This window comes from Ascidiella aspersa, chromosome 6, assembly GCF_963924565.1.
Source record: "Ascidiella aspersa chromosome 6, kaAscAspe10.2, whole genome shotgun sequence".
In the NCBI taxonomy this organism is placed as follows: domain Eukaryota; kingdom Metazoa; phylum Chordata; class Ascidiacea; order Phlebobranchia; family Ascidiidae; genus Ascidiella; species Ascidiella aspersa.
This window is the reverse complement of record NC_139452.1, coordinates 25,581,344-25,723,725: the sequence shown is the minus strand read 5'-3', so window position 1 is coordinate 25,723,725 and position 142,382 is coordinate 25,581,344. Positions and strand designations below refer to the sequence as shown.

Below are 142,382 nucleotides of genomic sequence, written 5' to 3'. Positions count from 1 at the left end.
TAACAAAATCAAATCACTTGCGCATTAGGTAAAATAAAGCGTATAATCCTTTCCCAAACCCCTATTGAATCCTTTCTACCAGCCAGTCAACTAAGATAAGATAAAGCTTTTTTTTGGTTTAAAAAGGGTAATTTAAAGTCAAATAAAACTAGTTGACCCTAAACATTCACGTTTATATTTTTGCAATTGCCTATCTTCGCATTTTACACAAACAACAAAACATAGTTGACTTCGGTTTTAATTAGATTGCTCATCTGCTATTATTGCTGTTGTGTATCAGTGTTATTATTTGCCAAAAGGATTTTTGCAAAGCCATGGGAAACGCGACACAAATCATTCAATCCATCTGTGCATAATTTGACATCATTATTTTTTGTTGTGTTCATTCTTTCTCAAACGGCGAGAAACAGAGTAAGGTTGAAATGCTTTTTCGTGCCATGCTACGTTTTATTTTCATGAATTATTGTATCTTTCTGGGCGAGTGTTTTCCTAATTTAGCTAGCAAATTTGTTGAAAAACTGTATATGGTGCTTATAGACGTTGAACATATTGAACAGCATGTTATTTGTACTATGTGCAATTTTATTTTGTATAGCCCGATTTCACTTCATTATGTGACCGATTCGTGTCATTTATCATTTTAGTGCAATTAAAAATGTAAGAATTCCTAAACCAGTTTTGTGAAAAAAAATTTATAGATATAGTTTTTGTATTGCAATGTCCCTTCGGTTATCTGGTAATTTTTTTGTGATTTATCACTGAAGCATATGCTTAGTCTAAATTCTTATTTCATTTTAGTGCAATTAAAAATGTATTATTAAGAATTCCTAAACCAGTTTTATGACTTTTTTTTTGTATAGGTAGGTTTTGTATTGCAATGTGCCTTCGCTTAACTGGTAATGTTTTGTGATTTATCACCGAAGCCTATGCTAAGTTTAAATTCTGATTAGAAATGTCCGATACCCGATAAAAACAAAAAGTATCGCGATCCGATCCGATCCGATATCAATGACGTCATGGCTATACAATAATTTTGCTCAGGTTATTACAGGTCACCATTTTCTGTAGTTTTAAGAAACTTAATTCCATTAGTTGTTAACCTACTATATTTTATAAGTATAACTTTTAAGATACCAATTACTGCATTAGGTGACAAATTGACTAGGGTGATTATTTTTTAACTTGTCAAAAAAAGTCAAAATTTTGTCGAAATTTACACGTTAGCTTAAAATTTGTCAAAAACTTTCAAGTCCAAATCGAATAAAAATGCACATAAATCGTTTACAAAATTAAAAAAAAAACTATAGTCAACTTTTTGAAATTCGTCGTTCAGTTGTTTTGAAATTTATCGCTCAATTTTATCAAAAAAATTGTTATTTTAACCGTATTATATCTTTATTAGGAGCAATGTACGGTATAAAAAACACATGATTGACGACGCCTAGGTTATTTAAATCAATGTATTTCTAACAGGTCTAAATTTTGTCAAAATAAATTATTTTTAGTTCAAAATTTTAGTTTTTCAGGTCAAAATTTCTTATTTTTTAGGTCAAAAAATAATCGCCCTAATCATGACTAATGTATTAATTTGGTATCGGATCGGTACCGATACCACCTCAGTATCGGACGAGTACCGATGCTACCACTTGGCATTCGGCTCCGATCCGTTATTATCGGACATCCCTAATTCTGGTTTAGTTTTAATATAAACCTAATTTAATTTCGTCAGTTTGTTGATATCATAAATTATTCCTATTAAATGTAAAGTAATTACCAATTCGATATTATTTTGGCAACAAGACTCTTTCTCCTAAGTGTTTTGACGTTAACCCCAGAATAAAGAGCAGGTTTGAATTAAACCACTCACAACTATAGTTTATGTTTTATAATAAAGAAACTTCTCGTTTAACTGCTTTTTGTAAACAAAGTTTTGGCAATCAAAAAGTAAATCCGTTTTTAGGAGTAAAAATGCCTTCAATTGGCAAAGTTTGATAAACTTTGGTTACGAATGTGCAAGATATATTTTAGAATTTACAGCTAACTTGATGTGCTTGCATATTTGGCTAAAATAAGGAAATATTTCATTGTTTTTAGCACATAGCTACAGTTATAGATGCTTTTTTTAGTCTTAATTTTATGACATGGAGGGTTAAAAACGAAAAGCGAATTACAATTGGCGCAAATACAACAAAAAGCGTTAAAAAGAACAATTTGCTCCACAAAAAATACCGCATATTCTCATTGTTTTTAGTATTAAACGTTCAAAACAAGAATTAAAATCTCCAAAAAATTTTAATCGCATTTATATAAAATTGCAATTAAAAAAAGCAAATATTTCGAAGCAACCTCGAGAAAACGTGTTTGGTTGGCACAGTGAATAACTTATCAAAAATCAGTAGACACTATACTAGTGCAGTTTTCATACAAAAGTTTAAACGTTGAACGTTGTTAGCAAATGTTTCCGCATATTTTTTTTTGCGAAATGACCCAAGTCAAAATCAAATCATTTCCGAAATAGCTTAATTCCAAGTCAAATAATTTTCAAAATATATCATAGGTCAAGTTCCAATCCAAGTTATTAATGACGCAGGTCGTTAGTGACAGAAGTTGCATTCAAAAAATAAATGAAAATAAAAGCACCTTAACATAAGTCTAAAACTAGTATTTTGTTTAAATAACTTAAGTCAAGTTAAGTCATTTTACTCAAAAGAACTACGTAAAGTTATTTGAAAACAGTGACTTAAGTGCACTTAAGTTAAGCTTGACTTAAGTCATTACAACACTGGTGGGGCCTACATTTAGATCTGTTTTCAACCAGCGGGTCATGGGACTACATTAGGGTGAGCCACAGAGCTTTTCGAAATTGCAAAATTTGTTCAAATGTTAGTTTTGTTTGTATCAGAGTAAACTTTTTTAGTGAAAGCGAGCAACTGAATAAAACGGAAAGTTAACCGCAAGATAAACAGGTTGATTAAAGTGGATCGTGATGTTGACATTGGACAGCGATGAATAGGTAATTAAACGAATTAAATTGCAGCCAGCAATGCGTTGTACGGGTGTGCTGGTGTTTTCAAAAATCTTTAAAAAGGGTTTGAAAGCACGATTTAGAAAATGTTAGACCAAACGACGCCGCTACTATCAGCATACAGACGTTGTATAACTCAAAACGCTCGTGCTATCGCTGCTACCCTGCTGTTTGCGGCCCGCCGCCATTTTTGGCCCCTTTCTTTGACCCTTGGGGCCCTGGGCGCCCGCCTGAGACCTGGCCCCACCCTTGACCGGCTGCTGGCCCGGGACCGCGTTGCTGGGTAGCTTCCTGATGGTGAACCCTGACCTCCGGACAATGCGGCGTTGGGATATGGGCGGTGCCTTGACCACTTCGATGACCCCACTAATGGGAGGCGTACTGGAACGACTGGACGAAGCTTCGCTCCAGGCCTGTAAGAATTAACAGAACAAAGTGAAAAAAGTATTATGAGATGGTGATGTTAGATAGATCAGTACTCCGCCGAGACTATGTCAGGTGTGCCGCTGACGTTTCTGGAAGTGTTTCACTTTTTTTGAAGGATAGTATTTAATCAAATCGATGAATTACCACGAAAATGGTACATTCTGGCAGGCATTTTGATCTATTAAAAAATCCAGGTGTAACTTTTTTGAACTTTTGTTTTTTAAATCTATGTTAAATCTATAAAACGTTTTTTAAATCTATGTTACGTTAAATTGCCGGAAGTCAAATTTAAAAAAACAAAGTTTTTTTACTAACCCTATAACATGATTCAAGTATACAGCAATTGCTTACAAACTTTACACCAAAGTCTTTACACCAAAGTCTTTACACACAATTGTCAGGTTTTATTTTTCGAAAATGCCATTAAAAGTCCTTAATTTGTCTGATCAACTTTTGCAAGGCGAGCGCAATTTTCATGAATTTGGCCGGCTTAAAATATTCCAGAAAGACCGTTATAAGTTCGTTTAATTGTCAATTGCTTATTTTGTCTGGGCTGGCAAGGCGATTGGTGTTTGTGAAACTTGAAACATCACAACACATGGGTAAAGTGGATCTTGTACAATGCACAAATTCCCAGACATGTTATTTTCCCAACAAAGTCATAAAAGTCATAACCGTAACACAAAAATAAAAAAACAAAAAACACACACACACTTTTTTCTACTGTACAGTCGAAAGGCACACTTTTTCATAGAGTCCCTAATAACGTCATAACCGTGACGTAAAAAGGCTGTACTGAAACCAAGCCATTAACAAAAGCCCTTTCTCTTACGCACCTTCCACTGAATTCCAGTATTGACCGAAAAGGTGAATTCAATTCCCTTCATGTCGAACTTGGGGTGACTGGCGGGCAGGGGAAACACCACGGCAGGGTCCTGGCTCTTCAGGAACGCCTCGAGTCGGCGCCGGTGCATCCGCTCCCCCTTTAGGACTAAAAAAATAGGAAAGATTCAGCATATTTGTAGTGAGCTTTACGTGTATAACCTCTTGCGCAGTGGTTCCCAACCTTTTTCGGCTTGCGGCACCCTCCAGGCATTATGAATAGTTCGCGGCACTATTGCTGCTATATTTGCTGAGTGCTTAACTGTAACGTTGGCACCCTTGAGCGTTAAAAAAGGCACCCGAGAGTGCTACGGCACCCCGGTTGAGAACCACTGTTGTAGCGGGTCACATTTAGTTGTTTTTGTTGAACAAGTCTATAGGGGCCGCTATAGGATTTTTGTTTGGGGGGAATGATTGTTTTAGAGTTGTCGTCACAAAGGTACATCAAAACGTGACGTCACAAAAAAGTAATGTTTAGAACACTAAACAGTTCGACAATTTGTTAAAGTGTTAGGTTGAATAGATGTTTATTTTGAGACAAAATCTATTTTAGTAAGGTGCATCTAGCGAAAAAACGCCTTTATATCCTTTGGGTTGCCAAAATTTTAAATTTGCATGTTGTGATGAAACGAACGACGCTTTTCGGCTAAAACAAATTTATTAAAATATGTCAAGACATACTAAAAATGCAATTCATAAAAAAATGCATTTACGTGGTTAAAATAGGCAAGGCAAAAAATACAGTTTGAGCGAGGGGCATGGCCATACTGTAATCAGATCAAATTCTGATCTAAATGCCCGATTTTCTTGTCGTTTTCTTTCTTGCGTATGCTAACGAAAGACTAACCACCAACATCTTGCCCATGTAAGCTATTTAGGAGCCACAAAAAATATAGTTAAAATCAGCAATAATCATCATTCTCTCCGTATCGCGGAGTCATTGTGCTATTGTTCGAAGTTTATTTATTGAGTGTTTCGCAAGTACAGCTGTACGTGCTTGTCTGACTGTTTACTGTAATGATTGTCAGCCTTGGACCATAATGCTTGGAGGTTGTAGTAGGATATCAAAGCCCATGCAGAAGTAAGTAGTATTTTAAACGTTTCGAATAACTATTCATTCATTTAAATGATTAAAATGAAAAAAAAATATTCTAAACTTGCAAAACTGATACCTACTTCTGTATGGGCTTTGATTTTATCTTGTTTAGTGGATGTTAACCTCAAACTCAACATACCAGGCCTTTTTCCCTCTCTCTCAGACGGCGACATTGCTGTAACGAAGCCGGCCCAGAATGGCAGCAGCTCGTTGAATACCGTGTGTTGAGCGTCTTCGAACAAACCGGGGGTGTGTGGGTCTCGTCCCTTGTCGGCCACAAAGGCGTCCATTGCACGTCGAAGCCTCTCGGCTGTTCCCGTCTTAATGTCGATCTGTTGGAATGTGTAGGGACGTTGAAAGATGGATCCGAAATGCGCGCGATGTTGAGCAAGTTTGTGTGGTTTACATTATTGAACAATTCATGAAATACACCAACGCAGGCACGCATATATTGAACAGTTAATGTTTCACTGAATATGTAATGTTGGAAATCATCTTGACCATTGCAAGATAAACGTCGACCTAAATTCCTGATCAGTAACAGTAACAGCAGAATACTCTAGCAAAGCTAGTAAGATGTTAAAAAAATATATATATATATATATATTTCGCCGGCAACGGCATCGTCAGTATATCTGAATAGACAACGTAACAGTATACGTATTAGGCAGAAGAATAAAAAAAGTATTAAAGTAGAAATAAATAAATAAATATATAAAATTGAACAGTTAGACGACTTTTTAAAGACCACGTCCTACAGCGGTATCCGTGCGCGTCCTTTTGGCGAAAATCAGGCTATGTTAAACTGCTGGTCGGGACAGAAAGGCTTTAAAAGGTAAAGTTTCTCGCGTCTTATTAATATTTTAAAGTAGACTTGAGTCGCTGTTATTAAATCTCTTGACCTAACTTGAAGGCGTATTAAATTAACGAACAAGGCAACAAACTAAAGAACCAGGCCAGCACACACTTACGAACTCTTGCAGTTACCAAAAGCAACGTTTCAACCAAATAAACGTATTAGGCCCTCAATATATACCTGTAAGGTGGGCTGCATCTGCGAGTCGACGAAGCAATCCCTGATGCTATTGATCTTGGCCTTAAGCAGAACAAGGTCATGGTCAGAGTGGAAACACGCCAAGAACTTGTTGACCTCCACGTAGAACATCAGGTCGTTGTGGATTAGGGGAAAACCCTCCTGGTTGCCGAAGCCCTGACAATAAGGAGAACGATTAGTTTTTCAGTTTAACGTTGGTAAGAATGGTTTTTTGTCTCCATGTAAGGCAGTGGTTTTAAAACACTGGTCCGTGAGGAAGTTTCAAAGGCCTGCGAAATATTTTTTAAATATATTATTTGACAGCTTTCGTACAGCATTGCTTTTATGATTTCCGATAGAAATGTTCTACAAACTATTTTACCTGGATTTGTTTTAAATGTTCTTCTTGTTTCAAATTGATAGACAGTTAAAAAGTTTCATTTGTTGCAGTAGCCTTTTAATTTATTTTTAAAGCCTTAAATTATAGTTAACCTCGTCGCCGCGATTAAGATAAACAAGTGTTGCCTGTTTAGTTACCAAAATTAGAGGTAATAATGTTGGGTTATAAAGAACTAGGTATATTTGAAAGCGCTAGCAACAACATAATTATTTTTATTATTATTTATTTTTTTGACATAAAATTGTGATCTCAACTGAGAGGTACAAGAAATAAAGGTAACACAAAAGTAAATGAATTTAACCTTTAAATAGGTAGTTTTCAAATGTTATAATCGGTCAACACAGTTTTAATAAATGAAACTCAACCTAAGAATTTCATTCTAAGAGTCGAATTTTGCAATTAAAAACAGTGTATTGTATTTAAACGGAGTATGTTTGTAATAGAGTATCAAAAACTGACCTGTAGGTATTTGTAGAAGTGCACCAGCTCCAACGGGAGGTTGCCCTCTTTGGCGCGATCCAGCGACTCCATGAAGATCAGCTTGTGGTCGCTAGTGGGCGTCTGGCGAGCCGAGTGCTTGCCTAATGCTCTGCGTCGTTTGCTACTCGGCTTAAGCGTGAGGGTCTTGAGCGCCAGTTCGGCCGTGGTAAGATGTTGTCCGAGGTCACTTCGTATGTTTAGTTTGTATTCCTGCGCGTGGTTGACAAAGGGGCATGATTTTTTTACTTAAAAGTAGACCTGGGTGGCGAACGAGGTCTAAGTAAAAGTACCAACAAAGAATGTAAGAGTTGTGGCTTGTTCTTCCAATTGGTCAAGAAAGAGGGCGAAAATGGCTGAGCAAGTCAATCATGGTCTAGCCTGGTATTCTAGCCAGTGTTTTAATGACTGACTTAAGTTTTCAAATGACTTGACTTGACTTAAGTCAATTAGACCAACGACTGGGCAGAAATAAAGTGTTTTTATTAAGCATTTTTTACAAAGATGTTGCGTTTTGTGTTATTTTTTAGTTGAGTTATTGCTCATAGTTGGGTGAGTTTACCAAATTTAATAGTTTAACGTTTAATTTTTATGACAAGGACTTGACTTGAAATTGACTTATTCTAATTATGACCTGACTGGGACTTGACTTGTTGAAATTGACTTATTTATTCAAACTTGTTCACAACATTGATTTTAGCAACCTGTTACTAGGGTACAGGTGCTGCCACAGAGGTAGAGTCGGGGTAATAATCTCGCATATTAGCACGAAGCCGTTTCCTATTTTGTTTAAAGTAAAATTTTATACTTTAACGGTTGGTTATTTATACTTATTATTATACCGCTTCTGTAAACTAATGCCTTAAAGCAGGGTTTCTTAACCAGAGGTGGGGGCCTACAAATTTTAATAAATAAAGACACCCAATGACTTGCGTTCAAGTCAAGCATTTAGTTCCTCCGCCCGTATATGTTTAATTCGTCTGAATACCTTCAACAGCGTGTTAAAGCCGAGTGAGAAGTTAGCGGCGGCCTGATCCAGGGTGGGTGTGACGTAATCTTGAACCTCGCGAACCGACTCGTCGGACGGGTTCGGAAGTTCTCGCAGCAGCTGCGAAGATCGTTCGGATGGCATCGCGATTTGCTTCGGACCTGCGCGTGTAAATCAAGAATTGAGTTTTTTATTCTTGTGCAATTCGCGTTAAAGTTGGCTGCTGAAATGGACAAGTAGTCATTTCTGTGCTTTTTAACATAAATAACAAACAGAATAGGAGGTGTTCGACTTTTAAATAAAATGCGCAATAAAGTTACCGCACAGTACAACAACGTATGCCTTCAGAGAGGCTTACCGAAGTCAATCACCCTGATTCGGATACAGTGCAAGCAAGACCAAGGTAGGAAACAACTAGCTTGTGGTAAGGTTCGAACTCACGACCTCCGGGACCGTTGCTCAGCCAACTGAGCCATACGCTCAGAGGACAGCACGTCGACAAACAAACATAGCACCACTGCCTGATGCATCCTGTTCGTACATACAACCTTAAATGAAGGGATCAGCAGCCCGTATTTCAGCAACTGAAACGTTCGCATTGTGTATTTTGTGATCAAGCGCTTCTGGGGTCGTTCTTGCCAACGATAACGACACACTTTATATGGTACATCTGATGCCTTGCCTTTTCGAAAAAAGGTATGATGTGTGCCGTTATCATTGTCCAGTACGATTCCAGAATGCTTGATTACACAACTCACATTGTTTATAATGTACGTTTAAGTAAAATTACCGTATTCACGAAACTGGAAAATAGTCAAAACCACAATTAAAGTATTTTTCATATTGTTTAATTAAGTTACTTTAATTTACAAGCAGTTTACATCAATTTAGAACTCATGCTCAGTTTAGCCCAATAAGTGTACACCTGCAGAACATCGTTATGCAATTTGTTGCTTTGCAGGTTGTTGTATACTTACACAGCGAAAAAACAGTATACGAGGACTTAAGTTACCTATGTTACCGCCCTTCCTTTGACTTTTTGCTTTTATTGCGGTCGACACGTTACTAAAATCTTACCGGATGAGTGAAGGTAGGTTCGTACTAGCTCGGATGAGAGCGCGGCATTCCTCTCTAGTTCGGTGCTTGGCACTGACATAAGGGCGTCGCACAACTGGTACATTTGCATCACGTTTTGAACCTGAAAATGTATTATCAAATTACTAATTAAGTGGTATTATACCTTGCATTTCATCCATTCGAGCTGTGGTATCTAATTATAATAGATAAGGATCCAAACCAAGGACAATCAACACTGAAATCTTTATCTTACATCACTACAGTTATAAAAGCCAGGGGACTCATGTCTTTGGCGTGCATGATATTTTTTCGTGAAAGAGGAAAACTGATTAGAAAGGATTATTGTGATTACGCCAGTTTGGAACATTTAAAGCTATAATTGGCAGTTTCCTAGTTTGATAGAATAAAATTTTGTGAATCCTAAAGAATCATCAATTAAAAATGACAAAGGTTATTCTCCAAAATTAAAACACCATTTAAAATGCGTTGTTCTTCAAATTTGTCAAGTTTGACAAATAGAAAATTAATAACAAAGTCAAATATGTCGGGTAAATCGACACCATTTAAAAAAACGACGTTTAAAAGATTCTTGCATAAACTTTAATTGTAATTGACAGAAATCCAATTAATCACTTATTTGGCCTTGAACTGAAACATAAATAGATAATGTGTATTTTTATTACTCGACCCATTTGCGTTAAGAAGTCATTCTCAAGATACATTTCTCCGTGCATAGTTTACCCCACAAACAGAAAATATCCCTGTTTATTAAAGTGTGCAACGCGAGCCTATATCCTCACCTCAACGCTCTCGCACTGCGAGATAAACTTCCTGAGAAAAGTGTACAGCAGCTTGTTGGCCTTGATCTCGGCGAAGGTGAGTCTGTTCGGATGTTGAGCTATCATCGCCTTCTTCTTCTTCTGACGTCTGCTTCTTCTCTTTCCCTCCTCGCTATCCACGTCATCGTCATCTAGCTCTGCTCCGTCCTCTTCTGCTCCGGAGTCATCCGCCTGTTCTTCTCCCGGTTTGCCGGAGCCGTTCTCCGGAAGAGTGAACTGGACCTGCGGCAAGAAAAAGAGCGACATCATTAAACTTGATTCGATGTTAAAACATTTGTACTAAACCCTGGATACAAAAAATACAGATGTGCTTTTTAAAATATGGTTGAGTTGCTTCTGAAGGCAAAGAGACGTTGAATACACCTTCACATACTCCTTAAAGAACAGGTTACCCAGTGTTGTACTGTCTTAAGTTAATTACTTGTGCTCTTAAGTCATTGTTTTTAAATGATTTTACTTGACTGAAGTCTTTTGGGCAAATTGACTTGACTTGACTCAAGTATTTTAGACAAATGACTTGACTTGGCTTAAAAGTCTTTGGCACAAATTACTTTGGGTGATGCTTGAATAACTTATCAGTCACATTAACTGAGGATGATACAAGCTCGTATCGAAACGTCTTAATCAAGATGATGTCGACCTACTCGGCTTTTTTGGCTTTGCAATTCATTATCACGAACTATTAAGTTTTAGGTATAATGTCCGTTTTCTGCATTACCTTTGAAGCCTGGTGTCCTTTTAAGTGAGCCGCTGCAGTCCTGAGACGGGCCGTTTTTCTGGCGGCAATCGTTTTCTTGACTGGAGCCCGCTGCGGCTTTTTGGCGCCTTTCTGTCGAATGGAAGATGCGAGTTGCTTGAGTCGCTCCACGTCGTACGAGTACATCGTACTCGCCGAGTCCGTTTCGGTCGCCGAGTCGTCGTCTGATAAAGTATCAAAACAGCATGGTTACCAAATGGACGAGTATTACGCTTTACACGAGTACACAAGTAACTCTAAATCGATACGAGTACACTTGTGACACATTAAAATAATAGGGTTACCAAATGGCAAAACGAGTACTTCCGTCCTACACGAGTAAGCGAGTAACTCTAAATCGATACGAGTACACTTTTAACTTATTAAAATAAGAGGGTAACCAATTGGCAAAAACGAGTACTTTCGTCCTGCACGAGTAACTCTACATCGATACGAGTACACTTGTAACTATGATTGGGCACTGGGCAGTACTACAAGAGGTAAAACCGACTCTACAAAAGCACACCATTAATTCTGACTCATCACAATTCAATACGAGTTCACGAGTAAATTAGATTCTTTAAGATAGGTGTAAAATATTTAAGAAGACAGTAAGACCTACAAGAAAGGAAAAAGTATTTTGCTCTTCTATTAAATAAGGAAACGTTCCTTTTGCTTATGGTGCCTTGATTAGTTTCCTGTGTGGTAATCTCGTAGATTTACCGCCGTTTTTTTTTAGCTCTTTTACCACGCTGCAAATGAAAAAGGTTGTGGAGCACTGGGTCAAAGCTATAAGGTGCTTTTTAGATTTGTGTAGATTTCTACAAGAATCAGGTCCAAGTCCGACATACCTGATTTTATGGGTTAAAAGCCCTATTATATCAGTCACATTTAACGTTGTCGGACCTTATTCGAAAATGTTCCTATCCTGGCAAGGAAAACCATGAAAAACGGCTACGGAGCACTGGGTTAAAGTAAGTCAAAGCTATAAGATGCTTCCTCACCGTTGTACCAATGCCTGCTGAAGTTGGTGGTTGTGGTTTCGCTTACACTCGTGCTGTCAGCTTCCTCTTTCGTCATTTCACCCTGTGAGTCGCTTGGGGAGGCGGACTTCTGGGATCCCGACTGGATGGAACGGCCCTCTCGTGATCTGAACAAGAGGGTCAGCGATGTTCAAGTGTGAAGGATATGGCGAGTTCGGGTCGGCAGATTTCAAGCCAAAAAAGACACTTTCTACAGAAGCAAGTCTATCATTCTTACTACAAGGGTTGCGAAGTCGGAGTCGCTTTGATTTGCTGGAGTCGGACTCGGGATTTGGAACTCGAGTAAGACCACGTAAAGCTACCCGAGTTATGAAAAAAGTAAAGTTGTTAAACTTTGGAATGCAAACATTTTTAGGCATCATCTCTAGAAATTGAAAAACCTTTGAATTTTTGAATTTTATTTATTTTCCTTGTTTGGGCATAGTAATGACGTCATTTGGTATCAAATCGGAAAACAATGCTTACAAACCTAAATTTTGTGTAGCGGTATTGGAGTAAACAGTTTTGGGCATTCCTAGTCCAAATTGTACACTTAAGAATATTTCAATAAGGTACATCATTTACGAGAATCTCTTAAGGTACATCATTTACGAGGTTTATCTGCAGCTTTATAGTATTTTCATATAATATTTTCTTATTCTTTGACACTGTTTCCGTTTTAAATGTGCTGTTGCTGCCAGGCATTGTTTCAATTGTAAAATGTTTCTTCCGGAAAATTTTTATTAAATTGCCAACGTTTCGATCACCTATTCGGGCTATCTTTTTCAGGGCGATATAATTGCAACTATGGGCGAAATAAATATGCATATACTAGACCAGGGTGGTCCAAACCCAGGCCCACATGTGGCCCGCGACATCCTTGTTCGTGGCCCGCGAAGTACTGTTAAGGTTACACCATTAAATAAACCAGTTTACTATTGCTCATCAAATTGGTGTCCAGGAGGTGGCAAGAATATCTATTTTTTGTGTTAGACCAGTTTGAAAATCGCAATACGCCCTGTGTGCAACTTTCTAAAATGACGGTTTTGCAAACCTTAATAATTAAATATTTGCACTTTGTTTTTGCACTACGAAAATCATTGATCCGCCCCAGGCACGCTTGCAGCACTTTATGTGGCCCGCAAGCATATGCAAGAAATATTGTGGCCCGCGAAGCTGTCAACCTTGGACCACCCTGTACTAGACAAACAATAAAATACAAGCAACAACGGACCACGTGATTTGTTTGATTTCTACTAACAAAAAAGTAAAATATGAATGACTTAATCAATGCCTTGCAAAAGCTTACTCTGTGAAGACTCTAACTTCATGGTCCTTGTATCGCTGCAGGAAAGACGATAAGGTTGAGATGGCGTATTGACGAACAGAGCGAAACAAGTTCGAAGAAACGACGGCCTGAGTTTCTGAAGATAAATTTTAAAGTTTTTTCTTATTTGAAACATGCAACCAGTGTTGTTAACAAGTCATTCGAAAATGACTTAAGTCCCAGTAAAGTCAATTTTGAAAGAGCCTAATTCCAAGTCAAGTCAATATTTTAGAACAACGTCAAGTCGCAGGGCATTGTTTTAAAAAAAGGTAACCGATTTGGTTTAATTTTAAGTATTTATTGTGTTATTGAACACTAAAAATGTGAGTAACACAAACAAAAAGCAAATAAAGGAATAAACTAACACAGGGAATTACATTGTCGATATTTATTTGAAATATATTTTATTGTTTAAACATCGGGTAATTTACTTATTTTATTTCAATTTTATAGACAGTTTTACCTCCAAGCAATTGAGAGGTTATATTTTTATTTCCAAGTAATTCGATGTACGTTCTTAATTCCAAGCAATTGAAAGGTCATATTTTTATTTCCAAGTAATTAGATGCACGTTCTTAATTCCAAGCAATTGAAAGGTCATATTTTTATTTCCAAGTAATTCGATGTACGTTCTTAATTCCAAGCAATTGAAAGGTCATATTTTTATTTCCAAGTAATTCGATGTACGTTCTTAATTCCAAGCAATTTGGAGGTCATATTTTTATTTCCAAGTAATTCGATGTACGTTCTTAATTCCAAGCAATTGAAAGGTCATATTTTTATTTCCAAGTAATTCGATGTACGTTCTTAATTCCAAGCAATTGAAAGGTCATATTTTTATTTCCAAGTAATTAGATGCACGTTCTTAATTCCAAGCAATTGAAAGGTCATATTTTTATTTCCAAGTAATTCGATGTACGTTCTTAATTCCAAGCAATTGAAAGGTCATATTTTTATTTCCAAGTAATTCGATGTACGTTCTTAATTCCAAGCAATTTGGAGGTCATATTTTTATTTCCAAGTAATTCGATGTACGTTCTTAATTCCAAGCAATTGAAAGGTCATATTTTTATTTCCAAGTAATTAGATGCACGTTCTTAATTCCAAGCAATTGAAAGGTCATGTTTTTATCTCCAAGTATTTCGACGGACAGTCTTAGTTCCAAGCAATTGATTTTACATTTTAATTTCTAACTAGATTTACATTCCTAATCTAAGCAATTTGAACGTCCTATTTCTAGTTTCAAGTAATTAAATTTACGTAATTAAATTTATAAAATTTTAATTCCAACCATTTTTAAGGTCATATTTTTATTTTCTGATTGCCATTAGAAGGTCATATCGATCTTTTCAACTACATAGAACCAATATATGGCTATAATTATTAAAAAAAAATATTGCGCTGCCTTGTGCCGCCCTGTTACATCCGACTTACTTTTTCCGGGCGTGGTCGACTTCTTCAGAGATCTTTCGAGGCTGTGTAGTGAGGCGGACAGTTTCTTTGGTGGTTTAATGTAGGACGGCGAATCCTTGGCGAGGAAGGTATTGAAGAGCATGTGAGCCTCAACCGCTCCATAGGCGACTGTAAATGGGATCGGTAGGTTTTCGAGTGTTTTCGAATTGATTACCTTTAAAGTGCCATTTATCACAAATAGCTCATCTGGTAATTAAAATTGTAACAATATGTTTTGATTAATGTTTTGTGTGGTAAGGATACTTTGTACATTAAAATGTCATGTTACGTTATCGGTAGTTTAGGTTAACGCAGTAATAAGTTGACTTTACAATTGTTTAAATTACATAAGTTTATTTTCAAATTACATAAATTGTTTTTTTGAGATTTTACGAAAACCCCATGAGAATATACATATTATTGAGTGAGTGGCCTTTTCATATATATATTCAAAACGTTAAAACAGATTTGTTTATACGCGTACGTAACAAAATATACCGATCTCGGAATAAAACAATACCAAAAACTATTTAAATACGCAATTCAAACGAGTGAATAAAACAACCTTCTTTGGACAAAAAGTGTATTCATTATTGAGTCGAAATTGATCAGCAAAAAGCGGTGCATGTATAAGCAATGTATCATAATTTAAAACCTATTTCAACAGTGGCTTAACAAATCGTCATTGCGGTGCTATGACCCACTTGCGTTTTGCTTGGCGTAGTGTCCGGGCGACTGAATATGCTCCGCGCTCCATTCCGACAAATATTCCAGGCTCATCCAAAAATCATACGTCAGTGTCACGTGATCTTCTTCGTGTCTTCAAAATAAATCAGGATTTGAAATCAAAAGGAATTTCACAAGGAGCGCATATATACAGTGTAGATATTAGCGGGGACAATTCCCGCCCAACAAAACGCTTTTTGTGTTCCGCAAGGCCTTAATATTTTACTTGGTTAAAAAAATTCTCTCGTCACGTTTCCACTTTAATACAAACAATATAATAAAGGCGGGTTTGATGTAAACACTTTTATGATTTATTAAGCAGTTGGTACTTTTTAAGTGATGAGTAATGCAGTCTAAAGTAGCCTATTACTTTTCAAAAAAGGTATTAAATGTTAACAAACAAGTAAATTGTTACGTAGGCTACACAGTTTAAGCAAACTACTCTAAAGTTGATACTGACGGCTTCATGTTGACTTAAGCAAAACACTCCTAACACCAAAAAAATTGCGATGCAAACTGAATAGTATTAACCCCAAATTTACCGCACATTTCGGCCCCTTAAACTATTGTTTTAAACACACTATAACAAAAATATCGCATGACAAAAGCATAATTTAAATTATATTATCAAGGCGCACAATCTTACACGAGAACTAATTTACCGCGTTAAGGCGTAAAGCGCGTAAAAATGCATTCATGAAATCGAAACTACCTTCGCACGTAGTTCCTGAAGGGGAATCCGGCCTCGGGTTCCGCCTTGAGAGCCCTGGTCAACTGGTGGTTGGAGGCCGACTTGGCCGACATCAGCCGGATCTGGGACGTGGTGGGCCGCCTAGTGGCCGTGCTCTGCGCCGCTACGGACTGTTGGTAAAGACAGGGAAGTGATTTAGCTTGTATTTCTTATCATTCGATGAACAAATCCCAAAGCACTTGACGCTTCCCATGATATGAACGAATGTAAGTGTAAACACTGTGCAAAAAAAACTTTTTTTTGGCCACGTATCCTTTCTAAATATTCTATATGAACTATTATCATATAACATGAAGACGCAAATAATTCAGTTAAGTTAAATTATTATCATTAACTTTTAAAGTCATTTGTCATAATAGGTAAAACGCTGATCCAACGTCTCTTTAAAATACCACTAAATTTAGGTTTGTTTTATCCACATTTCTGTTATTTTGCTTTTGTAAATATACAGGATGCTATTGGCTTAAGCATCGTAGAACAAATTCGTCTCATTCTTTGTGGAATAAAGACCTCGAAGCAATTAACAGGCACTTTGACGTGTTGTAAACACGTAAACCTTTAGAATTTTACGTTCGTTATAAACGCAATCTGCCAGTCACCAGTATATTGTTTTACCCTTCTCCTCTCGGACAAAAGCGTTTCCAGGAATTTTGTTTGTGTAAAAACATAAAACTAAATCTCGTTCATTAGAAAAATTTGGAAATCGTTTCAATTTAAAACGATACTTACCACAAACAAAATTATATTAAAAGAAATTGCATTTACGTAATCAAGTTGGCAAACATTATACCCCTGAATCCGTCAATTCTCTCGGCCCTGCGATAAAGCCTCGAAATTTTTCACTTTTGGAAATATGGCCCTTCATACCTCCCCTTCGTACTGTAAACGCGTTAGGTTTTTAGGCAATTGTACACCCATCTTAAAACTGTTTAACTTCACTGGAGAAGCAATAATTGTGGCAACCTCAATTTTTTTGATCAATTTCTCCTTTTGTCAACTGGGCGGCAAATTCGTGTCTAATAGACTTTTGTGGAACAAGGAGATAGTTTCTTTACCTCAATAGTTGGCGCCAATTTTTTAGCCGGAGTCGGAAGGAATCGGGCTTATTTTTAACCGACTACACAACCCTTCTTCTTTACCTCAATAGTTTGCACGGACAACTGCGGCTCCTTGGAGTCGGGAAGAGCCGGTCGTTCCGGGAGGTTGAAGTATCCGATCGTGAGGAGCGGGAAAGATGCGAGGGAGGACTTCAGCTGGGAGGAAGAGGGATCCTCGCGACTGTCGAAGCTGTCCTCTTCCCAAATTCCTACAAAAAATGTTATATTTTTGAGAGGACACCAAAGAATATACCGTAGAGCAGCGGTTTTCAACCAGGGGTGCATGTACCCCTTGGTGGTGAAATCAGGGGTACACGTACCCCTTGGTGGTGAAATCAGGGGTACACGTACTCCTTGGTGGTAAAATCAGAGGCACATGTACCCCTTGGTGGTGAAATTACCCCCACTACAGCAGGGGGTACGACATGCAGTGTGAAATTATGCGCTCTTTAGGCATAATTGTGAAGAATGCGTAATTTACGAAAAGCACCAACAAAAGCCATTATTAAATTGACTGATTTATTGTGTGTTGTAAATATTGTTGAACTTACAAGACTATATATTTAATGCATGCATTTAACACGTACTATACACCGAGTTTAATTCCTATTATTACAATTTTATTTACTCCCGTCGACCATTGTAGACAGAGGGTACGAGAAAATTTCATGAAAGCTGGGGGGGTACGAGCGCTAAAAAGGTTAAGAAACACTCCCGTAGAAAGTTTGCTCTCATTTTGCAGCCATTTAGTAAAAAATATTCTTCGCATTGCGTTTGCTTGAAGAAAAGCGAAGCGGCAATACTTACGTAGGTTTTACACCTGCCTGAAAAAGTCAACAAATATATTTTTTCGGCAAACTCAAACAAACACTCAATAAAACGTTTTTTTTATTTAGTGGTTTAATAGAAATATAAAAACCGCAGTGCTTTTCTTCTAATCCAAAAACGTATTTAAATTCGCTTAACATAAGTTGTTCCTATATCGTTTATTAAAAAGCGATATTAAATTTTTATACCTGTTTCTTCGACCTAACTTATTTGGTTAAATTACTCTTGACTTGTAACTAAGTGCTTTTGTTAAGAACAATTTTATCAAAATGACCAGTGTTGTAAACAAGTCATTTTGAAATGACTTAAGTCCCAGTCAAGTCATTCGTAAAATACCTTAAGTAGAAGTCAAGTCTTTTTGAATAAATAACAAGTCAAGTCCCAGTCCAAGTCATCGGTTGCCCAAGTCAAGTCCCAGTCAAGTCATAATTAGAGCAAGTCAACTTCAAGTCCAGCCCTTGTCAAAAAAATAAACTTTAAATTATGAAAACCGGCAAACTCCTCCGATTATTATGCAAACTCAAGACAAAAACAACATTAAAACAGCGTATAACAAGCAAATTCTTTTGAGTGCAAAGATTGGGCTAAATAACTCAATTTTATAAATAATTGCTTAATTAAAACAATTTATTTTAACCCAAGTCATTTGTCCAAATGACTTAAGTCAAGTCAAGTCTTTTTGCCCAAAAGACTTAAGTCAAGTCAAGTCATTTAAAAACAGTGACTTAAGTGCACTTAAGTAAAGAAATTGACTTAAGTCATTACAACACTGAAAATGACACAGTTTTCCTAACTTGATGCAAGCAACGTAGTTTGTTTACTATGGCGCATTTTAATATAAGTAATACTACAAATTAAATAAAATGGATTAGTGTACCGATTTAATAGTCTATTAGCTTTGCATCATAGTCTTAAACTGGTTCACATATATCTTAACTTAGATTTAACTCATTAAAAATGCAGCACAAAAGCACGATCCAACTATGGTATAAAAAATTGACCCAAATTACTCCGAAAAAATAGTAGTTAGTCAAATTGTAAGCAAAAACTTCATGCAAAACTTACCCGTTACAAGACTGTCCTTAAAAGTGTGCAAAGAGCTGCGATGGACAACGAAACGTGGCAGCCAATAGGAACGCAGTCTGCGCAGTGCGTCATACTGTGGCCGAGCGAACACGTGGTAGTTGAGCCCGTCGCTGGCCTTAATAAAAAGCACTCTATAAAAAAGCGATTAAGGATAGCTTTTCTACTCTATATGACTGTTAAATAACTTCTAGCCTGCTTTTAATCATTTTCGGGGTCATTAAAATTGCCCCACAACAATATGGGTTAGTTAATTTAAGTAAACACTTTCACACCCACTTTGAACTGATTTTGTGATGATAATGTTATATAGCATATAAACTATGTTTATTTGCTTAAACGCCCCTTAACAACGCCTCATAACAGTATGAGTCAAACCGTTTTAAGTAAACACATTTACAGTATACTTTCAAAAAGAAATATCGTATAACATATTCTCAAGTTGTATAGATATTTCGCCAAGATTGTAATAAAATACGGCTTATCATGCAAAAATATCTACAGTTAAATTTTTCTAAATCCCTAGGTTCAAAAGCAGATTATATTCCCGACTATTTAAAAAAAAAACTTTCTTAAATCTTACCAAACGAGCTTCTGGAGCACTTTAGTAAAACAATATCTAAAACAATAAATAGCAATAGTTAAAACAGTCGAACCTGGGCTTCTCTGATCTGCCTCCAAGACTCTTCAGTTAGGATGAACTTGTGTCGGTCTAGGATGTCCCTAAACAGTCGATGACGTCGCAGTCGCAACGAGCTCTCTTCGTCTTCCGCTTTACCGCTAGACGGTGCAATTGAGCCCGATTCGGTTGACGTTTCGGATCTGCGCGTTAGTCGATCATATTTAGGGAGGTAAAATACTCATTGAACTTTATAAATTTACGTTGATTGATGTTGAACCGAATACACGTTGGCTGGAGTACACAACGTAAACCATATTCAAGGCTATATTTGCTAAAACCTAAATTTTACAATGAGTACATTGCATAAGATATAAACACTAAATTTATATGAAAGGGCGTATCTTTATGGAATCCAAAACCATTGGCAGCAGGTTTCTGCATGTCGATCACTGTGACGCGTATATTAACTATAAAACACGAAGTTTAAAAACCCGAGTGAAACCAATATCAGACATTTTTAAGTAATATATATTTCTTTTTCACTGACATCGTCAGTTCCTTTAAATAAAGTAAAATACATATACGTTGCTAGTTTTATTGTTTATACGCGAAATGTATATTCTTTCAAAAAAATGTCATAACAATAGATTGATGAGTGCTTCTGGTTGGCATAAACGTCGCAGTGTTTGAAGCTGTTAGATTTTTTTACGGCTATTCTTGTGCGTTTGTTTTAAAATTGTTTAGCCTTGCTGCGTTACCCCATGATACTCACCTTTCCAATGTAGATTTATTTAAAGGAACATACAGATGGTGTGTGTAAGTATGACTTGGTTAGTGGATTTTAGAGTGCGAAAAAAAAGTTTGCTGGAATTATGGCCTGTATATAGTTGAAGTGGTTTGTAATCTGAGGCGACGCGCCATTGGCTAATTAAATAAATGCATCATAAGTGTTTAAAGTTTACTCAAACCTCAACGAACAAATAGTCAACATTAACGGTTATTGTATCTCATACAGTCAACATCTGGTTCTTCTAGGGATACTAAATGGGTTTATTATGGTATAAAAGCACTAGCCCGCAACCTATTGTGCAAACAGAAACAAAAAACGAAATCGTTAAACGGCATCAAGATGCAGCAAGTCAATTTTCTGGGCACGAAAAACTCTTTACGTTGTGCCGTTCGCAGTTTACACATCTTCATAAGTCATGAACATATGTGCCGGTGACCGGTAAACAGGTCTATATTGCAGTCTTGTAAACATTTGTTATAAAATTAATGAATCAAGCTCTGGACCAATCACATTTTAATATAACAATACCCAGTCAAATCAGGTCATTGGACTTCTTGAATAGCTTTTGTAAAATAGTAAACCCATTTAATTTCTAGCTTTTTTCGCCTCAAACCCGTTTTACCGGTAAAAGCTAGGTAAGTACCCTAAATGTTATTAAAATAAAGACTCTATTTCGCCCTAAGTAATTCGCGTAAACGACTAAAGTCAATCCAAGTTACGTATACAAGAGACTTAAGTAGATTATGTAATTTTAAAACAGCGACTCTAGTAGAGTAATCAACCATATTTAATACAAAACTTCCTACTTCTAACATTATGGTGTCAATCAGAAAAAAACGTACTTTTATCGAGAAAGACTTATTATCGGAAAATACCGTACAGGTGGAAATAATAATGACACGTGTTTCGCACTATTTTGTCGTCTTTTGTGTGGTATAGTTTCGATACTTCATCGTTCGCACTGCCGTCAATTTCCCCGATTATACACACTACTACAACAAGTGGAAAAAAAGGTGTAAGTGCGAAGTGTAACTAATTAATTGTTATTTGCCAACCGAAACGTGATAAGATACGTAAAGCGTGAAAGGTGAGGTACAAAAGTGGAAAAGCGATCCAATTTACGTGAGTGGGAAACAAAGAGTGCAACGAACAGACGTGCGAATATTAAACAAGATTGAAACAATACCACACAAACAAACGACAAAATAATGAGGCACGTTTTGTTATTTAATCAACCGTATGTGACACCACTTACCCCCGCCGCTCGAATTTGGCCAAGGCGTCTTTAAAGGTTTCGGTGTCAAGCCAAAAGTAAACCAGGAACTCTCCCGCTGTGCCTCGCAAAAATCGAAGGAAGCTGTCCATGCCAGATTTCTGGAAAAAAAACAGAAGTTTTTTTTATTTTCTATCATACATCTTTTTAGTCAACCTGAAAACAAAGATATGGGAGAAACTACTTAAAAAACTTTCCTTCTGGGAGAATGTTTGAAATTGGCTTGATTAGATACAACTTTAAATTAAATCAGTAGAACTACTACTTAAAAAATTTGTTGTCGGAGATGGTGATGGTAAAAATCTTCAGTAACCAGCCGTCGTAAAAATCTTACGTTGCCGACCATGGTAAAACCATCTTTGCTTGCCGATAATGGTAAAACCATCTTTGCTTGCCGACCATGGTAAAACCATCTTTGGTTGCCGGCCATGGTAAATAAATATTTTGGAGCCGGCTATGGCCAAAACAAACCTTGATAGCCGTCCAAAAATCTCCCGACTATGGTTAAAAAACATCCAGTAACAAAAACAAATGTTTTGTAGCCTGCCATGGTTTAAAAATCTTCCGTAACCGGTTATAATCAGAAAATCTTCCGTTGCCAGCCAAGGTATAAAATCTTTCAGACCCGGCCATGGTAACAAAAAACATCAATCTCCTACCCTAGGTAAAAAAACGTTCCTAATAATTTCTCCGGCCACTTACTGTCCTCAGGTTTCACTCCTCAAAAAAGTCTTGACCGCCATGCTTAAAAAAAGTTCCGGAAATGGCCATGGTTTAAAAAAAGTCTTCCGTAACCGGCCAAGATATAAAATCACCCGTAGCCGCCCATGGTAATAAAAATCCGTCTCCTTCCAGGTAAAAAAAACACTCAAATAATTTCTCCATCCACCCACCGTCCTCAGAATGCGGTCCTTGATGTGCTGCAGCGACATCGAGTGGACTTTCTCGATCGACGCGATCTCAGTCTCAGTTTCGCCACAAGAAGATTCCCGGTCGTCGAAGTCCAGGAAGTCGCCGCCCATCAGCGCCTCGTCGTCGTCGCCGAACTCGTCCGACACGTCATCGTTTATGACGTCATCGCCGTCGTACGTCGTCGTGACGTCATCGGCGTTGGTGGCGCTCTTGCCGGCGCTGGCGGTGTCTCCGTTGGAGCTGAGCGAAGTCACATTTGTTGGGGAAACACTCTTTAGACTAGTGGTTCTCCACCTTTATGATATATTTTCCGCTTTTAACAAAGATGAATAACAGATTTACCACCTATATATAAAATGGTGCTCATTTAATCAAAAACGAATAACAAATTATATCAGTTATATTTAGAGCGACGGCTGCCCTTGCTTTTTGGCAACGAGTTGTTCAATGTCTGGTAAAGTAGTAGATAATGCACAAGGAATAACAGATTCAACATGTTATGACTTATTTTGTGGCGAAATATATTTCTCTTTTAAATAACTGACTTTGACCATGTTGCGGAGTCGGTTAAAAATAACCCGACTCCGAATCAGGCTCCGACTCTACAGAATGTATTTCACCTATTTACTTAATTCAATTCAGGCGAATTTTCAGAAATCCCCGAATAAGGGATATAATTCATTTACTCACTATACATGTTTGGAAAATATTCCACTCTTTACTATTACACTTTTACGATAACAGTTGGTGGCCATATCAGTTTTAAAATTTGGTACTGCGCATGCGCACGTCGGACTCGGGGCTCGGCTACTTTTACGTGGACCTACTCGAGTCCCGAGTCCGACTCCGCAGCCCTGGTCAGCATTCCAATCCATTATAAATGCACCTTTTTGGTTGCTGCAGCAAATACTGCGTTGTTGTCACTCACCCTGTGATACTGAATTTCAAATCCACTAAATAGTCCCTAAACTTCGCCACTCCTGTGATAAAACCCAGTATTGTAATGACTTAAGTCATTGACTTGACTTAAGTGCACTTAAGTCACGGTATTTAAATGACTTGACTTGACTTAAGTCGTTTGACTCAAATGACTTGACTTGACTTAAGTCTTTTAGATAAATGACTTGACTTGGAGTTGAGTCATTTTGTCAAATAACTTGGTATTAAATTAATCGTTTTTTAATAAAATTTATCTTTTTGTTTTTTACAAAAGACTTGACTTGGACTTAAGTTATTTTTCAAATGATTTGACTGGGACTGAAGTCATTTCAAAATGTCTTGTTTACAACATTGATAGAACCCCACCTGGTTCCGAATCTAGCCCCAGGACTCCCATCTCTTCCTTGAGGCAGAACGATTGTTGCTCGGTGGGGTTTGCTGGGGGAGTCGGCTGTTCGTAAAGCACTCTTCCCTTCGTATTTGGAATCTGTGAACAAACTTTACCCGTTATGTCTAGGACTACAGCTTTATACGGATATACATAATTATATAAAAGGGCTCGTATCTTTATGGAATCCAAAACCATTGACAGCAGGTTTGTGCTTGTTGATCGCTTGAATCTTTAAAACACGTCTGATCCTGGTTTTACTCGGATTCTTAAACTTTGAGTTTTATTGTTTATATTTATATCAGGGGTGTCCAACATGAGACACGCGACCTAGCCTACTAAAAATTGACACGCAAGCCCCCTAAAAATACAGCCAATTGTAATTGTTTATTTACAATATGAAAAAATCCCAGCAATTACGACAACAAACAATAACTTCTGATATTATGACAATATACTGTTTTTTGTATAAAAGCGCTTTTAATATTAGGAAAAAAATAGTTGCTAAACTTTGGCACGGAAAGAAGTTATAAGATGCAAATTGGCACGTCGGCATGTTTGAGTTGGACACCCCTGGTTTATATAATAACGCTTTAACGGAGTTCGGCCGATTTAGAAATTTGGCTAACGTTTATATGCACGTCATTGTCGACATTTTTCACGTCCAACATACTGCAACCAGTTAAGGACAAAAATATGCATGAAACATTGGCTTCCTAACCCCCTACGTTTTAATCGGAAAAGTAATGTTCATTCACAAACGATTTAAGGTGTGTGGCGTTTGACAAATTAAAACCGAAACGATTCTTTATCTATTCTAGATAATGTAAATAAAATAATTAATTATTTTCAAGCAAGTTTAGATCCTTTTAAGTTTGCTAAGTTTTCGATTTTTAGCAAATATCTAAAAATAAAACGAGCCTAAAAATATTCAATGAAAGTTGCACACACGCATGTGTGTTAACAACTGTGATCTGGCCTCGCGTTTTAATCAACGATTACGGCTTACGTATAATTAGTACACCGATTAGCCTAAAATATATGTAGACATCTGAATATTAAACTAAATTAAAATCAAATAAATTAAAAAAAGAAAAACAATATTATTTTGTTTAAATTTTAATCGTTTTTTCTTTAAATCAGCGATATACCGTTTAGAGTCCACAGAGCTGGCGAGACCGGTGAAAGGCGGCCCTCGCCTGGCAACGACGATGACGTCATGGCGGTGCGGGCCCGTGACGCTGGGGTCCTGATACTGTACCCCGGGGTCCGAGTGCTGTACCCCTCCTCGCTCTCCCATCTAGACCCCACCCCAAGGGTGTCGGCCCTGGTGGCGATGTTGCGGGTCTTCGCGCTCGTTCCTGAGAGAAGAAAGAATGTAAAAATGGGTTTAAGGCAGCGTTGTAATGGTCAATGACTGCACTTAAGTCACTGTTTTCAAATGACTTGACTTGCCTTAAATGCACTTAATTTACATCTTTAACAAAGAATGTAAAAATGTCTTTGGAGCAGTGTTGTAATAACTTGACTTGACCTACTTAAGTATTTTGGAAAAAAGCTGCTTGAAAGAGTGTTTAAATGACTTAAGTTAATGACTTGACTTAAGTGCACTTGAGTCATTCTTTTAAAATACCTTGACTTGACGAAAGTATTTGGGGTGAAATTGCTTGACTTAACTTAAATCTTTGGAACAAATGACTTGATTTGACATGATTTAAGTCTTGTGGATTCACCACCAAGACATAAGAATTTTGCACGAGGAATGAACATATCAATTTTTGCCGCACAATACAGCAACAAAAACGTGAACCTCCGGCATAGCGATGTGTATAGTAAACTTGCTGAAGAGCCTGTTTTGCCCAAACTTTTATAATACACTATTGAAAATAGCGGCATAGCTGTATCCGGGGCCCAGTTTACAATTGCTATTCGTAAACAATCGTCTCCATTCAACACGGGGGTAATGTTTCGGGCTTTGGGCGGAGTAGTAAACTGATACGGGCTCGGGTTGCCATTAAGTCTGTGTTGATAGTCGCTCGTCCAAACCTACTCTAGTTTCCATTCAGGCGGCGCTCTTTTCTTTAATGATATGGCTACGTGCGGAAATATTTCACGCGGGCCTATACGAGTGCGTAATTTAACTATTGCTTTTAAATTTTAAATCGTCTTTCGCAATTATTTAGATCCGTGCGAAAACCGCAGTCGTTCAGCTTCCTTAAATTATGTGGTATTTTAACAGCGGTATCAAGTTTTATAAACAAGTCATTTTGAAAAACATCCGAAGTCAAAGTCAATCTTCAAGTCATGTCACAGTTCAAATGATTAATTTCGAAGGTGAAGTCAAGTCTTATTAGATCAATTCCCTTTTTTTACTTACAAAATATTCGATGAAAACACTTGATTTATACCCAAGCAAGACTTGTCGGTTGTACCTTCTTAAAACACCTTGACAGTCTGAAAACGAGTAATGAAACGAAACCTTTCATACCTAATAGGCCTAAGCTTAAGCGATAAACAACACCAACCGTGCACTTGACAAGTAGGTTACAAATAACTCACTATTCGACCAAAACGAATACTTTAACGAAACCTTTCATACCTAAAAGGCTTTAGCAATGCAGTGAACTCAGTGAGTAGATTATAAATAACTCGCTACTCGACTAAAACGACTAACTGAATAAACCACCCTTGTAACATAATCTTTAGCCATGCAGTGAATTCAGTGAGTAGATTATAAACAACTCATTACTTGACCAAATCGAGTAATTAAATGAAACCGCTCATACCTAATAAGCTTTTGCAATGCAGTAAACTCAACGAATGGATTCTAAATAACTCATTTCTCGGCCAAAACGAGTAACTGAACAAACCACCCCATACGCAATAAGCTTTGGCAATGCAGTGAACTCAGAGAGTAGAGATTATCAATGACTCGCTACTCGACCAAAACGAGTAATTTAACGAAACCTCCCATACATAATAAGCTTCAGCAATATAGGAGTGATAAACAATACCAACTGTGTACTCGGCGAGTAGATTAAAAAACTAGCTACTCGACCGAAACGAGTAACTTAACGAAACCACCCATGCCTAATCAGCTTTAGCAATGCAATGAATTCAGTGAGTAGATTAAAAATAAATCCGTACTCGACCAAAACGATTGTAACTTAACTAAACCTTCCATACAGAAAAGCTTTACAATGCAGTGAACTTAGTGAGTAGATTAAAATACCTCACTACTCGATCGAAATGAGTAATTTAACGAAACCACACATACATAATAAGCTTCAGCAATATAAGAGTGATAAACAATACCACGGGTACTCGGCGAGTAGATTAAAAAACTCGCTACTCGACCGAATCAAGTGACTGAACAAACCACCCATACATTACAAGCTTTAGCAATGTACTGAACTCAGCGAGTAGAGATTATAAATAACTCGCTACTCAATCGAATCGAGTAACTGAATACACCACATATAGCCAATAAACATTAAACAAAACCTCAACTTAACTCGGTACTCACCGCTTTGGGCATAATCCATGGCCGTAGTTCCGAGTCCCGAATCGGACATAAGGTTCACGTGACCCGACACCGAGCCACCCTGGCCGCGTGACGTAGAGAACTGGGGGAAACCCCGGTGCCGGTGGGCCATGGGCCGTCGGGCCTTTTGTTCCTCGCCCTGGGAACTGCTTGTCTCCGTGGCCGAGGTGTCGTAGAGGGCGGTGGCAGACCAGGTACGACCTGAGTTGGTGAATTGGTAGGGATTAAAGTGGTTCTCAATCGGGGTGCCACGGCGCCCTGGTGAGCCGTTTCTAATGCTCAAGGGTGCCGATATGTATATGAGATTTTTTAAGAATCTGATTTTTGCTGAATTGGTTTTTATTCAAGCTAAATATAACCATATTAAACCTAAATTTTAAGTTTTTGGATAAGAAATAGAAATAGGAATTTTCAATTAATCATACATTCTATCTTAGTTTTTGCGTAGTTGCTATTATAACAAAAATGAGGGATATCTTTACACTGAAGGCCTTGTGTCTATAGTTTACCTTGTGTCTATAGTTTTAGGAAAAATATTTTGTTCAATTAAATTTTTAAGTTGTTATATTAAAATCTAAAATAGTTAAAGTCCGGACAATTTTAATAGAAATCGCAGAAAAGCATAAAACGCTTTCTTTAAGCAAGTCAAAAATATGTTCAAAAATAGCCAACTTAACCAGTCCAAGATTAGGGGCAGACTGAACATATACCTAAAACACAGGCCTATTAAACTTGGTCAAAACACTTTCTGAACCCGTTGCCCCCTTATCGCTTACCCAGTCCAAGGTTGGGGGTGGAGAAGGCTGCACATATACCTAAAAAGGGGCCTATTAAACTAAATGAAAACACTCTCTGAACCGTTGACCCCTTAACGCTCACCCAGTCCAAGATTAAGAGGCAGACTGAAACTGCGTCGAAACAACCTCTGAACCAGTTGACCCCTTATCGCTTACCCAGTCCAAGGTTAGGGGGCAGACTAAATGCCCTGCTTGTCGGTCTCGTGTCCGCAAACGACTGGAACTTGGTGGTGCTAGTCATCTCGGTCCAGTCAATGGACGACTGGTTGTCCAGGCTGGTCAGCGCCCGCGAAGGCGAGTCTGTCGGTCCCAGTCCACTCATAATGGTCGTGGTGGTCGCGTAGCCCATGGACAGGCGACTGTAGCCCCGGATCCGACTGCTGCCTCTGCGCACATCAAGAGGACGGAGCAACAACTTGCAGAGCTTTAGCTCCCGGTGCATTTGGGTCCTGGAAAGAAAATTAAGTTTTGTTGGAAGTTGTGTCTTTTTGGGAGTGGAAGGCAATTGGTGGAACGTTTGATGTACAATTGAAAGACAGATTCCAGCTCTATATGGGGGTGTTTCTCAGCCTATGGGCCGTGACCCAAGATTGGGTCGCCGCCTAATTTCGAGAAGTCGCCGACTACAGTGTTTCACATAGGAAGATTTGTTGAAATTTGTTCTGAGTCAGACAGCTCAATAATTGAAAAAATAGCTATATGAGTATGAACACATGATTCATGAAATTAGGTTTATTTATGCTATTTGTCTAAGTTTTATTCTCTTAAAAAAAATAGTTAGGATAATTGGTTTGAAAAAGTTTCATTGTTGTCAGAGGTTTATTCGGCTGAAAATAGGCAAAGAAACTACGGACCCAATCACTAATCAATCTGAGTTCTATTTTTAAAGTTTGGCTGCGAAAATTTTGAACACATGTCTCTGAGACACACATCGAATTACCGTGCCGTTCAACTGCCCTTTTACAAGACAGAGACAGAGACCAAACAAAATAAAGAGATTTTTCGAAATTTTCCAAGAAAACGTTTAAAGTACTTTCTTAACATAAGCATGTCGTTTAGCTGCCTTTTTGTAAGACAGAATCCAATTAAAGTGGGGAGATTTTTTGCAATTTCCCTACAAAACGGTTTGAAGCACTTTCTCAACATTAGCATGTCGTTTAACTGCCGTTTTGTAAGACAGAATCCAAACGAAACAGGAACCAGCTTTGAAAAAGTGCCCTATAAAACCCATCGAAGCACTTACTCAACAAATAGCGGAAGGCGATTTTCCTTCGCCCATCGGATAACTCTCTCCCGCTCATCCTCTTTAGCGCCGTAAACCGGAGCAGCGGGCGGCGAGTGTCCGTTGGTGTGTTGGAGCCCGTTTGATCCGGGGAGGTTCTGGAGTAATGCGGCACCGTTGCTAGGCGACGGGGTCTGACAAATCGGCGCAATCGGAACCGTTTCCTTGTCCAGGTCGTGAAAAGTGCCCGTGAAACGGCTGTAGGCCAGACGCTGAGGAAATGCCTTAAAATGATAATTTGGAATGTTAGAAAGAGTTGTTTGCTGTAGTTTTATCACGTAGAACCAGCGGTGTTGTAATGACTTTTTTCTAAGTCTTTTATTTATTTTATTTTGTTAATTTCAATGACTTGACACCAGTTTTAAAATGACTTGACTTAGGTGCACTCAAATCACTGTTTTTAAATGATTTGGCTTAAATTAAGTCGTTCTGGTAAAGTGCTTGGAAGTTCTTTGGGAAGAATTCCTTATAAAGCAAGTCTCTGAGGAAACGCCTTAAAATTATAATTCGGTTTGTTAGAAAGAGTTGTTTGCTGTAGTTTCATCACGTAGAAGCAGGAGTGTTGGCTTTATTCAATGACTTGACTTAAGTTTGTATTTTTTTAAGGTATTTTTTTTAATTTAATGACTTGACTTAAGCGAAAAATTCTTTAATAGCAAGTCGCTGAGGAAATGCCTTAAAAATGATGTTTCGGTATGTTAGAAAAAAGTTGTTTGCTATAGTTTTATCACATAGAATCAGCGTTGTTCGAAGTTCACTAATGTTCATGTTTTTAAAAGATTGGATTTCACATAAGTGGTTCTGAGAAAATGACTTGTATCGACTTAATTCTGTTGGAATACGCTGAGGAAAATGCCTTTAAAATGATTTTCGGTAAGTTAGAAAAAAAATGTCTGTTACAGTTATTACGTAGAATCAGACAGGTAAAACGAGAGAACACATTTCGCCTATGCTGTATAAGCGTCTTTAGCTTAAAAAACATGTCACCTAAAATGCAAAACTTGTAAAAATGAACTATAAAGTATAAAAGGTATTTTCCGTGGTGACATTTTAACTCGCAGTCTAAGTAAAGCATAGAAGCTAGACGAAAAATACGATATTTTTACAGAATTAGAAAGAGTCGCGGAACAGCTTTACTGCATAATATCAATCGGGAAAAAATAGGGTATATTTATATATATATATATATATATATATATTTATGTTCATATAAAGCACCATAAGCATTTAAAAATTAAACGTGAACTGCCAAAATGAATAAAAGGGCAAAACAACCTGTAGCCTTTCGAGTTTCGTGAGGTATTTTCCATCCATTTGCTGTTATCAAAAGGGATATTCCCTATTTTATTACTGAATAGTTGGTCGCAAAAATTTCTAATTCGATTTCAAGATAAAAGTTGTAATAAGGACGAAAACGTAGAACTTGGTTAATGCCATGTTAAAAGTTGTTTGTACGTCGATGTACTTTCTTATTACGTTCGTTGAACAAGTATAAAATTGAAGTTAACATACTCACACCAACATCAAGTCGAAATGCTTCAGACGATGAATTGACTCATTTTGGATATGAGACATTTCGCAAAAATGAAAAAGCGAATAAAGGTATTTATAACGGAGTGTTGCTCTTCCAGCAGAATATATAATAGATCGACGTTTCGACGTGCTATACAGAACGTCTTCATCAGGATACTGACGTTACATGTAAAACAGATTCTTTTTTCACTCCGTTAGTGAGAGCCGCAAAATGTACAGTTGAGAGCGGCATGCGGCTCTGAGAGCCGCGGTTGAGAATCACTGGTCCAGACTGTTACAGATTGCTTTGAGCAATTGAAACAGTTTGAAAGCGAAACTAAAATATATCGAATCAAGTCGCTTTGAAATAAACCGCATTAGTAAATCAATTGCAGAATTGCGATGGGCTGTACAGTGTACACTACAGGCTGTGTTGTATTGTATCACTTCTCGTTTTGAACAGTTTAGCGCCGTAGTTGCGTTCCTCAGGGAAACAAAAGCAAAGAAAAGGGTGATTTTTAATAATACTCCAAATAATAAATCTTAAAAAAGTAAAATAAATTGCCAAGTGAAGTTGCGAGCGAGAATGTGATAAAATTGCTTCGTTTAAATCAGAAAGACCGCTTACTGAGCGTGGCCTCTGATATTAGGGATGATTTGTTTGTCGAGAATGCCAACATTGGAAATGCTTTGACATATTTCGTTAAAATCAACCAACTGCGGTGGAACATCGCAGTTTCTGTTGCATTAGAGATCGACCCTTACAATGTAGGTACACACGCCGCGCCTAGCACACTATGGCCACACAATGGACTTATACAGCATATTTTTCGTGAGCGCAATCAAGTGTCTTTTGACATTCCGTTTGCCAAAGCCTGGTAGCTTAAGTCTACTATACGCATTTCTGTTGACACTTGCCATTCAGGGGAGCTTTAACGATTGATGCCATATCCGTTTAATCAGACTATTTGGGTTTTATTCAATCTGATTTTTTTTATTTTATTCTTAGTTATTTAAACGTAGAAATGTTCCACTTTTTTGGGCATAATGGTTTGAGGTTTTATTTACTACGACATCATATGTCGTTTTCATTAACTTCAGTAAAGTTGATTGCCAATAATCTGGCACTAATACAGGGGCAAAAAGCTTGCACTTTTAAATACTCCTTTATAATGACATATTTAAAGGTATATTCGCAGTATCTGTATTTCTTGTGGGGGAATTGAGATCGGTTAAAGAGATCCATGGGATGAAAAAGGTTGACAACCACCGAGTTGAGACGTAGGCCTAGTGGTAATATCAAAGCCCATAGAAGCAGGCAACAATTTGAATGTTTTAGTTTTAAATTTTGGGTTAGCAATAACGTGCGAAAAATAGCACGATAGACAAAGAGGAGAGAGAATGAACTTGTCTATTATTAAAAATGTACAAGTTTTGTCCACAAATATTACACTAACTTCTACTGAAGTGTTATAAACGTCAGACTCGATCTGACCAGTTCGATTGCGTAAACGTAATCCAAAGACGCGCGAACAGCCGCTTTCGTTTGCTCTGTGACGTCATAACGTCGAGCATTGTGACGCGTGCGGTGGGGCGAGGGCCGTCGCTGTATGTCGGAAGGCAAAAGCGACCGAGACAATAAGGACCTCAGGCTGGTGTGTTCTGAACACAAAAGGCTCGCCACCAGTAAAGGTGTGATTACGCAGTGTTTATACGCCGGGATTAAAGATTTGCCAAACAATGCGGTTAGCTGGGAGACCCGTGCCTGTGTGTGTGTGTGAATTTACGCTGTTTAGATCAAACATCGCGGAAAAATGATTTTTCTTGTTTCGTTTTGCGACCTTCTCCGTTAGGATTACCTCGAATGGTCTTGTGTTCCTTGAATTGGAAAACTATAAATATAATGCCAATGCTTTACGGCAGGGATTCTTTGAACTTTTTTTCCGTCTTTTTTAAGGCGGACCCCTAAAAAAATTTGGGTTGAAGTGCACCAAGGTTGGCAGGATTTTTTTTCCAATATGACGTCATAAATTAAAGTTATAAAAAAAAGGCCTAGCAAAACTGCGGTTTTCGGTTAAAGAAATATGTAGTCGAAATCATTCAAGAAGAATGAGCCAACGTGCTTTTCATTTAAACTATTTTATTTTTTAGTTTATAATTTTTTTAATTACACGCTAACAATTAATTAGGTACTTATTGAACCCCTAAAAGTAGTCCAAGTTTAAGAACCCCTGTCTTAGGCTTAAATGTTTCTATAAAGTCGACGAGCTTTCGTACAACCGTGCTATATCAAATCAACGCGATATTGAAAATAGGTCAAACGAATATCGAAGCCCATACAGAAGTAAGTATCATTTTAAACGTTTCGAACAACTCTTTATTCATTTTTAACATAGTCAAATGCTACCTACTTCTGTATGGGCTTTGATGTTCTTACTACGTCTTAATTAATACAATACAACAACCAACCATTATAGAAATGAAATCGCAAGAAAAGTCCATTCATTTTATCCGTCTGCTATGGAAATCAACTTTTGTTTCAGCATTTTGTGTAAGATATCCCCAAAACACGAAGTTTTAACAGCGTAATGTCCGGGTCACTTTTCCAACGTATATAGCTTATAGGCTTGAAAGCACAAGGCACCGGTCGTTTCGGTGTTGAACAAACAGCTATTTTGGTTCTGGAGAGGGGTTTTCTCACGGTGTCAATGTAGTAAACAAGTTATTTGGCAATGCCTAAAGTGCCAGTCATTGCTATAGCAAGTTGTCCTCAAGTTTATTTTAACGTTATCATTCAAAAAAACGGTACCAAAACTTAAAAAATAAATCATCATTATATTTCGAACATTCTCTACAATCACAACCACTAAAAAGAAAACAAATGACCAACCAACTGTTTCAAGTGTAAAAATTAGGTAGGCCTAAATACCACAAGTTTGCCAAAACTGTATCAAATTACCTTGTTGGAACCCAAGCCAAGTTAAGTCATTGCCCAAATAGCTTAAGTCAAGTCAAGCCACGTAATTTTAAAACTTTGACTTGACTGTTCGTGTTAACTGAATTACATAAAATAAGCAATTTACTTACCGGTAAGCATAAGAAAGAGTTGAAGTATTCTAGAAACACGTCATCGCAAGAAAGCGTCTCCTCCAGCGATTCTGACGTAACAACGTCGATACCTAACCGCACATAAGAATGATTAACAGCAGCCTGGTTTTATTTTGCTTGTAAGTGAATTTAATTACACAATACACACGAGATCATATGTTGTGTTGCAAGTAACAGTAACTGTGCTTTGCTTTATTAATTTGTAAACCATAACCAACAAATAATCGTTTCGTACAATAACTGACGATGTAGTTTTGCAAGCACCCTTTGTTTTATTCAAAAATTTGAGTCAGAAAGAAAATAACTATAACAGCTCCCAATTCTACCCAAAGTGTTGGTCTGAAAACTAATAATTAAAACAAGGTGCGAAATTCAATTATTTCAATCAGACACTAAATGAGTGACCTAAATGAATGCATAGATTATAACATTAGGACACTTTAGTTTAGTAGTTTAGTAAAATATCGTAAATAGTCCTAACTGTTCGATGCAGATCTTCATTTAAATCCCTATAAAAACTTCAAATTATTAATTTATTGGTTTGAAAAATATAACTCCCAAAGAGGCAAGTAACGTTGTGTTAAGAATACGTTGTTTAATATGAGCTTATTGTACGTCTTGCAATAACCCTTCAACACAAAACTCAAAATATAAAATTTATTTACGATTTTCACGTTGAAAACGAAACTGTAAAAGCTGTCACTCACTTTTCATTGTTTCACCAGACGTCGGCCACTTCTTTCGCGAACGTATTACGGCTTCCCTAGCAACATTAGCTACTGGCACACTTCGTAAATGTTTGCGCTTGTGATTGCGTTAAGTCAATTCAGACCTTTGAGTCTAACACAAATCTGCTTACTAGCGCCACTACGCGGATACCGATTTTGCAAGTTTTGTGTTCTAATGTCGTCTTTAAGCAAAACCACAGCCAGGACTTACATGCTGTTTAAAGCATATTATGTCGCAAACTTATACGGTCTTGACCGTAATTTTAATCAGTTAAACTTTCGTCATTTAAAAAGTAATTTTGTCTTTCAAGTCTGAAGTCCGATAGAAAGGAAAATCTCAGTGCATTTCACCAATAAAATCCAAGCGAGTGACATAAAACCTATTTGTATTTTGCTTTAAATAATAGTCGAAAACAGCACAGCATAAAAAGCTTTGAATTTCACATGCTATTAGATGCAGACGAATTTTGAAGAGGAAGGGAAATTCCCATATCGTAGCACACTTTGCGGACCCCCCTGAGCAGCGAGTGTACGTCATAGGGGTAAAGGTGGCCAATTGTTGATACACGGAACGTCTTGTGAAGGTTGGTTTGTAGGGGACTCAAAATGTGACCTGCGGGTTAAAAAAATAAACTTTAGGACCAAATCCAATATCAATTCAACGTATTTTAAATAAAGAACATAAGCTGACGAACTATGGTTAAATTAAATTAAAGGCTACTTTTTATGTTTTAATTAAAATAAAGAAAATAAGCGGACGAACTATAGTTAAATTAAATTAAACTTTTATGTTTTCTGTTTTCCTAAGCATTGCACATATTTAATCTACAAACCAAAGATAATTGTGATTATTATAACTAACAATGAATATACATAACAAACACCATGTGTGGAAAATATAGCTTTTAAATAGGTGAGGGTAATATTTTTTCTTTTAGTTTTGTGTAGTTTTATGCTAATTTATACAGTGGTGGTATCAAACAGGTTGACAATATATTGGAATATATGAACAAGCTACCTGGCAGTGGCGGATTTACGATTTATGTTTGGGAAGGCATGACTAAAAATTTCGGAGATACAGGCAATCTCATTAAACCTTCTGTTGTTGGCAGAAATTAATCACTTGTTTATAGTTGCTGAACGATAATTAGAGATCGAGTGTTATGGTACCAACGGTGGCTTTGGGCTAAATTGACTCCTTAAATTGATGAACGTGCTACACACCCTTCAACTGACTTGTCCAGGACGTAAAACTTTACCATTCAAGCTAGTTTAATAAGAAAATTAGTTAGGGGTTTTTATATAGCCCTGACTGCGGAATCGGATAAATATAGTTCGACTCCCGAGTCGGATTTCCGAAATGTGCGATTTTGTGGAGAACCCGATAATAATTCATCCACAAACAATACACGATTGGAAGATTTTGCAGAATAAGCTATTCTATCTTTACAGCTTTGCACAATTTACAGTTTGCGGCTTTATTAGTTTCAAAATTTGGGACTGCGCATGCGCACGTCGAACTCTGGGACTCGGGTAGTCTTACCTATGGTCACATACTCTCCCGACTCCGCATCCCTGTGCATGCGCAGGCAATAGTGCATTTTTAAATGTTCTTACCCAACTGGCACATCTGCGTGTGAAACAGGGGGAAGATAAAGCGAGAGTTGGTTGGATATTTGAACGTGGTCACTATGTAGGACAGAGGGTGCTTCTTAGGGTCGAGATAAAGCTCAAAACCCATGTCGGTCATTCCCTTGCGCAAGATCTGGGCGTTTTCCTTGTACCTGGAAACACATAGAAATAGAAACTTAAAAAATTGATAAAAATCTCATTCAAGGGGCGCAAAGAACAAATTTACTGCGCTAATGGTGTGAAGCTGGTTTTCTTTTGGTTTTTAATGCGTTCTGTACTAGATTATTTTTTTTTTCACGGACAACCTAGTACACTTTTATTCAGGGCTACGTGGTCGGGACTCGGATTAGGAACTTTAGACTCGGACTTCTCAGCCCTGCTTTTAAGGATCATGCATAAACAGATGTAATATGAATAAGACTATAAGCTAATACCCGGCTAACAAAATATTTTACCTTATTTTACCTTGACAACAATTGATCTTGTTTTGGTTTTAATTTGCTTTTAAAATATTATCACATTTAATGGTGAAAATAACGGCCCAAATAGACGTTAAAAGCGACATGCTTTATTTTCAAACGTTTTTTCTAATGCCATCATCAGTGATTATCACATTTAATTTTGCATTTTGATTACAACCGAATTATTGCCATTAACGAAAAAGGTAAAACAGTTCATACCTTAGTAATAAAAATATTTGTAGTACCGTACCCACAAAAATCAAACTAAACATTGTCTGTTGTTATGCTTATAGGCAAAAGCATTGTAGCTTAAACAAGTGTCGTGTATTTAGAATGCAACAACACACCTGCTATAGCTCTAACCCTATGGCCTAATGTTGTGTACGTATTTGGACGGATCGGCCTATTAGATGAACCACTGGTCCTATCCTTTTATAAGAAAAGGCTTGTAGCTTTAACATAAACGTGTTTTTCAGAGTGCAACAACAGACCTTGCAGCTCTAGCCTTAACGCCACCCTCGTCTTCCAATTCGAGTAGGGCTTCTCGAAAGGCCAGCATCACGTGACTGGGTGGAGTAAAGCGGAACTGGTTGTCACGCTCCAGTGAGTCGTGCTGGGGCGGCAGATCGAGGACAGTGCTGCGACTGCGACCGCGACATCTGGCAATAAATTAGTGTTTTTCTTCAAAGAGTTGTTAGTATTTTTTCGGTTAATTAGTAAGGGCTCAGAAACTGGGGTCAACAGACCCGCATGGGTTCTTGGAAAGTCAAGGGATTGCGCAATTATAACAGTTAAATTAATAAGATATTCATAATTTAACAAGAGTGGATACTCCTTATTCCGATTTTATAATAATTACATCAATTGATAGTAATAAGTGGGTATTCCACTAGAGTAATTATTATAAATTGCACAACGGCAAACAGTTCCTAACTTAAAAAATAAAATAAGCTTGTCCAATATTTCAAGGAATACGCCGAAAAATCGTTTGACAACCAGTAGGGTAAGCGAAAGGCATAGGGTCGAAATAGGTTAAAAATCAAAAGGCAGCCTAAAACTTTTGTTTATCTACAATGCGATTGTAACGAAGCCGTAGCACATAAAATCCTTATAAAAAGGGTTAACATATCAATAAACAGATAGAAGCGAATAAACGTACAGAAGTCAAACAATAGCGAAATACATGTTAAAAAGAACAAGTTATCCTGTACCTTTCAATTGCTGCTCGAGTGGCCAGAACAAACGATATTCCAGGAGCACCTTGGATGTTTTTGCAGGCGCTGCTGGTCATCATATCTACGTTGCTCATATCGACCGGTATGGCACCGAAACTGGTCATGCAATCAACGAGAAACTGGATGTCTGTGCGAATATACATCTGATGTTAAAATAATACCAAGGAATGCGGGCTACCGAGGTCATTGGCTATATACTGGCTAATATTTAAATTGGAGACCGCATAGCCTACCGATAAGGGCCTTAAATACAAATTATTAAGGCCATTTAACGGCAATTACAATTTTGCAAGAATTACAAAAGAGTCTGCATATAGGGAAAAACACCCGGATGAGTAATCTATAAAGATAATATAAAGCAAATACCAGGGATGTCCGATGCCTGACATCGCAATCCAATACCGTAACGCAAAATTTCAAACATAAAGTATCACAAATTGATCCGACACCGATAACGTCATAACTAAGCCCAAGCATAGAATAGTTTAAATACTAACGTTACGAATATTTTTTCTTAGGTTATTAGGCAAAAACTGTGTGTAGCTTTAAGGAATTTTATTACCACCAATTTTACCTGAACTATTTTTTTGATCAAAATACCTTTCAAGGTAGCAATTACTGCATTGGATGACAAATAATGGCTAGAATCCCTTATGTTAATTTGGTATCGGAACGGCACCGATACCATCCTACGATCAGAAGAGTAACGATACTAACACTTGGTATCGGGTATCGTTTCCGATCAGATATTGATATTACCGGACATCCCTAGACAGCACAGACCACTTCGTTTATTCATAAAAAATTTTACTTTAAAAAACGTACCCGGTCCGGCTTGTTTTACTACTTGCCCAATCTCGGCAATGGGGTTCACAGCACCGGTTGAAGTCTCACAGTGGACTACCACCACTCCGATGACATTCTGGTCCTTGTCGAGCACCTGACGCAGCGTGTCCACGCTCATAGGGATCGTACTGTGGTCTATGCCAGACTGTAGGCACAGCTGGGCCATTCGCTTGCCGTAGGTGCCGTTTTCCATGATCACGACCTGACGGAGAAAGGCAACGCTGGTCACAAACACGAATCTTCACAAAATGATCAAGTGGGTCATATATACAATTATTTGATAATTTACGAAACTTTGCTGCTGCGTCCTGTCTCAATTTATAATTCAAGGTTTTTCGACGATTTTCAAATTTGGTTTCCCACGAACATTAAGAATCTAAAAATTTTTAGTCTGCGGGCTCTTAATTTCCCGCCACCCTTAACGTTTTCCAGTGATAAACAAAATGCTTTTACTTCTCCGCTTTTCCGCACGCATTTGTTGAAGTGCAGTAAATATAGGCCATTAGTCGTCACCCATAAGAACACTTTTGCACTCGTCTGTCCTAAAACACCTTTTTGCACCCACAGAATTGTTTTTTCGCATTTATCATATTCTGAAAAGGATGGATAACATTTCGGTATTTTTAGAGAGACAAGTGGGTCATAAAAAATCTGTGGCGGGTCACGAAGTGGTCAGTGGTTCGAACAGGTAGTGTTTATTACCTCGGCTGTCTGCACAGCCTGCATACAGTGATATGCAGGGATGCGTCACACTTTAATCCAGTGCTTCGAAATCGGACTCGAGTTTAAGACTATACGTAAAACTACCAAGAGTCTCAAGTGCGACGTGCGCATGTGCGGTACCAAACTTCTAAACTTATAAAACTGTAAATCGTAGAAAGCTAATACTGTAGCATATGGTGCAATATTTGCCTATCACGTAAGGTTGGTGGGATGAATTGTATGACCCATATCAGTGAGCTGCTTGATACACCTTATTTTTGATACATAAATGGGTAAAATACAGGCTGTGGGTCGGATCCTAGGGTGTCGATAAATTCGCATATTTAGCCGGACTCGGGATCGTCCTTACTATACACGAACAATTTTTTCAGTCACGTTTTGTATCCGGTTAAACTAACTACACTTTAGCCTGACCAAAATTAAAATCGATATAAAGTTGGATTTTCCCCTATTGCTATTTCATTTCCCTATATGGTTGTGCTTAACGACCATTAACTCCGTTCACCTTGCCGGTCTGTCTCCCAAACAGCGACGAGATAGCGCATTCGTTTGCCGTAGTCCCGCTGCCTTGGATCGGAATAACGGTGTGTGATTCGTCGCTCAAACCAGCAACGTCTAGAACAGCTTTGCGAACGTACCTGGGGGCGATTTAATATTTTCCATTAGTTCAATTAATTTAGTGCAAATGAAAATAGCCTTTCAAGACTAGATTTATGGGTTTATTCTATTGGTTTAGGTCTGATAAGGTGATATATTGCCTAGCCCTATCGGATATATAATTATTTCAGCCATCATTTGTGATTTCACCAAACGCAATTCATACCATAAAAATCGTTTTTATAGCTAAATTAAAAGTTAGAGGTTACCAAACTTTCCAGCAAGACAAAAAAGATTAACTTAAAACATCGTTTTATTTATAAACAATTTTTTATCGAATATTGTTGTCAAAGCCATTTATATGACGACTATTCCGTTTTAATCTCTATTTGTGCCGCGTATTTTAATTTAAATTAAATTAACCTCTACGAAGGTATTGAATTAATTAGCGCTAGAATGTCCCGCGGTTACTTACTTTACAACATATTCAAAGTCTGGGTGTCTTGTGGCAACGTCTCTCAGCAGGGCTTGCTTCACTCGGTCACTAGTTGTGAGCGGGCCAGGAATAAAAAGTCGCTGGTGGTTTCGTGGGCTGCCGTGAATCGACTGGTAATCTGAACAGGTTTTAAAACACCTTGTGAGAACCTTGTTGATTTATATCACGCGAGTTTATTATTTTAAGGGTTTATTTCACGTGAGTTCATCATTGGGTTCATTTTAACGGACTGGACAAAAAATATCGCTCCTCCACAATTTAAAATATAAAAACCCAGCATCTACCTCTTTTTACAAAGAATCCAAATATAAACGATATAGATTGTTGTCCGGATGGGTTAAATTACGCAATCAAAATGTCCAAAATGTCGCTTTAGGTTTTTCTACCGACTTAATTCCGCTGTAGGAAGCTTACCAGTGAACTTTAATCAACACGAATTGATTTAAATTACCGAATAGAGGAAAAATGTTATTTGTAAGTTTCACCCTTACTTTTTTGTTGGACGTACAAAAACGCCGGACGATCCAATTGCAAAATGGTCGCTCTACTGAGAAAACGCAACGCTACTTTTCGGAGGGCGGCCATAACTTTTGACAGACTAAAGTTCATAAAACTAACGAAACAAAAAACAAATAAAAAACAGGACAATATGCAAAATATACGCACATTTCCCAGATAAATACAAAGGTAATAACTTTGTTTGTGACGTCACAGTTGCATAAGATTTTTTTCTATAAGTTGTTCAAATGTTAGTAAGACAACATGGATTTAAATGTTTTGCATTATATTAACCTATTCTTATTAGGAGCCTTTGGAAACTTGTTGTAAATAAGTCCCAAATGATGAAATATCTATGCCCATTTTTCAGAAATCACGCAACTTTTTTGGTATTTTCCAACTTACCCATACATAGGCCTTAAATAAATATTTTTAAAACATTTGCAATTGTTTTTGGCGACAAATATTGGTTAAGAACAACTATCAAATGAAAGCAGCTCAGCAGCGTCAATCTTTTTATCATAATAGTTTGATTTGATTAGAAAATAAACTAAAAATATAAAAGTAATTTGGACATGTTTTTCGTTTTGTTAGTAAAACAGAATTGAATATTAAAAAAATACGAGAATACACAATTGCACACAGATAACACACGACATTGCAGGTATATTTTGTTTATTTCGTTTCATGTTAGCAAAGTTGAGATTCTGCCGATTTGGTCCTCTCATTAGAAGCAGTTTGGAGTGCATTGGTCTGCAAAACATAAAGAAAATTAGTAAAATCAAACTTTTAAAAAGTACACTTACCTTTCATTAGATACAGGCTTTGCAGTTCCATTTTGATTTGGGGATTTAACAGCATTATATTAAACAACCCTACTTTATAAACATGTGCTTCAGTTGCACCTAGTCCTAAAAACCTGTAAAAGTGCAAAGTTAAACCTGTAAAAAAACAATTGTTAAGTAGGCAGCACACCTACAATTTACATATAGCATATATGCGTAAAGAGTTGCTTTAAATTCTGTAAAAACAAGGGTTTTCAATTCTGTAGCTGAAGTCTTCCGATAACTGGCAACTGCTGCTGACCTTACAATCCCTATAAGACATCCAAGCTTTCAACAACACAACACAATACAACTTGTCACAAGCCAGCAACTCTTTTCGACCAAAAAATACTTACCTGCCAATTGGTGCGGAAACACTAATTGTATTGCTTAAAAAATAGAATAATTACCTTGAGTTTTGATCCAAAAATGTGATCTTCGTTGTTTTGTGTTGTCCGTCCATCCATCCATCCATCCATCCATCCATCCATCCATCCATCCATCCATCCGGAGTGAAAGTCGACTGGATCTTCACACAAAAAGCTACAGTAAATAAAAATGGAAAACATTCCGTTGATAGTTACCCTTTCGCGAATTTACACCATGGTCCGTTGCGATGCTGATGGCTGCGACCATTCTTTTGGAGATGTTCCTAAATAAATTTACAATCCTACATCAACAACAAAGAAAAAAATTCTTTTTATAGACCCTTATTAAATTTTGTGGGCAGACACAGTTTATGTCCCTTCGGGGCTATTGTGACTCCTTATTTTCCCACTTATTATAATAAAAGCATACGCTAAACTATTACTACAGCAATTATATAAATTTACCAGTCTTGGCTTCAATGTACGGCGATATGACAGGTAACTGTAGTCGGCCGTCAGATAATTCTGTATCAGCAGAATAAATATTGTGAAATTTTGTGAAACAACAGTTTAAAACAAAGCAGGAAGACTCACCCTCAACTGCGTTGATTATATCCACTTTCTTGTGTCTTGTGTCTTGCGCTTTTTCAAAAATCTTCACTTGAAATACTAACTTGACTTGACTTGCTGATTTCGTTGGCTTCTTCCCTATTTGCTTACTATGAACGCAAATTTATTCCTACACTCGCGCTAAAACCTAATTTTGCTAAAAAATACGCGTAACAAAAAATAGAAGGCTATTTATAAAGACTCGATCAGCGTCGTCGTTTAGTAAGTAGAATTAAATTGAAAAAAAATTGCTGTAAAAGGCGCAATTAATATTCATTATCCTTTCTCTTTTAAACTCCATTAACTAATAATCGTTATTTTTTAATATCGGGCCTGTGAATTGATCGCAAATCCCCTTAGTAGGGAATGTGTCTACCCCCCCTTAACTGAAATTAAATAACTATAAAAAAAACACAAGAATGGCTGTAGCGTAATTTTGCAGATCCATGTTATTACCGACTTCTAATTTTTTGCGTAACGACATAGTTATCTCCTGTTCAACTTCAATTGCAGGATACCTTTACCTAACTAAACACAAACAGGAATTTGTTATAGGACATTATTGTGGCTTACTTAAAACTACCCTGGGGAAAATATTTGCCTTTTATCGCTACTTACACGAAATGCGTTAGTGCCTAAAACGTCTGGTTAACGCTTAAATATCGCCCGTTCCGTTTTACGCCAAACTCTTCCTTAACCTTACCAGTTTGCGTAAACAAAATTGAAAAACATAAAACGCGAAGTTACGAAGCCGGTAATCGCGACGAAATTCTGCAAATAAAAGCGTTCAGTTTGTTACGCAGGGGTTGCCAAAGAGTCACTGAAAACGCCATCAGTGTATAGGCAGCGATTGAACACTTAAGTTTTAATATTATTAGACGACATTATTTTGGTTGGTATCCCACAATCGAAGTTGACACGCTACAGCCATTATACATTTGTTACGTCACTTGGTTATCCATTATTATGCGGCGGGCTTCGAGGGAGCACATGGTGACGTCATAGAAATCCACATGATAACGTCACAGAGATGGCAAAAAGGCGTCGTGATGCAGTGAATGACGTCGAAATAAATTCATCGCTAACAAAAACAATTAAACAATTTATTAACGGTGAAGCATAACATATCTCTAATAAGACAATGTTTTTATGTTCTGCTGTATTTAGTGAAAAAGTTGATTGAACTTTATGAGTAACGCTTATTTAGATGTACTTTACTTAGAAGTTTGGTCTACAGCGCACTTGGTTCGCAAAGGTTGAACATTGATTTTAATAGCTTTGCCAGAACTAACTAGCAACACGCAATGCGGAGTACCCTTTGATAAATATAACAACTTGGCAAGATTTTATTTGCTTTTAACAAAAACTGACCTGGATTCTTCTATATCCACTTGTTGAGTTGTGGTAAATGCCTTGACGTTGTAGTGGCGTTGTAGTGGCGTTGTATCGACGCTGTGGTGACTTGATCAAATGAAGTTCCCAGTGCTTTAAAAGACATTTTAAATACTGGTGAACAAACAGTAAATTTACTGCATATTTTAACCTGTAACTAATATAATGTAGCAAGCCTGGTAAACCCCGTATCTAACCAATTTAAAGACGCACAATTGTTCCAGGCAATCTAGTTAAAGCACTAAAACCATCAGCACATCTTTTTTATTAAATGCCAAATAAATTCAGTAAAACGACATAATATCAACCAAGACGTTTGAATACGCAGTTGCATGAACACCAGTTAGCAAAAGCTGGAATTTTCTAATTGGTTGGTACCTTTATTTTTAAAATTACCGATTTTGAACGGTAAATATAATGACTATGCCAAAAAGTATTTTAACTTACCTTTGACAAAGCTGGGTCTATTTGATCTTTTCCATGTTCGCAGCAATTCCGTCCGGCGACAATCTTCAATAAAATAATACACGTTCAAGTAGGTTGTCGAAATATTCCACAGGTGTGATATGGATGTGGTACGTTTTTAAAACACACAGTAAGAAAAATACTAAAGCATATCGTACAACAAATAATTCTAAATTTCGTCTTAAATAGCAATTACTAAATTTAACAATATAAAACTGTTAATCTCAGTAAAACGCTGTCAGGCTATAATCAAAATAAAACAACTATTGTATGCTAAACTGGACGAAACAAACTGCATAACTGGATAACACCAACTTTAGCAATACCGAGTTTCCACAAAAGTAAACTACAATGGCATAAGCGGTTAGGTAATAAAATGTAAATAGCAAATTTTATCTTATGTAAATAGCAAATTTTTTCTTAATGTACAATACATTAAGACAAACCAGGGCCAAGTTCTAATAAATTGTACATCCTTTACTTACTACAAGTGCACAATAATTTGCTAAATTAACTGGAGCTGCTGCTGCCTCATGTTACTTTATTTCTCTAGCACACCTTTAACTGAAGAACACTTTTCACGAATGCTTGAACAAATCAACTCGTTTTGTTTTTCGTCTTTCCCGCCAAACTGCATACCAAGGCAATTCAATGGAAGCAGGTGGTTAATAATAATTAGCCTGCCGAAAACTTGCTGCTGGCGTTCTGCTTTATTTAGTCTCACGTTCAACCATTTAGCAGAATTTACGTAGCTTTTTGCTGTCTATATCTTATGTATTTTGCTGTCTATAACACACTATATTTTATTCTATCCCATTACTATAACCCTCATTTTTTAACCAGTTTATTTGAAAATATTGATTTTTTGAGTTTACCTTACTTTCTTTATTTGCCGTGTTCCTTCTATTCCAATTTTTGTATTCTTTGATTTGTTGTAGTTTTAGTTTTAGTCTATTTTGACAATTTATAATTGGCTTTTTTTAGATTATTTAATTTTGTTTTGGATTCTTTTACTTGGAAGATTTTAGAGTAGACTTGCAAAATTTGTTTAGTTTCTGAGATAGGTAACGTTTTTTAAGCTGTTAGATAACATTCGTTATATTAATTTGGTATATTTAGGACGAAAGGTATACAGCTATTGAATCGAATCTATCGAAAATTGCTTCAAATTTGCCAATTTTTCTTTGAGAATTTTTAGCACACTCTTGATCTTGATATATCGTCTATAACAGCTAAATGGCTGACCAGCAAGTATGGGAAGTACGCCAGAATGTTTCGGATCAGCGTTCCGGCCGTTAAAACAATTTATGCCAAAAAAATCATCCTTAAATGTATTTCAATTAAGATTTCAGTTGCATATTTGTGAACTACATCGAATGATAACCTACATTTTTCTAATACTAGTTGTTTTAGACGACCTGTTGTAAAGAAACTTCGTGATGCCATCTCGCGAATTTTTTTATTACACTTTCACCTTAGGGCTGAACCGAAAAAACGTGAATACGATGAGCAAAAAAAAAACATATTGCTCATAGGACAAAACATGCACTAAATTGGGCAACTTATTCAGACAAAAGAAAATTAGACTAATTTTCGAGGTGAGTCTGAACTTATACAGTATTAAGCTTGGAAGACACGTACAAAGATGAAATGATTTGGTTAACATGAACAAAACGTTATATAAAGCCCTAAATATTTTGGCTTTTAGATGCTTGAAGGTGGTGCAGGAAAACAAACACTATCGCGTTCAACGTCAAACCCAAAGCATTTGACCCTAGCAATTTTGTTTGGCTGGCTATACGATTTGTATCAATGCCTACTAAAGCGTAAGTTCAAAGAACACCTCCCAAAACATTGTTGAATTAGCATACAGGCGACTGGGTTTGGACTACTATGCTAGAGTGGATATAATGAGATGTAGACCAAAATTTAATTTGTTCTTCGGAGATTTGCGCAAATACAGTTTTTTTGTATATACACACACAACAATGTTTTTTTCTAAAATGTCCAAGTAAAATACAAACTAAGTTTTCCAAAACATTGTTGAATTTTCGTGATGAAGTTCATCCGTTAAGTGTTGACGTCATTTGTGTAGTTGAAGTGCAATATTTTTCGAACAAATGCGCTTTATTTGTAAGAGCCTATATTTAGCATAAAGCACCGTAAATACCTGTGACATTCTGCAGCTCCAAATTAAAATTTATAAACTTACCAAGACGTTTGTGTTGAGCTTACAGTAGCTAACACTAACAGGAGTTTTTATCGTTATCATAATTCTTGCACTACATTTTTTATAACTTCTACAGGATTATGGAACATCACAAAGAAATATCACAGCTTTCATAGGCGAACTTTATTGGTTTGCAAGCGCAATTCAAAACAGAATCGACTGTGGTGGACAACTTTTTAAGAGCGCAAATGCTGTCAAGTCACAAGAGCAGCATTTTGCAATTACGTTGCAAGTTTAATGCAGAGTTGGAAATGGTCGGAAGTTGGTTTGGAGAGCGAAGTCAATATCCGAACTTGGCATTGAGACTTGTCGTCCCATCTCCGCTTTGACCTGGAACAAAAACGATGAATAGGTTGGTTTCATTGAGTTGCGACACTCAGTGTGTTTTCTAATTATGGATCCTAAATTTCGAAAACGCAAATTGGGTGCAAAATTTATTTAAACTTAAAATACCGAGCGGGATCAAACATATCAGAAATTTCGTAAAACGGTTGTGTATCGATCCTAACAAAAACAAATTCTAAAACATCTAAAATCTAAATTTTGTAAGACCAAAAGCTAATCATATTTGTTGGGTAAGATTTCCTTTACCTTTTACTTTACCGCAGAAGTGGCTATTTTTGTTAAATGTGAATTTGCAATATTAGCAAAATAGTCCCTTAATTTTTTTATCTAATTGTCGTTAGCGTCACCTTGCGGCGGCATCCAGTCGCAATAATCCGGGTCGTTACTGATCGTTGCTTTGCCTTTTTCTTGCTGGTCCTTCGCGCCCTTCTCTCTCTGACAATTATTAAGAGAAATGTGGTAAAAAAACGAAATAAAACCGGTAAATTGTTAAAAAAATCCAATATGCACACCGCTAAAAAGAGCCATCTAAAAAACATATTGTTTTGTAAATTTAAATTTTATTTTCGAGTTTTGTGCCCATTATAACGAATCAATCACAGTTTTCCCTTATAGTAAACTGCTTAAAACCAGAATTTTTACGTAATGTTTTTGTTTTGAAAACTTTGTCAATTTGTTAAATTTACATCTCACCTTTCGGTTCCGTTTCCGTCGTTTAGCTTGTCGTTCAGTTCCGTCTTCTCCGTCGCCGTCCTTTGCTTCTTCCACGCCGTCTAACGAAGAAAGATAACATTGTGTTTACGGTTTTTAACTGTAGCAACTCATATATCGTGGCAATTATTTAGAAAAATAAAGCTAAGCTTTTATTTAGCGTATAACACTGAGTAACGACTTTCGTGTTACAGCATACACGACGCTTCTTTTTTTTTTGTAAAGTATTTAAATCAACAATGTCTATTATTTAGGTCGAGCAACTAACATATCGTGGCATTTAAATAGACTTTTTTATGTAAGCCACCTCCATACATTTCAAGGTATTTGTCAACAATGTCTAATATAGGTTAGATTTTCGATCACAAAAAATAATGTGAATTAAGCGCTACCTTGGTTAAGAATGTTGTTTTCAATAATAAACGCGTAATAATGTATGCAGTTAATGATTTTACGTGTTTTAACAGTAAGTGTGTTTTAGTAATCTTGGAAAACGGTTTACAATAAGGAAGATTCGTTTTACATAGATTGATATAAACGTATATATTAAAGCAATTTACTGAATTTAAAGAATGTTCAGACTAAAAGGTATAGTTTATTTCCAAGTTATTCTCTAGCGTTAGAACCTTTAGCTCACTCCTACTCTAACAAAAAATAAATTCATTTAAAACGTTTAAACACAACTTTTTAATGGCTATTAGGCCAAAATTTGCGTTTAAGTTTGAATACCATCAGTTAATCCTACAATTTTTTGACAAATTCAACTTTTTAAGTAAAAAATGCCATATTGATCAGGGTAAAAAAACAAATCAGGGTAAAAATCAGGATAAAAACAAATCAGGGCAAAAAAACAAATCAGGGTAAAAAAACATATAAATTTGGTATCGACTCGGCTACGATATCACCCTAGTAGTCAAAGAGTGGCGACATTACCACTTGACGTCGAGTATCGGTTCCGATTCGATATTATCGGACATCCCTAGTCCCAATCATGCATTTCCAATAAAACTTAAATGGACTGTTGCTACCAGGCATTAATAGTAAAATAGCTCCTCTGGTAATAGTAATGCTTAACCAACATCGGCAACCTTGCAAGCCGCCTTCGTCGGGGTGGAATACACCTAACGTTCGTAGTACAATATATGGAAAAACACGAAGGAAAAAGTGCAAGAAAAAACGCAAGCAACAACACGATGCAAGTGTTTGTGGCATGCCGAGAACGAAATGTTTGATAAAAATCAGATTTTAATACTTAATATGTATTTAGATCAGGGGTGTCCAACATGAGGCACGCAAGCCCATCAAAAATACAGCCAATTGTCAAAAAAGCTAAATTTGTTATACAGCCAATTGTCATTGTTCATTCACAAAACAATCCCAGCAATTACGACAACAAACAATTACTTCTGATATTATAACACTATACTGTTTTCATTTTTTTGTCTAAAAGCGCTTTTAATATAAGAAAAAAAATAGTTGCTAAACTTTGGTAAAGGAAGAAGTTATAAGATAAAAATTGACACGCCAGCATGTGTGAGTTGGACACCCCTGATTTAGATAGTCGACGTCAACCCTGAAGTTTACTAACCTTCGTCACCCTTTAGCTTTGCCAGCAGTTCAGGGGGTAAGGTGGGACCGAACCTTCGCGGGGGGCTTTTTTCGGGGGCGGGGGGTTTTCGGCTTGCTGGTTGCGAGACGGTTTCCGCTTCGGGGGTTTCCCGAACGAGCTCTGGTGCGCCAGTGAGCGGCGAGTTTTGGTCACGTGCAACGGAGGACGATGATTGGTCGGTTTCGACTTCGGGTTGGAATGTGGTGGTCGCTTTCTTCGTTGATTCTGATTTTGCACAAATTTCGTCATTTTTCGAGAATATTTCAAAAATCAGTTTTGAATTGTTTTTGAATTCGATGATATTTCAAAATCAGTTTTAAAATCAGGTGCTCAGGTCACAGGTGGAACTATAAAGACTTAAAAATTCAAAAATTACAGATTTTTATTTATTTTGGGTGGAAATTGGGTAAGTTGACACTACAGTAAGACTAAAAAATTACAAATTACAATTTTTAATTTTTTTTATTTTTTACTTTGACATGATGATTACGGTTGTGCGAAAGCTTATCAAGATTTCAATACATTTTGTCTTTATATAGTGCTACCTGATTACCTATTTAGAATTAGCAAATACGGAACTTTAAAATAAAATCATCATAATTTTTTATCGTGAACATGTTTAGGTAAAACAAGTTAGTTCGATGACGGTAGCATTACTGTGATTAACAGTCCGTGAAATTGAGGTAGGTAAAAAAACATCGGTTTGCGGAAAACCTATAGCACTGACAGATAGTTACGGTTTACATCAGTGATTCCCAAACTGTGTGCCGCGGCAAACTAGCGTGCCTGCCGCGATTTATTTTAATTTTGGGAAATAGAGTATTTGTATTACCAATAGGCATACATACAAGCATTTTAGACTAAAATACTAATTTTACATTACAAATTAATAATATTGAGACATTTACATGTAGTTTTGTGGTGTGTTAAGGGCGATTGTAAAATTACTTTATTGTTGTTCTGTTAAAAGTGTGCCGCGAAATAGTTACGATTTATTTAGTGTGCCGCGAGCCAAAAAAGTTTGGGTTTACATGGTACGCAAGTAGTTCGACAAGTTCGTACTTGGCTCTTCGTTGTTTTTCGACATTTTACGTCTGTGTAAATTCACCACACATTTAACAAATATTTGAAAACCTTTGCTTTATGAGTAATTATATTGTATAAAATCATTTCACTTGTAAAAGCTAAAAAAAATTCAAATATGTTTTACTCGTAGTCTAAAACCCGTGGGTAAAAAAGGAATCATTCCGCCTACGAAATATTGAAAATCATTTAAAATTTACTGGGGTAATTATTAAAAATATATATACATTTGTATAAAAAGTACATCAGTGACAAAACACAGACGAGGTGCCAAAAAAATAGAAACTATAGTCGCGTTTTCAAGCAGCAACGTAAACTAGCAATTCACTCGAACTTACCGGAAGTTGACGACATTTTGTTTTCTGTCGTTTGTACGCCCGTAACCGTCGATTTTGACTGGTCGGTGGGCGGGGGCGTGTCGACCTCACTCTTCCGTGATTGGCCAGGAGCAGAGGAGGGAGCAGATTTCTCCTCCTCCTCTTCTTCCTCCACTTCGATTACGTCATCAGCGGGTCGGGAGGCTTTTTGAATTTGAGGCTCGACGAACTTCGGCTAAAATGTGATAAAGTAGAAAACTTTAAACAATATTCATGATTCATGTATAGTTTTTCGATTAGCTTTATGCGGTTCTTAGCAATTTGCGATTTTGGAACTTTTATGCCTGAGAAGAAATTATCGGAATTGAATTACCAGGTAAAATTATATAGTTTCTACGAAAGATTATTAGTCAAACAACACTAGGACATCAATAAAAATATATATATATATTTTTTCTATTGAAGTTACTAAAAAACCCGTGTATTGTGTTCCAAACACTAGGGCAATGTAGTAATTTGCATTTCTAGTGGTCAAAATAACATCTTAACTCTTTGTTAAAATTCCCCTACAAACGCTGCGAATTGGAAAAAATGACGTATTTTCAACCTGAATAAACTCACCGGCATAATGATACCACGCTTCTTGCCTTTCATCTTTCCGATAAACGCCATTGATTTGGCAACAGAGCTGTGAAAAAAATGTATCACAAAAATGTGTAAGAAAAACTGTTTGTAATCATGTCAATTGACATTTTTACGTTTCAGAAAACAACTTGAAATGTATTGCAGTGTACTGCCGTCTTTCTAATTTAAATAATTCTAATTGCTTATCAAACATGCTTGCTTTAGTATGATAAATACGGTTAAATTAGTGTTTAGGTTAGATACCGCCAAATTAAAACATACGATTTTATCAAAAAGTATTCGGAGGGGTTTCAGGAATTTGTTTAAAATTGAACGTTAAAAAAATGGCCACCTGGTCTGCTAACGCTAATATGACAATAATAACTATAACAGAGATTGACAAACGTCAGCCCAAACTGAAATTATTGGACTTTTAACAGCGGAAAAAATATCGACGCACAATTAAAAAAAAAATAAATAAATTTCGAGAAAATTCTAAAACTAACGTGTTGTTATTTACACCGAATAAAATATCAACGCACAATAAAAAAAAGGAAAAAAATTGTAAAAAAAATCACAAAACTAAAGTGTTGTTATTTACACCGAATAAAATATCAACGCACAAATTAAAAAAAGGAAAACATTGTAAAAAAATCACAAAACTAACGTGTTGTTTTTAACAGCGAAAAATATCAACGCACAATTAAAAAAAAAGGAAAAAATTGTAAAAAAATCACAAAACTAAAGTGTTGTTATTTACACCGAATAAAATATCAACGCACAAATTAAAAAACATGGAAAAAATTCGAGAAAATTCTAAAACTCAGGACCTCTCGTGTTGTTGTCAACTCCGAAAAAAATATTAATGCACAATTGAAAAAAATTTCAAAAAAAAATTCCGAAAACTTACGTGTTAACGGGCGGAAGGGACACTGGCCGGGCAATCTCGGCCAACTTGGCCAACCTGGCCGATTCCTTCCTGGCCTCGATCAGTCGGTGCTTTAGCTTGGTCCTGGTCAGCGAATCGAGGGTATTCCCCGACTTGACCTGTCGCATGAACTCCTCAAGGGGATCTCCCGCGCCTTGCTTGGTGCGGACAGCTTTTGGTAGAAAAACAAAAGCAATTTAGGGTTTTAAATTTGTATGTCATAATAATTGGGTAATTTGGGCCTTGTTTGTTTGATTTTAGGTCAAAATTGAAGTACTTTTAAAAGTTGCTAGTTGACTTAAATCGTGGGCCTATTAAGTTAAGAAGTTTGTTGCAATCGGGGAAAATGTTTGATATGTACATAAGCAAGGGTACATTAGTTTTAAATAATTTTGCTGCCGTTTATTACATATTGTATGACAACGTTCGTGTACTAAGTAAATAAGCAGTCAAAATAAATAAGCTAAATAAGCATAGCCTTTGCAAAATCCTTTTTAGCGTTTCAAACAAAGATTTGTGACTCAAAAACGGACTTTTTTAAACCTTCTTTGTCCTTATCCAGTTGCTTTTCAATTTGCGAGACTTCCTTGTCCAAATCCTCGATTTGTTTCGTCTGAAAAACAATTTCCAAATTTTCTACTTTTTCCAGACCAAAGAAAGCAAAGAAACTGAGAAAGGTTAAACAGCATTTTAGATACCAGTAAAAAAATCACTGCAAATAAACAAGCTCTCGCACAACCTGGCTTTGTCGGGTCAACAACGAATAAAAAAAAAAAATTTACGTTGGGAATATCGCTACTTTTAGTTTTGTTTCGCAAGATTTTGATTTTATATTGTATAAAATTGTTTTTGTTTTTTGTTTATTAGTTTTGCTATCAATTGGGTATGTCCAATAATATTACAATAGAGCCGGTACCAGATTGACATATATTCTAGCCATGGTTTGCAGAAGCATGCCTTTTACTACCTTCAAAAGCTAGTAGCTTACTTAGAAAAAAAATATTTTTTCTTTGTTGTCAATGGGTGTATTTTAATGACAAACATAACTGACGATGCAGTTTGGGCAATAGTATTTATATTTTGAATTTTAGAATTTTTCATCTGTTTAACAAATAAACTAACGAAGAATATAAATTCGGTATGACGTCGTTTGGTGAAACGAAATGTACTTTTTGCCGAAATTTTCGCCCATCGGTTTCGGAGATTTGGAATAAGATAAGTAATAAAGTACGCCCTATTAAAATTATTGTACAGCTTCTGAGTTGAAACACAATAAAACAAACACAGCATCAACAATTCACAACAGACCAAATTTAGGCTGTAAAGTTCCTTCCTATATATCCGATCGTTTACATTAGTTTTTAAAATTTTTCGAACGTTTTTTATAAACGTTCGGCTCACTAGAGTTTCGAGTTTCTCTTTATTTCTCTTTAGAGTTTCTCTCGCTTATGGAAACAAACACATCATCAACACTCAAAAACAGACCAAATTTGGATTGTAAAGCTCCTTCCCTATATATCGCGTCGTTTCTATTAGATTTTATTTTTTTTTTATTTTTTTTTTCAAGTTTTTATTAACATTTAACTCACCAGAGTCTCGTAGGTCTCGGGCTTTTGGTCCAGTAGCGCTTTCTTGCCTCCGATTCGCATCTTCCTTTGTTTGCGCTTTACTTCGAGGTCGCCTGTGCGATCCAGGAACTGATCCTCGTCGCTGTCGTAAAAGTCGTCCTTTTCCCACTGCTTGACTTGGCGCTGGTGACGTTCTGAAAATGACAAGTAGTTAGCTGTAAGGTTGAGGGCCAAATAGGACTCAATCGAACCAGAGTAGTAGTAATTTATTTATTTTGTGAGATACTATATAACTATTGATTTTACCATTTAAAATCTCATATAGACTCAGATCAGTTTATATAGGATATTCCTACATAGGTATACAACAACATTAAATGATCTCGTTGGAAACAGCCTTTTACATAACATGTTTGTAAAACAAAAGGCTCTGATGACTAGCCCATATACGAACATAAAACATGACTAAATTTTAAAAAAGTTTTCGGTTTTTGGACGCAATCTTTATATAGGGCATTTAACGAACAACGGGGAAAAGTGCAGTGTGACTAATGCATTGGGTTTTTATTTAGCTATTACAGGCAAACGCACTGACCCGCTTGTTTGAACATGCCGTGCTTGTCCAAAATCCTACAGGCTTCCAGGGCGCAGTTGTTCATGGCATCCCTTCTCTTGCCAGTTACGCTCGCCTCGGCGTATATGGGGTGCCCGGTCGGGGTGTCAACCGGCAACTCCAACCGCACATTCCACTGTCCAGGCCTCCGCTCGTTGCACTCAAAGTCAATCTCGATGCCTAGAAATGAAGGATTATAATAGTTACCCTTGGACATGGAATTTAAAATAAACAGTTTAAAAAAAAACAGTGTTTAAAATATAAGGAAAAGTAGTGCATTAAGAGCCAGACAGGTAGGATTCTTGAGAAAGTTAGTAGATCTAGAAAATATTTCTGTGCAAGCAAGGCAAAAATAAAAACTCTACCATGAGGTACTAACTGACATTCACAGGTTACGGCCATAAGGGCACGTCACTATACCGACTTAGTTAGGCACGCTGTGAGAGCAAGCCGACCAAAGGAAAGCTGTCTGTTGCATTTTTACAGCACACAGGGAATAAGAATATACAGTACCATATCAAGCTGAAATAAACTAACCGTCATAAACATGTGTGTGCATTTAACTGAACTATTCTAGACATTTAAAAGTAATTCTGACCAACTATGATGGGTGTCTAACACAAAGGGCGTGTACTACTGTACTTACAGACGTTAATATAATATGAAATAATATATAAAATAAGTCAAAACACATACTAAGCTTAATGGTGAAAATAACGGCCCAAATAGACGTTAAAAGCGACATGCTTTATTTTCAAACGTCTCGGCAATTTCTAATGCCATCATCAGTGATCAAAAAACAAGAAACGTTTGAAAATAAAGCATGTCGCTTTTAACGTCTATTTGGGCCGTTATTTTCACCATTAAACTTATGAACAGATCCCTATATAGTGTTACAACTAAGCTAATATAAAATAAGTCTCTGTTTACACAGCAAGAATCAGATTGCTTTTATTGAACAGGTGTCATGTAATTTATAAAGTGCATACACCAATATTTACCTTCCTTATCGTAGAAGTTTTTGAGAGCCTTGTTTGGGTCCTTAACATAGAAGGGGTCTTTCTTTTCTTGAAAAATTACCGACTCGGCAGATTTTTCTTTTTCCTCGTCGTCACTCTTCTCTTCGTTAACTGCCTCCTCCACTGAAACAAGTACCCATTAGGATTCCTCATAAAGATAATTTGAGGTATGCTACCGTGGTTCCAGGTTGGAAAGTAAGGATAAATCCCCTATGTAGTCTCCCGCTCATAGCTGCGCATTTTATGTAAATGCAATGTAAAATGCGATCAGCCGCAAAAAAATCGCTCATACGCGAAAAACTTTCATCACATCACCCTAATGGTTTTCAGTATAGTACTCCATTTTCAGCTGTGCAAATTTTAGAAATAACATTATTACATCCGGGCAAATTTGGGCAGAAATGTTATTACAGCCGCGCAATTTTGCTGCAAAATCGTCTCCCCACACAAAAACCAAAGTTTTCAATCTGGCTGTGGTTATCAGACTTTCACCAATGGCGTTGTGTTAACAATCATCGCATATGCTGCTAAGCTTTATTTCTTAGAAAACGCAAGACGAAATCAAGGTAAACAACCAATCACAAATTATATGTATTTTACATAAACTTCAATATGTTTAAAATATTACTCGGGGAATAGATAAGAAGTTTGTATATATATAATATAATTGGTAACAGTTCTGTACTGCTCTGGATCTGAACATAGCGGTAAAAATTAACTTACACATGCCCCAGCTTATTCCAGTGTCGGCGTTGCTTTTTCTACTTGCCGTTTTTTCTTCATCCTCAATATCACTTTCGCTGTCACTGTCATCTCCCATCATCATTTTCGCCAGGTTTTGTTTCTTGTTGCGTTCCTCCCTGAAAAAAAGAAGGCTAAGGTTGCTAGCAGATTTGTAAAACACAAATAATTGGCACTAGACCTGTGTCTGAATTGAATCCAAGCCTGTAACCATATTCTAGCACAGGGACCGTTAAACTATTTTATAAAGTGCCTGATAACATTGACATTTGCAGGCCTGGTGTAAATTTTTTGTAGAACCTTATTAACTTGATTATTGTTAAACGAACGAAATATAAATACCGTATATGGCCGCAGGCCGTAGTTAATGTAAGTAGTTATTTATTTTTCTAACTATTCATTTGGTTAAAGTTTAAACTAAACTATGTTAAGATGTTCAATTTGATTGTATATGGAAATATTAAACAACCAGGCAAAAGTTATACCTAAAACGGCATTTTTTTGTGTGTTTGGCAATTTTTTACCTAGCTTTGTCTCTTAGTTCGGTTGCTGTTTCCTCCGTCTCGCTTTCTTGATCTTCATCGGGGCCCTTGAAAAGACGATTTAGAGCAAAAATGTGTCAAAAGATTGTTTGATTTTTTTAATGTATTAGATTAAAGTACAAAGAGTTGTTGCATAAAAAGTTGTCCTTTGACAAATCTTAAATAAAACAAATAATTATCCACACTTGAAACAAACAGGGCCTTAAAAAAAAATAGTGTGCAAAATTAATTTTCCAAAACAATACTAAATTATTCCAAACATTTTGAACAGACAACTACAAACACAATGACAATTTTAAGGTTAAACAGTTATCTATAATATATTTTCCTGAAAAAGGGTTTTAATAAAAAAATAGAAATATTTAATTGAAACTTATTTTGGATTGTGTAGCTTTAAAATAATAATATGTTTATACACTAATTAGTGCCATCTTTTTAAGGTTAACATTGTTAAATACCTGCATGATATAGGTCCTTGTGCTGTTCCCAAATTTAATCATATGGCCGACTTTGATCCGGTAATATTTTCCCGGTGGTACTTTGGCCTTGTTCAGAAACGTACCGTGAGTGCTACCAAGCTCATAGAGGTAAAAACCTGGAGAACCATCTTTCTGAAACTCAACGTTGCTATCGTTTTCTCCCGGCATGCCAAATTGCAGAATGGCATGATGTCTGCAGCAAATAAAAAACAATTTTAAAGTAGAAAAAAAAGGCAATTAAAAAAAAACAGTCTAACTTAAACATAAAAAAAATATGTTTGTCCAACTCCAGCCAAATTAAGTGACTACTTAGAATCTCCTGTCCTGTTCCAACTCAATAGCATTAAATTGTGGTTTTGTGGGTATTTCAAATACCACTACGGCCTTATACAAAACATTAGACGAAACGTTAATTCATCTAAAATGACAGAAAAGAGCAGGTTCAATGATTCTTCCCGAATATTATATTCTACTATATATTTCACTGTCTAGAACATATCAAATGAGCAAATGCATCTTTTAACTTACCTGCCAAGATAACACAGATAAAAAATGTTACACATTAATTTACCCTACGCCATTCCTCTTTAAGAATTTACAATATATGGTCTTAACAGTTCTGAATTTGTGCCTGCAAAATCAAACTACAGTCTTAAAACGGCTTCAGCCAATTATACAGACTTTGAGTCCCAAGTCCGAGATAGCAACCCAGCTTAAAAGTTATTCTGAACTTTGTGCCATTTCTGTTGTAAATATTTGATTTGTTTTTTCAGCAAAATACATTATATTTCTAAATTTTTAACTATTGCAACTTGTGTGGATGCCTTTGTTTATAGAAAATATTTAACAGTAGAACTTTTCTGTTGAATAGTCACTTGGCTGACACAACATCAAACAAACTACTAAAACTTAATTTTCATGAATTAGTTCACAGGCATAGTTAGACATTTTTATGTGAGTGAAGAAAAAGAAAATAAAACCCTGCAAATCTGTAATTTTCAAATAAAAACACTTCATTTTTTACGCACCTATTAATAAAACCTATTATTTCAAGCGAAAGCTTTTTACCTTGATATTGACGGATGTTCCATAGTAAGATCGCATTCTGGCAGTCTTCCAATAAGAAAAAACTCATGGTCTTTCAAGTTGACTGTATCAATTATGGCCCCGCTCCTTAACACTTCCAAACTGTACTGGTCCGGCGAAGTTTCAGCCGAGCAACTCCATGGCGGCTTTTCGTAGTTCAGCTTCAGGGGCGGGGCTGGTAGCTTTTTTTCTTTTTCTGGTGGTTTGTCAACTTTAGGCTTTTGTTCAGGGAGTTTTTTTGCAGTTTCGGACGTAGAGGCAACTTCTGATTTTGCCTCTGTTTTAGGAGCCTGGGTCTTGACATCCTGTTCCTTATTTTGTTGCCAAAGCTTGTTTTTCGCCTTAGTCTTCAGGTGCTGTTGCAGAAACTCGGTTGCGGTGGGTCGATGGGGTTTGTAGACTTCGGCCGGCAGAGCAGTGGTTTTAGTTTGAAACGAAACAAGAGGACGCTTTTTGGCCACTGGTTTTATCACAGCCGGTTTAGCGAATGTGTCTTTAAATGTGGAAGCCGAAGCCTCGTTACCGTCTTCTTTTTTGGTTTCTGCCCTGTCGTGCTTTTTCGGCAAAGCTGCAATTGGGACTTTGAAACAAGGAGCTGCAGGTGCAGTACTCAGCTCGGAAACATCACTCCTATCCATTGCTTGCTAGTGTTTCACACTGTGTTTTCCATTTCAGATCACCTACAAAGTACTGTAGAAACAAAAGTTGTTTTTATGTTTCAACAGCTGAAATAGGATTACACAACTTTTTTGATGCAATTGTTTGTACACCAGAACTGAACAAGTCGAAGCAAATGCATTTTTTATTATTTTTAACCCAGTTTTCTAACCCAGCCGCATAGATATTTACTGTAGTGGACGGAATTCACCATAAAGTCAAAACCCCACTGCTATATATAGTAAAATCACTAGACTACATCCAGGTTGGAAGTAAGGCCTGGTTTCCCAGTTTTAATACTTCATTTTTAGCTGTGTAAATTTTACAAATAAAGTTATTGCAGCCACGGAAATTCGGGCGGAAATGTTATTACAGCCGCGTAATTTCAAGCTGCAAAATTGTCCCACCAAGCGCAAAATCAAAAGTTTCCAATCTGGGACTACATTTCACTGCACTTCATGCCAAGATCTTAATCATTGTGAGCAAAAAACGGTTTTATCAAAGCTTAAGTTTGAAAATTCCGCACAACTTCACCTTTTTCCGGAATTTGAGTTTGGAAAAATATTTGTAATTCAAGTGTGCACATACGTAATTTTAAGCATAATTTTTTCGTTGGGATTCCCGGGAAGTTTCATTTGTCAATCCCGTTTCCCGGGAGTGAAAAAATCCGGGAAAAAGAGGAACCCTAATCTGTATGTTATTAATATATATATTCGCACATATTTTTTCTTCCTTGCGATTTTGCTACTGTAAAAGCAAGAGGTAGAGAGAGATTTTGGGGAACTAAAAATGTTTTGTACAAACTAAACTAATAATTTTAAACCTGTAAGCACGAAGCATAAAACAATCCTACAGGCTTCCTCCAAAAATTTTAAATGAAAATTATATCTTATTAAGAACACCTCAAATAATATTAATACAGACATGTTTAATACACGACAAGAAAGGAAGGATTAACACGGATTCAATAGTTTAATAGTAAAAAAATAATACATTTCGTAAACTGTTCAGCAGTCGAAAAGCGGCCTTATAAAACCACCTGGTTAATTCCCTTCACAACAAGCATTACACATTGTCAAATATTTTTATCATTTAATTTAGATACGTCTTTAATATGGCATAAAAATATTTACATATTTCACAATACGCAATTTTAGCCGTTTGTCAATGTGCCCCTGTTTTGTTTGTCAATGTGCCCCTGTTTTGCGAATTAACACGTGACATATTTATTGTCAGTTGCCACTTGCCATGAATAACTGCCACCCGTGAGCGTGAAGAAGTGAACATGTGTGAGCTGGTTTACTTTATTTTATGAAAAATGCAAATTTAGCGTGTGCCTTTCCTCCCACAACTTGCCGATTGTATTGGCGTGGCACACCTGAGGTTTTGCAGAGAAATTTGTGTGCACCGTTATTTGGCAGAGGAGGTTATGTTGTTTAGTAGAGCTCAGAACCTCAACTGTTATGGCACACCTAAAAATTTGAAAAAACCTGTATCATTAAGAAAAGTGACTGTTTGGGCATGCCACTGTTTTTTCTTAATATCAGTAACTTTTGTTACTTGTTTAATAATGTAATCGCTATGAAATTTTATTGGTGTTTGGTGTTTTTAATTTTACTGCAAGCATTTCACCATAGTCTGCAAACTCCTTTTAAAATCTAGATCAAGGGTCGGCCCAGATTGAAAACTTTGGATTTTGCGCGGGGGAGGCGACTTTGCAGCTTGAAATTGCGCGGCTGTAATAACATTTTTGCCTAAATTTGCGCGACTGTAGTAACGTTATTTGTAAATTTTGCACGGCTGAAAATGGAGTACTATACTGAAAACCGTTAGCGCGACGAAAATTTTGCGCATTTGAGCGATTTTTCGTGGCTGACCACATTTAATGTTGATTTTACACAAAATGCGCTTGGCAGCCTTCCACAGCGCAACGGCATAAGAAGCGCTGATCGATTTCAAAAGACAGCCTCCAAACGTAAACGAACCGGCCGCAGAAAGATCATTCGCTAGAGAAGAGCAAAAATTTTTCGCACTTACGTAGGTAAAATAGTCAAAAAGTAGGCCTATTTGAAATAGACTCTTGTCTAATTTGTCAAAGAGGCGGCGGTCCGGTTGAATTACATTGGCGGGCCGGATCCAGCCCGCGGGCCGTAGGTTGCCGACCCCTGATCTAAATGTGAATGCATCTAAATTTAATAGACATAATTTGTTTTTTAACATTTATAGATTTAGGGAATTCTAAACTAACATGCCTCTACCACCTGCGCTTGCCGCCAAACTAGCCCGACGTGGCATTTTGACTGACGAACGAAACGCTCCCGGTGATGAAGAAGTCATTGCAGAGAGTTATGACAGGCCGAGAGAAGGAGTCGTGGACAAAAATATCGACGAATTCGGACACCCACTACCACCCCCCTGGGAAAAGGTCTGGGAGCCAGAGTTTGACACTTGGTACTACTGGGACACTGTGACCGATAAAGTGAGCTGGCTTCCGCCGAACGACCTGGACTCGGTTATTTCGTATGCGCGGGGAAAGTCAGTTCAGATGAAGGTTCGACCTGACCCTATGCCGCGTGACAGACAATCCGATCGTAATGCCAAGAAGCACTCAAAGAGCGATCGTCGGAGATCCCAGGTCGATGAAGAATTCGATCCAATGGATCCTAGTTCGTACTCCGACGCACCGAAAGGCTCCTGGAGAACGGGACTTAAAAAGCTGGATGATGCAAAGACTGGTGTTGATTCCACCGCAAACGGACCACTGTTTCAGCAGAGGCCTTACCCGTCGCCGGGTGAAGTATTAAGCAGAAATAAGATGGCAAGCCAGAACTATGGACCGATGAAACCTTGACACCTTTTCTTTGTTTTTTTAGTAACTGACGATCTCTATATAGTCGACCGCTTAAAAGTGGTTGTATATACAATTGTAGAACCTGCATAAGTTTTTTTCATGTTTTTCTGCTCGATAGCTTCTTTTTTATCCAAATATGACATATTCTTGATTGTTTCGCACTAGGATAGCAAGATAACTTGTAATTTAAAAAACAAATTGTAACTCTTAGTAAAAAGTGTTGTTCAAATTATGTTTTAGTAACAGATTTGGTTGCAACCACAGTTGTTACTTAGATTTCAATTTTGGTTTAACGTTAACCAGTCAATTCTAACGGTTACTTTGATAGGATCTTTTCAGGTCTATATTTTGCGACTTAGTTCATACTACTTTATTTTGACTTCAATTTGCGATTGCCATGGGACAGAAAAATCTAGATACAATGGTCATGTTGATTTTATTTCTTTGCGATGTATATTTCTAACATGGAGTAGAGCAACATTGTGTAATGTTTTTCTTGCAGTCTTTTTGTACAAATTAGTGCTGAGATTACCATGGCGACCAGACCGTGGGTATCTCTACTCAACACCGTGAGGCTCAATCAGGTTTGCCGGCGCAGCCCTCAAATTGCATTCAGGAAAATTCACCAGAGCCAGCCGCATTTGGCATTCATGCAAGGTTCTCAAAGATCTGAACGAGTAGCTAGAAAACCAAAAAAGGTGTTTACGACGAACAAAGTAATGTCTGATTTCCCAGACGACAAAATGATTTCCCAGACGACAAAACGAAAACCACAGAAAATCTCTGGATTTAACTTTCATCAATGGGATATGGTATTAATTGAAAATGGTGATCTTGCCATACAAAAATGTGAACCTAAAGACTTGCTAAAAAATGGGCCACCAATTATTGCATCTATTCGTAAAAATTCATTTTTTTCTAAAGATCGGAGTTTTTCGCAAATTACCATTCCAAACAGGTTTGTAAACTTGTATATTTCAATTTTTACCAAGATTTTGTAAGTTTTTGTACAACAATTCGGTCTCTGGCAGACAGTTGTCTAATGTTTTGACAAAAAGAATGATACAACAGATAATCTTTCCCCAACTAGACAGAATTTGTTTTTTTATGTTGTTATGTTGTTAAGTTGTCATTATTTTTAGGCAAGTAAGCTGCCGGGAGTGGAACAAAATTTTCACAGAATTTTTGGAAACGAAAACTGCTACGAGAAACTTACTTCAGATTGAAATCATGAAGTTTCTGTTAGACAAAGAAGAAAACGATGGGTATAAATGCATATTTGTGTATCTATGTTCAAGCACTTTTTGTCAAAAAAACATGCTAATATAAAATGTGTTTTTTTTTTACTTTCCTTTCCGCTGATCAACACGAAAACATGTCACCTAAAAACCTTTTTAGCAGCATGAAGCCTTCCAGTATGAAAAGTTTGGTTAGGCAGGGTTGTTCCTAAGCAAAAATTTACACTCGCCAGGCGGGCGAGCGGCTATGAATCAGCACTCGCCCGGTCGAAATAACACTCGCCAAAAATGTGGGCACGCCGTCTGCAAATTTACGTCCAAACGTTGATCAATTTTATTATACTGCTGGATGAACAACGCTTTGTTTTATATTTGCATTTATACTTATTGTTACAAAAAACTGCAGCAATTCCTCTTCATTTTCTAATACAAACAATTAAATAAATACAAAAAAGTAGAATTCTTATCCTGGGTACATCGCAAGTCCAATAAACTTTCCCAAAGGCGTCAACAACTAGGTTAAACATTTAAAAATTAACAACTATTTTCCACTGCCGCAATGACGTGTTTGATTGTTTGCAGTTAAACTTTTTTTTTTAAAAAACGGGACAAAGATTCTTTATTACAAGCTTCGAATGTGACTTCGATTAACCTTATTATTTGTGTAGTGTTGAATGTATTTGCGTCTTAATGTTTAGGGAAATAACTGGCGCTAAGTTATATTTCGCTTAGTAGTGGTGCTTAACACAATGGTCCTACACCAACTAATTAAATTTCTCGCCGAAGGCACTCTCCAGTCGGGCGAGTGGGTGTCAATCAGCACTCGCCAGGAGCGATTTGTACTCGCATTGGCGAGCGGGCGAGTGCTTAAGCCCAACCCTGTTAGGTACAGTATTTATCAGAAATCCATCGATATCCATTTTTTGGACCGATACCGATACCCGATTTGTTTACAATTTTCAACCGATACCCGATACCGAATTTTTTATATACCTGGGAAATGTTCAAAACTTGAATTAATTTAAAATAAAATCCGAATATATAATGTTTTAGTTTGTATACCTTTATTAATTATTAAACTATTATTTTGCATATTAACTTGACGTGATGCTAAAACCAAACTTTATTTGATAAAAAAATTCATAAGTTGTTTGTTGTACAAGAAAAATTATATCATATAATTTTTGTACTAAAATATCGGCAAAAGTATCGGCCTAAATTTACCTATACCGATATATTGGTAAAAGCCAAATATCGGCCGATATTATCGGTAAACCGAGAGTATTTATATGGTACAACATAGTATGTTGGTGTTTTAAAAGGCAAAACCTGAACACTTTTTAACATTTCTCACATCACCGGGCAAAATAAATCATGCCAAGCTTTGGCAAATTGAATCAAGATGCATTCCTTTTTTAGGATCAGATCTGATGTCAACTGGAATTCGTCTGATCTTGTCCAGTCATACATAGAATTTCTTTTGGAGGATGAAGAAGCCTTTCTGGTGGCCCAGCCTACGCTAGCTATTTATTTTAGGTCATGCAGACAGCTTTTTCAAACGGAACAAACATTCGATTTATATTTGTAAGTGCTTAGGCTTTGAGCTGTTAAATATTCTTGATGTTGGGGTATTACTATATTAATGCAAGCTTACATTTTTTTGCGCAATAAATTATATTCCCAAACTTAAGACGTTTTGTTTCAAGGGCTTTGTTTCTACACCTCCTTTTCTATATTATGTTGTGTGTTGGGTTCTTTATATATCTTGTTAAATATACTGTCTATATACATATATATAAACTTAGTAGCCTAGGCTTTTGCGAAAATAGATTAATAGCCAAAAGTAGCCAAAACTTTTGCGAAAATAGATAAATGCGTTTCATAGTGCAGTAAATTATGTGAAGTAGAATATTTTTCCACACAATCGAAACAAATGTAAATTGTAAGTTTGTTTTACGATTGAACACATTTTTTTATTTCAAAATATTAATTGAAATTTTCTGTTTTTTTCTTTTGTGTATACATCTACATTTTTCCTTCAACAGAAAAATCAGGGGTAGGATAAAGACTTGGAATTATGCCTTTTTGTTGGAGGTTTTACATGTGTTGGTCCAAATTGACCCGGACAGACTGAAGAAAGAGGACATTTTCTCCTTTATTTCCACTGCAAAACCTTCACGACTATGGAAAAAGATTTTTGAATTACACTTTTCTTTATGCTGCAGGTTAAGAGAATGTACAAAACAATATATTTCTATGTAGCTTTACCTAATCAAAAATATAGTCCCTCTCATAATTATATTTGATATTCAGCACTTCTGCAACTTGAAAAGTTTGTAAAAACGTTTGAGTAGTTATAATTACCAGAGAAGTTAGTTTTGATTAATTCATTGCCCAGTTTAGCAACAATTGATGTAGCCGTAGCTTACTTTCGTACAAACCAAATTTACCACGAACAGCACATATTTTACACAGATTTGTAAGGCCATGTTTTCATGCATACATACATCCATGGGCAGAATACTGTAGTAGATTGTCCCAATCCTGTCTAGTTAAATGGATATTATAAATATGGTATTGCTACCAGGCATAGTATATTAAAAATAAGTTCTTCTGGTATATATTTTTTTTAAGATAAAGTATAATAAGAAATGTTCCGTGCTCTATATGTGGCAATCATAAAGCTCTTTCTGTAAGTTGCTAATTACAATGCTTATCTTTAAATAAAAATTTGCTGACAAAGTCAAACACTTGAGGCAATATTCCTCAACATTTATTCACTTGTGGCATACCCACACATGGGACAAGTAATTCAATCGAAAACTGTTTAAAGTATACCTGTAAAACAAAATTATCATTTTTAATATGTTAATGTATATTTTGGTGTGCATATTTATATATAAAGTTAAAATTTAACACCTTACTGATTGATTGTAGTGCAAAGCGATATATACTTGAAATAGACTCGTGCTAAGCTTTTCAAGCTAGTACAAACAATGTAGAACTTTTATCAGCTGCATTATGTGTTCTGTTGAAGGGCAAGATTCTGTTGTGGAAACACATACTAAGCTTTAATTGTTAAATTTTTATATGGGTGGCATTTTAAAATGCTTTTGATTTTTGAGTATTTCAGGCTCAATTTGTGGCTTGATGCATAGTTTACCACAGAAGCGTTTTCTCCATACACAAAATGCTTATCAGCCTAAGCTTGACCCTCATTAGAACTCTAGTTTCATATTTTGGTATATTTACTTTAAGAGATGGTTCTTTACAGGAAAGTTTCCCAAACTGTTAATAAAGCTAAACTGTGCAGACAAAGTGTAATGCACTATCTTGATATGGGTTTTTCACCATTGAAATTTACACAATATATAATTGCACATTTAACAAAGGTGAAATATTGAGTCGTTTTAATGGCGTGAAGAAAAATTATTTAAGATTTTATATTGTCACCTGGTACACTTCTTGAAGTTTTGTAGACTGCTTTTTAAATTAATTTCTATTTAACACTTTTCATATTATTTTTTATATTTTCAAAGTGCCTTTTTTATATTCTAATATTCTAATTGCCATTCTGCAGTATGGCAGAATGCTGGCGACTTGGCGACTATGTCGGCCGAAGAATCAGCCAGAAAACCGAAGAAATTGGTGCAAAAAAAAAATTTGAGTAAAAAAAAAAATTGGCAGAAAATAGTTTAGTTGTGTCATTTTGAAAAAGTTACGGTAGTGTGAAGCACTTTGTTTAGTGAGAAAAAGCTAGTGTAAAGCATATAGACTGTTTATTATTTTAAAAAGTACACACTTTTGATCATACAATTGTTACGTGTTGGCAGTTTTACTTTTAATTGGCAAGTACTTCTATATTGAATTGATTTCCTGTATATTGAGTTGAATTCCCCATTTCTGTTAAATGTACAGGTATAACATTCGCACCGGCATGTTAAGGATGTACCAGGCTATGCTTCTCCCCCTAAGGCCTAAAGTATATTTTTGGTTGTTTAATTACGCAAATGCAAAAAAATTTCCTTTAGCCTTGTTTTGCTAGGTGTATGTGTCTTTGTTTTCAACAATTCTATCCCAAAGGTAATATGCATACTATGGGGCATGTTGCACTGTGATCGTGACAATTTCTATTAAATTTTATTATAAATATCATTATTTCGAGCAATATAAATTGGAAATTTATCCAAAGAATATTTTTTCGTGCTTTTCAATCTGGTTTTGAGCAGCACGTTTTCACGCAAGTTTGCCTGAAAACAGCTTATCTATGTAACACTTTTAAAGCAAGAAAAGCAGAATTGTACGTACACCCCCAGACCCCAGGTTGTACCTTCACATGTCCCTTATGTATTTGTTAATGACTTAATCTCACAAAAATTTTTGCGTTTGTTGTCTAATTTACTTATTAATAGCCCTGTTTATCGCCAAAACATGGCAAGGTTCATACATTCCTTAGGCGAACACATCATTTAAGTTTAGGGGCGCGACCAAAAACCGAAGAATTTTTGCCAAAAATGCTTGTCACCAGAAAGCTGGCAAGATTCTGCCAGCCTGCCATTCTGTGATGATCTCTAACTACCTTTCTGTTCCCTCTTAGGTGTAACGATAAGAAAAGGGCTTTAGAATGCATGAAGATCTACCTTGATAAGTGGACAAATTTGGCGAGTAATTTTGAGCAGCCAATATTTGAACAGAGCCCTGCGTTGTCAAGCTTTTTTGAATTGTTCGGGTATGTGCTTCAAAATCATCCAGGGCTACCATTTGTTAAATTTAAGCTTTTAATAGAAACATGTGTACTATCATATAACAATAGATCGAAATACATCTCATCTAAATATTTAGCATTGGAGGGAATTGCATAATTACCATTTAAAAATAAATTGGCCAGTATGTAACTAAAATAGTATATATTTTTTTTCCGCATGTAAATTTATGAAGTGGTAAATATAGCATTTCCGTTATGCTTGTTTTATTTGTGGTACTGTAAAAAGTTTTTGTTAACTGTACATTTTAAGTGAGTGGTATTATTACCAACTCGCAAACATAAAAATATATATATATTTTTTTTCTTTTATCCAAAGTACTATTTTTACCCCCAATTTTTTTTTTTTACTAAACGTGTTTTTTGTGAAAATTTATTCGCAGTTACACGGAGGATCCGGTGGTGTGGAAAGAGAATCGCGAAGTGGTGGAAAATTTCTTTGACTATTTCCACAGAAACCGGTCTTTTTTTTCATCCGACGAGCATTTTTCATGTGTAGAGAAGTGGTTCAAAGACATCAAATCGGAAAGATGGAAAACCAAAGTGTTCCAGAGCTCGGAAATTCGGTGCGTTTTTATTTCAACATTAGATACTACTATGAGAGACATTCATATTAATGAAATAAATGTGTGATACAGGTTATGCAAAAAATTTTGGGCTAAAAATGTAAAAAATACCTTTAAAGTTCCAATTTTAAAGCACGCTACTACGAAAAAATAGGCATGCTATACTGAATAACTCGTAACGAATCTAGGATTTTTTTTTGGAGGGCATCACAGTATAAATAATCCTCAATACACGTTCTCTGCAACAAATGCACAGGAGCTGCCAAAAAATCTATTTATTCGGTTGAATTGGCAAAACTTTTTATATAAAAAGGAGTTGTGACGCTTTCGGCCTTGGTTCACCAAACTTTTTCTAAGGGCAAGATGTTATTTGTAGGGTCTGACAACTGTTAGAATTTGCGATTGCGAGCCAGGTACAATTTTTGTCGAACATTATTAACTTGATTATCGTTGAACAAAGTAAATATGACAAACCGTTCAATAAAAACTATAGCGAGGCCTAATAAATTCTAAAATAAGACAAACAAGGACACAACTAAAAGAACGTTTTTTAGAAATAAACGCATTAGTATTTTTTCTTTACTTATCCCAGATTTGAAAAATGTCGCTCGGGTTTCAAAAGTATCCCTCAAAGTCGAACAAATTCGTTTCTAAATTTGCTCCCAACAGCTGCTTAATAAACAAGTTTGCATAAAAGCACGGTGACGCCACCTTGCATACGATAATCACCTTCGCTAAAATTTGAACAGCGGCTTGGTTAAATAAATCATTGGCGCTGGTCTATAAGAGAATCCTATCACAACGTGCACTATTTGGGTTAGGGTGCGGGTTAGCTATTGAGTTGGAGTAGGTCAACTATTATTATTTAAATAATAAATAATAATAATACTTTACCCACCCCAACCCAAACGCTAACCGACACCCTAACCTAAATATTGTGCGTTGATTTAATAACTGTTTCAACGCTGTGGTAGGATTCTGAACCCTGGCCAAATAATTTTCTACCTTAATTTGAACCCCTAGCTCTTAAAATAACATTGGCGCAAAGTCAAAAAAAGCATTGTTTTTCGTTTCAGAAACGGGAATATTTGTCCCGTCACTGGTCAACAGATGCTATCGCACAGAATAACGAATGATGAGTCCTCTGTACTTAAGCAGAACACGGTCACGGCACTGCTGGGCAGTATCTTCTCGCAAATAGACGCCGGAGTACTCAGCAAGCACCTTACCGACGTGAGCTTTTTAACCTAGGACAGTGCTTCTTAAACTTTTTTAGTTTTGTTCACCCCTAGCATATATCCCTAGATTTCATTCGTCCTTGTCTAATGATATGATAAAAGCTATCACCCATTTCAGGTTTACAATTCACCTGATTAAGAAACACTGATCTAAGGCAGTGGTTCTCAACCGAGGTGCCGCGGCGCCCTGGTCTGCCATTTCTAACGCTCAAGGGGGCCGATATGTATTTAAGAATTTTTCTTAATACAATTCTTTGTGTACGATTAGAAAAATCTATTTATTGTTTTTGAGGGGTACCACAAGCCATGAAAGGTTGAGAATCACTGACCTAAGGGAAGCATGCAGCTCGAAATTTTACCGCGTAATATCTTCTGAAGTAAACGAGATACCGATCGGAAATTTTTACACGTTACTCAGAGCAACCTAACTTATCCAGCAATCGGACTTTAATAAAAAAAAAAGTAATAAAATAATAACATTTATGGTCTTATGGGTACACTATGCACGGATCTGTAATGTAACTTGATAATGAATTGCAAGGCAAAAAGGTCCATTAGATCGATATCATCTTGATTAAGATATTTTGATATGAGCTTGTATCATCTTCAGTTAATGCGACTGACAAGTAATTAAAGCATTCATATTATAAGTATTATTATTCAGCCATATTCAGCCTTAAAATTTAAGCGTGCCAAAAGTGACTTACATATACATACGAATACGAGTCTACTGTACAAAAAGAGCCATGACTTTTATTCGGGCATAGGGTATTAATACTCTTTTCAAAGAGTAGACTCATAGGCATCAACCTGAGTCATTTTTGACAAAATTTTAAGGCCGAATATGACTGAGTATTCGTATTCCTAAACATGAATATTTTAATATTTTTTTTTTAATTCTGATTGCTGGCTAAGTTAAGTTGATTTTAGAAATGTTTAAAGTTTTCCGATCGATAACTTGTTCACTTCCGGAGATATTGCACGATAAAATTCGGGCTGCTTCCTTTTGGTAGCTTTATGCATTGCCGCGAACAAGTCGTTTTGAAATGACCTTGGTACAAATCATGTTGCTTTAAAATGCTGGCCATGTCGTTTGAAACTGATTTACAAAAATGGCTTTCGGTCTTTCAGTTTAAGTCGTTTTTTTTAATAAATTTTTTTTTGAACTTCCCAATCAAGTTATGCTAAAATTAAGTCCCATTCTCAAAGTTGTTTGCAAAATAGTTGAAGGCCAAGTGATAAATAATTATCGTCAAAGTCACGGTCGTGGATTTTTCTGCGAATTTAGCTTTATCGTGTCGTCTTAATACTATTCTATTTTAGATTTTTCTGCTCTAGGTATTATTGCTTTGGAGGTCCTATTGAGTGTTCCCATGTGGACATTGTGAAACATTTTTTTATATAGGACTTATTTTAACATGTTTAGGTCTTATCTAGAAGATTAAGTTATTATTCTGTGGTGCATGTTACTCCGTATTTTATTTCATTATGTCGCTGGTCTTAATGGTATGGTATTATAGATTTTTCTGCTTAAGGTATTGTTGCTTTGCAAGTCTTATTGTGTGTTCCCATGTGAACATTGTAAAACTTGTTTAATATATAGGAGTAGGACTTTTATTGACATATTTAGATCTTATCTAGACGATTTTAGATCTTATTCTGTCGTGGATTTCCTGCGAATTTGGCGTTATCGTGTCGTCTTAATACTATGATATTATAGATTTTTAGATTTTTCTGCCTAGGTATTGTTGCTTTGTATAGCCCTTATAGTGTGTTCCATTTTCGCAGCATAACGACTGGCACACTACCGCCAGGCCTTCAAGCATCGTCGCTTTCATGGAGTTCCTTTTGCAGCACGGGCCTTTCGACGTTGTGATGGATGGAGTTAACGTCCTATATTCGTCCGGAGTGGCACGCAACCGCAAGTTCGATGAAGGAGTGAACACGGTGAGCTGTCGATTTCGATACTTTCCATTTTTTTTGTAATTCGATTTCGATTTTTTCCATTGTTTTTGTGAGTCGATTTTTTTTTTCTTCGATTTACATGATTAGGGATGTCCGATAATTTACGTAGGGATGTTTAATAATAAACGATGCCTATAGTTGTAGTATCGGCACTCGTCCGATACTTAATTAGTAATCGTGCCGATCCGATTCATCGACCATCCCTTAGTATAATTTAAGTTTAAAGTATTTTAGTACTATTACTTTTTCGAGTACTTTTCTATTCACCTTGCAGAAAATTTCCAACGTTTTATTTTTCTACCTGTTTTTTTTATTTATCGATGAGCTTAATGAAGGATTTTGAATAAAAACTAATGTAATGGATCCGATCCGATACTGAAGTCTTTATCAGTGTACAGGAATTTATTGATAACACAAAAGGCTTACAAAAGTAGATTCATATCTTAATTTGAATGAATAGAAAAGAATGTTATTTTAACAGAAACAGCATCTGTGTAAGGTAACATCATCGCCAAACACTTACAAGTAACTAACAATATGAGCTCGTACCGCAACAAGGTAGTAACACCAACTGTCGTAAGGACAACTACAATGTCAAGGCACCATGTGCTCAGTGACCTTTGACCGTATGATCGCAAGTAATAGAATGCTTACACATTTAAATAGGTCATAAAGCACTTACATCAAATTAATGACACAAAGGCTTACACAAGTGTATTCATATCTTAATTCGAATGAATACAAAAGAGTGTTATTAAAACAGAAACAGCATCAGTATAAGTTAAACATCATCGCCAAACACTTACAAGTAACTAACAAAAGGAGCTCCTACCGCAACAAGGTAGTAACACCAACTGTCGTAATGACAACAAACAATGTCAAGGCACCATGTGTGACCTTTGACCGTTTGACCGCAAGTAATAGAATGCTTACACAATTAAATAGGTCATAAAGCGATTACATCAAAGTGCGCTTTAGCAAACTCTCTGTTCATCTTAACATTATAACTGTTTACTAACAGGTCCGTCAGGCCATTAAGAGCTGCCGAAGGGAATTTGAAAGCCCAAAGATCCTAGTCGTCGCTCGCAATCATCTGCGACACATTCTGAACAAAGATGGGCCGGACCTTTATGATCTGGCCAACTTTTTCTTCCTCGACAACGAGTAAGTAGCTCATTTTTGATTTATTAGGGCATTGTTTCGCAACCTTTTTTGGCTTGCGGCACCCTACAGAAGTTATAAATAGTTCGCGGCAGCCTTGCTCGTATTTTTGCTGAGTGGTTAACTGTAACGTTACAATAAACGAGATTGAAACAGCACTTTAACTGTGCAACAAAGTTGAAAAAAAACTTTTTTATTTTTGACACTTTTATTGCACACAAAAAAAGTTGATCAAGAAGCTTACCAATAGAGCAACATTTGGAATTCTAAAGAATTTAAAATATCTCTCCACACCCTTGAGCGTTAAAAATAGCACCCCGGCTGAGAACCACTTTATTAGGGTAAAGAAATGTACGCTCATCAACAAGCTTCCTTAGTAAGAATGTCTAACATTTTGGAGAAGCGATAATCGACACCAAATATAGGTGGTAGTATCAATACTTTTCCAATGCTTATTTTCGATAACAAAATGAGTTATAATACCCTAAGAACAAAACTTATTTACGCTGAAGCTATGAACTGCCCAGTAACCTGGTTAACATTGCCTTCTCACGTTTTGATTTTAAAACTTTGCTAAGTGTGTCTTAAATTATGTCGAACAAACAAATTCTTGTATGTATTTTTAATCGATTTTCATTTAAACCAATTTTGACAAATTTTAACCTAACCTGCAAATTTTGACAAAATTCTGACTTTTTTTGACAAGTCAAAAAATAATCGCCCTACTCATATGCAATCACTCAACTTCCGTTCCCGTCTTTCTCTTTTATTAATTTCACTTTTTCCAGCCACGAAGACGACGCCTTCATCCTGTACGCTGCCCTCTGCAGCGGCAAAGACTGTCTAGTGATCAGCAACGACCTTTTCCGCGACTACAAAGCGCGTATGGTGGCGATGTGCGGCACGCAGACTGCCAACCTTTTTCGCAAGTTCCAGGCCAGCAGACAGGTTCCAGTTTTTCGCAATGTTACGAATGCCTCGGTAAGTACCTATTGGTAATGGTAACTCTCTGCTGTCCTTGTTTCGCCCCGCAATTTTGTTTCGTTAAACTAAGCCAGGCGTTCTTAAAACTTTTTTTACCGCGGACCCCTAATTTTTTTTGCGTGGACCAATTGCCGCAATATTACAAATAGACCTCAGAAGAAGACTTAATAAAACAGATAGAGTTAAGCAACCTGCTGTAAATTATCTGCTAATACGAGACTTGAAATCGAGTCTAAATTCATTAAAAGAGAGGGTGAAGCGTGCCTTTAGTTAATATATATTTCTTTCGGAAAATTAATTCAACTTTATATTGCAAGTTCAGTCAGGCTTTTACGGGTCTCAAAAAATTAATCCACGTACTCCAGTTCAACGACTATAGTTTTAAACCGATTTCGCAGCCCTGAAATAAGTAGCGTTTTTTTTCGACAGCTTGAAATCTCTTGAGAGGCTTTTTTAACCTAGTGGTTCTCAGCCTGGGGGAATTTTGTAAATTGTAGGGGTGAATTTGTGTCACAATATTAATTTATTACTGTTTGTTGTCTGTTCTAAAATATTAATGTAAAGGATATTTTAACAAACTAAATTTGAAGGGGGAAATTAGATTCGAATATCGACTAAAAGGGTGCACAGCGCAAAAAATGTTGAGAACCACTGTTTTAGTCGGAGTCGGGCGGACATTTTTAACGTGATCATTACGCGGACGTTTTTTTTTTTAACCTGATAATTACGCGGGCCGCATCGGACCCCGGTTCAATAACTTCCGTTTCAAATCGACTCCGCAGCTTTAAAAAAAAATTAATTTTTTTTTATATTTTTTTTTTATATATATTTTTTTTTTTTTTTTTTTTTTTTAAAGCTGCGGAGTCGATTTGAAACGGAAGTTATTGAACCGGGGTTATTGAAAAATTAATTTTTTTTTATATACAGAAGAGGTTAAGAACTCCTCCCTTATATTGTAAGTTCAGTCAGCCTTTAACAGGTCGCAAAAAATTAGTCCACCTACCCCAATTCAATAACTGTTGTTTTAAACAGACTCCGCAGCTTTTAAAAAAAGTTTTTTTCTCTTGACAGCTTAGAATTCCTGAGAGGCCAGACCCGATCGTGCAGCGTAAGGGCGACGTTTGGCATTTCCCGCTGTGGCAAAAGGAAGAAGACCACAAGTACATGACTGGCGCACACCGCTGGCTTTGTGTCTACAAGGACGGCGCCAGTAAAAGGAAAGCCAAGAAAATTATATGGTAAAAAGAATCCTAAAAATATATATATATATATATATATATATATTACACTGAAAGCCATTGCAGACTCACCGAATCTGTCGATCAATGATGCAAGCAGAGCAGGCTAGAAAAACAACTGGCCTGCAGTGAGGTTCGAACTCACGACCTCCGGTCAAGCCGGGACCGTCGCTCTACCAATTGAGCTATGCAGGCTCAGAGAGGAGCGAGTCGAGAAACAACCATACGCCAATGCTTGCTCAATCTGTTAGAACAAGCAACTTCATATTGAAGGGGATTCACAGTACCATATCATTTATTATAAATTATGTTATATATATTTATATATATACAGTGTGGGCCAAAAGTAGGCTTACAGTTATTCCGCAGTGTTGGGTTGGAAGAAGAGGTACAGCATTGAATGGCCACCACGCTCACCTGACCTGGCACCAGTGGATTTCTTTTGGGGGGATGTTGTGAAGAACAAGGTGTACGAGAAGAACCCAAAAACAATAAATTTACTTTTAGACCCAAACCCTACTTATTATAACTAATACCGTTTTAGTTTATATACCTTTTATTTAAAAAAAAAAAAAAAAAATGGGTATGTTGTTTGTTGTAGAGAAAAAAAAGTTATATTTCGCACTAAAATATAAGTATCGGTCCACATTTACCGATAGCGTTACATCGGTGGAAGCTAAATATCGGCCGATATTATCGGTCTATCTCTAATTATAGCAAAATTATATAAATTTGTATACATTTCGTCACAGCTTTCGAATTAATCCTAGTCCAAAAACATTTACGTTATAATAGTTAAGCATTTAATTTAAATGTTCTATACTTGTTTCGCGTTTACACGGTTTATATTTCCATAGATTTTCATTCTTCGTCTGACACTATGCTCCTGCCAAGGTATCGCGACTCCGCCAAGCGCCTTTTTTACGAAAAATAAACATAAAAACTGTGACATTGTGTTTTTCAGTTGTCCCTCTGCTTTGCCTAAAAATTTTTTTTTATAGCTATAGATTTTAGATTGTGAATAACGTTAAACAATGCTTACAGTTGCTTAGCCCTATATTTAAGCTTAATTTTAGCTATTTAGTCTATGCAAATTTCGAAGTTTTTGTAGGGATAGTCATTGTGCTGCAGAACTAACTACACTTACTATTTTTAATAGTTATTTTTTTTGCATCGGAGTCGGGACCTAGTACGTAGTGGAAATATCGCAAGCTAAATATGCTCCCCCTTTTTGAGATATACGACATTTCAGAGAAAAATAAAATGTAAAAATACGGTAGGCTACTCTTTCTACCAGTAAATAAGCTTGTTAACGAAGTTACCCTTTAACTATTTACCGTGATCAGATGCTACCAAAACGGAGGTTTTCTAATTTCGTTTACGCTAAAGTGATATTGTATTGACTAGGCCAGGGGTTCTTAAGATGATGTAAAAATGAAGCTACCAAGAGACAAAGATGTTGCCAATTAATTAAAATAGCTATCGCTAAAAATAATGTTACCGACACTAGATGATAAAGAATTAATAGGCTAACTTCGAATTAGCAGTTAATCTGAACTGGGAAAGTAGGCCACCAATACCTACGGCTTGCACACTTTTTCTGTTCTGTCAGCTGATGTGGATATTTTGATTGATAGCTCATTTACCCCCTAAAACGAGAAAATTTACCCCAGGTTAAGAAAGGCTGGACTAGACACCACTAGACAGGGCTGCTGAGTAGGACTAGGGACTCGAGTAGGACCACGTAAAACTACCCAAGTCCGACGTGCGCATGCGTAGAACCAATTTTTTAAACTGATATGGTCGCCAACCGTAAATTGTAAAAGCATAATAGCATACGGTGGATATTTTCCAACCATGTATTTTTACTGGATTTGTTGTATGACAACCCTATAAGTGTATTGCTAACCTATTTAGTGTAGGCCTACGGTGCAATAGCCTACCGGCTGTAGAGTCGTGGTCGGATTTAAGACGCGACGAAATCGCACATTTGAACATAGACGAGTCTTCAAGTTTACTGAATTTTTAAAGTGAACAACAAAACCATGCCCGAAAATGCTATTATTGCCACTTGTAATGTCCAAACTTTAGTAGGCCTAAGACTGAGAATGAGCGGAGCTTTTTAGATTGTTCGTTAAATCTAAACAACCATGGAATAGCGGTACTAATAATATAGGGTGATTATTTTTTTTACCTAGAAATACTCATTATTGACATATGAGGAATAGGCCTATGTTGATTTATTCAACGCATTATTTTATACACCGTACTTCATATGTGTCCCGGCGGTGTCAGTCGGTGGTTTTTCTGTTTTAGTAAGTGTCCAAGTATATTTTTTAAATTTGATATTGTATAACCAAAAACGACAACCGGTACTGTTCTATATATTTGTTCAATTATTAGATTTAGATTAGAAGATACTACGGGGCACGAGATTAATAGTTATAGCTTCTGACTCTAGTTTTAGGTTGACTTGAAGGATGCGTGCGTATAACTCGTTAGCCAACCACAATGCTTCTTAGTGATTAATAATTGTATTATTTGATAAGCGAACACCCAGTTGAAACTATAGAAGGCGGACAAGTTAGCATATAGGAGATGCTACTTGCAAATGTCAAAGTTGCGAATAGCACAAGACGTTGACCAAGAAGCAGTTGTTTTACAAGCGGAAAGCGGTCTTAAATAGACAATTGCAAGCAAGTAAGTACTTTACACTTTGGTGCGAGTAGACAATAAATCTGTGGCAAGCCGATACAGCGTAAATTGCACCGTAAACACAAAAGCTCTTAGTCGGCAATCAGTCGTGCGCTCTACAATACCGACCTATAAACCTATCTAAAGCAACACCAAACTTCGAGATAAACCTTAACGCGCTAAACCAGACCTACTTGGTCAATTCTGCCGGCTCGCATTTACCGCATGTTGTTGCAATGAATATATAATACAGTTGAAATGACATGTTTTGACTTTTCACCAAGTCAAAAATAATCGCCCTGCTAATTAACAAATTGGATTTTGCTAATTGCATTTTATGAAACACCTTACTGAACTGGTCTGGATCGTAAAAATAATAAACATGTGCCATTTGTTGACATTTTTCCGGGGTTAAATGTACATTGAGAAAACACAATCAAACCGACAAATCAACCATATCTGAAATAAAATAATCTATAAGGGTTAATTGCATTATGTTACCAAACGACAATTAAATTCAAACACGTTGTAATAACCGTGACAGAATAACATCTAAAATCCTCTCAATAAGACCTAAACTTATCGGAATATAAGGCCGAAAAACTTCGAAAGAGGGTATATTAGCGATGTGACTGCATTCCATAGTTTGTATAACATGATTGAAAAGCATTTGATTTAGCAATGTTAAATATAAATATAATTTTATAGAAAAATCGGCGCTGGTCTTGCCAAACATTGTTTGGGTTAGGCTTTGAGTTAGCGTTTGGGTCTAGTTGGGTCAGGTATTATTGTTATATTTATATGTACTCTTTTAATAGTTATTTCTTGCAGTTTCAATTTTAAAACTTGTTTCGTTACTGTTAAACTGTGGTAGGATTCTAGACCAGCGCCGAAAAATCTAAGACTACTGAGGTCAAGGTACTTTCAGAACAAATTTTACGAATGAATTGTATTTAGTATGGAATGATACACAAAGTTTTATTGTGTTAATAAATGATGATGCCTGGTCTAAAGATTAATTTTTAAGTAAAAAATGTGGTTTTATTAACTCCACATGTTTTGCTTATACATTTTTAATATTGTTTTATCTCCACGAACCAACAACTTTTAATTTGTCTATTTTTAAATAATTTAGATTCTTTTTATAGCTTTCGTAGTGAATGTTGGAAATATTAATACACGTAGTTGCAATAGTACAACCGAACTTAACCCGGATATGGAACCATTGTATGTTTGCAGCGTGGGATTACACACAAAGAAGGATTCTGACTGTCATAAACTAACCCTCGTAAAAAAATGTGGACATTTCCCTTTTTCTAAACTATCTCAAGAGGACCAACTGTTGCTGTTACACAGAGCAAACTTGATAGAAAAATTAAACCAAATGGAAAGTGTTTGCTTCTATCACCATGCTTATTATATTAAAAAATATGGGTTGCACCAGAAGATATGCTGCAATCCTTTGAAATCTCATAAAAAAAATGTTAAGGCTAAATTGCAAACAATACGACTGGACTTTTCGCAAACAATGAAAGACAAGAATTTTCAGCTCATTCCTGGACAGAAAATCTGCAGTAACTGCAAAACTCGGCTAAATCGACTTTGCTACGAAAATGTCAGCGTTTCTCCACCCTGGTCAAATAATGCAAAAACTTAGCTTTTTTTAACTTTTCAATCCTGGCCAAACTGGTATGTGCTTTGCAAGTGTATCAGTAACACATTAAAAGCAAAAAGAGAAGACATGATACACGTTTTACCAAGTTGGAATGAATTTTTTTGACGTTATAGTCACTTAACATTTCAATATTGAATAGGCTACGGACTGGTGTTGGCCGCTCCAAGGCTAATATGTTTAAGTGATGCTACACTGGTTCTCCGACACTGCCTAAACCTGTGGGAATGACCAAACTAAAGATGGTATGTGTGTGCCAGTGTATCAGGAACACGTTAAGAAAAAAAGTTTACAAGTACATGAAGTTTTAACATGCTAGAATGAATTTTCTTTAAACATTATAGTCACTTATTATTTCACTATTGAATAGGCTACGGACTGGTGTTGGTCGCTCCAAGGCTAATGTTTAATGAGGCTATATTTATAACCACGGTTGCAGGCCATAGGTCATAAGGCTGACATGGAGACTATCCATGTCACCAGCATTCTGCCATACTGGATGATGATTTCACTATTCCGTTGATCTTATTAAAAGTTTTCGTTTTTTATTGTTTTACACTCCTTTATTACTAACCAAACCTGAGGGGTTTCTGTTCACTGTTTTTGTGTCATGTTGTTGTTAATCGCACAAGCGGATCGGTGGTTGGAAGCTTTATTATGTTGAAAGCACATAGAATCATCCCGTTTATATTTATTTTTCACTCTCTAAATTTTATTTATCTACTGTCTAAAAACCTGTTTAAACCTCATCACTTTACACTGAAATGTATTTTTTCTTTTTTTGTGTCAAGAATTTTATGTACAACTCTGGACCACCAAACTAAAGCCTGTGGGCCGGATGCATTTCTTGGGTTTAATTCTTTAGGTCTGCACAATATTTTCTAAAATAAAGTTAATATTACACCATTAACATGTTATTAGTTGGAAGCAAAGATAAACTAAATTTAGAAAGAAAAGAATTCTTTAAACAATACAAGAAATCTTGTATACTATATTACGGGTTTTCGTTAAAGAGATGTTTGTTAATTAAGTTCAACACAAAACCTATTAACGGGCTGGAGATCTAAAGGTCAGCTTGAAGTTACCCAACCCTTTGATGAAACAGAGTTTTGTAGCATCCCTGCTCTTACCAGGTTTCACCAAACTTTTTTTCACAAAGAGACGAATAACTGTAACGCTAGGCTAATAACTGTTAAGATTGACGATTGTGCGCTGCATACAAACTTTTATGTCAAACTGTATTAACCTAATTATAGCATGAAACAAACAACCTTTATGCAAAAAAAAACTGTAGTCAGCCCAAATAACTTGTCATACAGCTCAAAGTTTTCTCATGAAAAACTTTAACGTTAGGCTTAGTTCATCTTCATTAAGGAAATATGCAGTGGGCTGAGTTAATTAACCGGCGGGCCTGATCTGGCCCCCCTGGCCATTATTTGGTGACCCCTGTTCTAGACAAAAGATTTGTTGTCTGAAAAACAAAAATAAATCAGTCATGTGAACCGTGTTCTTTTTCATTCTCAGTGCAATGGTATGCTACTAGGAAAATGTAATGTTGCCTCCGAGCGTTAAAATTCGACATTTGCTGGTGTTAAAGCACTGCAAAAGAAATGCCTACATTCCAGCTCGATATGTTCAATCGCGCAACGCTGATCGGCAAGACCGAGAGTACAGAAAACTTTTGAAAAGAAAGGAGTTAGAAGTCACTATAAAGTCTATTGCAAAAGTAAGGGACAAGTTTATTTTAACCTTTTGGGTTTTTCGTTAAAAAGGTAAATTGCCATTAAATCAGCTAATTTGGGTAATGCTTTAATGCTTTAATCCAACCTGTAGGTCTGCGATCCCATGGTGGGTCGCCTACACTAGAGATAGACCGATATATCGGTTTACAGATAATATCTGCCGATATTGATATATCGGTATCGGTAAATGTAGGCCGATATTTCAGTACGAAAATATGATAAAATTTTTCCTGTACAGCAAACAACTTACCCATTTTTGAACCAAAGAATTGAGTTTTAGCATCACGCCAAGTTAATATGCAAAATAATAGTTAAAACTAAATCGTTATATGGATTCTATTTTCAATTAATTCAAGTTTTGAACATTTTTAGGTATAAAAAAAATCTGTATCAGTCCAAAAAAGTGATATCGGTCGATCTCTAGCCTAAACCTTTTATTGGGTCACCTGTGGACCTCAACAGAATTACTCGCCAATTCTTGCCGTTTTTGGTGGTTGCATTGCCCTTCTGGTTTAAATGTGCATAATGAGTATATATATTAAAAAATTTAAAACAAATTAACATTTGTGTTTCATTTGTCAACTTCAAATTCCTGTGTTAACTTAATTTTCTGATTTTGATACACATATGTAGCCACGGAGCTCTAGAATTGTATTTAACTTTGGCATAATCAATCGCTTGTGTTATTTAGTTTCAAGCATTGCATCCGAAAACTGGGGTTGCAAGTTAATGCTGGTTTTATATTATTTAAATTGGGGTTGGTTAATGAAATGGTTTTATACCACTGCTTGAGTGAAACCAAATAATTTTTGGCATTCTTTTCTTTGCACTACATATGACCTGACTTTGACTAAAAAGTAATTGCTTTACAAAGGTTTTTAAGCAGTAATTTTTTCTAAGATAGCTTTTGTCAAACATTTGACCTAATACATACATGTAAACTCATTTTTTAAATAACTCTAGTTGAAATTATCCAAAATTTTGTTCTGATGAAATTGTTTAGTTTTGTAGTGACTTTTAATGAAAGACATCTATTGTTTCAGACAGATTTTACTTCAACGGAAAAAAATAACAAATTTCAGGAATACGAATATGCTCAAGAAACGCCAGCTGGGGAAAAGAAAGGTAACAAATATATATAAAAAAGCAAAAGTTGATTTGTAAAATATTACTCTGTTTACTGAGCTTACAGACGAAAATTTGATTATATTGCTAAAACAACTGAAGTACCTAAACAACATGAAGCTTCTGGCAGCCTATTTAGCACAAATGTTACTTTTTGAAAAGTATAGATCAGCGGTTCCCAAACTGGGGTCCGTACAGCAGTTTCAGAGGGTCCGCAAGGAGAATTAGTCTTTAAGTATTTCAACATTAGGCTTCAACAAATCTTTTTAAACATTATCTGTCATCATTATTGTCTTTAGGTATACTTTATCATTCAATCATATAGCGTGTTTTCGGATGCCTATTGTGACATCATAAATCATCTATTATACTGCTATCAGCGAATCGTTCGTATTAGTCAGAAAGTTGTTACATTAGATTTAGAAAGAATCGTGACTGCACTAGTGTACTACAAGAAACGTGGATCAACTGACCCTTGAATGTTTATAGGGCCGCGAAATATCAGAATAATTGCAACGGGTCCACCAAGCAAAATTTTTAGAAAAGTTTGGGAACCGCGTGTATAGATAGATAGTATATTATCACAAATTATTTTAAGACTGACACAGGGTTGCTACAAGGTGTTTAGTTTAAATTGATTTGCGACTAAAATTCAATAAAAAAATATATATATAATGTCTTTGCTATTTTTAAATGTCCAGCTTAGGTATGTGTGGAGAAAATTGTAAATCCAATTTTTAAGCTATTGTTATTTTGTTGCCCATAGAATTTAGAGTGTTTTGTTTTCAAATTATATTTATAATATGTTAAGTAATCCAATTTTAGCCAAAACCTATAAATGCTTTTTTGTGTATGTGGCAATATCATGAAACTTTTTTTATTAAATCTTGTATGCTATTTAATAAACTCTCAAAAACATGTTTTATTCGACAGACGTCAGTGAAGAACCTTCAAAAACGTTCAGTCCGACATTTGCAGAGTCTTCTTGGTACAGTTGGTGGGATAAGCAAGGTTACTTTGCCCCGTCAAACGACCCACAGGGCAAAAGGTTCAGTATGATTTTCCCCCCTCCGAACGTGACCGGGGAGCTTCACATGGGGCATGCCCTGACCTTAACAGTGCAAGACGTAATTGCACGATGGTAGGTTTGTTTTTTCAAATCATGATGACAGTGCTGAATTGAAACTGACGTTTTTTTATCTATAGAAATTAAACTCAACCTTTTTTGATTTACTTCAGTCAAGTAAACATGAAAAATCTGTTTTCTAAACTTTTAGTTTACCCAGTAGTTTCCAGTGGATGACTTTATGCTTTGACTGAAGTCCACTTAGGCCTTTTGGGCAAAATTACTTCTTGACTTTAATCTTTTAGACAAATTACTTTGGTTCAAATGAAGTATTTTTAATTACGCATTTTTTTTTATAAAATTGGGTTATTTATCCTAAATTTTGAACAGAAAACAATTTGCTTGCTGTATATTGCGTTTTTGTATTTTTAGTTGAGTTATTGCTCATAATCGGACGAGTTTACCCAATTTCAATAGCTTAACGTATAATTAGGACTTGACTTGGAATTCACTTGCTCTAATTATAACTTGATTGGGACTTGACTTGGACCTAAGTTCTTTGACAAATGACTTGTTTTCCCCACCGTTACTTTTCAACCTTTCCATTGGCTCCCAATACTTATGGATTTATGTCACCTCAATTAAGTAGGTTGCAGCACCCCTACTGGGAATTTTCTTAAGTGCTTTAATACTGTTTTGTCACTATGAATGGAACTGGATCAACACGATGAATTTCACACAAACATCTTTTAAATTAATTGTTGTACTCCAACCAATCGTACACAAAAATTAAATCAAGAGGCTCTTGCAAATAGATCAAAAATCATATGCTTGAATATTCCCCCAAAACTTTGGCACCCATTAGCATTAGAAATGGTAAAGTTGGGAACCACTGTTCTAATCCCAACTTGCCATAGATAAATGATAAATGTATTCCCGTAACCCTATTTTGTTTTACACGCAAAATAGTCTGCACACCAAATCAACTATGCGCATTTTTAGGCGCAAAATGCATGGCGACGATGTTCTCTGGTTGCCAGGCACCGACCACGCAGGAATCGCAACTCAAGTTGTTGTTGAGCGAAATCTAGCCTTAACAACCGGCGACACAAGACACAGCTTGGGCAGAGAAAAGTTCGTAGATGCTGTCATGGATTGGAAAAACGTGTATGTTTTTAGTGAATCGTTTTTTAAAATCTGTATTATCCACTTAAGCGATCAATGAAGTTACACTTTAACAATTTAGTAAATACTCGTATCACTGCGTTGTCTGGAAATCAACCAATATAAGTTTTTGACCAAGTAATAACTGTTTTTTTTTCTGTTTTTCAACCGATTGCCAATTTACTGATATAATGAATTTTTTTTAATTGTTTTTTCAAAAAACGGCAATAACTAAAATTGGTTGATTAAACATGCAATACAAATAACATTCACTTTATTCACCTATTTAGTTATAAAACATTTTTTTTTGCATTTTACCTTGACATAATGCTGATCATTGCATATTTAATACTTATAAAATCATACCATTGGGGCGGATTGTCAGCCAATGTTACTTCTCTAGTTTTTTTATTTACTTCAAAATAAACTAAAAAAAAATGAAAAATATTTTTTCTCTCAATTTTTTAATAAATTACTTTCCTCGGCTATCATGTCTGTTTGTGTCTGAAACGAATACTATGACAGATGTGATTAGTTGTGTACTGTTATGTGAAATATTTTTTTAATTGTATTTGTCAACCATGATATAATTATTTCCTTGGAAAGTATTACTCTTAAACTTGCTGTGATAGTAAATTCATTGACAAGCTTTATCTTTACAAAGTTTGGCTTTGACTGCAGTGACCGTCAATCTTGGTTGCAAAAAATGAAAAAGTCAGTTTTATATTTTTCGAAGTGACTAGACTAGAGGGTTGGTACTATTTCCTGAACAATCTGAATGCTATTTTCATAAATACGACGACCTAAATCAGGGGTCGGGAACCTTTTAGCTAAGGGAGCCATGAAAGTCAAATATTTTTGGTTGTATTTCCATGAGAGCCATATAATACTTTTTAACATATAGTTTTAAAGTGGCAAAAAATAGTAAGTTAAGCAGGGCCGTTTTTTTTGTTTATTTTTGGACAGAACATAATATGCACCAAAAATGAAATATTTAAGTTTGCACAACTTTGATTAAAAGATTAAATTTATTTCCAAGCAATTAGAAGGTCATTTTTAATTTCCATGTAACTTTTGAAAGCAATTAGAAGGTCATTTTGATTTTTTCAAATAACTGTAGACATCTAAATAACACTCACCAAAAAAGAAGTCTGCCCCAAATTTTGGTCTTACCAAATTGTTTTTCACTTGTTCAACCTGCCTTTCTATTTCGGTGAGTATACTACACATACTCAGTTGTCATACGGCTGGGCTGAACTGTTTACCAGACTACTGAAAGTGTAGGACATTTTACCTCGTACAATGCAATGTTTAATTCTGTAGTTGCGCATTGCGCAAGCGTGTTTCGGTAGTGATTTTTGCAATAATAAGTCTTCAGTCTGTGATGTTTAACATGTATGCACATTGAGCCCAGTAGGTCTGATAACAATTTTTGCTTAACTCACCAGTCGGGCGAGTTACTGGTTAACAAATGAGCAAGTAAAAACTCCTGACCCTGTATATGTAGTAAAGTATGCAGAAATCCAATAAAAAGAGCCTCTGTCAATCAGAAACTTCTTTTATAACTGTGTGCATTTGTTTGTAGCAAGGGTGGCCAAATATCGAAGCAACTCAAACGTCTCGGTGGAATGTTAGACTGGGAACGGGAGGTCTTCACAATGAACAAAGACTACTCGGAAGCTGTCAATGAAGCTTTCATAAGGTAAATTACCAAGCATGTGATAACACATCTTTCACAATTGTTTAATAGTTATGTGTGTGTATATTTCATTGAATATTAATTATAGTACTCTAGGGTCTATACCCCCTTAAATTTAAAGTTTATTTTACCAACCATAGTTGGCGTCATGTTTGTTTCTTGCCCTTTGAGCCTGTCTAGCTCAGTTGGTAGAGCAACAGTATTGGTACAGCCGGAGGTCGTGAGTTCAATCCTCACTGCAGGCTAGTTGTTTTCTAGCCTGCCTTGCTTGCATCATTCTGTAAGTCTGTGATGGATTCTGGTATACTATATTTGAGTATAGTCTTAAATACACTATTAAAATGATTTTGAACATGCTGTACAATGTCTTGTTGAACCAATATTCTTTTCAAAGTAAATTTTCTTTAAGCAAAACAATTTAAAATAGGAAAATATTGCCATACTGGCTCTAGCAAATCACAGTTAAATCGTTTTTCATTCTTGAATTGGAGTCACATCCAACATTTTTACACTATTCTTTGATAACACTTTTTTACACCAATTGTATAGTTTATGTAATTTTTTAACATGTTGTCCATGGTATATATTTAAATAATCTTTTTTTTATCAGAAAACAAAAATCTAATAAAAAAGGATAACTTTTGAATTTCAGGGTATTTATTCTTGGGGATACATTCCCAAACTACTTGCAGGCCTAGTTTTGTTAAGACGTTATGTTTATATAAATACTTACTAAATTTTCCTTCAAAAAATGTGCTAGTGGTCAGGCCAAACACTTTTCAACCTTATAAAACCCTTATTCAAAAGAACCACAAAAGTTCAAAAACATTTAACGCAACTTTCTTAAAAGACAGAATACTGTAGTTACGCCAAAAACGTCATCAGTTACGCCAAAAACGTCATCAGTTACGCCCAAAACGTCATCTGTTCTGCTAAAAACGTAATTTGAAGGATTCAGCAGAACTAATTTTAACGTAACTTCAGTTTTCCTTCTTTTACTAAAGTTGTTTTAGGTATTTTAACATGCACACACAGTGTGTTAACAACTGAGATCTAGGCCTTCTGAAGCTGCTTTTTGACCAACGATTACGGCTTACATATAATTAGAACACCGAAAGCCATTGTAGACTCACCGAATCTGTTGATCTATGACCATAGCCTGTATAGCTCAGCTGGTAGAGCGACGGTCCCTGCTTGACTGGAGGTCGTGAGTTTGAACCTCACTGCAGGCTAGTCGTTTTTCTAGCCTGCCCGGCTTGCATCAATGCATCATTGATCGACATATTCGGTGAATCTGCAATGGCTTTCCGTGTACCGTTGATAAATATTAATACTATTCATTCAAATTAAGTTTTTAAGCGGAATTCATGATGCTTTTGCATAACTGAGTATTCTGCTTATTTTGAATCCAGTTGTTTTAGGTCAGGGGTTCTTAAACTGGGGTACATGGACCCCCCGGGGGTCTGTGAACTAGTTTTAGGGGGTCCATGAAGGCCTAGTTAAAAAATCAGTGTATACTTAAAGTAATTATTTTTTAAAAGAAAATACTTTAATTAAAAATTAAACGGTTTTGCACTGAATGTATAGCTAGACTCCATTTAACTTTCACATTTTTCGGACCGAAATAACAGAGTCATGAAGTCTATTTGTTTTGTGACGTCATTTTGGAGCATTTCTTGTCTACCGGGGTCCATGCAAAGCAATAAAAAAATTTAGGGGTCCGCGGTAAAAAAAGTTTGAGAACCCCTGTTTTAGGTATTTTAAACCCTTGGTGGTTCTGTTTGGATCCAAATATAATAGCTCATTATTTTTTCAACTTGAAAAAACCTGGTTTTAGATTGTTCGACGAAGGATTGATCTACCGCGACACTCGCCTGGTGAACTGGTGCTGTGACCTTCAGTCCACCGTTTCTGACCTTGAGGTGGAAACAATTGAGGTGACTGAGCAGAAGTCCCTCAAAGTTCCTGGTTCTACGACCTTTGTCAACTTTGGCGTTCTCCATAAATTTGCCTACAAACTGGTCGAGCCTGTAGGTAAGTCTTATAAGTTATTGCTAATGACTTAAGGTAAAATAAACCCTTTCTAGGCAATTAGCCAAGTGTTGAAAAATACATTTGATATCTCAGAAATCGCTAATTATGGAGAATATTCCCATACAAAATGCATACCAGTTGGTAGCAGTACCTGTACACAGCACCGCATCCGGACTCAACATTATAACAAAATTCTTTAATCGGCGACTTGCCTTTTCACAGATCTGTGAATTATAATAAATATTAATGCCAACAAATTACATTGTAAAAAATACTGCACTGAATATGTGATGTAGAAAATCACCTTGATTCTTGCAAGATAAATGTCGACCTCAAAAATTGGTTGTTACATCAATCCTACTGGAATCAATTTTTCGATTTGCCACAAATTAAGTTAATCACAGAAGAGAAGACTTAAAGGTAAAGGCGTCTTTTATATATAAAAACGACATCGAGAGTTTTCGGCCGTATTTAAAATACACCTAAAATAGATTAACAATTTTATTTATCTCGTTTCTTGGTAATTTGTATTACCTTTTTAAAAATATAAAAGAACGACGTTTTAACGGCAAAACTGTCAATTAAAATACATTAAGGCCCGCAGACGCCTTTCTGCTTTTGACGTTGGCCCGCGACTTGTAAAAGGTTGCCGACCCCTGGTCTTAAAGCAAACAACTCACTTTCAGACACCAAAGAGGAAAAATATATATTTTTAATAGAAGTTTAATTGCTGGCTAAAACTCAGGTTGCTTCGAGTAATGTTTAAAAATTTTGACTAAAAATCCCGGTCATTTCTTGAGTTATGGCTCTTTAGCCCATTTAACATTTTTTCGACGTTTATGAATTTTTGAACGAATATTAATAACTTATCCCTGAACAATTGCCGGTCGAGTCATGGCTCTTTTTGAAAAATAGACTTGTAGCTATCACCCTATATGTAAGTCACTTTGGGCACATAGAATTTTAACGCCGACTATGACTGTATATTAATATTTTATTACGTGTTTTTAATGATGGCTGGCTAAGTTAGATTGCTTTGAGTAATGTGTAAAGATTTCTGATCGATATCTTGTTTACTTCCGGAGATATTACGCGATGAAATTTCCCTTTGGTCTTTCAGACGGCGTAACCGAAATCGTAGTGGCTACGACACGTCTAGAAACGATATACGGCGACACGGCAGTCGCTGTCCACCCGAACGATGCTCGCTACTCGAAGCTGGTCGGCAAAATGGTCAAGAACCCGTTCAGGAATAACGTCCACATCCCCATTATCGCCGACGAGGCCGTCGACATGGAACTGGGCACCGGTAAGTTGTGGTAAACTCAGCAGACACGCCAAAAGACACTTGTTCAAGTGTACATGTGTGTGTGTTGTGAGGGGTTTACTTGTTTGTTTACCATCTGGCCGAGGTAGTGAGTTCGAACCTCTCCACAGGCTGGTTGTTTTAGTTATTGTGTTGTCTGCTCAAAGGGTCGCGGTAGGCGAACTTTTTAGGACTGGGGGTTGTTAGCCAGGGGGAAACCCCCCATTTTGGGGGGAATCAGATGGAGTCGGATGAAAAACCCATCTAAATGTTAATCAAAATTCAAACCAAAGCGACAATTTCATTAGAACTAACTATATATTTTGGTGAACACTTTTATGTTTTATTATTTATTGATTTTATCTTAATAATTAAACAATTGAAATAAGGTAAAAAAAATTATATCCATCCCTCCGTCCTGAAAATCTACAGTTATCTGTCCTTTTGTCGAAAAAAGTTTAGTGATTTCCCAAAACAAGTTTATTAATAGTTTATTGACAGGCATGTTTTTCAAATGACCAACTAAGCTGCTAATGAAATTTTAAAATAATACCGCTTTTTTCTTCATAGATTTCTAAATTTGATATAAATTTTTGGTGAACATTTTTTTATGTTTTGATACAAGTTTTATATCCATCCATTGACCTGGAAAATCTAAAGTTGTCTGACCCGCAATCTCCAATCCTTCAGAGTTCAGAGTTATCCATCCCTTTGTAAAAAAAGTTAAATAATTGCAAAAACAAGGTTATTTATAGTTTATTGACATGCATGTTTGGTAGATGACAAACTAAGCTGTTAATGAAATTTTGAACTAATACATTTTTTTTCACAGATTTCTAAATTTTATATGAATTTTTTTTGATGTTTTGATATCGGCCCGCTACCTTCAAAATCCACAGTTATGCCTCGCGCCAATGCCAATCCTTAGAGTGATCCGTACCTTTATGATAAAAAAAAATTGGTGAATCCATAGGTCTCACCTTAAATGAGACGTTGCTTTTCGCTCCAGGCGCCCTCAAGGTCACCCCTGCGCACGACTTTCTCGACGCGGAGATAGCGGAACGCCACGGCCTGCGAAAAATCAACATCATGACCAAAGGGGGGCTCATCAAGTTTCACGGCTCTGAGGCCCACAGTGCCGTTCACCTTAGGCCGCGCTTCAACGTCCGCTTACACTTGCTGCGTCGGCTGAACCAGGCCGATCTTTACAGGTTAGTTGAGTGCTTTAAACTCTAACATCCTACTTTTACTTATTGCCAACTTTTCAAACTTTGTCATTTCTTTTCTGATACTTTTAAACTTCCAATCAATACTGAATAAAAATCTGTTTTGCACATCCGTGCGGGTTTGCAAGTTTAAATAAACTGAGCACATTTTTTGGAGCATAATGTTGAGAGGTTTTTAGTGAGACGTTGTAGTAATATTAAAGCCAATACAGAAGAAGTAGGTTTCGTTTTGAATGTTTTGAATAAATCTTAAGATAATTGTTGGAGGTTTTTAGTAAGACGTAGTAAGAATATCAAAGCTCATATAGAAGTATGCAGCATTTCTAATGTTTCAAATAAAGCTTAAGATAATCGTTGGAGGTTTTTAGTAAGACGTAGTAGCAATATCAAAATCCGTCCAGAAGTAGGTATCATTTTTGACGTTCCAATAACTCTTTATTCATTTTCAACTTTGAAAAAATGAATAAAGAGTTATTACAAACTTGCAAAATGATACCTACTTCTGTATGGGCTTTAATATTCTTACCACGTGAAACTTAGCAAACTTTAACAAGTATATCTCCTAATATAAAATTCACTAATATCTTTTGAAAGACAAATACCATAATGTTTAGAACGTGTTTTTTTTTTCAGCAAGAGTAACACATTTAAGTCCTCTATTAACGGATCTGTAATGTAGCTATTAACGGATCTGTAATGTAAAAATGAATGACAAAGCCAAATAAGTCGATACGATCTTTATCCCCATCAGTTTCTATTAAGACTTCACTTATAGAAGGTGGAACGCAAAAGTAGGTTTGATTGGATTTCAGTCACCTTAACTGATGACGATACAAGTTCATATCGAAGCGCCTTTATCAAGATTATGTAAATTCTTTCGATCTATTTGGCTTCGAGATTCGCTATCAAGTAGGCTAATCAGGTGGCACTATAGAAAGACAAATTTGTATCGAAATCTTAACACAACCGTGCTTCATCAGGTCAAAGTAGAAATGAAATCAACAAAAATGCAAAAATATTTTCAAGTAGCACAGTAGTATCAATATCATCCTATTTGTAAGCAGAAAACGTGTTCTATTTCAGAAACGTGTTCTATTCAATTATAAAAGCATCCAAAAATTGATTGTTGGTTTTAAATTTGTGTTAACGCTTTATTCAACCCTTTGCAGAGGCAGTTTACCCCACAAGGGTATTCTGCGTTTGTGCAGCCGGACTGGTGACGTCATAGAACCGATGCTCATGGATCAGTGGTTCGTCAGGTCAGTGACCTTTTGTAATAATCGGCCAGTTATGGCTGGTATTTAACTAAGTCACCTGGTATTAACTAAGTGACAGTAAGTCGCATGCCCAACTATGAAAATCCTAAAAAAAATTTTTTTACTAGATGTATTAGAATTGAGTTGCGCATTTAAAGAAAAACGGTGTTTGTTTTTTTGACCTTTTTGTAATAATCAGCCAGTTATGGCATGTATGATAGTAAGATGTCCGACTTGAAAACCCTAAAAAATATGGCTTTTTTTAATCAAAATTCAAGGAAATAAAGTTAATGGTAGTTGATTGTCACTATAGGTCTTTATTCTTGGATGTTTTTTAATTGAGTTGCACATTTAAAGAAAAAACATGCTTTTGTTTCTACTTTGAAAAATATTATTTGAACTTATTATATGTGCAGCTTAAGTCATGTGTTTAAGAAAAAGCAAATCATTTTTTTAAATCTTTTTATTGTGTTGATCATGACAATTAAACTTTATATTTTCAAATTGTATTCAAACACATCGAGTGATTTAAGTTTAGGTATTTTGAAACCTTTATATTTTCTTTCAAAAGTCTTTGACATACCTTTCAATTTATTTCTCGTCAATGTTCGGCAACGTGTAACAATCTTCAAAATAACTTTACAAGCAAAACGACCTACTTTTTATCCCTGATTGGTCATAAGTTCCAAATGTATATATTTTGATTTTTAAACACATGACGAAACAGACTCCGTTTATTACTTTTGTTCTTAGCTTGTTATACAATATCCTAAGTTAGATGGGGCCAACCAGTCGGAGACCTTCATTTTTACTTGGTTAACCGCAAAGATTCACACTTTACATACACATGGGCTAAAGGACTAAAATGACTACCAACCTGTTTTTTCCTTAATTTCACTAACGATACTTTTGCTCAGCCAGAATTATTTTATACATAACGCGACAGGTTGTTATTCACTCTTAGGAATTTGAGTTCGACACAAAGTGTATTTCCGGCCCGCGATGGTAAGACCTTACAGTTATTCGTTCTTTTATTAAAACAAGTTTAGCGATCCCTGTCCTACACTTTGCACAGCGATTCTCTAATCTCTATGTATACTATCTGCAGAACCAAGGACATGGCAAAATCGGCCGCAGACGCCGTGAGCAACGGCGACATCAACTTCGTTCAGTCGTCATACACCAACTCCTGGAACAACTGGCTGAACAATCTGCAGGACTGGTGCATTTCACGTCAACTTTGGTGGGGTCACCGGGTACCCGCCTACAAGTGTACAGCACAGGGGTGAGTGCTTAGCTTTTGAGTATACTTAACTATGTAGCTGTTTTGTGCTGCAAGCATGAGTATTAGGTTACATTACTTACAGGTGTACAGCACAGGGGTGAGTGCTTTGCCGTTGTGCATTTCAAGTATGTTTGTGCCGTTTTTGTCGTATGCGTTCCCGGGTTTGCTTTCCCTGTTAGACAAATTTTGCTTTCTTAAACCGCGTTATGATTATGTCTATATTTTTTTATTTTGTTTTAAGCTATTTCCCCATTTTTTGTGTGCTTAAAATGTTCAAATAAAATCCTTTCAAAGAATATCTCATATCCGTTCAGAACCTTGTGTTTGGAATTGCTGAAGAGCGTGTTTTATGACAAAATTGGCGTTATTTTTATGGTCAACTATAAAGGCTGGTTTACACTAGACGCGTTAGCGTCTGGCGTCTAACGGCTAACGTCGTCCAATTCACACATAACGCGTTGCCAGTGTTAACGGCAAATTTCCTCGCTTTTAACCGAAAGCGTCAAAGTTGAAATATTTCAACTTTTCTAACCAAATCTCCTAACTATAATTTGCTTAAAACTTAAATGGAATTTAAGGCCCTTTAATTTAGGCCCAATAGGCATTTTTTGAGAAATGTTCAATACCACAGGATCGGAGCCGATGCCCGATACTAAGTGCTAGTATCGGTATATGTCCGATACTTGGGCCGTTAATGTGCCAATCAGATACCCAAATCTGTTAAAACATTTCAGCCACTAATCGCGATTAAGTCTATTAAAGTTTAAAAATTATGTATAGTTGGTTAACGACTGTATAGCAATAGCCATAACAAAATTTTATTCTAAAGCAAATTTTACCCTAAACCAGAAACATTCCCCTTTTTATTTTTAATTGGTTGAAGCATTTCAGCAATTATTTGCGATCAATTGCTGCGATTCTATTAACTTATAAAGAAGCAAACAAGTAAGTTTTCTTTCTAAAGGAAGTCTGAGTGGGTGGCCGCCCGTTCCAAATCCGAAGCGGTGGAAAAGGCAGTCTCTCTCTTGCAAGTGCAATCTGCCGAAGACGTGGAAGTGGATCAGGACCCTGATGTGTTGGATACTTGGTTTTCGTCAGCCCTCTATCCGTTCGCTTCGCTCGGATGGCCAAAGCAAACGAAAGATCTGGAAAGGTTTGCCATGTTTTTTTCATGTTAAATGTATTAGTTAGCAGGGTTGTCACAAAGTCTTTAAGTCTTTAATGGTCGTTCAATGTCTTTGAATTGCTAATTTTAATCATTAAAACATCTTTGAAAAACCTTGTTGTTTTTTTTGTTGTTTTTTTCTTTGGATAGTATTTGAATTTTTTATGTCCAGCTGAGTAATGTTTTTAAGTGCAGTTAAAAAAAACAATTAAAAAAATACTTTTGATTGTGTTAACCATCAATTTTTTTTGTTTTTTAAATTATAATCAACGGATAGAGGACCGTCGTGAATTATATTAAAAAAAGAACGTCGAACGATCCAATTTTAAGTCGATAAAAACCTACAAATTTTCTTAAAAAATACTTTAATTTTTTACATAAACTTGTGCGGCAATTTTGATTAGTGGATTTTGACTTCCCAATGCTTTTGCAAAAGACGCTGTAATTTTACTTAAAACGACGGAGTGCTTTTACTATTTAGCAATAAAAAAACACTTTCTAATTACTTTTTATTGTATTTTTTAAATAAGCTATGTATCATAGTAAAGTTGCCGAAACAAATGCCTATAAAAAATAATACATATACTTATTGTTTCAAAGAATCCTATAATTTTAATTATATTGCCATTTTTGAGGACCATCCTACGTTATGTATTTAATTCCACACTTTATATATTTAATTCCACACTTTATATATTTGATTTCCCACTTCTAGGCTTGTTTTTCCAATAAATTACCGTTATGTTGCAAACGGCCTTATTACCAATCCAACTTAGCGATCAATTGCTATTACCGCGTTTTTACCTTTTCAGATTCTACCCACTCGATCTAATGGAAACCGGCCAGGACTTGCTGTTCTTTTGGGTCGCGCGAATGACGATGCTGGGAATCAAGTTGACCGGACAGGTTAGCCAGTTTAAAGCAGGGCTACGTTGTCGGTTAAAAACAACCGAAGTCCCGAGTCCGACTCTAGTTTGGCCGACCAAGTAAACTCAAGTCCGACTCTGGCTCCGGCCTACAAAGTATAATCAAGTCCGGCTATCGAATCCCGAGTCTGACTTTCGAGCAGTTTGCTGATTCAAGTCCCGAGTCCGGCTGCGGCTCTATAGCCTTTGTTTCACCCATTTACATTAATAAAATAAGGGAAACATTCAGCAATCCGCTCATTAGAGGTCCATATAACTCATCCACCCATTAGTATTCCATCTTTAAAATTTACAGTTTGCGAGCTTATTAGAAATTTGGTTATGGGCATGCGCATGTGGGACTCGGGTCTCGGGTAGCCATTTTTAGTGGTTCTCGAGTCCAACTGTTGTGGGCCCATTTAATATTTGATTATTTATTTTTGATTTGATTTGGAAACTTGCTGAAATCAACACATACGTAACAAGCAGTCACATGAAAAACATAACCCGGATAAATACCTCAAATTTACAAATGCTTTAAAAAACACTTCGATTCGACCCAAGTCATTTGTCCAAAAGACTTAAGTCAAGTTATTTGCCCAAAATACTTAAGTCAAGTCAAATCATTTGTCCGAAAGACTTGAGTTAAGTCATTTGATAACATTGACTTAAGTGCTGTTTGTACCGCATTATTTGCCCCTGTTAAGGGTTAGTGGCGGGTAATGGGCTGATTTATTTTGCTAGTAATAAAGTTCGGGTCATTTTGACCATAACTGTATCAGTCAAGTCATGTAAAAAAACGTGACTTAAGTACATTTAAGACAAGTCGTTGACTTTAAGTCGTTACAACCAGGGTTGGGGAGCCGGAGCCGCAGCTGGAGCCCGGAGCCCGGAGCTAAGCATTTTCTCTGGAGCCAGAGCCGGAGCCATTTTTATTATTTTTGTGAAGCCGGAGCCCTTTTTATTATTTTTGTGGAGCTGGAGCCATTTTTCAATTTGTGGTGCTAAAGCTAACAAATTATATTTTGTTCCATCTCCAACGTTAATTAGCCAAAAGCAATTTTTAAAACTTGCCATTGAATAAGTTAGTGGTGGCACCGGAGCTGGAGCCGGAGTCATTGGGTGTGTGTTTGATGGTTCCGGAGCTGGAGCCGGAGCCATTTAATAATTGCCTGATGGCTCCGGAGCTGGAGCCGGAGCTAACGCTATTTTGCGGTGGCTCCCCAGCCCTGGTTACAACACTTTCGAGTCAATATATCACTGTATAAATCACCTATTTAACCACCACCCTATATAAAGCACCTAATATTTCAAACGGCCCGATATTATCCTAATTTCAAAACGGATTTTGCTGCAGTTGACCCTTGATACTAACTTTTTCCAAGGTTCCCTTCAAGAACGTTTTGTTTCACACGATGATCCGAGACAGTTTCGGACGTAAAATGAGCAAGTCGTTGGGAAACGTGATCGACCCACTCCAGATCATTGACGGCGCGTCGGCACAAGTTAGTCTATAGCACGAATTAATATACAGAAATTGATACGAGTAGACATATATAAGACCTATAAGTGTTCAGTTATTCCGGCAAACTTTAAAAATGGTCACTTTTTCTTTCCTTTTTGCATCCTTGCTCCCTATTTTTATTACTAAAAAATGGCCCTATTGTTTAAAGGTGATTTTGTGTTTAACCTTTGTTTTTCTAGTTTTCTGTTTACCTTTTATATGGTGATTTAAAAGAGGTGTAGCAAGAAAAAAAGTTAAGAACCACTGTTTTATTATGATATAGTCACTTAGTGTTTTATTTTGATTTTCTCAGCAAAGTGACATTTCTGAAGCAAAATTCTCTCATTTATATAAACAATTTTTCAAACATACAAGTGAAAAAAAAATTTATATCAGTACTTATAGATAGAAATCGCTTTTCTGGTGTAAACGAAGTATAAACCGACGTTTTTTTTCAGGATCGCGTGCTTAAGCTTCACACATCGAACGTCGATCCGCAGGAGATTGCGATGGCAGTTACCGACATGAAGAGACAGACCTTCCGTTCCATTCCCCCATGTGGCAGCGACGCACTGAGAATTTCCCTGCTCGCCAATCGCACGCTCAACGTGAGTTACAAGGGCGTAGACCAGCGGTTCTTAAACTTTTTTTACCGCAGACCCCTAATTTTTTTGCTTCAAGTGGACCACGATGACAAAAAAGTTTCAAAAATGACGTCATAAATGGTCATCACAATCAAATAGACTTCGGAAATATGCTGATTTTTTTATAAATCTACGTCAAAGTACAATGAGACTTTCAGAAATATGCTAAAAATTCAAGTAAAATGTAGTTTAAAACCATTCAGTTCTAAAACGTTTTATTTTTAATTAAAATACTTTTCGTTGAAAAATTGAAAACTTACTAAATGTACACTAATATTTCAATCTGGCCTTCATGGACCCCCTAAAATAAGCTCACAAACCCCACAGGGGTCCGTGGAACCCAGTTTAAAAAACCCTTACGTAGAGATCATTGATTTTATAGTGACGTCATTTTGTGAACATCCATTAAGTTTACTCTCGTTGCAAGATCTTGTTGCGAGCTTTGGGAAACCTAAACACTTACCAAAAACTCAATATTTTAACGTTTCCTTGTGCGCATTTTTGCCGCGAAAAAATATTGAGAAACACTGGTCTAAACTTTACGTTTTACTTGGTATTTTCTCTAAACTAGGGTGGTATCAGTGCCAACCGGAGTTTAAATTAGATATTTCAGTCATGATTTGCGATCCAAAACAGCGATTCTACTTTCAAAGGTAAGTTAAACTAAAAGTGGTAGGTTAGCAACTGGAATTACACTTACAAGCGCTTAAGCACATTTCGGCCTAAAAACCTGCAAAACGCATCTTTAAAGGTTTTAATTTTATCTGGTTGCCTTGTTTGGACATAGTAATGACGTCAGTTGGTATTAGATCGGATCGCGATAATTTATCGAAAAAACGGGGTATCGGAATAAGGCACGAATCAGAAATCCCTATAGTTGTGTGCAGGACTGCCAGGTCGGTTAACAATAACCCGAAACCGACTCAACATGGTTGGAAAATATTCCACCATATGCCCTTCCAAATTTACAATTTGCAGTTTGCGCTCTTGTCAGTTTCGAAATTTAGTAATTCGCACGTCGTACTCGAGAATCAGTTAGTTTTACGTAGTCTTACTCGAGTCCCGAGTCCGACTCCAGCAAAACATACCTACTCCACCGAATTCGACTCCGCAGCCCAAGTTGTGTGGCACCTATATAACCTGTACAATGTTTTGTTTGTAATTTGGCAGGCCGACATGATCAAATACGACGTCGGTGACGCAGTGAACAGCCGCACACTTTGCAACAAGATCTGGAACGCCTTCAAGTTCGTCTGCAAAGTTGCCCAAGTCGACTCGATAAATCCCGAACGGGTAGGTCCCTGTTGTGACGTCAACTTATTGCGTGTGATACTCGCGCGCGTTTTTCACTCATTAACGTAATGCGCAATCTGTTTTCACAAAAATGCCGAATAACTGTTAAGGTCTGACGATGTGAGTTTTGTCTCGAAATTTTGGAATGAAAAAAATATTTTTTTAGAGTGAGTATCGCGAATTCCCCGAATATACCAACCACGCAAGTTTAGTTATTTATTCAAAGTGTTACTTTGTTTAAGTGTTTTTAAAATGTTGTCAAAAAATGAAATCAAATATCGTGTCAGTGATAAAATTTATAAGCAATCAAAACATTTATTGTCTCATTTCAAAGTCGAAAGGTTACACCATTCGATGTATTTACGTTTTAAAGATTACATCCTGTAAATGGCGCCCTCGAGTCACAGATTTCCCATTTCTAATGAAATCTTCCACAATAAATGCACGGTGTTCACCAGGCCATGAGTCCAGGCGACTTAACATACAGAAACAAAATGTTAAAAACTTGCACAAAAAATTATTAAATTATAACAACTAAAACCTGAAGACAAATGGTAAGTTCTTTTCTGCAAAATTTCAATTCAACCTCCTGTCAGACTGCTACAGCTTTGGTACAGCAACAATTGAAATGTTGTAGGTTTTTCAGCCGCACCCTGTAGATTATTGTGTCTTATTAAATATTGTTTCCTTTGTAGTAGAGATAGACCGATATATCGGTTTACCGATAATATCGGCCGATATTTGCCTCCTACCGATATAACGGTATCGGTAAATGTAGGCCGATACTTTGGCCGATATTTTAGTACGAAAATATGATATAGTTTTGTACAACAAACTGTACAACAAACAAACTTTTTTTTTTAATATGCAAAGTAATATTTTAATAATTAATAAAGGTATATAAACTAAAAAGGTACTAGTATTTTATTTTTAATTTATTCAAGTTTTGAACATTTCCCAGGTTTATAAAAAAATCGGTATCGGTTGAAAAAACAGTAAAAAATCGTGTATTGGTATCGGTCCAAAAGAGTGATATCGGTCGATCTCTACTTTGTAAATCTTATTTCGTATTCCTTTTGATTTACTTTTATTTTGAAATTTGTCTCAGATCGCCGAAATCACGTCATCACACGACGACTTCGAAAATCGTCTGACGCTCTACGACCGCTGGATAAAAAGCAAACTCGCACACTTGGTGGCGTCCTGTGACAAGAGCATGACGTCATTCAACCCGAACAGAGCCCTTGACGACATCTTGCATTTTGTTAGATCGGAATTCTGCGACATTTACTTGGTAAGCGACTGATTGACATATCTTTCTGTTTTAATGTAAAAAAGGGTGTACCTTTATGGAATCCAAAACCACTGGCAGCAGGTTTTTGCTTGTCGGTCACAGTTCCGTTGACGCGTTTATTAACAATAAAACTAAAAGTTAAAAATACGAGGTTTCATCTCCCTATCTATGTAATATATATATATATATTTCATATATATATATAAAATTGTGTATGTTTATGGAATCTGAAACCATTGGCAGCAGGTTTCTGCTTGTCGATCACTGTTCTGCTGACGCGTATATAAATAATAAAACTCGGAGTTTAAAAACCCGAGTAAAATCAGGATCAGAAATTTTTTAAAGGAATATATATTTCGCCTATACTGGCATCGTCAGTTTGTATTTTTTTTTTTTTTTGAGTTAATTCACATTGATAACAGCTTCAAGGGCGTTTTATCATATTTCATTATGTTTTTTATAAAAGTGTTTTCAAATTAATTCAAATTATGGAAAGGTGACAATGCATTTTATCTTATTTAATTAAATCGTTTATATTGAGCGGCTGGAAAACTTTGTATTAATAAATAAGATGATGTTGGTTTATGGCCTTTCATGGGATTACTTTACATCTGCTGTTTGAAATCGATTCACCGTATGCTTATGCAACCCATAGCATTGTGTGAAATTGGAAATAATAAAAAGTCGCAACCCTTAATAATAATATCCAAGAAAAATGCTAATTTTAGTGTCACAAACACTTTGGTTTTATTGTCGCTATTGCCTTACTAAAATTAACCTGGTATTGCACTGTTCCATAAAAGTCGATAGTTATCATCAGGTGGTAAAGTTTAACTGTTTGTGTTATAAGTACTGGTTACGATGTGCGAAATAACGCTTGCTTGCCCATCTCGGTTTAAATAGTATGCAAAATCCGTAAAATTTTAAGAGACTGCAAAATAAAAATAACCTCCTATACGGCACAGCTGAAGAGCTAAACGGGCCTTTATAATCGTTTACGACGTTTTAACTGCCCCCCTTAACCCACTGTTTGATCTTATTTAAAAACGCCTTATAAACTAAGGAGAGGTGCTGTGCACAGCATGTGACTTTGTAATTGAACCTTGCCAATGTAATTAGGGTTATAGTGCAAACAAGGCCAAACTAGAAAACAAACAACTAGCCTGCGTTGAGGCTCGAACTCACGACCGTCGGCCAACAGGGAACGTTGCTCTACCAACTCAGCTACACAGGCTCAATGGAAAACCAGTCGAGAAACAACCATAGCACCATTGTGCTGCATTCTGATCGTAAAATTTGCCTGTGGTGAGGTTCGTGCTCACGACCTCGGCCACACCGCCACCGTCGCTCTACAAACTGAGCTACACAGGCTCGAAAGGGAGCAAGTAGAGAAACAACCATAGCAACGTTGCAGGTTGCTTCCTTTTCGTACAAACAACTCTTATTTAAGGTAATGATGCTGTTGTTGTTTCTCGACGTGCTGCCGGTTTCTTAAGTCCGCTTGTTTTAATGTTGATTGATGACGACCTCTCTGAACAGTTTTGTGCAGAATTTAAAAATCAACGCATATTAATTGGGTTAGGGTGCGAGTTAGCGTTTGGGTTCGGGTGAGTCAAGGATTATTATAATTATATTTATTATCCCATATTTTATCTCTTGAAATTTCAATTTTGGAAACTCGTGATTGTAAAAAATGATTTGTAGGACTCGTGATTGTAGGACGCGCGAAGCACGGCAAACAATTTACTTGCCTTCCCAAAAATATATATATATATATTCACAACTGCTTCATATAAACAACAACTTCTGCATAAAAAAGGTTAAAAAAGTCAGTTTTGTAATGACTTAAGTTATTGACTTGACTTAAGTGCATTTCAGGCACTATTTTCAAATAGCTTGACTAGACTTAAGTCCTTTGACCAAAATGAATTGACTTGACTTCAGTCTTTTGGATTGATGACTTGACTTGACTTGACTTAAGTCATTTTGTCCAATAACTTAGGATTAAATTTTATCTCATGTTTTACACATTGAACGCTTTTATTGCTGTATATTGCGTTTGTGTTATTTTTTCGTTAAATTGTTGCCTACAATCACTTTTGTGTCAATAATATGACTTGAAGTTGACTTGCTCTCATAGTGACTTGAACTGCGACTTGACTTGTTATTTTTGCAAAAGACCTGTTTGGACTAAGGGTTATTTTGCAAAAGACTTTACTTGGACTTAAGTTAAGTTTCAAATGACTTGACTTGGACTAAAGTCATTTTAAAATGACTTGTTTACAATACTGAATTCTCTAAAGGAAACCTGCAAGATCTCCGTGTCCATAAACAGCGACAGTTACCTGGATCCGCCGACCAAGCTAAACGCCCAGCTCACCTGTCTGGGAGTGTTTGAGGCCACGGTGCGCCTCCTGGCCCCCACCGCCCCCTTCCTGGCCGAGGAAATGTGGCAGCGGCTCCCTCGGAACCTGCTCGGCGCCGATGCTGCCGGGGAGAGCGTTTGTGTGGCGCCATACCCACGGCCCGAGACGGTAGGTTTTAAGCACTTTGCTTAACTTTGTGCTAAATCGTATGAAGTAAGCTTACTTTAAATCGTTCTAAGTGAGTGCAGCACTCCATTCATAGCAACGCCGTTACGATGCATATTCCCTATCCGATTCCTGATTAGCATTATTCCCTTCTGGGGTGATTACCCTCCTGCTATCCTGAAATTACCCACACATGTACCCATAGGTTAAGAACCCCTGATCTAAACTGTACTGCTTTCTTATGTTTTTGACTTTTTTACAAAGCCAGTATAGCCGAAATATATATTGTTTTTAAAATGTCTAATCTTGGTTTTACTCGGGTTTTTAAACTATAAATTTTATTGTTAATACACCTGTTACACAACCACTTGTTAAAATAATTTGTTCTCAAAAATTTTATTGCTGAAATTAAAAAAAAAGTATTACTCTTGTCCTGTCTGGCTCTTAAGGAGTTATTTAATCTAATACGAGTTAAATCATTTTTGTATTGTGTATTTTACTCTACTTATAGGAACTGACGATGCCGGTATAGGCAAAATACATATTCCTTTAAAAAATGTCTAACCCGGCTTTTTCTTTGGTTTTTAAACTGTGTTTTATTGTTAATCTGTCCCCAGTACGCCGATCACTTGAACCCACAAGTTGAAGAACAAGTCGCGTCGATTGTGAAAATCTGCGAGCGAGCTCGTCACTTTGATAAGCTTTTCCAGGTAGGCTTTGGTCAACTTGATAGTTCTAGGAATATCAAAGCCCAGTCAGACTTGGACAACTAGATTTATTTTAACATTTTAAAATTAGATTAGAATTAAAATTAGAGCATTACATTTTTCCCAAATTAGAATAGAATTAGAATTACATTTGAATATTCACAATCAATTTTATTTAAATCGCAAATTAGCATACCCGTTTGGGAACCCTTTTAACATAGCATATATGCTTTTCAGACTGTGAAAATTACGTTTCAACCTAAGAGTTTTGACTTCAAATTCTTTGTTTTGACTAAGAGACTAAAAATGCCGTTGGACGGCGTAGAATTTTTGGTAAAATCTGAATGAGTTTAGAATTAGAATTATCCGCATTTTGCTCGTTGTAGAATCTGACAGCAGAAGGTGTCATTTCGAACGTTTCGAATATGTCTTTATTCATTTTTTTTAAATGTTTTTGGTTCTAATAAAATTTGTTGATGCTGAGAGAGAAAAAAATATTATTAGTCCGAGTCTATCGTCGCAGGGCTTCCGCAAAGGTTCGTCCATGCTGGTACTCGCAATTTAAATGAAATTGTTCGTTGAGTAATTAACTGTAAATCTACTTTAAACTGTAGATTTTTTTTAGTCAAGAAATCATTAATTCTAATCTTTTGAAAAAACTAAGAAGCTACCTAATTTTATATCAAATATTTTTAGAAAAGTTTTTCAAATTTTTTTTTAAATGATCTAATTTTAATCCTAATCAAATTTAGTGATACTGAAAGAAAAAATCATTAGTCCGAGTTTATCGTCGCAGGGCTTCCGCAAAACTTCGTCCATGCTGATCCTGTGTCGCCACGAAGAAACGCGAAAGCTCTTCGCCGAAAACTTGCGTTACATCGGTTGCTTGTCCTACTTCCACCAACCACGGGTAATCGCCTGGGAGGATCGTCACGAACTGCTGCCCGTCACCTTTCACCTGCACGATGACGTCACCAGTGACGTGTCGCTCCTGTTCGAGCCCAAAGTGAGTGACGTCACTCGATTCGGTATGACGCCGTTTTTGTTGCGTGGGCTGAGCTAAGCTGGGCGTAAAAATTGCTCAAAAACGCAACGTTTTTTTGGACTCCAGCCATAAGACCAAAATAAGAGCAACATCAACGTCGGAATAAAGCAAACTTCAGAAAAGGACCAAAACAGCACTAATACCTAATAGTCGTAATACAAAAGATTCGGATTAAGACCTAAACCCGACGGAATAACACCTAAATGGCCACAATCAGGCCTAAACAACATATTAGCTAATCCCAAACCCCACCCCTAAGTAGATCACTAACTCCCCTAATAATTTTAACGCCAACCCATTTTGTAACCCCACCCATTACCCACCAATAACCCCTAACAGCCCAAAAAATCTGGTCCCAAAACAACGGCGCCATTCAAACTAGGGCGACCAAACGCCGACACCATAACGGCCCTACAGTTTAAGGCGTTATATTGGCCTATTAGGCTTTATTCCGACAAATTTTATACCTTATTCAGACGACTAATACAGTGCCACCGGATTCTAATATGTAGAACTGTTAGTAATTTTGGAATATAAGTAGTTATTTGCATTACAAAGAGGCATACACGCAAATATTTTAGAGGTAAATACGCACTATCCATTACAAAATTGGTGATATTAAGACATTTACATATAGATTGTCGAGTGTGAAGGGCGATTGTAAAACTACTGTAATGTTGTTCTGTTAAAAGTGGGCCGCAAAATATTTAAGGTTTTTTTTAACTAGAAAAATTTACAGTACAAAACTAATCTTGTGTTGCTATTTGAAATCTTAAAACAAAAAACAAAATCGTTAAAATTTACATTTCGTTCTTTACAAACGTTTCGCCAAAATATCTCATGCCATCTTCATTGTGAAAATCATGTCACAAAAAAGATATAAACATCGAATATTATGAGTTTATTATTTTTTTGAAATATATAAAAAAAACGTGTTTAGTGTTCTTCAGTTTATTTTATTTAAATGTTTGGTAAAACCCTGTGGATTACTTCAGTATACTGACACTGCAATATTTCGGTTCGTTGTCACAGTTTTTTCGCATTGTATTTAAAAAAATTAAGGTTTAATGACAAGCAATTTCTGTTCCACCATAAACGATGAAAAGACTCGAAATAAAATTGCCACCATTGTTTGCAGAATGCTGAATTCTTAGAGCGCATACCTACCTGGAAAAAGCAAATGCAAAACGTCAAGGAAAAAATAACTGGAAAGGGGAAGTACAAATACAAAAAATCCAAATTCAAAGGGATCGCCAAGGAGGACAATGGGGTATACGACCAGCCATTTCTTTTATGTTTACCATTTTTAAATTCAAGATTAAAAAATTGTGATACAAACCTGTAGCACAGGGGTGGGCAAATTAGGTAATCAATGGAAGAGCCATTTGCAGAAACAAGCACCAAAGAGCCTCAAAATTATTTCAATACAAAAACGGTAAATAATTAAATGCAAGCTGCAATAACAACAGAATTGTAATATAACAAAACGGTAATAATCAACACAATAATAATAACGGTACGAGCAAAATAACACGCACAATATTTATTAATGTCAGTCTTTTGTTAACTAACTCTTCGGACTCTATGTCTAGTAGTTTTACGTCATAAACGAAATGCTGGCCTAGATAAAGAAAAGAAAAAAAGAGAAACGTTTATAAACGGTAGTCTTGGTAACATTACAGTTTTTTGGAATTTTACGATTCAAGTAGGAGAGCCACAAAACACATGCCGGAGAGCCGCAGTTTGCCCACCCCTGCTATAGCAGAATTATTTATTAGCGTGTATCCAATCGCATACCAAGAATCGATGTTTTACCTTTGCTCATGGCAAACTGCAATAGAGACATCAATAGAGGCGTGGACGCCAGATTTTTGGGGGGTGTGGGTCATGAAAGGTTCTGAAATGACGACGCAAAGTTGAATATAAACGTGACGGTTAAAACAAGTAACCTTGAACACCACGCAGTTGCTTTATTTCGTTGAAGTTTTAGGTTGGGGCCGTGGTACTTTCAATACAAAGTTTATTTCAATAAAAAAAATTCTAAGATGTTATCGATCGTGTCTTGTTTGAACACATTGCCTGTTATTTGTAGGAATTGGCCAAAAAATGGTACCCTCAAAATAGTAACGCTATAATTTTAAATTTTCATCGAAATAAAATATAGTGTTAAAGCGCGTGTTTATTTAAAACAAATTCACGACAAAAGTGTTCTACAGCAGTGTTTCTTAACCAGGTGAATGGTTCAACCCAGGGTGAATAAAATTTTTGCAGTGATGAACTAACCAAAAGGGGTGAATAAGGGTGAAGTGTAAGAAATAGATTATAGCTTGCGAGCAGGGTAGATATTCCGGGTGTGCTGTTTTATATGGACGAGATAGTTTTATCATATTAGGAGACAAGGGTGAATGAAATCTGGGGATAGATGCTAGGGGTGAACTAAATTTAAAAAGTTTAAGAAGCACTGCTCTAGAGTCACGCAGGAATTTATGGAAAACCCTAAATCCTTTCCTGGAATTTTAGCCTTTTTTTAAACAAACCCAAATACTTCCACTAGGGTATCAATCGCTTTAGAAGGGCACCGCTACGAACAAAAAACACTCAGCAAGGTCTAAAAACTTTTTAATAAAAATGTATTTCGCCATATAAATATCATAACCTAAATTCGAGTTTTAGACCTTGCCGACTGATTTTTGATTCTCAAGCTATTTTGAAATTTTCGAAACTTTATCGTCGGCATTATGTGTTCTGTTGGCGGGCAAGATTCTGTTGTGGAAACACATACTAAGCTACTGTATTAATCTTTAATTATATGGGCCGAAAATTTATTTTCGGGACATATCTTGTTTTTGCCGTTATTCTTCTGGGGTTGTTATGGTTTGCTATGGTATGTTTCAGACCGATTTTTGTCCAAAACTTTATTGAAAAAGTAGTCATCGTAGAACTTTCAAATTTTAAGACCTGGCGTAGAATGGTATGTAGGTGCGTTGTAGAGGTTTATGAGTCTACACCCATAGTCACCTCTATTTGGGGACAAAAAACAATAGTGTGACGTCATCGTTTTAGTATTTTACAGCTATCTACTCCTATCTAGTTATACCTCTTTGTGTCTAGGCGGCCGCCGAACGCGAGAAGCAAGTGGATAAACTCGACTCCTTTATAACGGCTTTCGAAAATTTAGAGACAAACACAAGATGATGCTGATGGAATACATTTTTATACCATATTACTTTTGTGTTGCTTTGCTGTTAGTTGTCAAGAAAGGTAGACAGGCGTGTCAAACATGACCTGCTAATGACTTGATTTCAACATTTTTTTATTAAATATTTTTTGGGGAAGATTTTAGTTTACCCCAATGTCGGGTCGTATAACAGGTCGATCAATATATGCTCCTTTTTTGTTGTTTCTGATTTGTAATCTCGCATTTAGTTTACCAATTTTATTTATTTTGATAGAAATAATTGGAAATAATTAGCTACGATTATACGTTAGGTCGGGTCTTGACTCACCTTTTTCGCAATTGACTTGAGTTAGATAAGGATATACGCTTACGTTTCGAAGCGCAAAATTGTCAGTTTTATTTGAAGTAGCCAGTGTTGTAAACAAGTCTTGAAATGACGTAAATTCCCAGTCAAGTCGTATATTAAATAAAAAAAAAAAATCCCAATCAAGTCTTGCAAAAATCACAAGTCCAGTTAAAGTAAGAGCAATTACGTTAACTTCTAGTCATGTCATTGACATGAAAAATAAAACGTGAAACTATTATAATTGTTAACTTAAGAAAAAAAAACGTACATTGAAAGCAATTTGTTTTTGAGTGCGCACATTAAGATGCTGTAAATATATAACCAAAACTTTCAAGACGTATTTCAAAAACAAAAGTTATTTGACACAATTAATAACCAGTAATCGCGCTTTAGTTAAGGCAGAACACTTTGCTTCAATTTGGCCATCTGGACAAAAAACACTTAGTGAAAAGATATTTAAGCAAGTGACTTGACTGTGTTATTTAAATACTTTTTATTGGCCTCGTAATCTTAAATTTGTCGTCGTAAAAGATTTTAGTAATTGCTTTGCAAAATTACACTCTTAAACGAACAATTATGTTCGCTTTTTCATAGTTTGCCAAATGTTTTTCATGCACTTTCTTTGTGTTATTATATAACTCCCAAGGCTTGTTTGTTGAAAATTTTTTTAGTTTAGGGCGATTGACAAATATCTTTTTGCCTTGGATGGTCCTGACGGTAATCCAAAGTATGTTAGACCATAGAGCACTAATCCTGCTCTATGGTTAGACTAAATTGCCGAAATTGTGAACATATGGCTACGATACGATGTTTTTCAAGGTTGGCTATATAAACTTCCTTACAAATATTATAAAATGAATCACCATTAAAGAAAGGTTAAATCTTGCCAAACCTGAATGATGCTATTTTTGTTAAGATTAAAACAGCAATGGGTTTCGCCAATTTTCTTTCCGCTCTTCAGCCCTATAAACCAGATGTTTTACAGTAATTTAGTATTATTATTCAACAATAATTATATCTTTCGAATATTTAATGTGGTCGCGTAATTTGATGATTCGGATATACCAATTAGGCCTACCTTATTATTGTTCAAATTAGTGACTTGAAATCCTTTTTAACTGGGATGTTTGGTCTGTTTATGAGAGCCAGGATAATTTTTATCGTTGTCATAAACTGTTTCGATGTTCAATAAGGATATAAACTGTAAATTACAAAATTTGAACCAATAAAGCTGTATACCGGTACTGAATTGATTTCCCAGCAAACAGCCTAAGTAGTAAAAGCTTTACCCAAATTGTCATGTAGTTTAAAATTTAGCCTATGTTTGCATTCGAAAAACATTTTCTTTAACAAACTGTTAATAACCGTCTTTAGCTTGATTAATAAAAAATGTCGAAGACCGGAAGAATTATCCCCACAGACAGCAGCTGTTACAGTCTTGGTTTAGTGACCGCTGGTCTAACTTATTGAGAAACGGATTGAAAATTTATAGCACTTGAACTTTCGGAAAGAACTATTTGCAAGTAGTCCGGCCTGCAGTCAATTGCGTGCAATTGCATCACTGTCACCTGTTTAATTAAAGTTCAGCGCGCCTACAAATTGATTTAATTGGCAGCAATTTGTTTTATTGGGTGCACATCGAGTAGCTAAGGTAAATGTGGTAAACAAGCTTCTGGTTGTCAAGTTTCTTTAATTCACGTTAGGTCAAATATTGGCCGAAGTATGTCAGTCACTGAAATATAAGTTTAAATAAGTCGTTTGTAGAAAACGCTCTTAATTATCAGCCTCAAATAATTTGTTAAATCTAAAAGAGAGTGCAACTACACCGCGATAAAAGTAAAGACGAAATATCACCAACAGTTAACTATATAAACCGGATACAACAACGACATGATTTTATTTGTACAAAAAAGCGCCGCCGCAAAAGTTGTTCAGCTTTGGGCGCGGCAGCAACGCAGCCCATCAAGAGCTACAGCCTGCTGTACTTTTCCACTAGCCCTCGAATGCGCTCCGCTCTGTATAGAGGCCAAGTGACGTCACGGCGTTTAAATCGCCCACTTCTTTGTGACGTAGGCCAATCAGCTGCTCGCGACGGTCACGTGACTTTGTTGATAAACAGGCGGGCTGACCTCGGTCGAAAAAAGCTAGCGGGTTTCTGTACGAGTCGGTCGTTGGTTGGGCGACTGCGCCGAAATTCTTGGCGTTCGCCGCGACAAAGAAAGGCTGTTTTGCGGGTTGCGAGAGACTGGCGCAATACAAAGTGCGCTGCTGTTTTTTTAGAGTTGCCAAACGACTGTACATAAGGTCAAACCTTTTTTTAGGTAGAGCTGATGTGTTTTCGGGTACGTATATAGAATATCGCCGTTTTGTATATTAGTCCAGCACATCTTGTATAACGATGCACGTATGACCTTGTTATGTGATACTGTGTAAGGTTACTGTTATAAGTTATTCGAGTAAGTGGGCCTAATCAATGAGAGTTATAATACAAAATTATGACAGTGCATTGTGTACAGTTTAACTACCGGAAGTGACCGAATAATAGTAAACAACCCGAAGCTTATAGACGGCCAGTGTACTGTGATATTAAAAGGCCAGTGTACTGTGATCAAAATACCATATTTTTGGGTGAAAAGTTCAATTGCCCATACAAAAAAATATTTCTTTTTGCAGATTTAATTTATTTGTTTATCTAAGTTAACTATGAATCTTGCCACATCTGATGGTCTTACTGGTGACTTACTTTTTGCCAACTTTAACCAAGATTTCACTTCGCTAGCAGTTGGTGGAAGATATGGATACAGAATACTGGGACTTAACTCTGTTGACAAATTGGAAGAGGTATATAGGCAATAAAATTATTAAACAAGGTTCTCCAAATAGTCATTCATGAGTCAAAACGAATTATTAGATTTAACCTTAAATTACCTCTGGGCATTTAAAACCCTTTTTGTAAGATTAAACTGAAGGCTTTGTAAAGCTGGAGTTATAATGGTATTAGGTAAAAAGACAACTTTTAGATGGTAAGAAAATGTTGTTATAATCTTTAGCGCTGATCGAGAATCCTGCCACATTTTCGTCCAAGGGCTTTTTATTTGCAAAATGGTTTATAGTTAATATATTAATATATATCTAATAACAGTGTTCCCTTTTAGATCCATGCTGATGACCTTGAAGATGTATGTCTCGTTGAGCGTTTGTTTTCCAGCAGTCTTGTCGCCCTCGTGAGTTTATCAAGCCCAAGGAAACTCAAAGTTTGTCATTTCAAGAAAAACACCGAAATATGCAACTACAGGTAACCCCGCTGCAAGTTGTTAACTCTGAAATGTTTAATTTGCGATTAGATGGACCAACTTAAGAATAAATATGTAGGACAATTAATCTTGTTTACCATTCATTTAAAGCTGGCTTGACTTAAGAAAGGGTTAAAAATTAGACCAAGATATTTTTAAGATAGATTGAGATATTTTTGACTCGGCCTTTATTTAAGGCTGGCTTATCTTAAAAAAGGTTGATATTTTTTTGACTAATTTGTTGTATATTTTTCACTAATTGTTGTGTTTTGGTTTATCTAATTCCTGACGAAAAATTGTTTATATAAAAATGACTTTCGAACTTCGTTTTTAGCTACTCCAACACCATATTGGCAGTGAAACTAAACCGTATCCGCCTGGTGGTTTTGCTTGAGGACAGTCTTTATGTGCACAACATCCACGACATGAAGGTGCTTCACACGATACGCGACACGCCCGCCAATCCTCAAGGAATTTGTGCCCTCAGTGCTAACACCGAAAATGCCTTACTTGCTTACCCCGGGTCGCCACATACTGGAGAGGTTCAGATCTTCGACGTTGCTAACTTAAAGGCCGTCACTATGATCCACGCACACGACAATCCGCTCGCAGCCTTATCCTTTAACAAAGACGCCACCCGCCTTGCAACAGCTTCTGACCGTGGAACTGTGATTCGGGTTTTTTCGGTCGCTGATCGTAAAAAACTGTTTGAGTTTCGACGAGGCATGAAGCGCTGTGTCAACATCTGCTCCCTTGCGTTCAGCGCCGACTCGAAATTCCTGGCATCATCCAGTAACACCGAAACCGTGCACTTGTTCAAACTGGAGCATGTGCAGCCCCTGCAAGCAAAGGAACAACAAAAAGCAGAGCACCCGAAAACCGCCCCCAACAATCCTGACGCCTCCTGGATGGATTACTTCAGCAAAGTGTTGTCGACCTCCTCAAATTACCTTCCCGCTCAAGTTAGCGACATGCTGACCCAAGATCGAGCCTTCGCCACCGTCAAATTGCCGTTTTCCGGACTCAAAAACGTGTGTGCCCTCACCGTGATGCAGCGCTTACTGCGAGTGGTGGTGGCGTCGGCAGATGGATACCTGTACATCTACAACCTAGACACTGACAATGGCGGCGAGTGCACCTTGATTCGCCAACACCGATTGGACGGCCTCGGCGAAATTTCAATTACCTCAAGTCCACCCGATCCAAGCGGACCTACCTACGCCGATGCCATGAGGGTCAAAAATGTGCAACAGACGGCGCAAATCGAAGCATACAAGCACAGAACCAACAGTACCGGGAGTGCGGAAAGTTCAAGCAGCGCCGATACCTCTTCATCACTTCGCTCTCACGACTCACCCAAAGGCAAGATGTTATTACCGATAGAAATTCACGAAATTGCCGAGAGTTTGCCTTTGGATGACGATAATGAATTTCCACCTATGGCCCTAAATTATGATTAAGGTGTTGTTTTTTTAGGGATAGGCGAGATACAATTGCTTGTATAAATTCATCTTTAGTTATCTATATGTTCCAAGTTAGTTTACATTTTTTTGGTTTCTAGGCCTACATTAGCATTATCTTTAAATCTAATATATTATCTTGTATCTTGCCTATTTCCATTAGTTTTTTTGCTGATTTTAGTAGTTCATTGCTTACTGTGGATGTTATTTTCCTTTATATATATATATATATATATATATTAAGTTACAGCCTACATTAAAAGTATGTACACATTTATTTATTGAAGTAAACCCAGAGTCCAACATTAAATTGCCTCTGTGTTCCTGCATGTTTTATGTGTTGCTTTTAGTTTTAACCAACTTATTTAGTCTGTTGTTTTAATGCCTGGTTGCTTTGTGTGCTTCTAAAAAAATACTTTTTCTTTTAAGTTTCTCTTTTAAATATTTTATACAGTTTGTTTATACAACAATATGTCTCAAAGGAACAGTACAATGTTATGGAGCTATGTGTTTTTGTGCTACTCCATCATAAATGTGTTATTTTTATATATATTGCTACATAGGAAATTATATTCCTTATTCATATAAAAAAAACATTGGTTTAACTGAAGCCATTTTGTTTAAACAGCTTTACCATAAATTTCACTTGTCTGCCATTGCATGTTCATTTAACAAAAGTATTGACCAATAAAATTTCAATTTCTTGAATTGAAATTTTTACTCAATAGTGATGCACCATGGCTAGTTTTGGTGATTTAATTTAACTGTGAAAATAAACCTTCATGTTTATTTCACAGGAAATCCAAGTTAACAGTTAGCTGCGACAACTGCAAGGCGCACACACATTGAAAGTCATCCAAATTCATTTTTTCTACTGTATATCATTGTTCACCACTTTTCGAATTTCGCTCTATATGTTTTCTTACTTTTTTGTGTGTTTTAGTCAATTCGGATATTCTGCGTCTGCTTTTAGCTTTTGCACGGACTACAGCAATCTATCAGATGTTGTTTTTACAAGGATCTGTTTTAATGCTTAAATTTAAAGTAAGTTTGTTTAAGTCATTTTTACAGATGCATAATTACCATTTGCGGATATTGGATGTGCTGACTATATTGCAATGTTAACCGGCTACCACCTCAATTATTAACAATTACCATGCGTTCATCATTTTGTAAATTTCTTCGTGGTTTGCGAATGAATGCTCAACATTAGGGATGTCCAAAACCCGAAATTTTAAACAAAAAGTTTTGCGATTGACAACATTTATATGCTTAACCAAGCAAAACAGATGAATTGAAACATTTATAGGGCGTTTTTGCCATAAGAAGTTTGTGACCTGCAGCTGTACACATAATATCTTTTGATAAATTTACATTTCAAGGACAAAAACGTTATGTTGGATTGCAAATCATCCTGAAAATTTGTATATGAATTTGATATCTCGTAGTTACTGATACCAGCCTAGTATTAGACATGTAGCGATACTCACAATTGATATCGAGTTTGCGCTCTGATCCGATATTATCGGACATCCCTACTAATATGTCACAAACCAAATCTTGTCGATTTATTTGTAACGCTTGTAAATAAGAGGCCTGGTTTTAGCTTCTGGAAAGGCGCCAATCCATACAGTAACCTGTTTTGGTTGTTTGTAGCTGTAAAATTATTGCAACCATCTTTAACTGTGCTTGTTTTTTCCACAAATGAAATCTTCTGTTTTTTGTTCAGCCTACCTAAAAAAATATCATTTTAGTGTCATCCATTGACCGTTTTATCTTGCTGAAACAAGTTGGCTCTTTTCTTGTTTGTTCCCTTCTTTTTCACAGTTCGTATGTAACGATGCGCAGTGGTCAAAGTAGTTATTTGAATTAAATAACAGTACATCTTTCGATTAAAAAATTGGTCATTTGAAAGTTCACCTAACACCAGTAGAACAATGACAAATTTTCGTGCGGCTTTAGTAAATTGCTTTTGATTTCTTTAAAGGAACTCTATATATTTCTGTGATCTCTCTTGGTTGTGTACTAATTCGGCCACTGCCATGCCAATCGTAATAGCTTCATTTCGCATTTGAGTAGTGCAATCTCGTTTTATTTCTATCTCCCGGTGTTCGACGCCATAATATACGTGTTCAAGTTTGGAATACATAAATGCGTTGGTATGTGGTAAAATGTGCCCAGTTTTATTGTATGACAGTGAAAGCGCAGGTACACTTTTTAATGTTATAATGAAATTAGAAGTAACGCGTTTTTTTCTATTTTCTTAACTGCCAGAATTTCGGCTGTAATATTGGAAGTCTCGAATCAAGTCATTTTGACATGATTAAAAACCATCTCAAGTGCCAGTCTTTTATTTGCTTCAATAAGTGAGTTTTCAACTTTAACAATTCCGCATTCTATTGTGAAAAAAGCATTGTTGTGATGTATATTTCGCAAAGCAAAGTACGAAAAACTAAATCCAAAATATATAAACTGTTTTAACATACTTCTAATTAGAGAAAAAGAAGCATTTTTAATCAAATTACTTGATAAAAAACATGATTTGAACGCAGCCCTTTGATTTAGACACCTAACTAATTGGATTGTGATAAACAACGGATTGGGGAACGAGTTATAGTAAATAATTTAAGGATAGCGTTGGGTGAGGGTTAATTATATATCTTAGGCTGGCGGTTTAGGTCTTTTATTAAAAGGAGGCGAGTCATCTTCAATAGCAGTCCAATTCTAAGGTTTTGTCGTTGTGCATTTTATAAGGTTTAAATTAGTTTGTCAATCGACATCAAGTTGAAACTATAGTTTCAAGTAAATAACTGACAAATCAACGTTGGGCTCCATATTTCTCGGAAATTATACGCATTTTCCTAATAGAACATTGTACAATGGTTTAGCATACAATATTTTACAAATGTTAACGAAAATTAACCCAAATAAATTTTATAGAAACTGATGAATATAAAGGAGTTAAATCAAGAATGTGATATATGAAGTATCATATCCATGGAGTATAATTGGTTAATAGTCTCATAATGACACATAGTATCAATCTTTAAATCAGTTCATGCTGGTTAACATAATTTCCAACGTAAGTGACAGAACGACTAAACGTATGTAAAGTTACTCTCTACCTCTACCTAGCGGTAGCTATATCTGCCCAACAGATTTCCTCGTGAATTGTATTATTCGCTTCATTCTTATTGTGTCCGCTTGTATACCTTGTCCTTATACTAACTCCGGAAGACTCTATTGGCCCAGCGGTCAGTTAAAAACAGTAATTTCTGGTTTCTTTTTTTCTCGCTATTCTGTATCTCCCTGTGATGAAATAAAATCCGTAGTCAGCAACCAAACTAAAAATTTCCTTACTTACTACCTACTTGTGCATCCACCGTGAGTCATTTTGTACTAAGAGTCCTAGTCGGGACAATTAAGTAACGCATAAAAAAAATTACAGTCTGAGCCAGTAGGCAACTATAATCCAAAACTTAATTAATTTTCAATTTATTACAACTTTGATATAGCATCTGTTAAGAATTTTTTTTGTTGCCTAATATACACCCTAAATCAGGGGTTATTAAACTGGGGTCTATTGTCCCCTTGGGGTTACGTGGACTTGTTTCAGGGGTCCGTAAAGGCCAAATTGAAATATTAGTGTATATTTAAGAAGTAATCAATTTTTCTAAGGAAGAGTTTAATTCAAAATATACCGTTTTTGCACTGAATGTATTTAGACTTTATTTTTCTTTATCATTTTGTGGCCAAAAACTGCAGATTTTTAAAGTCTATTTGCATTGTGACGTGAATTTGTAACGTCATTTTTGAAAAATTTGTTGCTTACCGTGGTCCACGCGAAGCCAAAAAAAATTTTTAGGGGACCGCGGTGAAAAAAGTTTAAGAACCCCTGCCTTAAATCAAAAACATGTGATCAGTCCCCCTTATAGGGGTGCCTCTCAGCAAATTCGCAGGACCACCAAATCCTTTGCGCAGTTACTATACCTCGACAATTACGTGCATACTGTTAGGTAGCCAGATTTATTTCTTCCATACCAAATGTAGATAACATATATAATATTTAAGTATTTAGGGAACACGAGTAGTACTGTAAATAATTTACTTTTAATATAGCAACCAAATTACTTTTTTCTGCTGGCATAACCAAGTACGTGTTACAATCGGCGTCAGTGTCCTGACGTTAGCATGCGGTATATAACAATTCATAGTGCAGTGTTTTTCAATCTATGGGTCGCTACCCAACCTATATAGGTTGTCATTTAGGTTGGTTGGGTTGCTGAAATGACTGGGATTGGCTGCAATATAGTTTACAAAAAAAACATGGTTAGATTTATATAGATCGGACCAGAGCAAGATTTCTTGAAAATTTCAGAAAAGTGTGGGAAAATACACAGAAACGGCTTATTTCACATTTGAATTTATTTATTCTGTTTGCTTTATGTTTTGTTCTCTGATAAGGCTTAGTAAAGTGTAGGCTACTTTTGGTGCACAAAACCCTCGCTTACGCTATTCGGTTCGCGGTGATATGTGACGCCTAATTAGTGCAATAAATGAGATATTGGGTGCAGGGGCCAATAGCATATTTATGTTTTTCTTCTTGTGTACGGGCGGATCTACAAGGGCGCAAACATGAAAGTTTGCGTGTTTTAACTACGTACAGGTACTTGACAAAAACTGTGGCGCTCATTGCTATTCTTATATGCCCAATTGGGGAAACATATTCAGCTCAAATTCTATGTGTACCATGACACTACCGGTATCTAATATTTTCGCTTCCGCCAAAGGTTAGTTGTGTTGTAGTTGACACCTATATAAATTAAGAGTTTCAAGAGATAAAGGCATTTAATAATTTTTGCACTAAGAGCAAGCCTTTACCGTAATTTTGTGGAACGTAATATGCGTAATTGTGTATACTTCAGATCCAGTTTGGTCAATTCAACGTGCTTGCTTTCAGCGTGTGATATTTATCTTACATTCGAAAATCCAGCATAACTGAGCTTTTAATGATTACAGCCCGAAGCGCAGTAAAATATGTCGTAAAATCATTGCAATTAAATAGTTTTGTGTTTCGGCAACCGCACAGTGAACATAATCTAACGAGAAACGACAGCGTTAAGAATTAGCTGATCTGTTGCCGACTACGGCCAGCTAGGCGCATACGGACAAAAGGAAATATACAAAACGATTTTAAACAGAAGTTTCCTAAGCACGCGAAACAAACAGGTTATTATTTACAAATGCAGATGGGCGCTCTTTACGGTTGCCAGGTTAGAGACACTCTTTGATTGCTATATATGATCAATATGTCGCGTCTAGTTAAATAAAACGTTTGATCATTTTAACCTAATAAACGCAATCTTTTACGATTTCTCTTCTTTGATGTACTGTTTTTAGTTCTAAAACTTACTTGGTTTATGAGGGTCAAGTTATGATTTGTGACCAAAAATATCATTTGCGTGACGTTCCTCTGCTTTTTTATGCCTTTGTGCATTTCTATAGGACGAAATTTATTAAAAGTATACATTGGAGAAAAAGGTTAAAGAGCACTGTTTCAGACTTCCTATTGTCACCCCATCCGTCAGAAATCAGTGCAGTTCTAAGCAAAAAGGTCTACGACAATCAGTGCATTCAAAGGATCAAAAAGTCCGACTTTTAGACTTTGAGGTCTTGGACAATGCACTAATTTGCATTAACAAATGTGCATAAGAAGATTAAGTTTAACATACTTGACCCAACCACAAACGCTAACCAGCGCCCTAACCCAAATAATGTGCGATAATTTAATAATTATAACGCTTCAGGCCCCAATACCTCAATTTGTGACGTAATAATCTTAAATACAATGGACGAGAAACCATCTTATGCCCATCCGAGTTTGGGCTTTTTTCCCCAGCATTTAAAGAATTATTAAAATAACGCACATTATTTGGGTTAGGATTCGGGTTAGCGTTAGGGTTTAGGTGAGTCAAGTGTTATTAATCCTATCTCATACTTTTTGTTATCTTTTCTGAACATTTAATGAATATTTTTAATTTATCTACGCCGGGAGTTTACCTAAAGGTCCAAATCAGTGCATTGCCAGGACCTCAAGGTCTAAAAGTCTAGACTTTTCTGCCATTGGATGCCCTGATTGTCGTAGACTATTGTTATTTATTGCGTTTCATGCCATTTTGGTTAGGTGAATACCCATTAGTGATTCCCGTGTTTGCATCGAACCGTTTCGAATCTGAATTCGAAAATCACCATTGTGCAGCAGTTAAAACCAAGGAGCCAAGCCGGTACCGGTGGCGGGCTCAAAAAAAAATTGGGCGCATTGTGCACCAAATATGCGTCTGCGAAATGTGCACTTAATATGCACTTAGTGTGCACTGAATGTGCACTTTATGTGAACTGAATGTGCACTTTATGTCCACTGAATGTAAAATGCATTTGCACTTTATGTACAGACAGGTGGTCTGAAATTCTACTTCTACCACACGAATATTAGGGCCTGGTTAGCTTTTGGGTTTGGATAATTATAAAAGGGTTAAGGTAGGTAATATTATTATAGAAATATCATTAAATAATGAATACAATATTACTTGAGCCACCCGCACCCAAACACTAACCGAACTCCTTAAAGCTAATTCGGCACTCTTTTACTTATGTACGTGAAAATTAATAAAGAAAAACTTTCTTCAAATGCCGCATACCACAATGCATATTGTTTGGGTTAGGGTGCGGGTTAGCGTTTGGTTGAGGGTGGGTCAAGTTATTATTATTAATAAACATAATATTACTTGACCCACCCGCACCCTAACCCAAACAATATGCGTTGTGATATGCGGTATTATTTTGTTTTGTCTTTTGCATAACTTTTCACGTACATAAGTAAAAGAGCGCCCAACTTTCTTCACAAACTACCAGGTAAAATAAGCTTATACTTAGGGGCATCTCTAACCTAATTTATAAGCACATTTTTATGCAAAAATCTCTTTGTTCTGGAAGCTTTAACATTAATTTGTTGTTTTCAACTGACTAAAAAGACCAAAATGAGCGTGGACATTCAAATGGAGTTTGCCGTTGAAATGTCATGCAAGTCTTGCACCGACGCAGTGCAAAAAGTTCTCAGTGAAAACTCGGTGAAAATGGTTTCAATTAACCTGGAAAAGCAGCAGGTTGTTGTCGAAACAAACAAACCTTTCCATGCTGTGCAAGACATCATAGAAACAACAGGCAAAAGAGCAGCATTGATTGGCCATGGCACAAATATAAACGGTAAACATCTGGGTGCTGCTGTGGCTGAAATTTCTGGGCCCAACTCAAAGGGAATAATCAGGATGCTGCAACTGGACAAAAACCAGTGCTTAATCGAAGGAACTGTGGACGGACTGTCGCCAGGAAGTCACGGCTTTAACATTCACGAGTTCGGTGACGTTTCCAACGGCTGTGCCAGCTGCGGCGACCATTTCAATCCTTTCCGGCGAAGGCACGGAAAGAGGGAAGAGACGGAACGCCATGTCGGAGATCTCGGTAACATAAAGGCGCAAAACAATGGCAGATCTGTGTTTCGCTTTCTTGATAGTCAGGTCAAGATCTGGGACATCATAGGAAGGTCGATGGTGATTCACGAAAGACCCGACGATGGCCAAGGCGGATCTTCAGCGAGGGATGGCAACTCGGGAACAGGCGTCGCTTGTGGAATTATCGCCCGCTCCGCTGGTTTGTTGCAAAATGAGAAGCGGGTTTGCGCTTGTGACGGTGTTGTGATATGGGATGAGCGCAATGTTCCCGCAGCTGGAGAAGATCGGAAAATGTTTAGTCAAAAATTGTAGGTACTTTGTCGGACAGCCAGAGATGCAAAATTAACATTAATTGTGTTGATAATTATATGTGCAATATTTTGTCTAATTTGAATGTTACGATTGTGTAAATATTCTACCTTAGGCCTGTTTACATTACAGCTGCACTGAGCTGTGCTGGGCTTAAAGAATCGCTCCAAAAAGTAACATTTTTTTTTCTATAGCTGCACTGGGCTTGGGTTTAGCAAAGTGTAAAAATCATTCCAAAGCGTAGTTTTTTTCAGCTGCGTGAGTTTAGCAAAGCGTGAAACGCTCGTCACAATAGAATTTAAATGCAAATTACACTTTGCTCAGCTTAGTGCAGCTGCAGTGTCAACGAGCCTTTAAGTGACTGTATGTACATCTGTGTGGTATGTGGCCCATGATTTACAATGTTCTAAAGCACAATTATAAGTATACAATGTTATACATTTTTTTTTAATTTACTAAGCTGTTAATGTGACAGATCATTTTACTGCATCCTTCCTTAAATAATTTGGCAAGCCTTAAATTATATGGTAAACAACATAGCTCCAATATACTTTCATGCTGATATATCTACAGTATAAATGTTTTTTATTTTAGGTTTAGTAGTTGGTGAAGTCTATAATGTTGGTGATCTGAGGCATGACATTTTAATTGGTTTAGTTTATTGCAGCATAACCTATTTATTTTGAAATATGTGGTTTTAATCTGAAACTGTATAAAACTGTCTTTGATGTAAAACTAGCCCTCAGATAACAATACAATTTGTGTTTATATTTTAGATATCTAACCTACATTAGATTTAGCTTCCCTTGAAAATGCTTATGGAAGCTAATCACACAATTGCATGTTTTATTCTTCTGCTCTCACTTTCTTTAAGTGTATATGCATCAATCGGAGACAGATCACAAGACTATCTGGTAAGTTATTATCTTTACTAAACCCAAAAACTGTATCTTTTAATTTATGTCAATCAAATTTTTTTTCGACATAAGGTTATGTTTGGGCCATATTTGAGGAAACTTTTTAGCATAAAGGCACTGAAAGTGTTTTGCTAAAGGTTTGGTAAAGTCATAAAGTGCAACAGAGCAAAACTTGTTACCTAAGAACAACCACACTATTTATGTGAATAAAATGTTCATTTTTACACTGGCAAAATCGTGATCCGTAGTGGATCTTTTTAATTTTTGTGTGGATCTTCCAATGTAGTCTTAAAAAAAACTTGAAAAGAAAATACCTTTCTAAGTAAGGGCAATGCTTTGAATAGGTTGTTGGATCTTTGTAAAGAGTTGGTTATGTTTTTGAATGAAAAGGGTCAAACTAGTACTCTGCTTAAAATCTTTGTAACTTGGCCTTTCTTGCCAATTTTTTTCCCATCTAAATCCGAACTTGAAGCTCCAAGTCCAGGGCACCATGAAAATTAAAGCATGTCCAATATTTTTACTATTCGTATTTTAGTGGATCGTCATGTTGTCAGTTTTGGCTGTGATGGATCATGGCAGATATCATTTGAACACCCCTGGTGTAGTGTACCAATTAAATGTGTTTGCTAACCTACTTACAATAACTTAAGTTTTGTCCGATGTTATATGAAAATTTTAGTATTTTTGGTATGGTATTTTGATCACAGGTTGCTTATATGCAGATTGCAGGTGGGCCATTAATTTCCTTTTTGTTTTTAGAGCTGTCTTGGAACATGTCAAGCTAGTTGTAGCAATGGTGAGTTTGATAGAATGCAGTCAACATATATGAAACTAATGGGCTGGAGTTGCTTGGAAGAATGCAAGTTAGTAGCATTTTTTTAACTTTTTTGGTGTCATTTAGGGTCATTAAGTCATTAAGAAGGAATCGTCACTTACTGTATATATAAATTTAAGAAATACAGTTTTAATTTAAATTTAAGAAATACAGGTTTGATTTGTTAAAAATTGGTATAGACCTGTTCTGGTCCATGGTTAATAAGGTATTTTTTTAACAAATTGCCATTAGTTGTTTACATACCTGTCCCTTGTCCCTAATACTGCTGGTAATCAAAAATAAATACCATATGGTGCCGCCAATGTTTTTGCGGTAATAAAAAAAATCAATTATTTCTTTCGTTAAACATGTAAGGACATGGCTTACCATTATGCTTATTTTTAAATTTCATCAATGTTATAAAAAATGCTTTTGATACCCTTTGACTAATGCCAATATTTAAAAGACACTGTTTAAAAAGTTTGGTAATGCAATTCATTTATCCCTCATCCTTATATTGTTTACAACTTAATTGTTGGCAATTTTTTATGGGGGTGTTAAAATATGAACTTAAACTATCCTGTCAGGAATCAAAACTGTTACTTTCCAAAAGTTGCATAAACGCTTTTTACGAAGCCCTGGCCTGGAATAATAGCCGTTAAATTGCAACACAAAGATTGACTAAGACTAGCCAACTAAATAGCTTTCTGTCATGTTGCCTTGCGAAATAAATTCTATTCAGGTTTACAGCAATCCTAATCAAAACAGTTTTGTTCTTGTTTCATTTTTGAGCAAACAGCGCTGCCACCACTAAAGTCTTAAACCTATTGTTAAAAATTTGCAAAAAAATTGTTTTCTTTAGTATGAGAAAAGAGGATTTCTTGTCAAATGTTTTGACTGATATCTTTTAATGAGAATGTACAAAAATATAGTAGATATTTAAAATTGATTGTCGGTCCTCATATAGATGCCACTTTCAGAGCTTTAAACCCAATAGTTCCCAACCAGGGGACCGGTTGAAGACAACCAACAGATTCCAAGGTTTGTGAGTTCAAATCTCCCTGCAGGCTTGCTTTTCGCAGCCAATTCTTTGCTCCTTATTGGCAACGTGATTTTGCTACTAACGCTAATTGGGTGATCCGTGGAAACGCGTCATGCGAAAATATTGGCCGGGTTGTTTCTTAGAAAAATGAGGTGTCAGTATGCCTAATAATTTTCGAAATGGTCTTGTGATTACAAAAAGGTAATCACTGCTTTACCCAATCGAAACAAGGTACACATTCACTGTCTTTACATTACAAGTGGGCTTTTGGAATGTATGTCAGTCGTGGTAAGTTATCAAGGGGGCTTTATTTTCTGAGCTGCAATAAAATTGGTTAGTGACATCCATGAACAGTGACCAGTAAGTCAGTGACTATATCCACCTTGCAGAAAGGCGTTGTTTTGCTTAAATTTACTTTTTAAATGTAGCTATGAGTCTCTTTTCACTCGTTATCTCAGTATCGATGATGTACAAACGCCGCATAAGCATCTTCACTTTTCCCAGGTACTCGTGCATGTGGGTTCAGGTGGAGGTATTCGAGCAGCACGAGATGCCCTGCCGGCAATTCCACGGCAAGTGGCCTTTTGTGCGCATCCTGGGCGCCCAGGAGCCGGCCTCCAGTCTCTTTTCAATCCTAAACGGCGCCTCCAACCTTTTGGCCTTTTCCCGCTATCGCAAAGCGGTGCCATCTGACGCCCCTATGTTTAAAGTTGCGGCGGTGCAGGCGGCGGTCAACATTAACGGGTGGTTCTGGTCGACCGTTTTCCACGCGAGAGACTTTCCCTGGACCGAGCGTCTCGACTACTTCTGCGCCACGTCGATGGTGGCAATTTCGTTCTACGTGTCGCTACACCGCTGGACTTACGAGGCGTCCAGCTTCGAGCGAACTGCGCGCTATCGCTGGCTGTCAGGACACGTCATATTCGCGCTCTATGTAGGCCACGTCGCCTACTTGAGCCTGAACCGCTTCGACTACGGCTACAACATGAAGGCCAACGTTTGCGTGGCGCTGTTAAACGCTGCCTCGCTTTTAAGCTTCTGCTGGTACAAGCGGCGCTCGCACGCCCACGTGCGGAAACTGGCGACGGCGGTGATACTCACGATGGCGTTTCTTTCGTTCGAGCTCTTCGATTTCGCGCCGATCCTTTGGACTCTAGACGCGCACGCGATCTGGCATCTACTCACCGTGCCAATTCCTCTGCTGCTGTTTTCTTTTTACGAAGGCGACCACCTCATGCTGGACAGCGCATATCGGAGAGACAAGAAGATTCCGTGATGGCGTGATGCTTCATATACTTTGTTTGCCTTCGTTTTTGTCTGGCCCAAGCACTGTTTTGCTCGCTTTCAGAAAGCGCTGTTGTTCCTATTTCGTTTTTAGCGTTTTTTTGATGTGTTTTATGACCTATATTTGCTGGTGGCCTTGTTTTATGCAGATTTGAATAAGATTATTTTTTTATATAAAGAGTGTTATTTATTATTATCGTAACCTCGAAATCTCGTTTCGGTGAGTTATTCAGAGTATTAACTTTTTCGACTTTGGCCGAGAAAATATAGTCGATTTGCGAAGTTAACCGACTATATGTGCACATCCTTGAATATTCCACTCACCCTCGTATTTAAAATAGGGTGGATATCTAGCAATTCACTATAAGGCTGTCGCATCATTTACCTAACCTTATACCAGTGGAATACTTCCCATTTCACCCTCACGATTTACACTAACAGTGTTCGGCCTCCGAAACTTCTAACTACGCAAGCGCACGTCGGAACGAAGTTCTTAGTAGTCTTACTTACGTGAGATGGTACGACTCCAGCCCAATAAAATAACTTTGTTGAGTCCGACTTCGCATCCCAGGTTTATCAGTTAAATATTCGTCGTTGTGACACAGATAATTCTCCAAACATTTTTGGATCGCATTAACTTCAGCTGAATCGTGCACCATTTTTAGCTGCCGAGTAAAACTCCTGGACTTAAAAAAGTCTGTTAATTTTGCTGGTATCGGACTTGGGACTCAAGTAGTTGAGTACGTAAGACTAGTTAGCCGAGCCCCGAATCCGACATGCGCAGTGCCAAATTTCGAAACGGATAAGGCCACAAACTGTATATCGCACATGTTGCCATATAGTCGGACTCGCGTTCAATTTTATACCGGATTCGGACAAGGGTTGTCTTTAACCTACTCCACAGCCATTGTATAAACAGTTATACTTTACAGCACCTTATAGCGAAAGTTATAGTTCACTCAGCTTCATTGTGAGAGACAATTAGACAAAATGGAAGATAAATATTGTATTTATGCGTTTCAATCACTATTTTATATTTTTTTTGTCTGTGGCGAGGTTGTGGAGTGAAATTTGACACTTGTAACAAGAGCAGAGTAGGGATTAAAAATGCAGTGAAACCTAGACGAATGAGGCAGTTTAATAATCCAAGTAAACTTTACATCAGTGGTAACATAGCTTACCAGTATTCACTATGGTTGAATGCGAATTTTCATTTGGTACACCAAGTTACCTTCAGCTATCCTGTGAAGTTTATAAAAAAATTACCGGTACCACAAGTGTATCATCATTGCAGCTACCAAGACATCTATCGCGTTGCTCGTTCTATGTTTGGCTTACTGGTAAATACGTTAGGTGGATCCTGGTTTAGATTCACACCGTTTGGTTACTGTCAATTTTGAGCAAAACGTCTTCACATGGTATACCTTTGTCATTGTTGGTGAACTGTTTAAAAATATTTTTATAACAAAAGTACGTCGTAATTACACAGCCTATACTTCTTAATCACTTTAAATCTATTATAATTAATTACCTTTGTAAAAATGCAGCGTTGCAAACACTACTATATTATTATTGAAAGCTGTTAACAATTGTCTAAAAAGGCCCTAAACTAGAGGTTAAAGTATCCTAATCCATACCCCACAGCAGTGGTCGGCAAACTGTGGGCCTTCAAGCAATTTTAATGGGCCGCGGGTTATTTATTATTATTCTATCATGTAGTTAATGGCCACGTGATAGCCGTGCATCTGTTTAACTGTATTTGTATTTTGGTTTATTATTGCTTCACAAATCACTACATATAGCCGACTAAATAACTTGGTTTTTATCCATTTTTTTCCCTTTGAGAGGCACAGGCCTAGACCATAATAACCCACTTAACTAGTCCACGTTACCCCAGTTAAATCCCTGGTTTAAAAACGATATGCACATCAACTGAATAATGTATATAAAGTGGTTTCATTTCACCAGTACGTTAAAACACCCAATAATTTACTTTTAAAAGCGCTAAAGAACAAGAAAACAAACAAACGAACGAACGGATACAAACGCGTACATAAACGGATTTCTATAAATAAAGTAACAACTCAGTAAAATGAAATCGCCAAGGCTTCCAGCGATGACGTAATATGTTTTGAGAGTCCGATGGTAACAGTGGGATTCGAACCAGCGACCCATGGAAGTCGCCTAATACTGCATAAACGTCGCACGGAACGCTAAGTTAAAGAGATGGTTTTAACAGCGTTGCTGCCATGACGGAAGGAAAAAGTATTGAGTTACTAAATTGTCATATCCGCCACCCAACTAATGATAAGTATACGCTTTATGTAGCCATTTGAAGGACAAAGAACCACCGAATACCATACCTTGAAACTAAAGCAGCTGTTACTGGGGATCAATTGCCTAGTTTTTTTTATGTATTTTTGCGTGTTACCTAAAAACGGCGTGTATTTTTTACCTGGAATAAAAGTGTAGATTTAGGTGATAATAGTTCGCGCAATCCATCATACCTTGTGTGCAAATTTTCGCAACAAAACAAACGACAAAGTAGTATTGACTTGCAACCGAAAGTGGAGAAAAGAAAAGTAAGCAACAAGAAAAAGAATGAAGTTACAGAAAGTTTTGAAAGAACAACTTGCGAAATGCCAATTTCCACTCAATTTTCCACTCGTTAAAAGTTCGCCTTTGCAGAAAGGAGGTAATTATTCGGGTTGAACAACTTAGAACACATAATTGAAAAGCGATGAAATGTTGCGCGGAGCTATGGCCAAAAAGACACACTAGAAAAAAAAACGACTCTATAGCGTTCGCAGCGAACTACTTTGTAAATCTACAAAATGTGCTGAACCCGAAGCTACTCACCCACAGCAAGCAAATTTGCGAAAAAAAAGAGCGCCATAAGAAGGATGTCCGATAATATCGATACCCGATCCCAAGTGTAAGTATCGGTTCTCGGCCGATACTAGGATAGTGCTCGTCCGATAATAAGTTAAAATATCAATTTTGGACTTGATTTTTGACCAAACGCAGCATTTCTTCCTTGAAAACTGAATAAGTGTTAATCAACTTCTTAACCCTAAAGTAAAAAAAACTGGTAAAATGCCTTCGGTTCAATTACATCTACTTTGCTTATTTCCGCATAGTAATGACTAGGGCGAATATTTTTTGACTTGTCAAAAAAAGTCAAAATTTTGTCAAAATTTACACGTTACGTCAAAATTTGTCAAATTTGTTTTGATTTATATAAGTCTTTTCAACCGTATTATATCTTCATTAGACCAATAAACGTTATAAAAAACGTGTGAATAACGACGCCTAGGTTATTTAAATCAATTTATTTCTAACAGGTCAAAATTTTGGCAAAAAAAAATATTTTTAGGTCAAAATTTTAATTTTTCAGGTCAAAATTTCTTAATTTTTAGGTCAAAAAATATTCGCCCTAGTAATGACATTTGGTGTCGGATCGTTTGTCCAAAATATCGGGTATATGAATAAAACCTCAAGCATAGGCGCCGAACGTCGGTGTGCAGAGCGTTTTTGTGTGAGAGCGACGTTGAGCCTAAAGGTGGAAAATAAGGTTTTGAAAGGCGAAATGGTTGGCTCAGTGATAACAGGCAAAGCTGTTATCTAAGGGCTCACATTTTTATCTAATTAATAAGGAATTTTGCACTGTATAGAAAATAACACCCTGACATTAAAGTTCGGCGCCTATGATCTCAATCACCGGACATCCGTAGACTGTCAGCCTAGAGTTTTAGACTTTTAGATAGAAGCTGCTTCATTTACAGAAAAATGCGAAGGGTATTGCACTACGCTTGAGCAAGAAAAAAAGACGTTTTTTTGTTGGTGATGTAGGCTGCGATTGGCTGCCCCAGTCGGTGCTACAGTTCAACGTGACCGTCTTTGTGCATTTCTTTGTGCATCTGTCGGAACATTTCCAGGAAGTTGATGCTCTCCGAAAGTCTGCCAATGTAGAAGGAGAGATTTTTATAGGTGTGTTTCGGTTAAGCGAGCGTGATGTTTAAAATGGGAGCACAAAAAGGCAATTTTTCCCTATGTGGGTTACGAACAATTCAAAAACTTTGCGAAGAAAATTTTTAGCTTTTTAAAGGCCTAAAATTGGACAGCACGAAAATGTCAATAATTTGTGATGTTATTCGAATAATAGTTGAACGTGTTAAGTGTAAAATCAAATTTAGGGTAAATTCCATGGCCTTCAGACAAAATTGTTTCGCTTTATAGCTACAAATAACAGTTTTTTTTTGGCTAGAAATTAGATATACTTTTTTAATAAAAATACACAGAAATCGGTTATTTAAGATGTTACGCCCCCCACCTAATACAAGTTGGGCTCTATATTTTTCACAGAACTTTTTGCAGTATGTATAGTATAGTGTTTAGATCAGTGTTTCTCAACATATGGTCGCGACCCAAAATTGGTCTGCACTTTTAATTTGTTTGGGTCGCCAACTGCAGCAGTTTTTAAGAGGCCCGCGTTAACATTGTTTGTTGTGATTAGTCCAGGGCAACATTTCTCCAGAATGGAATATTGAAAAAGCAATACTAAGACATGCTTATATTAAATTCGCACTTGATAAAATGCTAGTATTTTTTATATTAAATTCGCACTTGATAAAATGTTAATTTCTTATGTTTTGTTCGAAAAAAAAAAGATTGGTTTAAGATTCCCAATTAGTGTTTACGCCAATTCAAATGGCATTTAGGCCGAGATGAACGTTAACCCGCTCAAACTGGTATGACGATAGGTTGAAATAAAAGTCGAGAAGTTTACCTTGCAAAGCCGTTGATAAGCGATACGATCTCTTGGCGAACAAGTCTGAACGGAGGTTTGGTGCTTGTGTCGATTTCCTTGGCCGAAAACAAGATCTTCAAGGCCGTCCCGAGTCCTTTCGTCTGCATGAAGCAAAACGTGACATGAGAGAAACATATGTATTTATGTAATTAAAAATAGCTGCTCTGGTAATTTGTAACCGTTTCGGCAAGTTGGGTAAATGGCAAAGATGAAATAGGCATAATGCTAGCATAAGCCTGCAGCGATTTTGCTGTATAGAAAGTAAAAATTGTTTTTGGTTAATTTTGAGTTGCTGATTTCAAAAATGGCCACGACGTTTTTCTACAAATCGCAATTCAATTTTTGATAGTAAGAACAAATAAGTACCCCCAAGCAACATTCACATTCACAAATTCATATAATCAACCATGCAGACCTTTAAAACCCTGTTATTTCTTGGATTGTTACTAAAAGTGACGAACACCATATTAAGACGAATCTTTGTCAGGCATATTTAAATAATGTACGCCATACGACTTTATATGGTAGTTGGTCTGTCAGTTCAGGAACTAACGACATCCGGGCCTTTGTGCTCGATATTCGACTAAGCGTAAGACAGTGTTTGACAACCTTTAAGTCAGTGATTCTTAAACTAGTGTGCCTGGAGAGATTGTTAAGCGTGCCTTGAACATTTTGGAAATTTCGGAAAATGTATTATATAGGTACACACCCAAGCATTTAAATGTTAAATACTCACCATCTTAAACGAAATTGATACTATTGAAATATTTATATGAATATCGTTTGTTGTAAAGTGGACAATGTAAAGTTACCATATTGTTGTTCTGCATAAAGTGTTCCGAGAAGTATTTAAGTTTTTTAGTGTACCGCAAGCTAAAAAGTTTGAAAACCTTTGCTTAAAATCAGGGCTGGGAAATTATGTTTTACAGGTGGCCACACGAGAGACAGAAAATGTCTTGTATGATCCCATTATAAAGATAGCTATACAATACATATTTTAGCCTTGATAAGCTGGTAAGAGTAGAAATAAGTAAGGATGCCTTGCTTGTGTAGTTTATTAAATAAAATATTCCAAAGTTACTAAAAAAGCGTAAATGCACATTTCAAGCCGTGGGTCGGATTTGCCCCGCAGGCCGTAGTTTACCCAGGTCTGATTTAGATGGTAGACGACCCGTCTTACAAAAAACGCACAGCATATGGGCCCATACTTGCAATAAGTTTAGGAGGCCTCCAGCATGGAACATATTGTTTCGCTGTGGTAGGATAAGTCATTTCAATCGACTTCGTAAGTGCACTTAAGTCACTATTTTTCAAATCACTTGACTTGACTTTAGTCTTTTGACTTAAATGACTTAACTTAACTTAAGCCTTTTAGACAAATCACTTGACTTGGACTCGAATTTATCTCAAATTTTCTACATTAAACAATTTGATTGCTGTACATTGCTTTTGTGTTATTTTTAGTTGAATTGTTACTCGTAATCGGACGAGTGCACCAATTTTTATAATTTTACATTATTTTATGTCAATGTCATAATTTAAAATTGACTTGCTCTCATATTGACTTGACTGGGACTTATTGGGAAACCGATGACTTGGACTTGAATTGGTAGCTTTGCAAAAGACTTTCTTGGACTTCAGTTATTTTCCAAATACTTTACTGAGACTTAAGTCATTTTTAAATGACTTTACTGGGATCTAAGTCATTTCAAAATGACTTTACTTGGACTTTAGTCATTTTAAAATGACTTTACTTGGACCCGAGTTATTTTTAAGATGACTTAACTGGGAATTCAAATAAGTCATTTCAAAATGACTTGGTTAAAACACTGTATGATACCTGCAGCTTTCCCCACAGGCGGCACTTTTCGCAAGTAACACAGTCGATGATGCGAGTCACGTTCAGGAAGCGGTTGACGAATTCGCGCTTGAGCTGCTTGGCGTTATCGTCCTGAAACATAATGCCCTCGTCGAAGTGCATCGGGAACTTTCTGAAATTAGCAAAAAATCGAGGTTTGCTTTGGCTGTGCTTGGGAGTCTCCGAGGCTCAAATAGGTTAATAGAATGCGAAGTAAACTTTACTCTGTTTTGACACTTACAATGACCACGGCATTTTCTTTTAATAATTTTTGCAAATTGGAATTGCAAACGAAAACGCCGTAGCAGTGGTGAAAGTAAGCCGGAACAGCGGCGTTCCCGTAAAATTATGTTGTAAAAATGTTCTTATTATACCAGACATGTCACTTTTTATCAGGCTACCCTGCGCAATCTTCTTTAATGTATTTAATAAAATATTTCGGTTTCATATTCCTAGTGCACAAATAATTTCATGTTTACATGGGTTATCTGCTTTAAAGCTATGAAATAACTTCGAGACGTCATCTCTGAACTTTTTTCTGCATTCCGGTAGAGATTAATACGAAAAGTAAAAACTCAATTGTCCGGGCTTGTTTTTTGAAAGTATTTTTGATAATTAAAACGTCTTATTTAGCTATTGGAATTCAGAAAACGACTTTAGGTGTAGATGTATGTGAGGAAATAGTTTGGTGTTTAGTGTATACTGCAAAGTTGTCACAATCAAATAAACGGTGATAGGACATGGTTTTGGGTGGCCAACGCGAACTTGAAAACTTTAGTTAGGTATTTTTATATAACCTTTACGGAATAATGTTGTAAGGTTTAGTATTACTTGGTTCGTTTCAACAAGTTGGTGAGCATCCTTTTGGTCTTTCGGTCCTCCTTTGTATTTCCAGTAAAGAGAACTATGCTGTTGCGATTGAAATACGACGAAACCTTAAAACATATAGACTTTTTAAAAACTAAACAGATAAAATTTGCTTAAAAAAGCCTATTGGAATGGTGAACGTAGGATGCCCAGAGTACTATACATATTTAAGTAAAAATAGGAAGAATTTATTTTGTACTGAAATTTTATTTAGTTTCCACACTACAACTCACAGCCATATTATAATCCCTGTTTTAACGACAAGCAGGCTTTTATACAATTATTTTCATAAAGCCAGACATCCTTAAACTCATAATAAAAGGTTTAGGCGAATCTCCCCACTGAATTATGTTATACCTCCCCTTTCAATATCCTGTAATTCATATGCTTCTCGCTTTTATTAGGCTAGATTAGCTTTTATAGTATGAATATTGCGATTCTGTGTAGATAGTTTCTCGCCAAAAAATGGCAGGGAAGTATGAGTTAAAACTACAGTTGTGCATGTTTTTACAGTCATATTTTTGTGAAAAAAAACACTGGAGCATAAAACTTTTTTTTGTCCTAAAATTTATGTTGTTATTCAAAAGAAAATAGCAAAAGTTACAAATTTATAGAAGGCTACATAGTGCATCAATTTATACCAACTTTCCTAGACTAATGAAAATTTCAGAAAATTCCCACTAGTAGGCTATGTTCTAATATGGGTTTTTATTTGCTTAAGAATAAATAAAAAAAAACACCAAGCATTTTGCTCATAAAACCGTTTTCATTTCAATTAGAAGCACACCAGTGATATTTTTCAACTTTGTCACTTAAACAGGTAAGGTACAGCATTTTCTTACTGAAAACTTTAAAAACAAACAAAACTACCTTTGAGAGGGCGCGTAGTTCAAGCAGGTAGATAAAGTACAAGTTCATGAGTCGCGCCTTTCCTTCATTCCTCGTCAAATGGGGACCAAAGCGCTTTTGAAACTCATCGAGGTTCGGACCCCATTGTTGTTCACCCCAACCATCTGCCAACCAAGCACAACCATTGTTGTAATGACTTAACTTAAGTCATTTAGTTAACATGACTTGACTTTGGTCTGTTTGAATAAATGGCTTGAATTTGGTCTTTTTGAATAAATGCCTTAACTTGGGCTTAGACATTCGGTCAAATAAGGGTTAAAAAGTGATTTATTTTTACATTTTTTTATTAAATTTGGGCTATTTATCACAATTCGGTTTTACATGTAAAACAATAAGCTGGTTATATGTTGTTTTTTGTTATTTTTTAGTTGAGTTTTTGCTCATAATCGGACAAGTTTGCCAAATACAATAGTTTATCGTTTTATTTCTAGAATAATGACTTGACTTAAAGTTGACTTGTGCAAATAACGACTTGACTGGGACATGACTTGGACAACTAATTACTTGAAGTTTATATTTTTTGAAAAGATTTGACTTGGACTAATGTCATTTCATAAAAACTTGTTTACAACACTCAGCAAAACACATGGTAAAAAACATGGTGTTCTTTGAAACGTAGACAAAATAATATTGATTTATTTTTAGCTATTCCCTTGATAAAGATCGGCTATTTTACAATTATGCTGGAGTGGAAAACTCATTCGCAATTTACATTCAAAATAGGTTTGTTGAAAAAAAAACTGCCGGAAGCCGTCTTGTGTGGCCATTAGCGGATGATTAAGTACAGGTCATTAGCCACCCATTAGCTAAACATACAAATGGACAAACCTTCAAACAGGTACAGGGCGCACAGATGGGTGTTTATGCTGGTGTGGAGTCCAGAAATAACTCGGTAGAAGACTCGCTTTTCCAAACACATTCCTGAAAGGTGTTAATGCCAGTTTTAGTTTCCTTGATAAGGTGTATTAATATATAACATATATATAATATAAAGATAAATGGTTTGTTGTCAATTTACTGCCTTACTAAACTTCAATCTGTTTAACCTAAATAAAGGTGTGGGGGTCAGCCATTTTTTTACTGTGGTTCAAATAATCTAATTTTTAGTGCTGCAAAACATAGATTATACATTTGTTAACATAGAAATTAAAAAAAATTATAGCTTCATTTTTAATAGTGTTTAAACTTTAAAAGAAAGATATGCTTTTGGTCATATTTACTGTGGTTAAAATAAACTCTAAAATAACGCAAAACAAAAATTATACATTTGTTAACATAAAGATTTAAAAGATCTATGATACCTTCATTTTTTAATGTAGCGTAAAAGTAAGATATAGGCTGGTCACAAATTTACTACTAGAGTAACACTCATAGAGCCATGGGATATGACCAGATGGCTAAACCAACAGTGGGGAAGGCATGACTCACTAATCACACGTAATTACATCCTTGCTAGTTTGATGACTTGTCGAGCTTATCATATGAGCTTGACTATATTGAGTGATTGACAGAATTTGACTGAACGATTATATTTATTATAACCCTGCTAGGCTTTGTTTTAAACTTAAAACTATAAAAACAATTACTCATTTATAATAACCATTCAGCAAATTAAGAAAACATTTGCATTACATAGTTAATTGTTTTTGGCCAGAAATTGGGAAAAAATGATGTGCTAAAATATTTCTAAATGTTACAATTCAGGAAACAACTTAATAAAAGATAAAATAACGCGACCACCACCATTGACATTCTACTCACCCTCTAGGTCACTGTTAGTAATTGCCACTTTTTTCTTTGTGTCGCCTACAAACAGTTAATATTGCCGTAACCAACACCATATATGTATACTACATAAGCTATTGTATGCTACAACCTACAACTAAGATGATAGTAAGTACTATGACAGGCTAAAAGCTAAAACAAACAAAAAGACCTCATATGCTAATACTACTGTATGCATGCAAATAAAATTAACTAATTAAGCCGGACAATAAGCAAGTTGTACTATACAGGGGCTGAAAAAACGAACTGTAAAACTTTTTTTTTTTAATATACAAATTCTTAGTTTTAATTAAATATGATCGGTGTGCACATACTTTTCTATAATGGTTTAATACCTTTAACAATTTTCTTTTAAATTGCAATAAAGCCTTTATATCAGCTTTATATCAAAAAAAAGTTAGCATGGTTTTGTGTGTCACACTGACAACGAATATGTCATTGTGATAAAAATACAATATCCACTTTATCTCACAGTCAAAGAAAAACTAGAGTTATCCTAGAGTTAAACAACAAACTAGGGGGACGATTACAATTCGTGGAAATCAGTAAAAAATTAGTCAGCTACAATTGTAAAACATATGCTGGCATTGCACTGGCCCTACAATAACATCTAGCCAGCAAAATCACATTTTTGTTTCCCCGACAGTTTTTCATTTGTATTTAAAGCTGTGTAGCATCTGAAACGGTTAAATGTTTCTAACATTCTACATTGCGTTACATGTATATCAGGTTGTAATATGATGTATTGGCAATGCAAGCCATCTACATATTATTGACAGTTAGATAACACATTGCAATCTACAGATAATATACTACTTTGTCAATTACAAAATAATTTCATACCAGCTGGCACTCTGCCGAAGATTGGATTGCTGTTAGGTGTCATTGTTTCCGGCCTAACAAAACATTTTAATTTTACGGCATATAGATATTTACATTTAACCTGTTGAATCCTGTTAATGTATGTATATTGGTTCGCCTAAAGGCCAAGTAAACAGAATTGAGTGCGTCAGTTTATTTAAATGTTTATTTAAACTCAATGATCAAACATTTTTCAGTACACATCCGTCATTATTCAACTACTTATATATATTACAGTTTGACGTTATTATTTATATTAGCATTTTGAATGACAAATAATTAAGTGTCATGGTTAGTTATGCTACAACTTGGAAAAAATTGTCTATCTTAAAAAAAATTTTCTGTCTAAGAAATTTTCTATCTCAGAAAAAAAAAACCTGTGATTACTTTTACAAAAACCTTACCAAAGCAATGAAAAAAAAATCTGTTTAAAAAACTACATAACTGTATTTTCAAGAGTTAAAATACTTACATAAAGCAGTTTTCTTCATAAATAGCGCTCCAAATCCGCCAGGCCATGGGGCCCTTGTATCCGGTGTATCTTTCAGGGTTTGCTACCAGGTCAATGTATTGCAAATCTGTTGATTTATCATCTGAAATACATAAGACTAACATGCATAAAATTAGGCAATGGGCTTACAATTTTTGAAAAATCTGCTGTGCTATTTAACTCTGAACATGAACTATATATATATATATATAGGTAATCTATGATTTATCTATATTTTTTTAAAGCAATAGATGTCATTAACTAAAACAGAAACATGTTTAAACTGAAAGCAAAACAGATATGCGCCTTTGTATTAATTTAGAGATGATAATTATCTAGGTAACAATCTTGCTAAAATATTTAGTAGGGGGACGATTACTGCAATATACACAATTCAATGAAACATGCACACACATATGTGTGTTGAGAACTGAGATCTAGCCCTTCGAAGCTGCTTTTTGACCAACGATTACGGCTTATGTTTCATAGGTAGCTTGCGGTGTACTAACATACATAATTGTAAAACTTAATAAAAATCATCATTATTTTTTTGTATACTATTTCAAAAACTTTTAGGTGCCAACAAACTGCGCGTCTTGGTTTATTGATTTTTTTTTTTTTTTTTTTGGATAAAAATAATTGCCTTGAAATCTTACCATCGATGTCACAAAAACGGAAAGTATCATCGTCATGACGATCCCAGCTGTCGAGGGTATCCATTGTGACATTGCTGGAAGTAAAGAAATGCTAAATGAAATATTCATGAGGTAATATTAGCTGTGAGACAACTAGTTAGTTATCATTACATCTATTGTTTGGCCTGTCATGATCTGGCCGACAACATATTTCAATTTATACATTATCAGGAAAAAAGGATGCGAAATAGAAAAACACTTAAAATATTAAATAAAGAATCAAGCTAAATTACTGTTTCACTAACATCTTACAAACCAATAAAGTATCGCAAAAATCATGTCACAGGTCAAAGCAATGTGAATAAATAACAAATTTAGAAATCAGGTGGCATTGTTAAACAGCAAATTGTATTGCAATTTTTGATTATGCAAAAAATTAATAACCATGCAAAAAATTAATAACAAATTTAAAAAAAAATGAAAATTTCTGAATTTTAAAAACACCAACCTCAAAGTGCCATTGACATCCCCCAGAGTAACTCGTTTCGTGCAATCCAAGTCACTAGGATCGCCATCTTCTGTATTAGGTTTGTTGAAGTTTCCGTTTCTCAATCCAACAGGAATGTCGTCCTGCAAAATTTATGGCCTGCTACAGCTGTCCACTTAAATCTTGGTTGCTTAATATTATGGCCGGGACATTTAGTGTTCTACTACAATAAACTTATTTTTCGCATGTTTATCTAATGCAGTGGTTGCCAACTAGGGGTCCACAGACCCCAAAAGGGCTCCTAAATGGTTGCATGAGTTGGGCAGATTTTATTGTGTGTGGCAACAATTCTTGAATGTTTAAGTTTTTCAATTAAATCTTTTTTTAGTATAAATTTACAGTATTGCATTTAAAGATCACTAATAACTATAAATGTAGGCTTAGTTTTACAAAACTATTGGATAAGGTTAGTCCTAAAAGTTCTGTGTTTAGCTTAATGATGTTATAATAAAGGTCTATAATTAAAAAAAGGTTCGGGGAAACCATTGATCAAATTAAGTACCTCTGAGCATATTTTTACTCCACAAGACTCATTTTCACACAGTCCGACATCACCATCAAAGTATTTGCAGATCTTGAACAAGTTCACCTAAAATAGCAATATTAACAGTTAGCAAATCTTGTAGAATTCCTATTATTTTGTTATGCTGTGAAATAGTTCAAAGTTAAAATGTCCCATTAAAACCTCGCTTAAAAACGTTTTCCACACAAGTTACACACAATTCCAAGGGGGTGCGGGGATGCTGAGTCAGAAACAGAAATTATCTTACTGTAATTTATTTCTTTGCTCAGTTAAATGAAAACTAACTCACATTTTCGTATTGTGTGACTGCGTTATATTCAGTCACTTGTATAAAAATGAAATTCCAACGGTTTTGTTACGCAATTCTAGAAAGGGGTATGAGAATTGGTTGGTGATTTTAAAATGGTCCAGCAAGCAAAAAGGTCAAGAACCACTGCTCTAGAGTAATGCGGGATTTCGAAACTGTAGTACTAGTTGATCACTACGCAAACATGTTTTGCGGCTATAACAAAATATTTTAATGAAATTAAAACACTGTAACAATGTAATTCTTAATATATTTGGGACAAACCTTATAATAACGGAAGAAATCTTGTTTTACGAGTTCAGAAAGCAGTGGGTAAATCTGTTGTTTGTTGAAAGCTTCCAGAGTTTGGATGTCGCAAAAGCAGTCATCAATTGGACCTGTTAACTAATAAAAAGAAAAAAATCTTTTATACAAAGCAAAGAACTATTAGAAAAGGAACATCTAATTAGACATAAGATGTGTTACTTAAAATGGGGTATTTCTTGACACAAACAAGCAGAGTCTAGCGCAGGAAGAAATAAATATGGGAGAATAACTATATATTATAGTAATATTAGAGCCATCTAAACGCTAACACGCATCCTAACCCAGATACATAATGTTAGCATATAAACTTACAGACGAAACTGTGGTAGGATTCTAAACCAGCGCCCAGAGTCTATCCTTGTGGTTTTAATAAAAATCTAGCTTTTAAAAAGTATCAACTATCATAGATTTTTTTCCTTACATCACAAAAGCATTTTTCGTCTTCCTTCTTCCCAGCATTGCATGCTCCAGCAAAAAGGACAAAACAAAACACTAAGGAATAAAGAGTGTTGATCAACATTTCCTACACATTATACAATTTTCAAATAACTAAGAAATACAACAGAACAAAACGCAAGTTAAGAACAGTACAAACAGGTTGGAAAATCTGTTCTGAAATGCGTTTAGCTGCAAAAAATGAATCAAAACACACAAAATTTGGGTTGATCTTACGCTTTTCCGTATATTATGTTATTAATAATCGTGTCTTAGAATATAACATTTTTTTAGTCTAGTTTCCAGTCTGGTACTACAGTACTACACTACACAGATGGGAAAACCAAAAAGGTTGAAAAGCTAACTCTATTTTTAGGTTGAAAACTGTTATCTTTCTATTTAAGACATTTTAACTAATATTCATGATTTTTGAAAAGATAAAATGTCCCAGTCAGACATTTTCAGAGTTTCTTTACTTGCTAACAGCAAGGGCTAAAAGCTGCTTTAAAATTGTACATAATTTTTACAATATAAAGTATTTGACAATTTTGTTATTTCAAAATATATTTTTAAAAGTATAATTTTAGACATATCCGCTATTAAAATGGCCGGCGGTACGCAGTGAATTATAATCTTCGTAAAAATATAAACGGACGAAGCACGGAAGTTGTATACTCACTAAATACATGACAAGCAAAACATATGCAAGCAATGTTATAAGCGCAATATGCTACTAGTACTATATAGGGCTGTTCCACCAAATTACTGATACAAATCTACCACGTAAGCAGAGCTCGTGATTCGAACGATTCCAACGTATGTTTGTGTTTTGGCAACCGCAGACGCCGATCACGTAACCTAACGCCTGGACAGCGTCTGTCCCTATTCCATCACATTCCGCACGTAAGCGCTACCTCATTACGTCGTACAAAACAAACTTTTCGCTTGCTTTGGATTGTTTCGGGGCTTTTTGTGATTCACCGTTTACGTAAGTCGGATGAGCCGAACGCACAATTTTCATTTTCGTTTCAAAAGTGACCAACTATAACTGGATTTTAGTTTAATTTTAAGGGATATTCGATGGTTTGTTATACATGAAACAAGTTCCTTGCCTACAGTTTAACTTTAACCAGGCTATTTTTTTATTCTACTTTTGCCTGCAATTACTAATTGCTATTTTATTTGCTATTCCAAAAGACCTAGTTTTAGGTGGTTATTAGACTGTTTCATCTAATTATGCGTAAAGCAATTAATAAAATAGGAAACTGTTTGGGTAACGGTTTATTTTGTTATCAACAAATAGCTTTTTTACACTAAATGTGAGGCTTCACTGCATCCAACGCGGGTTGTGTATGCTTTGGTTTGCAGAACATTAGGATTGCTTCAACAGAAAGGCCAAAGCTGCAGCTGACACACAAAATCAAATTGTAGAGTACAACTGGAATCTTGTTTGGCAACTGATTGCACGTTGATTGAAAACCGCCTTGTGGCTGGTAGGTTAATTAGCGCGAAAAAAATCAAAAGAAAAAGGTGATTTCAGCAAAAGAAAAAAGGTAATTTATTAGTTTTGCTGAAGAAAAACATTCTACAGTAAAAAAGTGCATGAGTAAGATAGAGAGGTGATTTAACCAAAACGTTTAAGGAAACTTTAGTCAGCAACAAAACTTTAGTCAGCAACAAAATTATGGTTGTCGTCTTATCTACTTGTCATAATATACTAGTCAAGTGTACAGGATGTAATATTTGTTTGTTGCATTTTGCGTTGTTTAACTAGTGCTATTTGGCTAATAGTGACATTTTCATCAAACCTATTTGTCTTTTAAACTAACTTTTTTTCCAGGTTTGCTTTTATAAATGTGGCATGCCTGAGGTATCGCCTGTGGTTGCAACTACAATCTATCTGAACATTTTTTCTATTTTTTTTGTAGATCAGCAACGACAGGACGGCAAGGCCAAAAGGTGAACGGAGGAAATTCGTCTCCTCTTGACAAAGATTCATTTTGCTGGAGGTGGGACAATAAAATTAATGCACAGAATATTCAATTTAAATTACAAAAAACATCTATAACTCCTTATTTCTTATCGGAGAAAATTACATTTCCACCCACACATGGTTTCTTTTTTGTTAATTGTCCCCCTAAGGATACTAAACTTCTTCGTGCGTCGTGCGTAACTATTTAGGATAGTGGAAGTTGATTAAGCCGAATTGTTTTTTTTTGTTTTATAAAGTAGTCTAACATCTGTTCGGAGGCGATAACCAATATCAATTATTATGCATCTGCTGTAGTTACTACTATACAATTTATGTGAAACTTTTTTTCTAATCTTTTTGTAGATAAGCAACAACAGGACGGCAAGGCCAAAGGGGGACAGAGGAAATTCGTCTCGTCTTAAGGCAGAAATCCATTTTGCTGAAGGTAGGATAACAAAGTTTATAGCCTATACACAGAATGTTCAATTTAAATTACACACAAACATGTAATAAAAAGTTTCCAACGCGGTTCATTCGGTGTTTCCTATTGGAGTAAATTACATTTCATTTTGTACCACACACAATATTTACTGCATTGTTTCTTTTTTGTAATTTTTCCCGAAGGATATAATAAACTTGTTCGTGCGTAACAGTTAAGGTATTTAAGATGAAATACTTTTTTCGTGTATACCCTCTTAAAAATACTAA

General features: G+C 36.3%; 9 protein-coding genes across 12 annotated transcripts; 6 read left to right on the top strand and 3 right to left on the bottom strand.

Annotated features, from left to right (window-relative positions):
* Positions 1–3,138: 3,138 nt before the first annotated feature.
* LOC146141004 (uncharacterized) lies at positions 3,139–35,210 on the bottom strand. Its single transcript, XM_083392776.1, has 27 exons — positions 35,140–35,210; positions 34,412–34,503; positions 29,774–30,036; positions 28,687–28,979; positions 27,716–27,934; positions 25,341–25,550; positions 24,911–24,913; positions 24,168–24,288; positions 22,844–23,102; positions 21,933–22,051; positions 19,922–20,087; positions 19,248–19,383; positions 17,397–17,563; positions 16,219–16,367; positions 15,485–15,600; positions 14,763–14,909; positions 13,311–13,425; positions 11,984–12,129; positions 10,962–11,164; positions 10,205–10,465; positions 9,405–9,525; positions 8,328–8,488; positions 7,322–7,552; positions 6,466–6,639; positions 5,569–5,761; positions 4,288–4,442; positions 3,139–3,438 (listed from the first exon to the last, which is right to left on the bottom strand). Exons 1-27 carry the CDS (start codon positions 35,144–35,146, stop codon positions 3,139–3,141), a joined length of 4,527 nt encoding a protein of 1,508 aa, XP_083248902.1. The 5' UTR covers positions 35,147–35,210.
* Positions 35,211–47,722: 12,512 nt separating this feature from the next.
* Positions 47,723–59,870, bottom strand: LOC146141003 (kanadaptin-like). Its single transcript, XM_083392775.1, has 15 exons — positions 59,184–59,870; positions 58,095–58,308; positions 57,619–57,683; positions 57,077–57,213; positions 56,336–56,476; positions 55,317–55,514; positions 54,743–54,915; positions 53,697–53,766; positions 53,136–53,325; positions 52,223–52,289; positions 51,623–51,836; positions 50,181–50,426; positions 48,575–48,654; positions 48,229–48,316; positions 47,723–47,866 (listed from the first exon to the last, which is right to left on the bottom strand). The coding sequence occupies exons 1-15, from the start codon at positions 59,837–59,839 to the stop codon at positions 47,817–47,819; spliced, it is 2,589 nt and encodes an 862-aa protein (XP_083248901.1). The 5' UTR covers positions 59,840–59,870; the 3' UTR covers positions 47,723–47,816.
* A 2,225-nt stretch (positions 59,871–62,095) lies between these two features.
* On the top strand, positions 62,096–62,710 carry LOC146141002 (polyglutamine-binding protein 1-like). The gene has a single exon (XM_083391436.1). It carries the CDS (start codon positions 62,107–62,109, stop codon positions 62,707–62,709), a length of 603 nt encoding a protein of 200 aa, XP_083247562.1. The 5' UTR covers positions 62,096–62,106; the 3' UTR covers position 62,710.
* A 487-nt stretch (positions 62,711–63,197) lies between these two features.
* Positions 63,198–76,778, top strand: LOC146141001 (mitochondrial ribonuclease P catalytic subunit-like). Of its 2 annotated transcripts, XM_083391435.1 has the most exons (12): positions 63,198–63,667; positions 63,852–63,974; positions 65,367–65,531; positions 65,993–66,172; positions 68,545–68,676; positions 69,093–69,275; positions 70,352–70,508; positions 72,302–72,460; positions 73,500–73,642; positions 74,428–74,620; positions 75,695–75,861; positions 76,719–76,778. In XM_083391435.1, coding segments are annotated over exons 1-12 (2,028 nt in total). In that variant the 5' UTR covers positions 63,198–63,242; the 3' UTR covers positions 76,720–76,778. The 2 variants fall into 2 exon arrangements, with proteins under 2 accessions (XP_083247561.1, XP_083247560.1); XM_083391434.1 differs by having other exon boundaries at positions 75,695–76,772.
* Positions 76,779–81,775: 4,997 nt separating this feature from the next.
* LOC146141000 (uncharacterized) lies at positions 81,776–108,413 on the top strand. The gene is made up of 21 exons (XM_083392774.1): positions 81,776–81,953; positions 83,013–83,094; positions 84,028–84,235; positions 85,163–85,327; positions 86,910–87,026; positions 88,861–89,057; positions 90,178–90,366; positions 91,373–91,574; positions 92,759–92,848; positions 93,954–94,130; positions 95,095–95,283; positions 96,108–96,201; positions 97,586–97,705; positions 98,163–98,312; positions 99,519–99,641; positions 100,750–100,935; positions 103,239–103,469; positions 104,084–104,176; positions 104,970–105,179; positions 106,357–106,488; positions 108,330–108,413. Exons 1-21 carry the CDS (start codon positions 81,780–81,782, stop codon positions 108,411–108,413), a joined length of 3,213 nt encoding a protein of 1,070 aa, XP_083248900.1. The 5' UTR covers positions 81,776–81,779.
* Positions 108,414–111,097: 2,684 nt separating this feature from the next.
* LOC146140999 (WD repeat domain phosphoinositide-interacting protein 2-like) lies at positions 111,098–115,888 on the top strand. Of its 2 annotated transcripts, XM_083391479.1 has the most exons (4): positions 111,098–111,583; positions 111,898–112,037; positions 112,370–113,397; positions 114,293–115,884. In XM_083391479.1, the coding sequence occupies exons 1-4, from the start codon at positions 111,446–111,448 to the stop codon at positions 114,304–114,306; spliced, it is 1,320 nt and encodes a 439-aa protein (XP_083247605.1). In that variant the 5' UTR covers positions 111,098–111,445; the 3' UTR covers positions 114,307–115,884. The 2 variants fall into 2 exon arrangements, with proteins under 2 accessions (XP_083247605.1, XP_083247604.1); XM_083391478.1 differs by having other exon boundaries at positions 111,099–111,583; positions 112,370–115,888.
* A 4,583-nt stretch (positions 115,889–120,471) lies between these two features.
* LOC146140998 (copper chaperone for superoxide dismutase-like) lies at positions 120,472–122,188 on the top strand. 2 transcript variants are annotated; one of them, XM_083391209.1, is made up of 2 exons: positions 120,472–121,311; positions 122,089–122,188. In XM_083391209.1, the coding sequence occupies exons 1-2, from the start codon at positions 120,533–120,535 to the stop codon at positions 122,120–122,122; spliced, it is 813 nt and encodes a 270-aa protein (XP_083247335.1). In that variant the 5' UTR covers positions 120,472–120,532; the 3' UTR covers positions 122,123–122,188. The 2 variants fall into 2 exon arrangements, with proteins under 2 accessions (XP_083247335.1, XP_083247336.1); XM_083391210.1 differs by lacking the exon at positions 122,089–122,188 and having other exon boundaries at positions 120,472–122,081.
* On the top strand, positions 122,090–125,968 carry LOC146140997 (GPI-specific phospholipase A2-like PGAP3). Its single transcript, XM_083391208.1, has 3 exons — positions 122,090–122,226; positions 122,989–123,092; positions 124,590–125,968. Exons 1-3 carry the CDS (start codon positions 122,125–122,127, stop codon positions 125,359–125,361), a joined length of 978 nt encoding a protein of 325 aa, XP_083247334.1. The 5' UTR covers positions 122,090–122,124; the 3' UTR covers positions 125,362–125,968.
* A 1,344-nt stretch (positions 125,969–127,312) lies between these two features.
* On the bottom strand, positions 127,313–140,590 carry LOC146140996 (ERO1-like protein beta). Its single transcript, XM_083391191.1, has 14 exons — positions 139,689–140,590; positions 139,226–139,345; positions 138,634–138,720; positions 138,093–138,214; positions 137,606–137,679; positions 136,932–137,052; positions 136,442–136,494; positions 135,575–135,619; positions 134,642–134,734; positions 133,775–133,917; positions 132,869–132,972; positions 132,020–132,170; positions 130,159–130,280; positions 127,313–129,329 (listed from the first exon to the last, which is right to left on the bottom strand). The coding sequence occupies exons 1-14, from the start codon at positions 139,785–139,787 to the stop codon at positions 129,248–129,250; spliced, it is 1,416 nt and encodes a 471-aa protein (XP_083247317.1). The 5' UTR covers positions 139,788–140,590; the 3' UTR covers positions 127,313–129,247.
* Between the last annotated feature and the right edge of the window lie 1,792 nt (positions 140,591–142,382).

Excerpts from the sequence above, each read along its gene's own strand:
- LOC146141004 (XM_083392776.1), bottom strand. Across the intron at positions 30,037-34,411 it reads ACTCTTTCTTATGCTTACCG|GCATTTCCTCAGCGTCTGGC; the intron begins GTAAGTAAATTG and ends TATCATTTTAAG. Across the intron at positions 25,551-27,715 it reads CATGGATTATGCCCAAAGCG|GAACGAGCGCGAAGACCCGC; the intron begins GTGAGTACCGAG and ends TTCTTCTCTCAG.
- LOC146141003 (XM_083392775.1), bottom strand. The coding sequence starts at position 59,839 with ATGGATAGGAGTGATGTTTCCGAGCTGAGTACTGCACCTGCAGCTCCT. Across the intron at positions 53,767-54,742 it reads CCGAGACCTACGAGACTCTG|ACGAAACAAATCGAGGATTT; the intron begins GTGAGTTAAATG and ends ATTGTTTTTCAG. Across the intron at positions 52,290-53,135 it reads TCCCTTCCGCCCGTTAACAC|CTCTGTTGCCAAATCAATGG; the intron begins GTAAGTTTTCGG and ends TTTTTTTCACAG.
- LOC146141002 (XM_083391436.1), top strand. The coding sequence starts at position 62,107 with ATGCCTCTACCACCTGCGCTTGCCGCCAAACTAGCCCGACGTGGCATT.
- LOC146141001 (XM_083391434.1), top strand. The coding sequence starts at position 63,243 with ATGGCGACCAGACCGTGGGTATCTCTACTCAACACCGTGAGGCTCAAT. Across the intron at positions 65,532-65,992 it reads CAAACATTCGATTTATATTT|AAAAATCAGGGGTAGGATAA; the intron begins GTAAGTGCTTAG and ends TTCCTTCAACAG. Across the intron at positions 66,173-68,544 it reads CACTTTTCTTTATGCTGCAG|GTGTAACGATAAGAAAAGGG; the intron begins GTTAAGAGAATG and ends GTTCCCTCTTAG.
- LOC146141000 (XM_083392774.1), top strand. The coding sequence starts at position 81,780 with ATGTTGCCTCCGAGCGTTAAAATTCGACATTTGCTGGTGTTAAAGCAC. Across the intron at positions 87,027-88,860 it reads GTCAATGAAGCTTTCATAAG|ATTGTTCGACGAAGGATTGA; the intron begins GTAAATTACCAA and ends ACCTGGTTTTAG. Across the intron at positions 104,177-104,969 it reads ACTTTGATAAGCTTTTCCAG|GGCTTCCGCAAAACTTCGTC; the intron begins GTAGGCTTTGGT and ends TTATCGTCGCAG.
- LOC146140999 (XM_083391478.1), top strand. The coding sequence starts at position 111,446 with ATGAATCTTGCCACATCTGATGGTCTTACTGGTGACTTACTTTTTGCC. Across the intron at positions 111,584-111,897 it reads CTGTTGACAAATTGGAAGAG|ATCCATGCTGATGACCTTGA; the intron begins GTATATAGGCAA and ends GTTCCCTTTTAG. Across the intron at positions 112,038-112,369 it reads ACCGAAATATGCAACTACAG|CTACTCCAACACCATATTGG; the intron begins GTAACCCCGCTG and ends CTTCGTTTTTAG.
- LOC146140998 (XM_083391209.1), top strand. The coding sequence starts at position 120,533 with ATGAGCGTGGACATTCAAATGGAGTTTGCCGTTGAAATGTCATGCAAG. Across the intron at positions 121,312-122,088 it reads AAAATGTTTAGTCAAAAATT|ATATCTAACCTACATTAGAT; the intron begins GTAGGTACTTTG and ends TTTATATTTTAG.
- LOC146140997 (XM_083391208.1), top strand. The coding sequence starts at position 122,125 with ATGCTTATGGAAGCTAATCACACAATTGCATGTTTTATTCTTCTGCTC. Across the intron at positions 122,227-122,988 it reads ACAGATCACAAGACTATCTG|AGCTGTCTTGGAACATGTCA; the intron begins GTAAGTTATTAT and ends TTTTGTTTTTAG. Across the intron at positions 123,093-124,589 it reads AGTTGCTTGGAAGAATGCAA|GTACTCGTGCATGTGGGTTC; the intron begins GTTAGTAGCATT and ends CACTTTTCCCAG.
- LOC146140996 (XM_083391191.1), bottom strand. The coding sequence starts at position 139,787 with ATGTTGATCAACACTCTTTATTCCTTAGTGTTTTGTTTTGTCCTTTTT. Across the intron at positions 138,215-138,633 it reads GAGTAAAAATATGCTCAGAG|GACGACATTCCTGTTGGATT; the intron begins GTACTTAATTTG and ends TAAATTTTGCAG. Across the intron at positions 132,171-132,868 it reads AACTTGTTGAAACGAACCAA|AAAGTTCCCGATGCACTTCG; the intron begins GTAATACTAAAC and ends TGCTAATTTCAG.